The sequence below is a fragment of the Anser brachyrhynchus genome (assembly GCF_964034855.1).
Source record: "Anser brachyrhynchus genome assembly, chromosome: 33".
Lineage (NCBI taxonomy): Eukaryota > Metazoa > Chordata > Aves > Anseriformes > Anatidae > Anser > Anser brachyrhynchus.
In genome coordinates, this window is record NC_137726.1 from 41,044 (window position 1) to 171,647 (window position 130,604).

The window sequence follows — 130,604 nt, forward strand, 5'->3', positions numbered from 1 at the left end:
GAAGGTCCCTGCCACCAGCCAGGTGGAGAAAATGGTCAACGGCATTGACTGGACAGTGTGGATGCAAAGGCCTTGCACATGAGACCCATGGGAGTGCGAGGCTCTGGTAGACAGTGATACACAGAGGACCCTACTGCCATTAGGTTATCGGAGGCAGAACCCCTCTGTGTTTCTGGAGGGACTGGGGGATCCCAACTGTTGTCTGCACTGCAGGCTGAAATGATCCCAACTGGCAATGAGAGGGGAAAGCTGTCTGCTTGGTGGCCTCGAGACACCGTGGAACCCTGGGAAGAGAGTGCTGAAGAGAGGGAAGGGGGGCTTCTCCGGCAGTGCTCTGGTAGCAGAGGGTCACAGAATCACAGAATGTTAGGGATTGGAAGGGACCCTGAATGATTATCTAGTGCAAATACATCAGCATCCCAAAAAGTACTTGTTAAACAAATAGAACAAAGAGGAGTCTTCTGTAAATTTACTGCCCAAATCTGTGGTTATCTCCACGCTTGCAGCCCCAAGTAGTGTGCCAAATAGAGCAATTGAGGTTTAAATCCAGTGGGCAGGCAAGCAGAATAAAGCTGCTTGCCCAGTCAAACCCCAGTGGGATCAGGGCAAGAAAATGAAGAGGGCAAAAGCTAGAAAACTGATGGGTTGATATAACTAGGGTATATTAAGGGGTGCTGGTCTGGCTGGGATGGAGGTAACCTTCCCTGCAGCATCCCATGCAGTGCTGTGCGCTGCACTTGTAGCTAGAACAGCACTGGTACCACACCGAGGATTTGTCTATTGCTGAACAGCGATGGCACAGCATCAAGACTATCTCCAACCCCACCACCAGAGCCAGTAGGTCTGGGGGTGGGCAAGAGGTGGGGAGGGGACATCACCAGGGCAGCTGCCCTAAACCGACCAAGGGGTTTTCCATAGCACAGGATGTCACACTCAGCAATAGTAGGTGGGAAAGGGGAAGGTTGGGGGGGGGGTGGTGTCTCTCGTTATGATTAAGTCTGTCCTCCCAAATAACTGCTACGCATATTGAGGCCTTGCTTCCCCACACATGGTCCAACACTGCTCGTTGATGGGAATTAGAGGATGATTTATTTTTCTCTTTCTGTTCTTCTGCATGGCCTTTGCTTGTTTTTCCCCTCTTCTTGTTCCCTTTAATTCAATTATCCTTCTCTTGACCCGTGAGTCTGTTTTGCTCTTTCCAAAACACTTTCTTATCTCCCTCTTCTGACGAGAGGAAGTGAGAAAGCCCTTGTGGTGGAGTTCAGCAGCCCAGCAAAACAAAACAATCAGGTAAAGGAAAAGAGGAAAAAAAACAACAATAGGCCAAAAATCAGAGGGGCAAAATGTTATCGCTCACCACTAGCTGGCTCATGACCATCCAGTGGCACAGCAATGGCATCCCCTGCAGAATGGCTCCCCATTTTTATTGTACAGCACAAAGTACTCTTTTTTTAACAGCAAGGAGCTTGTTTTCAGGTGCACTCCGAAAGGGTAGGAAAGGCAGAGACTTGGGGAAAGGAGCCAGTGCCTCCTTGCCAGACACCCCCAAGACGTGGTGTTTAAGTGACTCCCTTCCTGCACAGGACACAGGCAGCAGCACCAGGTCTCCCCATGGAGCCGCTGGCAGGCAGAGGGGCTCAGGCAGCACAGCCTTGCACAAGCAACAAGAGTACAGGGGCTGAGCATCGGCAGGGGATGCAGCAGTGCTGTGCCCACATGCGTGTGGAAGGGATGGAAAAGGATTTGGGAGCCGCTGCAGATGTTTGCTAGCCTGATGGAGGGCTGCAAAACTATGAGCCAAATCTGGCAAGGGGACAAGGGGCAGGAGGCCTCTGTTGGAAGAATACTGCCCTTGAGATACACGTAAAACCAGAGAGTTGCGGTGTGTGAGAGGACAGAAATAACAGTGGGGGCTCAACAAAAGCAGCGGATGTAGCAGGGGCTGAGGCAGGGCTCCGCTGATGAGAGAGATGCTTAGTGTGAGCCAGGCTCAGGCGGCCACAGAAAGCCCACAGGACAGGTCCCAGCTGCACTGCAAGCCTCTGTCCCACCGTCCCCAGCTCAGAGCAAAGCAGACACCTGAAGCAGACGGTGCTCCCCAAAAGCAGCGCCCCAAAAGATGCTGGGGCAGGCGCCATGGGCAAGGCTGTCTCCTTCTGGCCCTGCCGTCCTGCTGCTGGCGCTCTGTGAGTTGGGGCATTGCTGGGCGTGGGGGCTGAGGGCTGGAGGGCTGCTGCTGGGGGCACAGGGGAGGATGGGGTCAGCGTGTGCGGGGCAGTCGTACAGCACTGTGGGGCAGAGTTGTTTTGGGGAAGGCAGAAGGTCACTGCCCCTCTAAGCAAAGCCCTCTCTGCCCCATGCTGCAGGTGCTGGAGTGACCACCCAGGACATCTGCAGCTCCCCAGGATTGCAGGAGCATGGAGGTGGGTCCCAAAAATGAATGTGCCCTGGGGAAGGAGATGGGAAGAGAGAAGGGGATTATTCCCTAACAATTCCTGCAGTAAACCCCAGGAGAGCAGACACTTCCAGCCTTGGCATGCAGTTGGTTTTGCCACCCAGCAATCACTAACGCTTGCCTGGGGAATCCCTGTGCCTTCTCTCCAGGTAACTACCAGGCTCCAGTCCTGTTCCTCAACACTTCCAGGGCCCAGGAGGGGGAAATAGTTTTCTTTCAATGTACCATTGATGCTCAGTTTCCTGCTACACGAGTTGTCTTCTGCAAGAATGGGCTGGAGGAGCACAGCCTGAAAGCCCAGCATGGGAGAGTCATCTACCCTCTAGTTGTGAAAATCACCTTGAAAAGCGCTGGGACGTACACGTGTGGGTACCAGCAGAGGAATGAGAGCAACTGGGTGAGGAACTCTGCTCTCAGTGCTCCCTGGACTCTGTCTGTGCCAGGTGAGACACGGCCCCAGGGTGGTGTGGGCAGAAGGGACGTGGACAGTGCTGAGGCTTTATCTTTATGCTGCAGCAGGCAGGGCATGGCTCTGGAGTGGTTCCCCCATGGGATTGTTCTCTCTCCTCCAAGGGAGCCCCTAGAGAGAGAGCTGCTCTCCAGCTGTCCACGTCTGCTGCAGACATGGGGCTGTGCTCTGCAGAGGCACAGACAGCAAGGGCTGGGGATGTTGACGGAACCTGGGTTGAGACAGGGTTGCTCCAAGGTCTGCCCTTTACATTGATGAGCCTGTGGCCAGGGAATTCATGTGATTGTCGTGAGATGAGCTATAGCCTATATGTGAGTAAAGGTGTGGTCTGGTAAACAGAGGGGAGACCACGGTGGTGCTGGTTTGAGACAGAGGGGTGGGAGAGTGCCTACCCAGCAAGGACCAAGAGTGTGGACATGGGCACGGGCGAGGTGTTGTGCAAGGTCTTGGCCCTACTAAGAAAAATCCACTTTGCTCCAAGGTTCCAGTGCAGGTGAGACCACCCAGGACATCCACAGCTCCCCAGGTGAGGATGAAAATGCGGGTGTGCCGGCTGCAGGGGCACGTCCTGCCCCCTGCCTCTCCCCATCACACCCCGCTGCCCTCACACCCTCTCTCCCCCAGCTCCCCATGCCCGGCTCCCGCACGCCCTCCCCACAGGCACGGCGCTGGCAGTGGCGGCCGTCGGCCTCGTCCTCCTGGCTGCAGGCAGCTGGTTTGCCATCAGGAAAGGTGAGGGAGTGGGGGAAGGCGGGGGGAAAGGCTGAGGCCGTGGGGGTCCTGCCCTGCTGCGGGGCTGGTGCAGGGGGAAAGGCGGTGGGGGGGTCCTGGGGGTGCGCAGCTGGGGCAGACGGTGCGTGGGGGCGATGGCTGTGGGCAGCCCAGCTGGGGAGGCTGCTGAGGGAGCTGGGGAGCTTCAGCCTTCGTCCCCCAGCCCCGAGACGGGAGCCAGGGCTGGGCAGCAACTTGGCCTGCGCACCTCAGCCACTGTTCTTCTTGCAGGTGCCTGCAGAGGGAGATGCCCAAGGTGAGCACCAAGGGCTCCTGGCTGGGGGGTTTGCAGGAGGGAGTCGTGGGCATGGCGGGGCCCTGGGGTGCTCCTTGGCCAGGGGCATTCCCTGTGCTGAAGGCACGAAGGATGGGGCTTGTCTTGGGCTGCCCTCCAGTTCAATGCCAAATGCAGGAAAGCAACACCAAAGTGCGTAAGCCTCATGACCCCTCCTCAGCACACGCACACCCCAGAACCATTCCCATTCCTCTGCAGGCTGCAGCACGTTGACAGCCCACAGACGGAAGACACCAACAACGGTGACATCCAGTGTGAGTACTGCCTCCTCTCTTGGGGGAAGCCACATGGCCCTCTCCTCATGGGCATCCTCTGCAATCCCCCGTGCAATCCCACCACTTCATTTCCCGCTGGGACATACAAAATCCCTGCCCGTTCATCAAGGCCAGGTTTCTCTCCAGCACCTCACGTCCCGCTTCTTCCTTGCATGCAGAGCGCAGCTGCTGCCTGCACACGGGACATGGCAGCATCCCAGTGCTCCCAGGGACAAAGCCCATTTGCTTGGGGGGGGTCCTTTCCCACCCGCACCGGTCCCAGGCTGTAATTCCCCCACTCCAGCCTCTGCTTTTGTCCTTTCTTCAGTTTTCCTACAGAGGGATTTCTGCTTCAAGAGCTGCACAAAGCACAGTGTAGCAGTGAAGGCTGTGGCTGTGTACTTGCACTGCTGGGCAAAATATCTTATAGCTCGCTCTGAAACCACAGGCAGCAGCCAAGGGAGGATGTTGTGGCTGGGCGACAGGCTATAGATATATCCCCACCCTACGTGCACCTCGCTCAAGCTGCAGCACGACCTTGTTTTCCCATGCCTGCACAGAGCAGCTCGCAAGGTGTGCTGGCTGTGCAAAGAGAGGAGATGCCACAGAGTGGTGGAAATAAACCGAAACCTCAGCATCTCTGCTCTGTCGCTGCTTAATGCATGTCCCAGATCAGGGTGATGGGAGGGGAAATGGGGTCGGGCATTGAGTGCTGACCCCAGGCAGCTGATGCCCAAGGTCAGTGTGAGTTTCAGCCATCCACCAACAGGCAGCAAGGGCTCATGGTGTGTATTTTTTCCCCCACAGATTCCACCATCGCCCACGTTCGACGGGACAGGGTGAGTCGTGGCTCAGCTGTGCACGGCTCCTTTCTGCACTCCTGCAGCCTGGTGCCTGCTCGTTGTGCAGGGCTCACAGGCAGCAGCTGAAGTAACAGGGCTTTCTTTTCCCCCTAAAGCCTCCTCCCGTGCAGCAGATGAGCGACACCACGACGTATGCCACGGTGACCCGCACCCAGACCCGATAGCGCTGCCACAGGGCAAGGGCACAGGAGCCTTGCCCACGGCTGCCTTTGCTCTCTTGCAGAGGGCTCGTGCAGCCGTGAGGTGGGGCTGGGGGGTGCACTTTGGGGTTCTTTGGGGTTTGCTGTCACAGGGAAGGGCCATGCGTGTGTCTTGCCAAGAGGCTATAGGGCTTACACCTCTATTTAGAATATATTAATACCTCTAATATAAATCAGGTGTACCAATTCATTGTGGTCAGGGATGTTCTTACCAGTGAGTGTGTGCATTGTAGATGTTGTTTTGCTCAGATGACAAATGAACATCTCTGACTTTGTGTTCTTGATGGCACCTCCGTCTCATGCAGCCACATAGGGAATGGGACGGAGCAGAAAGACAGTCACTGAGACACAAAGGGGTGGTGGTGTCGATCTGAAGGGATGTGAAGTGCATTGCAGACAGACCATACCAAGAAGAACTACACCAGCTCCTTTCTGTTTAGGGTGGCTTTATTGACAGCTGGCAGCTCGGCCGGGCTTTCCCCAGTGTTCTCTGCCTCTCTCAGAGAACCAGCGGCATCGCCTCTCACTCGCTCAGCTTTTGGCATCCAGTGGGTGTTGAGAGCAGATGGCTTGAGAGAGCTGCAAAACACAAGCCAGAACAAGGAGTAGCCTTGCTCTCCTGCTGCCCACCATAGGGAAATGCTGTTAGAACGGAAGGAGGGGGATTCAGCCAGCACACAGCCACGGGAAGCTCCCAGGCGCCTGCCATCGGATGCACTTTTGGCTTGCATTTGCTCTCCAACAGCCTGCCCTCTTGCAGCCATCACGTGCACGCTCAGCCTGCAAGGCTGGGCTTGGTCTGCACTCACCTTCACTCTGCCCATCTCATCCACGTTGGCATCTGGAGGGAGAACCTGAGTTAGTGTCCAGCCACACGCAGCAGGTAGGGCTTCCCTACCCCTCACCACAATTGCTCCCATGGTCACAGCTTGCCATGGCAAAGGCATCACCACTTCACACAGTGCCAAGAAGAGATGAGTGAAGAAGGGACTGGCACTTACAGTAATTGCTGGGGTCAGCAGAAGAGTCCTCATCACTGCCAGCACCATGGAGAGGCCTAAAGGGAGCAAAGAGAAAAGGCTCTGAGAGTCTGCAGCACCACTGCCACAAAGCAGCACGGGGCCATGTGGGCCATTCCCATGGATGATGCTATAATCCATCTGGTCTCAAGCTGGAGTCAAGCTCACAGCAAGCCGCTTCTTCCTTGCCTTTAGCACAGGGAATGCAGCCACACACACAGATAATGCTGCCCCTCCCCAAGGAGCACCCCAGGGCCCTGCCATGCCCCCAACTCCCTCCTGCAAACCCCCCAGCCAGGAGCCCTTGGTGCTCACCTTGGGCATCTCCCTCTGCAGGCACCTGCAAGAAGAACAGTGGCTGAGGTGCGCAGGCCAAGTTGCTGCCCAGCCCTGGCTCCCGTCTCGGGGCTGGGGGACGAAGGCTGAAGCTCCCCAGCTCCCTCAGCAGCCTCCCCAGCTGGGCTGCCCACAGCCATCGCCCCCACGCACCGTCTGCCCCAGCTGCGCACCCCCAGGACCCCCCCACCGCCTTTCCCCCTGCACCAGCCCCGCAGCAGGGCAGGACCCCCACGGCCTCAGCCTTTCCCCCCGCCTTCCCCCACTCCCTCACCTTTCCTGATGGCAAACCAGCTGCCTGCAGCCAGGAGGACGAGGCCGACGGCCGCCACTGCCAGCGCCGTGCCTGTGGGGAGGGCGTGCGGGAGCCGGGCATGGGGAGCTGGGGGAGAGAGGGTGTGAGGGCAGCGGGGTGTGATGGGGAGAGGCAGGGGGCAGGACGTGCCCATGCATCCGGCACACCTCCTGCCTGATGAAGCTCCTGCATGGCCCCGTGCCCTGGGGACAGTAGCCTGGCAGACCTGAGCCCGATGTTATTGTTTCTGGGGATGCGGGAGGGACTCACTCCCTTGGGGGTATTAATATGCAGGGGAGCTGGACACGCTTCCTGGCAGGAGAAAGGGACAGGATGAGCATCTACAGCACACCCAGCTCCTGCCCCGACTAGGCACATATTGATCTCATGTCCTGCAACTGCCCTGAGCACTTCTGTGTGGGGTAGGGGACACACAGCCCCATGGGCACATCCCGCCGACAGCCAGCCCCATCCCCAGGGGAGGCGTAAAAATGCCTGCGTCTGCTCTGCCAGCATGGGCCCCCATGGATCCTGTGTCCAAATGCTCTTGTGAGGCATTAAGAATAGCATGGCAGAGGTGTTGCTCTTCATTTATTATGGCATCGCCACTCTCATCTTTCTGTGAATCTGGGGATTTGAGAGCACCAGAATCATGTCCAGGGATCATGAGACTTTCTGACTGAGAAAGATTACATCTGAACATGCAGAAGTCCCAAGCACCCTCACTGGCTAGGGATAGACCATGAGGATACTGAGCATTCCCCTTCCTCCACCACAGTTAGGTGGATATGGAGGATGTTCCCCTGCTCTGGTTTCAGAGCTCACCTGTGACTACCAAGTCCTGGGGGACACTGAGGGCAGAGTTCTTCACTTGGTTGCTCTGATTCTTGAGCTGGTACCCACACGTGTACTTGCCCGCGCTTCCCAGTGAGACATTCCACATCATGTTGTAGGTCAGCTGCCCCTGAATGGCCTTCAGGCTGGACGTTTCCACCCCATCCTTGCAGAAGACGATTCGCGTAACAGGAGAACGCCCATCAATGGCACACTGAACAAAAACCATTTGTCCTTCCTGGGCTCTGAAGGTGTTCAACAGGAGGGCAGGAGCTGGGAGGTCACCTGGTGAGATGGGGCAGGGAGTCTCCTCTTTTAATTGGTAATGGCAGTGGGGCTGCAAAGTGCTTTGTGTTGCACACAGGAAAGAGATTCCTTCTCAGGATGTCACACCCAGAGAAGAAACCCCCTCTCTCTTCCCATGTCCACCCCCCACACAGCTCCCTTTGTAATGCATCCACACACTCATCCTCACCTGGGGATCTGCAGAGGTCCTGGGTGGTGAGGCCAGCATCTGCAACTTGGGGCACAGAGGGTTTTGCTCAGAGGGGGCAAGACCTGACACAACCATGTATCCCCTCGCAAAACCCCGTGGTTTGGACTTTCCAACCTGCATAAATAAGTTACTCAGTCACTTGGTCCCCCATCCTTTGATCCCATTTCAAAACCATTTATGCTACCTGTTTTTTGTGTTCAAGACAGAGTCCCCCAAGATCTCCCTGAAACATTCAGCATGAGACAGTATTAGGAAAACCCTAGTAAAGAACATAAATAAACAGACTCCTTTCTCAGATCTCCATTATACCTGGAGGAAGCAATCCCCTTCCTGCCTTCCCCAAAGGCAACTCTGCCCCACAGTGCTGCACGCCTGCCCCGCACACGCTGTCCCCATCCTCCCCTGTGCCCCCAGCAGCAGCCCTCCAGCCCTCAGCCCCCACGCCCAGCAATGCCCCAACTCACAGAGCGCCAGCAGCAGGACGGCAGGGCCAGAAGGAGACAGCCTTGCCCATGGCGCCTGCCCCAGCATCTTTTGGGGCGCTGCTTTTGGGGAGCACCGTCTGCTTCAGGTGTCTGCTTTGCTCTGAGCTGGGGACGGTGGGACAGAGGCTTGCAGTGCAGCTGGGACCTGTCCTGTGGGCTTTCTGTGGCCGCCTGAGCCTGGCCCACAGCCAGAGGCTCTCATGAGCGGGGCCCTCTCTCAGCCCCTGCTGCATCCGTTGTATTTTGAGAGCCCCCGCTGTTATTTCTGTCCTCTCACACAGCGCAGCATGCGCTGGTTTTACGTGTATCTCAGGGGCAGCATCGTCCCCGCAAAGCCCTCCTGCTCTATGTAGTCAAGGTCATCCCCTTCGGAGCCGGTGCAGCTGCAGCGCCCGACCACCAGTTACAGGGGGACTTCGGGCCCTTGCTTCACCACGGGTGGCCCAGGAGAGCAGCGTGAGCAGGCAGCACCCACCAGGTCTCACAAGAGAGGCTGATGGGGTTTGGGCTTTGCCAGGGCACCTGTGACTGCGCCCACGCCCTCTGCCTAGAGAAAGCCTCCGGAAGGCTCCAGGACGCGTCTCTGCCCACCACGAGCACAGAGGGTCCATCAGGACGTGCGCACCGGTGTGCAGCTGGTGTAGCAGGGTGTGGGAGCTCTGCACCAGCTCTTGGCAGGTTGTGAGATCACACACCTACCATGGTGTCTGCTTGGCAGACAGCTCACTCCAAAAAGACTGTGGTGATGCAGACGCAGGGCCTGCCCAGAGACGTGGCTGTTCAGGCCTTTGGCTGCAGGGAGTGCCAGAGCCTGCTGCTGCTGGGGGAGGGCAGCGGCCTGTTCTCAGGGGGAAGGTCTGCTCGCCATGGTGGCTGAGCTCAAGGAGGAGGGGGAGAGACTAAGGAGCATCAGGACATGTGAGCAGGAGATTGCCTTCCTCTGGGGCCTCAGGGGTACGGGACTCCTCAGGACAGCCCCCAGTATTATAGACAGAGACAAAGAAGGCATTCAGTAACTCCGTCTTCTCTTTATCTTCTGTCACCAGGGCTCCCACCTCATTCATCAGTGTACCTCCATTGCCTCTAGTGTTACTTTTATCTGCAGTGTATTTGAAGAACTGCTTTCATTTGTCCCTGACCCCTCTTGCAAGGTTTAATTCTAGGGAGGCCTTAGCTTTCCTAGTTGCTTCCGTACATCCTCTGACAACAGTCTTACATTCCTCCCAAGTGGCCGGACCCTCCTTCCATGATCTGCAGACTCTCCTCTTCCACTTGAGTTTGCCCAGCAGTTCCCTCTTTAACCATGCAGGTCTCCTGGCTCTCGTTCCTGACTTCCTACCTGTTGGGATGCTCGGATCTTGAGCCTGGAGAAGTAGAGCTTGAACACTAACTAAAGGCGTTGGGCCCTTTTTCCTTCAAATAACTTGTCCCATGGGATTTCCCCTAGCAATTGTTTGAAAAGGCCAAAGTTGTCCCTACTGAAGTCCAGGGATGTGATTCTGCTCAGTATTTTGTTCCTGGCCCATGAGATCCTGAACTCCACCATCTCATGGTCGCTGCAATCAAGGCTGCCCTCAGCCTTCACAGTTTCAACCAGCCCCCATTGTTAGTGAGGACAAGATCTAGCAGCACTCCTCTCCTAGTTGGCACGTCCACCATTTGCATCAGGAAGTTATCATCAATGCACTGGAGGAACCTCCTGGACTGCGGATGGCTGGCAGAGAAGGCCTTCCAGCAAATGTCAGGGTAGTTGAAATCCCCCACGATCACCAGGGCCTATGATCGTGAGGCTGCTCTCAGCTGCCTGTAGAAGGCCTCACCAGCTTCCTCATCCTGGTCTGGTGGCCTGCAACAGACACCCACAACAGTATCCCCCATGCCAGCCTGCCCCTTAATTCTCATCCACAGACTCAACTCGTTCCTCATCCGCCCCTGGACAGTACTCAATACAATGGAGTTGCTCTCTCATGTGAAGAGCAACTCCGCCACCTCGCCTTGCTGACCTGTCTTCCTGAGCAGGACACAGCCATCCATGACCACATTCCAGCCACGTGAGCTGTCGCACCATGTCTCTGTAATTGCCACCAGATCACAGTCTCCTGACCAAACACGGATTTCTAACTCCTCCTGCTTATTCCCCATGCTACGTGCATTGGTGTCCAGGCACTTCGAGGACACTGCCCCACCGCTGCAAGCCTGGCTACAGGATCTATTTTAAAGCTCTCCAAATGAGCCCTGCTAATTGCTGTCCCAGAACCCTTTTGCCCCTGTGAAATAAACATTTCCCGCGTAGTACTCTCAGGCCTGGTGTCTTATAAACCCAGCCACTGGCAAAGAAGCCAAAGCCGGGCCTGTAGCACCAGTCACGGAGCCAAGCATTTATGGACCGGATCCTTCTATTCCATCCCACGTCACCACCCCAGAATGGAAGGAGGGAAGAGAAAGGGACTTGTTCTCCAGACTCTTTCACCAACTGTCCCAAGGCCTTGAAGTCTTTCTTCATTCCCCTCAGACTGCAGGACGCAGCTTCCTCCCCACCTGTCTGGAAGATCAGCAGCGGGCAGTTGTCTGTGGAGCGCACCAGGCTGGGCATTGTCCTGGTGATATCCCTTATCCAGGCTCCAGGTAGACTGCAAACTTCCCTTTGATGAGGGTCAACCCTGCATATCGAGCCCTCTCTTCCTCTCAGAAGGGAATGTCCTACTCCAGTTACCCCTCGTTCTTTCTTTTTCTTTCTTTCTTTCTTTCTTTCTTTCTTTCTTTCTTTCTTTCTTTCTTTCTTTCTTTCTTTCTTTCTTTCTTTCTTTCTCTCTCTCTCTCTCTCTCTCTCTCTCTCTCTCTCCTCTCTCTCTCTCTCTCTCTTCCTTCCTTCCTTCCTTTTCCGAGGCAGTCTTGAGGCACGGTATCGACTTCCTCTTCTGATGTGACCTCATGGGTGAGCCTTCACCCAAATCCCTACCTACCTCCCCTTAAAGATCCAGGGCCTCAAACCTACCACGGAGGGGCACCTGGGGAAGCGGGGCAGGTAGGGAGGGGGGTTGCCCGTGACGCCCAACTGGGACTCATTCCACCTCGTCTTTTTGTTCCCTCCCTCTGCCCAACAGCGACAGGGCAGGGGCTCCACAACCCTTTGGGGGGGCATCCCCTGGGCGCCCTTCTCTCTGGCACACCAGGGAGTTACTCCACCAGGCAATCTCCTGCTCACATGCCCTGGTGCTCATTAGTTATTCCACCTCCTCTTAGAGCTCAGCCACCATGGCGAGCAGACCTTCCACCTTTTTGTAGGCAGAGTTATTTTCTAGGCCCACTCCTCCTTAGCCTCTCACTGGGAGCTGCCTGCTCGTGCTGCTCTCCTGGGCCACCCGTGGTGAAGCAAGGGCCCGAAGTCCCCTTGTAACTGGTGATAGGGTGCTGTGGCTGCACCGGCTCTGAAGGGTCCAACCTCTACTACACAGAGCAGGAGGGCTTTGCGGGGACGATGCTGCCCTTGAGATACACGTAAAAACAGCACGTTCTGTGGTGTGTGAGAGGACAGAAATAACAGCGGGGGCTCAACAAAAGCAGCGGATGTAGCAGGTTCTTTGGCAAGGCCCCCACGGATGAGAGTGTCTGGCTGTGGGCCAGGCTCAGGCGGCCACAGAAAGCCCACAGGACAGGTCCCAGCTGCACTGCAAGCCTCTGTCCCACCGTCCCCAGCTCAGAGCAAAGCAGACACCTGAAGCAGACGGTGCTCCCCAAAAGCAGCGCCCCAAAAGATGCTGGGGCAGGCGCCATGGGCAAGGCTGTCTCCTTCTGGCCCTGCCGTCCTGCTGCTGGCGCTCTGTGAGTTGGGGCATTGCTGGGCGTGGGGGCTGAGGGCTGGAGGGCTGCTGCTGGGGGCAGGACAGGGCCGTGGTGGGCACAGGGGAGGATGGGGTCAGCGTGTGCGGGGCAGGCGTGCGGCATTGTAAGGCAGAGTTGCTTTGGGGAATGCAGGAAGGGGATTGCTTCCTCCATCTATGATACAGATCTGAGCAAGGGGCATGCTTCCCCAGCACCATAAATTGTCTGGAGTGTTACTTTGAGACTCTAGGACAGCTGGGTTCTTTACGGAGCTTTGGAACATACCTGGAACAAGAAATCCACAAAAATGGGATTGGGATTGACATTGTTTGAGGGGATATTGAAGAGATACAGCATGAGAACATGCAGGTGTGATGGTGCCTGCTTAGCAGTGAGGATGTGGGCAGGGGCATCTGGATGAGCCTGGACACTGCCCCTCTCAGCAAATCTCTCTCTGCCTCTTGGCACAGCCGCCAGCATGACCTCCCAGGACATCTGCAGCTCCCCAGGTACTCGTGAGTCCTTCCCTCCCAGACCCAGGGCACTTTGAAGCCCAACTACTGTGAGCTCTGCCCTACGGCAGCCCTTCACTGCTGTGTCTCCTCCAGGGGATCTCCCGGCTCCTGATCTCCAACTCAACACAAGTTCTGCTCAGCCAGGTACCACAGCTGTGCTCCAGTGTTTACTCCGTGTGGTGTCACCCGTCAGACGAATCATCTTCTGCAAGGATGGGCTGGAGTTGTACAGCCAGAAAGCCCAGCAAGGGCAGCTGAGCTACTCCATGGTCCTGAACATCACGTCAAGAAGCGCAGGAAAATATACATGTGGGTACCAGCAGAGGACTGAGATGAAACAAGTGAGGAACTCTGCCCTCAGTGTTGGCCGCATCCTGGATGTCCCCGGTGAGACACGGCCCCAGGCTTGAGGGGTCAGAAGGGACGAAGGCACTTGCCACCACATGGCTGTGCTGAGGCTGGAGCTGTGTGCTGCAGCAGGCAGGGCATGGCTCTGGGGTTGTTCCCCCACGGGAATATTCCCTCTTCTCCTAGGGAGCCCCTAGAGAGAAAGCAGCTCTCAAGGGTCCCCCTGTCCCTGCAGCACCACCTCTGCTGCAGACATGGAGCATGGGGCATGCTGCAAGATCTGCCCTGTGCATAGATGAGCCTATGGCAGGGGAAATGGGGAGATGGTCATGAGCTGGGCAGTTACCTATGTGTGAAGAAGAAGTCTACATTTGTGGCTCTTAAAATGGGTCTGGATCTCTCGAGTGAGAACAGGGAGATACTGGAGTTCTTAGGAATTCGGAGACCTCTACCTGGAACAGCAAACCAACTGAAAGGGGCATGGTATTGAGCCAAGTGAGAAGAGCACAGGGGTGCTGGATTGAGATGCAGGGGTGGCAAGGTGCCTGCCTGGCAAGGACACAGCAGTGAGCACATGGCAAGGACCCAGCAGCAGGGACACAGGCACGAGCATGTGGGTGCCCCAGGTCTCACTCCCTCCAAGCAAAACCCTCTGTGCCCCAAGCTGCAGGTGCTGGCGTGACCACCCAGGACATCTGCAGCTCCCCAGGCGAGGATGAGTGTGGGGGTGGGTGACTGAAGGGGGGTGTGTGTGGGATGGAGAAGGGAAGGGAGAGGGAATTTGTTCTCTGGGTGTGATCTCCTGGGAAGGAAACACTTCCCTGTGTGGAACACAAAGAATTTTGTGCCCAGTTCTGGGCTCCCCATTACCAGAGGGACATAGAACTACTGGAGACAGTCCAGAGGAGGGCTACGAAGATGATCAGAGGACTGGAGCTGAGAGAACTGAGCCTGTTTAGCCTGGAGAAGAGGAGACTGAGAGGAAACCTCATTAAAGTATATAAATATCTGAGGGGAGGGTGTCGAGAGGATGGAGCTGGTCTCTTTTCGGTTGTGCCCAGGGAAAGGGCGAGAGGCAACGGGCTCAAACTGAAGCACAGAAAGTTCCATCTGAATATGAGGGGCACTTCTTTACTGGGAGGGTGACAGAGCACTGGAACAGGCTGCCCAGAGAGGTTGTGGAGTCTCCTTCTCTGGAGATATTCCAAGCCCACCTGGATGCCTTCCTGTGCAAGGTGCTCTAGGTGATCCTGCTCAGCAGAAGGTTGGACTAGATGACCTTCAGAGGTCCCTTCCAACCTTGGCCATTCTGTGATTGTGTGATCCTCTAGCTCCCAGAACCACAGAAAGATGAGGGTGGTGGTGCCAAATTTAATTGACAGGCACATCTCTGCCATGCCATTCTTAATCCCTCACAAAATAATTGAGACACTGGATCCATGGGGGCCCATGTTGGCACAGCAGCCATGGGCACTTTTACGCCTCCCCTGTGGATGGTGCTGGCTGTAGATTGGGGGATGTGCCCATGGGGCTGTGTCCCAAGCCCCACACAGATGTGTTCAGGGCTGTTGCAGGATGCGTGCTACAGGTGGGGCTCAGTCTGGACAGGAGCTGGGTGTGCTGCAGATGCTCATCCTGTCCCTTTCTCCTGCCAGGCAGTGTGGCCACCTCTACAGCATGGCCATCGTCCCCAGGTGAGTGATTCCCTCTGGCAACCCCAGGGACTTCACCATGGGGCTCAGGGCTGCTAGGTTGCCATCCCCAGGGCACGGGGCCGTGCAGGAGCTTCATCAGGCAGGTGTGCTGGCTACACGGGCATGTCCTGCTCCCTGCCTCTCCCCATCACACCCCGCAGTTCTCAAGGCGTCCCCTTCTCTCTGCAGCACTACCTCTGCTGAGGCATGTGGTTCTGCAGGGCCAAGGTACAGAGAGCAAGGGCTGGGGATGTCGATGGTCCCTGGGCTGTGACAAAGATGCTCCGAGGTCTGCCCTGTACATTGATGAGCATATGGCAGGGAAAGTAGGTTAGTTGTCATGAGCTGAGCCATAATGTACGTGTGAGCAAGGGGACAATACTTCTGGCTCTAAAACTGTGGCTGGAGCCATATTGCAAAAGGAGTGATATTGGAGTGCTTAGGGATCCAGGGACCTCTACCTGGAAAAACAAACCAACCAAAAATGGCTAGGGATGGACACAGGGCAGAACACCTCTGCTGCAGACTTGGGGCTTTCAGGGCCCACGCATAAAAAACAAGTGTTGGGGATGTCAGTTGCCCCTGGACTGTGCCACTACTGCTCCAAGCTTTCCCTCAAACCTTTACGAACCTATGACAATGAATTTACAACAGCTTGGTTGTTCATTTTGGCCATTTGCTCCAGGAAGCAATACACAAGATCAGGGTCTGCTCAGCACCTGGGAATGTCCCAGCAAAGAGCATGATAAACTCACAGCAATTTCATGAATTTCATGTCTTCTGTAGGCAGCAGCCCCTCACACAAGACCGAGCTCCCTTCCAGAGGTGAGACATTGCTCATCAGCCCTTCCCAGCACGGCCGTCCTGCACGGCTTGCCTTGGCCACACTGTGACCCTCGTCTCTTGCAGGGCCAGCCATGCCCCTGGAGGTCTGGATCCTGCGCTCTGCCCTCAGCCTGCTCCTGCTGCTGTCTGCCCCCATCATCACCTTCCTCCTGGAGAGATGGAGCCACGGTGCCAGCGGGGCCAGGCAGCCTGGAGACGTCCCTGGCCCCATGGTGCTCTGATGTCCCCAGCCTGCTCCCCCATGCTTAGAGCATGCCCCACACATTCGCAGCACTTCTGCTGCTGTTGGGCTCAAGGCATCTGGGGCAGCATGCCCAAGGGATGTGCTGCCACTGCTCTGCTTCCCTTGGCTCAGCCCCTGCTCTCTGCTCGCATCAAGGACTGACTTTGGATCGCGAACCCTCCCCGGCTGCGTTCTACCCCAGCACCCACGTGGCTGCCCCTCCTGCTCACAGAATCACATCTCCATCGCGGGATCCACCTCTGCATACCGGGAGAACACGAGGGGATGGAGTCACGGCTGCACCCCCAGGCAGCCATGCTCTGCAGCTCCTGCATCACTCCAGCACCTCCCTGTGCCCAAGGTGGTGCCGGCCGCAATGGGCACATCCCCATGTGGTTATGGTGCCCCGTGTGGAGGCACCTTGGTGGGTACTGGTCCTGTGGGAGGCGAGTTATAAAGGATTGGTTCAGAATGCACCAGCTGATGTTGCTGCTCTTTATTTGAGAGGGAAGCCAGCGAGCAGAGCTGGGAGAGCTCCTGTATGACTGCTGTGCGGGGCCACATGTCTTGCGAGGGAGCTGCTGTTCCCTGTACCCTGCCACCCAAGAGTTCCCCTACCTGCTGACATTCCCCTGGCAGATGTGGCCTGGAAAAGTGCCGATGTGAGGATGGCTGAGGCCATGCAGAGGTCCAGAGGGTGGCCATGCCTGGTCCTCTGCACCCCACACCCACCCATCCCTGTGCTGGGGCTTCTGGCTGTCAAAGCACCATCCCCAAGAGACAGCCCTGAGCAGGGACGTTGTGCACGGGGGCATCCATCTGTGGGCAGGTGGGGATGTGGTCTCAGCACGGCTGGCCCACACACCTACAGACCATCCCCAGCCTTGCCCAATGGGGCCATCCCACAAGTAGCCATCCCACACCAATACCTGCAGGGACCTGGAAGAAGCCAAGGTGTCCCCACTGTTCAGAACCCAGTGCTGGCATCTGGGGACTTGGAGTGCAGTGAGGGACTCTGGGGAAAGATGGTTGCAGGCAGGAGAGGAGCTGCTCACCTGGGAGGCATGAGGCTGCATGACTGCATGGAGGGAATAGGGGAAAGGAAAATGTGGTCAAAACTCAACAAGAGCTGCTTGGAGGGGAGCTGGAGGGGAGGTGGGTTTCAGGCTCCCTCCCACAAGGACAGTCCCTCAGGTCTCAAACCCTAATCAAGGCACTTGCTTCACAGCTTCTTTCAGGCGCATGCATGCATGTTTCACAGCACAAGCCTCCAGGATACTACTCCTGGAAGAGAAGACATGGATTTGGATTGATGGAGCTACTCCCTCATTCTCATACAGCCTCCAAGCTTCCTTGGCGAGTGAATCCCCATTGTGGTGTCAGCTGCAAACTTGCTGAGGGTAACGTCTGCCCCAGCATCCTGAGAGTAATGCAGATGTTGAATGGAACTGGACCTTGTTTGGACCCTTGTTTTATACCACTAATTAGCAACCTTCAATTAGGCTTTGAAGCACAGATAACCTTGCTTCAGTTTCCGCTATTCCGTCAGATTAGTGTCCACCCCACCCTCTGTTAATTCAGCTCAGACATCAATAGCTTCTCTATGAGAATGTTAGGGGAGACAGTGTCAAAGGCCTTCCATGCGAAGATGCATGCTCTCCCCTCAAATACCTGAACAGTCATTTCATCATAGAGGGTTGTTGGGTTGGCCTTCCTGCTGCACTGACCTTGGTGCCTGCAGGGCTGGTTCTCACTCCTCCCTCTCACAGCTGTTGTTGTGCAGCAGGTTTTTTCCCTTTCTTAAATATGCTCTCACAGAGGAGCAAACAACATGGCTTACGGGCTCGTCTTTAGCCTGCAGCAAGTCCCTTTGGAGCAGTCTGAAACTGGCCCTTTTCAAATAGGGGGCAGCTTCTGGACTTCTCACCGAAGCAACCTCTGCAGACCCCGCTACCAAACCCTGGCCACGTAAACCCAATGCGGCTGCAGAGTGCCGGCCACAGTTTGCTTTCCCTTGGAGGGGCATCGGCGTCCAGTACACCAGGGATGGACGGTGCCAGGGGTGGAAACACAGCCCTGCCATTTACCATGGAGTAATGCAGATGGCTGTGGAACAAGGGGAAGCGCCTGAGCACCTGCAGTGCATTGATGGCACCCTCATGTGGGGCAGCAAAACAGAGAAAGTCTTTGAGAAAGGGAAGAAAATCCCCCAAATTCTCCTGAAGGCTGGTTTTGCCATTGACCAGAGTAAGGTCAAGGGGCCTGCCCAGGAAATGTGGTTCTTGGGTGTAAAAAGGCAGGATGCCACACCTCAGTGGGTGAGGTCAATGAGGTAACAACTGCATCCCCACCAGCTAACAGGAAAGAAACACAAGATTTCCTAGGCCTTGTGGGATTCTGGAGAAGGCATATTGCAGGTTGTAGTGTGCTTCTGATCCCTCCCTATTGAGTAACCTGAAAGAAGAGCACTTTGAGCAACAAAACCCCTTGGAAGAGATGAAGTGGGTGTCCAAAAGGCTGTGGTGGGAGCCCTTGGGCCCATGCGTACAGGCCCAGCTGTGCCACTGGTGCTTCACACTGCAGGTGGGGAACAAGGCCTGGCCAGGAGCCTCTGGCAGGAAAGACCAGGAGAAAGCTGAGGTTGTCCTCTGGACTTTTAGAGCCTGGCTATCGAGGATCAGAAGCCCAAGATGCTCCAAGTGAAAACAGAAGAGTGATGGGGAGTGAAGCCCAAAGCATAATCATTGGGTGTAGAGCTAAGGCATTCAGCATTCTTTGGGTCTAGCACATCCTACCTCACTCACCAACCTCTGGAATGATTGAGCCGTACCATATGATGGACTGTTAAAGACTGACTGTGTTGAGACTATTGGGTGCAGGGGCATGGGTTGGACATTTTTCAGAAGCCACTTGGCTGCTTAACAGCAGAGCATCTTGCAAGCGGCCTGGTGCTTCCCAAAGAAAGGCCCTACCTCCTGTGGGATGAATGTCCCTGCAGTGCCTCTTAACAGAAGGCAATGAACTGCATTAATCTCCCTTATGCTGAGTCTCTTTTGTCTGTGCTGGTAACTGGTGAGTGATCTTCCTGCCCTTATCTCAGTGCACAAGTCTTCCTTCCATCAGAGTTTCTCCCCTGTTCTTTGAGGAAGAGAACTGAGAGAGCAGCGTGGGGGAGCTCAGGTGCCATCAGGAATAAGCCACTGCCTTTCCTGGTTGTTGTGTGGTCACGTGAAGGTCAAAGTTGGGTGCAGATCGCTCCTACAGTGCTGTACTGGCAGCAGTATGGCCCCAGCTGAGGCTCTCTGAGTGTTATTTATAAGCTGATTCACTGACAGGATGAAGGAGAAACCTGCCCACAGCCTTGGCATCTGCCCAGAGCTCGGAATTCACTTTGGCCTTGGTGCAAGAGTCCCCTGACCCCATCATTTGTGCAGACATTGCAGAAAAGCGGAGTGACCTGGTCAGAAGTGGGCAAAGCTGGGTGGGGACAAGGGGCAGGAGGTCTTTGCAGGGACAGTTCTGACCCTGAGATACAAGTAAAAATAGCGTGTGCTGCGGTGTCTGAGAAGACAGAAATAACAGTGGGGGCTCAAAACAAGCAGCGGATGTAGCAGGTTCTTAGGCAAGGCCCCCCACTGATGAGAGCCTCTGGCTGTGGGCCAGGCTCAGGCGGCCACAGAAAGCCCACAGGACAGGTCCCAGCTGCACTGCAAGCCTCTGTCCCTCCGTCCCCAGCTCAGAGCAAAGCAGACACCTGAAGCAGACGGTGCTCCCCAAAAGCAGCGCCCCAAAAGATGCTGGGGCAGGCGCCATGGGCAAGGCTGTCTCCTTCTGGCCCTGCCGTCCTGCTGCTGGCGCTCTGTGAGTTGGGGCATTGCTGGGCGTGGGGGCTGAGGGCTGGAGAGCTGCTGCTCGGGGCAGGACAGGGCCGTGTTGGGCACAGGGGAGGATGGGGTCAGCTTGTGCAGGGCAGGCATGCAGCAGTGTGGGACAGAGTTGCTTTGGGGAAGGCAGGATGGGGATTGTGTCCTCCAGGTATGATACAGATCTGAGCAAGGGGCTAACTTCCCCAGCACCATAAATTGTCTGGAGTGTTACTTTGAGACTCTAGGACAGCTGGGTTCTTTACGGAGGTTTGGGACCTTCCTGGAACAAGAAATCCACAGAAAATGGGATTGGGATTGACACTGTTTGAGGGGATATTGAAGAGATACAGCATGAGAACATGCAGGTGTGATGGTGCCTGCTTAGCAGTGAGGATGTGGGCAGGGGCATCTGGATGAGCCTGGACACTGCCCCTCTCAGCAAATCCCTCTCTGCCTCTTGGCACAGCCGCCAGCATGACCTCCAAGGACATCTGCAGCTCCCCAGGTACTCGTGAGTCCTTCCCTCCTAGACCCAGGGCACTTTGAAGCCCAACCTCTGTGAGCTCTGCCCTGTGGCAGCCCTTCACTGCTGTGTCTCCTCCAGGGGATCTCCTGGCTCCTGCTCTCCAAATGAACTCAGCTTCTGCTCAGCCAGGTACCACAGCTGTGCTCCAGTGTTTTCTCCGTGTGGTGTCACCCGTAAGACGAATCATCTTCTGCAAGGATGGGCTGGAGTTGTACAGCCAGAAAGCCCAGCAAGGGCAGCTGAGCTACTCCATGGTCCTGAACATCACGTCAAGAAGCGCAGGAAGATATACATGTGGGTACCAGCTGAGGACTGAGATGAAACAAGTGAGGAGCTCTGCCCTCAGTGCTGGCCGCATCCTGGATGTCCCTGGTGAGACACGGCCCCAGGCTTGAGGGGTCATGAGCTCATTGTCATGAGCTGGGCAGTTACCTATGTGTGAAGAAGGACGCTATATTTATGGCTCTAAAATGGGGGCTGGTGCCATAGTGTGAGGACAGGGAGGTGTTGGAGTGCTTAGGGATCCAGGGACCTCTCCCTGGAACAGCAAACCAAGCAAAGCAATCTTGGTATGGCCCCAGGGAGGAGACCACAGGGGTGCTGGATTGAGATGCAGGGGTGGCAAGGTGCCTGCCTGGCAAGGAGACAGCAGTGAGGACATGGCAAGGACCCGGCAGCAGGGACACAGGCACGAGCATGTGGGTGCCCCAGGTCTCACTCCCTCTAAGCAAAACCCTCTGTGCCCCAAGCTGCAGGTGCTGGCGTGACCACCCAGGATAGCTCCCCAGGTGAGGATGAGTGTGGGGATGGGTGACTGAAGGGAGGTGTGTGTGGGGTGAAGATGGGAAGGGAGAGGGAATTTGTTCTCTGGGTGTGAGCTCCTGGGAAGAAATCACTTCCCTGTGTGGAACACAAAGCATTTTGTGCCCAGTTTTGGGGTCCGCAGTACAAGAGGGACATAGAACTACTGGAGAGAGTCCAGAGGAGGGCTACGAAGATGATCAGAGGACTGGAGCTGAGAAAACGGGGCCTAAGTAGCCAGGAAAAAGGAGACTGAGGGGAAACCTCATCAATGTATATAAATATCTGAGGGGAGGGTGTCGAGAGGATGGAGCTGGTCTCTTTTCGGTTGTGCCCAGGGAAAGGGCGAGAGGCAACGGGCTCAAACTGAAGCACAGGAGGTTCTGGCTCAGTATGAGGGGGCGCCTCTTTACTGGGAGGGTGACAGAGCACTGGAACAGGCTGCCCAGAGAGGTTGTGGAGTCTCCTTCTCTGGAGATATTCCAAGCTCACCTGGATGCCTTCCTGTGCAAGGTGCTCTAGGTGATCCTGCTCAGCAGAAGGTTGGACTAGATGACCTTCAGAGGTCCCTTCCAACCTTGGCCATGCTGTGATTGTGTGATCCTCTAGCTCCCAGAACCACAGAGAGTGGTGGTGGCATAATAATTGAAGAGCCACACCTCGGCCATGCCATCCTTAATTCCTCCCGAGAGCATTTGGACACCATGTCCATGGGGGCCGATGTTGGCACAGCAGGCACGGGCACTTTTATGCCTCCCCTGTGGATGGTGCTGGCTGTCAGTGGGGAGATGTGCCCATGGGGCTGTGTCCCAAGCCCCACACAGACGTGCTCAGGCCTGTTGCAGGATGCGTGCTACAGGTGGGGCTCAGTCTGTGCAGGAACTGGGCATGCTGCAGACACTCAGCCTGTCCCTTTCTCCTGACAGGCAGTGTGGCCAGCTCCCCAACAAGGCCATCGCCCCCAGGTAAGTGATTCCCTCCTGCAAAACCAGGGACACCACCATGGGACTTAGGCCCGCAAGGCTGCTCTTCCCAGGGCACTGGGCCATGCCGGATCTTTACCAGGCTGGAGGTGTGCCAGCTGCAGGGGCACGTCCTGCTCCCTGCCTCTCCGCATCACACCCCGCTGCCCTCACACCCTCTCTCCCCCAGCTCCCCATGCCCGGCTCCCGCACGCCCTCCCCACAGGCACGGCGCTGGCAGTGGCGGCTGTCGGCCTCGTCCTCCTGGCTGCAGGCAGCTGGTTTGCCATCAGGAAAGGTGAGGGAGTGGGGGAAGGCGGGGGGAAAGGCTGAGGCCGTGGGGGTCCTGCTGCGGGGCTGGTGCAGGGGGAAAGGCGGTGGGGGGGTCCTGGGGGTGCGCAGCTGGGGCAGACGGTGCGTGGGGGCGATGGCTGTGGGCAGCCCAGCTGGGGAGGCTGCTGAGGGAGCTGGGGAGCTTCAGCCTTCGTCCCCCAGCCCCGAGACGGGAGCCAGGGCTGGGCAGCAACTTGGCCTGCGCACCTCAGCCACTGTTCTTCTTGCAGGTGCCTGCAGAGGGAGATGCCCAAGGTGAGCACCAAGGGCTCCTGGCTGGGGGGTTTGCAGGAGGGAGTCGGGGGCACTGCAGAGCCCTGGGGTGCTCCTTGGCCAGGGGCAGCATTGTCTCTCTGCGTGGCTGCATTCCCTTTGCTGGAGGCTGGGAGGATGGGGCACGTTGTTGTTGGACTCCAGCTCAACACCTGATTTAGGAAAGCACTACCCAAGGGTGTCTCTTAGGGTGCCCCTTCTCCACAAACGCACACCCCAGAACCATTCCATTCCTCTCTCCAGGCAGCAGCACGCTGACAGCCTGCAGGCAGAAGCCACAGACCACGGTGAAGTCCAGTGTGAGTACTACCTCCTGCTATGGGGGAAGCCACACGCTCCTCTCCCGATGGGCATCCCTGCCCGTACATCCCCCGTGCAATCCCGCCACTTCATTTCCCACTGGGACATAAAAATCCCTGCCCGTTCATCAAGGCCAGGTTTCTCTCCATTTCCTGGCATCCTGCTTCTTCCTTGCATGCAGAATGCAGGTGCTGCCTGCACACGGGACATGGCAGCATCCCAGTGCTCCCAGGGACAAAGCCCTTTTGCTTGGGGGTGCTTCCACAACCACTCTATCCCCAAGCTGGAATTCGCCCGCTCCAGCCTCTGCTTTTGTCCTTTCTTCAATTTCCCTTCAGAGGGATTTCTCTTTCTGAAGCTGCCCAAAGCACAGCGCAGCAATGAAAGGTGTGGCTCTGTTTTCTTGCACTGCTGGGGAAAGTATCTTATAGCTCGCTCTGAAACCACAGGCAGCAGCCAAGGGAGGATGTTGTGGCTGGGCGACAGGCTATAGATATATCCCCACCCGACGTGCACCTCGCTCGAGTTGCAGCACGACCTTGTTTTCCCACGCCTGCACAGAGCAGCTCGCAAGGTGTGCTGGCTGTGCAAAGAGAGGAGATGCCACAGAATGCTGGAAATACACCGAAACCTCAGCATCTCTGCTCCACTACTGCTTGCTGCGCATCCCATAGCAGGATGAAGGGAGGGGAAATGTGGCCGGGCACTGAATTCTGACCTCAGGCAGCTGATGCCCAAAGCTCATGGGGATTCACCCCCCTCCAACAGGCAGCAAGGGCTCATGGTGTGTTTTTTTTTCCCCCACAGACTCCACCATCGCCCACGTTCGACGGGACAGGGTGAGTCGTGGCTCAGCTGTGCACAGCTCCTTTCTGCACTCCTGCAGCCTGGTGCCTGCTCGTTGTGCAGGGCTCACAGGCAGCAGCTGAAGTAACAGGGCTTTCTCTTCCCCCTAAAGCCTCCTCCCATGCAGCAGATGGGCGACACCACGACGTATGCCACGGTGACCCGCACCCAGACCCGATAGCGCTGCCACAGGGCAAGGGCACAGGAGCCTTGCCCACGACTGCCTTTGCTCTCTTACAGAGGGCTCTTGCAGCCGTGAGGTGGGGCTGGGGGGTGCACTTTGGGCTTCTTTGGGGTTTGCTGTCACAGGGAATGGCTGTGTGTGTCTACCCAAGAGGATGTAGGACTCATTTCTCTCATTGCAATACATTAAGACCTCTAATATATATCAGGTGTACGAACTCATAGTATGAGTGTATCAATGTTTCTTCACCAAGTGAAAACATCCCCCTGTGCTCGGTGGGAGACGTGTATACCTAAACTGAATGATAAAGACACAGGGGTGTCCTTCTATCCACCCACACAGATGCACATTTGGACTGACAGGGGCAGATATCTCTGCTCGCATGTGTGTGCCAACTGGTGTGTACACTGCAGATGCGGTTTTGCTCTGATGATGAATAAACATCTCTGGCTTTGTGTTCCTTACGGCACCTCTGTCTCATGCAGCCACATAAGGAATGGGACGGTTGTTCAAGTTAATTTCTGAGGGCCGAACTTTTTGCTTCAACCCAGCAAGGATCAGAGAAGAGCTATATATGTATATAAAGCAAGCGAGCTATTTGGGGATGTAAAATACACTCACACACACTCACTCTTGAACAGTGATAGAAAAGACAGAGAATTTACTAATGAGTTAGTTAAGTACCAACCCCAGGGTGATGACAGTAGTACTGACAAGTGCGATACTTTCCCCAGTCATTGATGTCGTACATACTTAGCCAGGTCATGGTTGGCATCCCGTCAGCGCAGTAGGTATCAACGTCTTGCAGGCATCCCTGCGGAGGCAATGTTAACCTCGGTCGATGTTGCTGCCTCACCAACGCAGAGCAACTTGCCCTGTTTATAGGTTTTGCCCCTGCATGCTTCTGAACCCGGGGCAGTGCACGACTGGCGGCCCCAGCCTCGGGGGGGCACTCGGCAGTCCCTGAAATGCTGCTGTGATCACTCACAGCCGCGTGGCCAGGGCGTGCTGTGCTGATGGCAGCATTGTCTCACGCCGGATGGCTTGCGGCCTGGTACCATATCGCTGAGCAAGTAATATGTATAATTGCAAGGTCAGAGTTTCACCTTGTTAGTCTTAAAACAACGCCTGTTTCACATCGGACCAAACCTAACAGCTTTTAGTCCTAACACTGGAGGGAATAAGTGAAAGGAAAGCGGGGTGAAAACTCTCCATGACCTTCTTGGAGGCAGAGCTGGAGGGAAGGTGGGTTTCAGGCTCCTTCCCATAAAGAAATTCCCTCAGATCTCAAACCCTCATCAAGGCACTTCCTCCACAGCTTCCTTCAGGCCTATGCATGCATGTTTCACAGCACAAGCCTCCAGGATACTACTCCTGGAAGAGAAGACATGGATTTGGATTGATGGAGCTACTCCCTCATTCTCATACAGCCTCCAAGCTTCCTTGGCGAGTGAATCCCCATTGTGGTGTCAGCTGCAAACTTGCTGAGGGTAACCTCTGCCCCAGCATCCTGAGAGTAATGCAGATGTGGAATGGAATTGGACAAAGATTGGACCCCTGGGGGACACCTCTAATTAGCAATCTTCAGTTAGGCTTTGCACCACTTATCATCCCCCCCAGAGCTGAGCCATTCTGGCAGTTTTCAGTCCACCCCACCCTCTGGTCATTCAGCTCAAACATCAACAGTTTCTCTATGCGGAACTTAGGAAAGACAGTGTCAGAGACCTTCCTGAAGTGCAGACAGGCAAGATACATGCTCTCCCCTCATCTAACGGGACAGTCATTTCTTCATAGAAGGTTGTTGAGTTTGCCAAGCACGGCCTTGACAATCTGTCTTGGTCCCCTTTTCCTTCAAGTACCTTGTCCCACGGGAGTTCCCTAGCAATTGCTTGAAAAGGCCAAAGTTCCAAAGTTGGCCCTACTGATTTCTAGAGGATTTCTAACTCCTGCTTATTCCCCATGCTACGTGCATGCTCCGGGCCTGTAGCATGAGTCACAAGAGCCCTTCTCTCTGGCACACCAGGGAGTTACTTCACAAGGCAATCCCCTACTCACATGCCCTGGTGCTCCTTAATCTGCTCCCCAGCCTGCTCACACTGCTCTCCTGGGCCACCCTTGGCCAAGCAAGGGCCCGAAGTCCCCCTGTAACTGGAGACTGGACACTGTGGCTGTGCCAGCTCCAAAGGGGCCAACCTCGACTACATAGAGCAGGAGAGCTTTGCAGGAAGGATGCTGCCCCTGAGATACAGGTGAAAACAGCGCGTGCTGCGGTATCACCGGTGTACTTGTTGAGGGTGGACGCTATTCCTTCACCAAGGTCATCAGTGGAGATGTTGAACAAGACCGGACCCAGCACCGATGCCTGGGGAACACTGCTGGTTACAGGTCTCCAGCCGGACTCTGCGCCGCCGATCACCACCCTCTGAGCTTGGCCAGCCAGCCAGTTCTCAACCCACCTTACTGTCCACTCGTCTATCCCACACTTTCTCAGCTTTGCTAGGAGGATGTCGTGGGAGACAGTATCAAAAGCCTTGCTAAAGTCAAGGTAGATGACATCCACCGATCTCCCTCCATATACCCAGCTGGTGATGCCAGAGTGACGTGGTCAGAAGAAGGCAAAGCAGTGAGCAGTGTTGGGACAAAGAGCAGGAGGGTTTTGCAGGGAGAATGCTGCCCTTGAGATACACGTAAAAACCACGCGTGCTGCGGTGTCTGAGAGGACAGAAATAACAGCGGGGGCTCTCAAAATACAACGGATAAAACAGCGGCTGAGGCAGGGCCCCCGTTGATGAGAGCTTCTGCTGTGGGCAAGGCTCAGGCGGCCACAGAAAGCCCACAGGGCAGGTCCCAGCTGCACTGCAAGCCTCTGTCCCACCGTCCCCAGCTCAGAGCAAAGCAGACACCTGAAGCAGACGGTGCTCCCCAAAAGCAGCGCCCCAAAAGATGCTGGGGCAGGCACCATGGGCAAGGCTGTCTCCTTCTGGCCCTGCCGTCCTGCTGCTGGCGCTCTGTGAGTTGGGGCATTGCTGGGCGTGGGGGCTGAGGGCTGGAGGGCTGCTGCTGGGGGCAGGACAGGGCCGTGGTGGGCACAGGGGAGGATGGGGACAGCGTGTCTGTTTTCTCTGCAGTCTTAGTGTAAGACTTCAGGAATTCTGGATGCCTTAGGGAGCTATGGGATTAACGTGGAACAGGAAGCATATCTAGAGCAAATTGGAATGTTGCCATGTGTGCAGATGAAGTTCATCCTGGATGGAGACAGGCCGGCAGGAAGGTGCCTGCTCAACTAGGACCCAGCACTGGGGATGTGAGTAGGGAAACATGGGTGAGCTGGGTCACTGCCATTCTAAAGAAAACCCTCTGTGCCCCGTGCTGTAGGCGCTGTCTTGACCTCCCAGGACATCTGCAGCTCCCCAGGTGAGGAGGAACATGGGGATGGGTGGCAGAGGGGAGGTGTGTGTGGGTGTGGTGATAGATATGAGAAGGCAGAGGGGGTTTGTTCTCCACGTGTTAATCCCTTGATAGGAGACTTTTCACCATTTGGGATCCAGGTCACTTTGCATCTCCACTGTCACTAAAGCTACATAGGGAATCTCTGCACTGTCTCCCCAGGTGACCTCCCGGCTCCAGCCTTCTTCCTGAACACCTCCAGAGCTCAGGAGGGGGAATTGGTTTCGCTTCGCTGCACCATTGATGGCCCTTCCGTGCCTTCCCGAATTGTATTCTGCAAGGACAGGATGGAGATGCACAGCCTGAAATGGCAACCATGGCAGCTGAGCTACACCATTATTTTAGATGTCACCGAGAGGAGCGAGGGGACATACACGTGTGGGTACCAGGTCAACGATGGCAGGAACCGAGTGAGGAGCTCTGCCCTCAGTGCTGCCCGCCTCCTGGATGTCCCCGGTAAGACACAGCCCCGTGGCGGTGGGGACAGAAGAGATAGAGGCACTTGCATTTAGACACTGGATCCATGGGGGCCCATGTTGGCACAGCAGCATAGGGCATTTTTACGCCTCCACTGAGGATGGTGCTGGCTATCGGTGGGGGGGATGTGCCCACGGGGCTGTGCGTCCCCTGCCCCACACAGATGTGCTCAGGGCTGTTGCAGGACATGAGATCAATATGTTCCTAATCTGGGCAGTACCAGGCATGCTGCAGACACTCAGCCTGTCCTTTTCTCCTGCCAGGCAGTGTGACCAGCTCCCCGGCAAGGCCATCGCCCCCAGGTGAGTGATTCCCTCCTACACCCCCCAGGGACCACACTATGAGGCTCAGGGCTGCCATGCTGATGTCCCCAGGGCATGGGGCCATGCCGGATCTTCACCAGGCAGGAGGTGTGCCAGCTGCACGGGCACGTCCTGCCCCCTGCCTCTCCCCATCACACCCCGCTGCCCTCACACCCTCTCTCCCCCAGCTCCCCATGCCCGGCTCCCGCACGCCCTCCCCACAGGCACGGCGCTGGCAGTGGCGGCCGTCGGCCTCGTCCTCCTGGCTGCAGGCAGCTGGTTTGCCATCAGGAAAGGTGAGGGAGTGGGGGAAGGCGGGGGGAAAGGCTGAGGCCGTGGGGGTCCTGCCCTGCTGCGGGGCTGGTGCAGGGGGAAAGGCGGTGGGGGGGTCCTGGGGGTGCGCAGCTGGGGCAGACGGTGCGTGGGGGCGATGGCTGTGGGCAGCCCAGCTGGGGAGGCTGCTGAGGGAGCTGGGGAGCTTCAGCCTTCGTCCCCCAGCCCCGAGACGGGAGCCAGGGCTGGGCAGCAACTTGGCCTGCGCACCTCAGCCACTGTTCTTCTTGCAGGTGCCTGCAGAGGGAGATGCCCAAGGTGAGCACCAAGGGCTCCTGGCTGGGGGGTTTGCAGGAGGGAGTCGGGGGCACTGCAGGGCCCTGGGGTGCTCTTCTTCTCAGCACACACACCCCCCAGAACTAGGGGTGTTGTGGAAGTGCTGCTAAGGAACTTCAGTGACTTTTCTCTCTACTCTCTCTATGCCTCTCCATGATGCTGGCAGTGCTAAGGACTCTTCTGCTGACCCGAGCCATTACTGTAAGTGCCAGTCCCTTCTAGGGCAGTTGTGCTGGGGAATAGGGAAGCCCTACCTGCTGCGTGTGGCTGGACACTAACTCAGGTTCTCCCTCCAGATGCCAACGTGGATGAGATGGGCAGAGTGAAGGTGAGTGCAGCCCAAGCCCAGCCTTGCAGGCTGAGCCTGCACGTGATGGCTGCAAGAGGGCAGGCTGTTGGAGAGCAAATGCAAGCCAAAAGTGCATCCGATGGCAGCAACCTGGGAGCTTCCCGTGGCTGTGTGCTGGCTGAATCCCCCTCCTTCCATGCTCCCAGCATTTCCCCATGGTGGGCAGCAGGAGAGCAAGGCTACTCCTTGTTCTGGCTTGTGTTTTGCAGCTCTCTCAAGCCATCTGCTCTCAACACCCACTGGATGCCAAAAGCTGAGCAGGCGGGAGGCGATGCCGCTGGTTCTCTGAGAGAGGCAGAGAACACTGGGGAAAGCCCGGCCGAGCTGCCAGCTGTCAATAAAGCCAACCCAAACACAAGGAGCTGGTGTAGTTCTTCTCGGCAAGGTGTGTCTGGAAGGCGCTTCACATCCCTTCAGGTTGACACCACCACACTTTTGTGTCTCGGTGTCTGTCTACTCTGTCCCATTCCATGTGTGGCTGCATGAGACTTCGGTGCCATCAAGAACACAAAGTTAGAGATGTTTATTCATCCTCTAACCAAACGAAATCTTCAGTGCATACACCAATTGGCACACACATGCGAGCACATCTCTGCAGTGATAGGTGTCCCTGTAGGTACAAATGCGTATCTCTGTGGGTGGGTAGAAGAGCACCCCCGTGACTTTATCATACAGTTTATGTATACACATCTTCCACTGAGCACAGGAAGAAGTTTTCACTCACACTATCATTTCATGTACCTGGTATATATTAGAGGTCTTAATGTATTACAAAGAGAGAAATGAGTCCTACCTCCTCGTGGCTAGACACACACAGCCATTCCCTGTGACAGCAAACCCCAAAGAAGCCCAAAGTGCACCCCCCAGCCCCACCTCACGGCTGCAGGAGCCCTCTACAAGAGAGCAAAGGCAGCCGTGGGCAAGGCTCCTGTGCCCTTGCCCTGTGGCAGCGCTATCGGGTCTGGGTGCGGGTCACCGTGGCATACGTCGTGGTGTCGCTCATCTGCTGCACGGGAGGAGGCTTTAGGGGGAAAAGAAAGCCCTGTTACTTCAGCTGCTGCCTGTGAGCCCTGCACAACGAGCAGGCACCAGGCTGCAGGAGTGCAGAAAGGAGCTGTGCACAGCTGAGCCACGACTCACCCTGTCCCGTCGAACGTGGGCGATGGTGGAATCTGTGGGGGAAAAAATACACACCATGAGCCCTTGCTGCCCGTTGGTGGATGGCTGAAACTCACACTGACCTTGGGCATCAGCTGCCTGGGGTCAGCACTTAATGCCCGACCCCATTTCCCCTCCCATCCCCCTTCTCTGGGATGTGCACCAAGCAGTGCTGGAGCAGAGATGCTTTTTGGTGTATTTCCAGCGTTCTGTGGCATCTCCTCTCTTTGCACAGCCAGCACACCTTGCGAGCTGCTCTGTGCAGCCGTGGGAAAACAAGGTCGTGCTGCAACTCGAGCGAGGTGCACGTCGGGTGGGGATATATCTATAGCCTGTCGCCCAGCCACAACATCCTCCCTTGGCTGCTGCCTGTGGTTTCAGAGCGAGCTATAAGATATTTTGCCCAGCAGTGCAAGTACACAGCCACAGCCTTCATTGCTGTGCTTTGCTTTGGACTGCTCTTGTAAGAAGATATCCCTGCGATAGAAAATATAAGAAGAGAGAAAAGCAGAGGCTGGAGCAGGGGAATTGCAACTTGAGGCCGGAGAGGTTGGGAAAGGACTACCCCCAAGGAAATGGGCTTTGTCCCTGGGAGCACTGGGATGCTGCCATGTCCCTTGTGCAGGCAGCAGCTGCGCTCCGCATGCAAGGAAGAAGCGGGACGTGAGGTGCTGGAGAGAAACCTGGCCTTGATGAACAGGCAGGGATTTTGTATGTCCCAGTGGGAAATGAAGTGTTGGGATTTTATGGACAGGTGCATGGGATGCCCACGGTCAGAGGGGTGTATGGCTTCCCCCAAGGGAGGAGGCAGTACTCACACTGGACTTCGCCGTTGTTGTTGTCTTCTGTCCCGGGGCTGTCAATGTGCTGCTGCCTGGAGAGGAATAGGAATGGTTCTGGGGTGTGTGCTTCTGGAGAAGGGGCACTGTTAGAGCTGCTTTTGGGTGGCGCTTTCCAACATGAGTTGTTGAGCTGGAGTCGAGCTCATGAGAAGACCCGTCTTCCCTGCCTCCAGCATGGGGAATACAGCCATACACAAAGACAACACTGTCCCTGGCCAAGGAGCACCCCAGGGCCCCGCCATGCCCACGACTCCCTCCTGCAAACCCCCCAGCCAGGAGCCCTTGGTGCTCACCTTGGGCATCTCCCTCTGCAGGCACCTGCAAGAAGAACAGTGGCTGAGGTGCGCAGGCCAAGTTGCTGCCCAGCCCTGGCTCCCGTCTCGGGGCTGGGGGACGAAGGCTGAAGCTCCCCAGCTCCCTCAGCAGCCTCCCCAGCTGGGCTGCCCACAGCCATCGCCCCCACGCACCGTCTGCCCCAGCTGCGCACCCCCAGGACCCCCCCCACCGCCTTTCCCCCTGCACCAGCCCCGCAGCAGGACCCCCACGGCCTCAGCCTTTCCCCCCACCTTCCCCCACTCCCTCACCTTTCCTGATGGCAAACCAGCTGCCTGCAGCCAGGAGGACGAGGCCGACGGCCGCCACTGCCAGCGCCGTGCCTGTGGGGAGGGCGTGCGGGAGCCGGGCATGGGGAGCTGGGGGAGAGAGGGTGTGAGGGCAGCGGGGTGTGATGGTGAGAGGCAGGGAGCAGGACGTGCCCGTGCAGCCGGCACACCTCCTGCCTGATGGAGTTCCTGCATGTCCCCGTGCCCTGGGGACATCAGCCCGGCATTCCCACTCCCAATGCTGTGGTCCCTGGGGGGTGTAGGAGGGAATCACTCACCTGGGGGCGATGGCTTTGCCGGGGAGCTGGCTGCACTGCCTGGCAGGAGAAAAGGACAGGCTTAGTGTCTGCACCATGCCCAGTACTGCCCAGACTGAGCCGTATATTGTTCTTGTGTCCTGGAACAGCCCTGAACACATCTGTGTGGGGCAGGGCACACACAGCCCCATGGGCACATCTCCCCATCAACAGCCAGCCCCATCCCCAGGGGAGGCGTGCAAGTGCCCGTGGCTGCTCTGCCAACATGGGCGCCCATGGATCCAGTGTCTTGTGATGGATTAAGAATAGCATGGCTGAGATGTGGCTCTAGATTTGAACTGGCACTCCCAAACACTTATTTCAGTACCGCTGACTGTTAGTGAGCACGAGGCTTCTGATCAAAGGTGGGGAGATTTTATCAATTGCACAATCTGAAGCTGAAACCACAGTATTCCAGAACATCCTAACCATTTCAGGGCAGGTTCCCTGATCTGCTTTACAATATATATTTAGTGCATAGTCCCATGTCTGCTGCAGAGGTGCTGCTGCACAGCAGGGTGACCCCTGAGACCAGCACTCTCTCCCTAGGGCCCCCCTTGGAGGAGAGGGAACACTCCCGTGGGGGAATCACATCAGAGCCATGCCCTGCCTGCTGCAACACACGGCTCCAGCCTCAGCAGTGTCTCTGTCCCTTCTGCCCACACAGCCCTGGGGCCGTGTCTCACCTGGCACAGACAGAGTCCAAGGAGCACTGAGAGGAGAGCACCCGAGCTGGCTGGGGACTGTCTGTGAGGACACTGAGCATTCCCCTTCCTCAACCACGGTTAGGTGGATATGGAGGACGTTCTCCTGCTTTGGTTTCAGAGCTCACCTGTGACTACCAAGTCCTGGGGGACACTGAGGGCAGAGTTCTTCACTTGGTTGCTCTGATCCTTGAGCTGGTACCCACACGTGTACTTGCCCGAGCTTCCCAGTGAGACATTCAGGATCATGTTGTAGGTCAGCTGCCCCTGAATGGCCTTCAGGCTGGACGTTTCCACCCCATCCTTGCAGAAGACGATTCGCGTAACAGGAGAACGCCCATCAATGGCACACTGAACCAAAACTCTTTGTCCCTCCTGGGCACTGAAGGTGTTCAACACGAGGGCAGGAGCTGGGAGGACACCTGGAAAGAAAGGGCAGGGATTCCCCTCTTTGAAGTGGGAGAGTCAGTGGGGCTGCAAAATGCTTTGTGTTGCATACAGGGAAGAGATTCCTTCCCAGGAGTTCACACCCAGAGAACAAAACCCATCTCTTCCCATCTCCCCCCCCCCCCCCCCCCCCAAACCTCCCTTCTGTCACCCATTCCCACGCTCATCCTCACCTGGGGATCTGCAGAGGTCCTGGGTGGTGACACCAGCACCTGCACCATGGGGCACAGAGGGTTTTGCTTAGAAGGGACAAGACCTGACAGAAACACGTATCCCTGCCCCAAACCCTGCATCTTGGATGTTCAAACTTGCACAACTACATCCTTTTAACACTTGTTTTTACTTCATTTCATACCATTCCAAAACCATTTCAGCTGCTTGTTTTTTTCTGTTCAAGATGGAGTCCCCAAGATCTCCCTAAAACAAGCAATCTGTCAAGACTTGCAATATGGGCATACTAATCTTCGTCATGCCTTCCCCAAAGGCAACTCTGCCCCGCAGTGCTGCACGCCTGCCCCACACATGGCGTCCCCATCCTCCCCTGTGCCCACCTCGGGCCTGTCCTGCCCCCAGCAGCAGCCCTCCAGCCCTCAGCCCCCACGCCCAGCAATGCCCCAACTCACAGAGCGCCAGCAGCAGGACGGCAGGGCCAGAAGGAGACAGCCTTGCCCATGGCGCCTGCCCCAGCATCTTTTGGGGCGCTGCTTTTGGGGAGCACCGTCTGCTTCAGGTGTCTGCTTTGCTCTGAGCTGGGGACGGTGGGACAGAGGCTTGCAGTGCAGCTGGGACCTGTCCTGTGGGCTTTCTGTGGCCGCCTGAGCCTGGCCCACACTAAGCATCTCTCTCATCAGCGGAGCCCTGCCTCAGCCCCTGCTACATCCGCTGCTTTTGTTGAGCCCCCACTGTTATTTCTGTCCTCTCAGACACCGCAGCACGCTCTGTTTTCATGTGTATCTCAGGGGCAGCATCGTCCCCGCAAAGCCCTCCTGCTCTGTGTAGTAGAGGTTGGACCCTTCGGAGCCGGCACAGCCACAGTACCCAACCACAGGTTACAGGGGGACTTTGGGCCCTTGCTTCTCCAGGGGTGGCCCAGGACAGCAGCAGGAGCAGGTTGAGGAGCAGACTAAGGATCACCAGGGTATGTGAACAGGAGATTGCCTGGTGGAGTAACTCCCTGGTGTGCCAGAGAGAAGGGTGCCTGGGGGATGCCCCCCAGAGGGTGGTGGAGCCCCTGCCCTGTCGTTGCTGGACAGAGGGAGGGAACCAAAAAGATGAGGAGGGGTGGAAGCGAGTCCCAGCTGGGCATCACAGGCAACCCCCCTCCCTACGTACCCCGCTTCCTCAGGTACCACTCCATGATAGGTTTGAGGCCCTGGATCTTGAATGAGAGGTAGGCGAGCATGTGGGGGAAGGCTCGCCCATGAGGTCACATCAGCAGTCGACAACAAGCCTCAAGACTGCCTCTGAAAAGAAAGAAAGAAAGAAAGAAAGAAGGGTAATTGTAGTAGGAGGTTCCCTTCTGAGAGGAACAGAGGGCCCGACATGCAGAGCAAACCGTCATCGAAGGGAAGTCTGCAGTCTACCTTGAGCCCGGTTAGGATGAAATCCTGGGGGATTTCAACTGCCCTGACATTTTCTGGAAGGCCTACTCAGCCAGCCGTCCACAGTCTAGGAGGTTCCTCCAGTGCATTGATGATAACTTCCTGATGCAAAGGGCGAATGTGTCAACTAGGAGAGGAGCATTGCTAGATATTGTCCTCACTAACGGGCTGGTTGATGCAGTGAAGGTTGAGGGCAGCCTTGGTTGCAGCAACCATGAGATGGTGGAATTCAGGATCTCATGGGGCAGGAACAGAATATCGAGCAGAATCACAGCCCTGGACTTCAGTAGGGCCAATTTTAGCCTTTTCAAGCAAATGCTAGGGGAAACCCCATGGGACAAGGTACCTGAAGATAGAAGGGCCCAAGACAGTTGGTTAGTGTTCGAGGACTGCTTCTTCCAAGCTCAAGATCCGAGCATCCGAACAGGTAGGAAGTCAGGAAAGAGAACCAGGAGACCTGCGTGGTTAAAGAGGGAACTGCTGGGCAAACTCAAGTGGAAGAGGAGAGTCTGCAGATCATGGAAGCAGGGCCTGGCCACTTGGGTGGAATAGAAAACTGCTGTCAGAGGATGTAGGGAGGCAACTAGGAAAGCTAAGGCCTCCTTAGAATTAAACCTTGCAAGAGGGGTCAGGGACAACAGAAAGGGCTTCTACAAATACACTGCAGATAAAAGTAACACTAGAGGCAATGCAGGCAAACTGATGAATGAGGTGGGAGCCCTGGTGACAGAAGATAAAAAGAAAGAGGAGTTACTGAATGCCTTCTTTGACACTGTCAATAATACCGGATGCTGTCCTGAGGAGTCCCGTACCATGAGGCCTCAGAGGAAGTCAGGATAAAGGAGGAGTTTGCCTTGGTTGATGACAGGTGGACTGAGGACCGATTAAGCAAGCAGGACAGCCATAAATTCACGGGTTCTGAAGAGATGCATCCGCAGGTGCTGAGGGAGTTGGCAGAAGTCATTGCTAGGTCACTCTCTGGCTTGTGTTTGATAGAACAAAGTAATGGCCACTCTGAGCAGGACTGGAAGGTCCCTGCCACCAGCCAGGTGGAGAAAATGGTCAATGGCATTGACTGGACAGTGTGGATGCAAAGGCCTTGCACATGAGACCCATGGGAGTGCGAGGCTCTGGTAGACACTGGCACACAGAGGACCCTACTGCCATCAGGTTATCGGGGGCAGAACCCCTCTGTATTTCTGGAGGGACTGGGGGATCCCAGCTGTTGTCTGCACTGCAGGCTGAAATGATCCCAACTGGCAATGAGAGGGGAAAGCTGTCTGATTGGTAGCCCTTGAAAGAGGCTACCGAGGGGAGGGAAGGGGGGCTTCTCTGGAAATGCTCTGGTAGCACAGAATCAACAGAATCACAGAATGTTGGGGATTGGATGGGACCCTGAAAGATCATCTAGTGCAAATACATCAACATCCCAAAAAGTACTTGTTAAACAAATAGAACAAAGAGGAGTCTTCTGTAAATTTACTGCCCAAATCTGTGGTTATCTCCACGCTTGCAGCCCCAAGTAGTGTGCCAAATAGAGCAACTGAGGTTTAAATCCAGTGGGCAGGCAAGCAGAACAAAGCCGCTTGCCCAGTCAAACCCCAGTGGGATCAAGGCAAGAAAATCAAGAGGGCAAAAGCTAGAAAACTGATGGGTTGATATAACTAGGGTATATTAAGGGGTGCTGGTCTGGCTGGGATGGAGGTAACCTTCCCTGCAGCATCCCATGCAGTGCTGTGCGCTGCACTTGTAGCTAGAACAGCACTGGTACCACACCAAGGATTTGTCTATTGCTGAGCAGCGATGGCACAGCATCAAGACTATCTCCAACCCCACCACCAGAGCCAGTAGGTCTGGGGGTGGGCAAGAGGTGGGGAGGGGACATCACCAGGGCAGCTGCCCTAAACAGACCAAAGGGGTTTTCCATAGCACAGGGATTCACACTCAGCAATAGTAGGTGGGAAAGGGGAAGGTTGGGGGGGGTGGGGTGTGTCTCTCGTTATGATTAAGTCTGTCCTCCCAAATAACTGCTACACATATCGAGGCCTTGCTTCCCCACACATGGTCCAACACTGCTCGTTGATGGGAATTAGAGGATGATTTATTTTTCTATTTCTGTTCTTCTGCATGGCCTTTGCTTGTTTTTCCCCTCTTCTTGTTCTCTTTAATTCAATTATCCTTCTCTCGACCTGTGAGTCTGTTTTGCTCTTTCCAAAACACTTTCTTATCTCCCTCTTCTGACGAGAGGAAGTGAGAAAGCGCTTGTGGTGGAGTTCAGCAGCCCAGCAAAACAAAACAATCAGGTAAAGGAAAAGAGGAAAAAAAACAACAATAGGCCAAAAATCAGAGGGGCAAAATGTTATCGCTCACCACTAGCTGGCTCATGACCATCCAGTGGCACAGCAATGGCATCCCCTGCAGAATGGCTCCCTGTTTTTATTGTACAGCACAAAGTGCTCTTTTTTTAACAGAAAGAAGCGTGTTTCCAGGTACACTCAGAAAGGGCAGGAAATGCAGATATTTGGAGAAAGGAGCCAGTGCCTCCTTGCCAGACACCCCCAAGACGTGGTGTTTAAGTGACTCCCTTCCTGCACAGGGCATAAGGCCGCAGCACCAGGTCTCCCCATGGAGCCGCTGGCAGGCAGAGGGGCTCAGGCAGCACAGCCTTGCACAAGCAACAAGAGTACAGGGGCTGAGCATCGGCAGGGGATGCAGCAGTGCTGTGCCCACATGGGTGTGGAAGGGATGGAAAAGGATTTGGGAGCCGCTGCAGATGTTTGCTAGCCTGATGGAGAGCTGCAAAACTATGAGCCAAATCTGGCAAGAGGAAAAGGGGCAGAGGCCTCCGTAGGAAGAATACAATCCTTGAGATACACATAAAAACAGCACGAGTTGCGGTGTGTGAGAGGACAAAAATAACAGCGGGGGCTCTCAAAATACAGCGGATACAGCAGGGACTGAGGCAGGGCCGTTGCTGATGAGAGCCTCTGGCTGTGGGCCAGGCTCAGGCGGCCACAGAAAGCCCACAGGACAGGTCCCAGCTGCACTGCAAGCCTCTGTCCCACCGTCCCCAGCTCAGAGCAGAGCAGACACCTGAAGCAGACGGTGCTCCCCAAAAGCAGCGCCCCAAAAGATGCTGGGGCAGGCGCCATGGGCAAGGCTGTCTCCTTCTGGCCCTGCCGTCCTGCTGCTGGCGCTCTGTGAGTTGGGGCATTGCTGGGCGTGGGGGCTGAGGGCTGGAGGGCTGCTGCTGGGGGCAGGACAGGCCTGTGGTGGGCACAGGGGAGGATGGGGATAGCGTGTGCAGGGCAGGCATGCAGCAGTGTGGGACAGAGTTGCTTTGGGGAAGGCAGGATGGGGATTGTGTCCTCCAGGTCTGATACAGATCTGAGCAAGGGGCACAGTTCTCCAGTACTAAAAGTTTGTCTGGTGTCTTAGAGTGACACTGTCAGGATACTGGATGCTCTAGGGAGCCCTGGGACTCCACCTGGACCACAAGACGCACCCAGACTAGGCTTGGGACGGTGCCAAGTTTGCAGATGAAGTTGATCCCATTTGGACATCTGTGGGTGGGTTGGTGCCTGCTCAGCCAGGACCGAACAGTGAGGATGTGGGCAGGGAGATGGGGGTGAGCCAGGTCACTGCCCCTCTAAGCAAAGCCCTCTCTGCCCCATGCTGCAGGTGCTGGAGTGACCACCCAGGACATCTGCAGCTCTCCAGGATTGCAGGAGCATGGAGGTGGGACCCGAAAAAGAACAAGTCCTGGGGGAGGAGATGGGAAGAGAGAAGGGGATTATTCCCTCAAATTTCCCCCTGTAAACCCCAGGAGAGCAGACACTTCCAGCCTTGGCATGCAGTTGGTTTTGCCACCCGGCAATCACTAACGCTTGCCTGGGGAATCCCTGTGCCTTCTCTCCAGGTAACTACCAGGCTCCAGTCCTGTTCCTCAACACTTCCAGGGCCCAGGAGGGGGAAATAGTTTTCTTTCAATGTACCATTGATGCTCAGTTTCCTGCTACGCGAGTTGTCTTCTGCAAGAATGGGTTGGAGGAGCACAGCCTGAAAGCCCAGCATGGGAGAGTCATCTACCCTCTAGTTGTGAAAATCACCTCGAAAAGTGCCGGGACGTACACGTGTGGGTACCAGCAGAGGAACGAGAGAAACTGGGTGAGGAACTCTGCTCTCAGTGCTCCCTGGACCCTGTCTGTGCCAGGTGAGACACAGCCCCATGGTGGTGGGGATAGAAGGGACATGGATACTACTAGGCTGGAGCTGTGTGCTACAGCAGGCAGGGCATGGCTCTGGTGTGGTTCCCCCGTGGGAGTATTCCCTCTCCTCTAAGGCGTCCGCTGGAGAAAGAGCTGGTCTCAGGGGTCCCTCTGTCCCTGCTGGAGCACCTCTGCAGCAGAGATAGGGCTGCATAGGGCACAGGAACAGAGAAAAAGTGCTCAGGATGTCTATGGACCCTGGGGTGTTCCACTACTGCTCTAAGATTTCCCTCTAACCTTTACAAACATTTGTCTGGGAACTTACATGCAAAGGCTTGCTCATGTTCCCTATGTACTCAAGGAAGCAATACACAAGATCAGGGTCTGCTCAGCACCTGGGATTGTCCCAGCAAAGAGCATGATAAACTCACAGCAATTTCATGTTTTCCACAGGCAGCAGACCCTCACACAAGGCTGAGCTCCCTTCCAGAGGTGAGACATTGCTCATCAGCCCTTCCCAGCACGGCCGTCCTGCACGGCTTGCCTTGGCCACACTGTGACCCTCGTCTCTTGCAGGGCCAGCCATGCCCCTGGAGGTCTGGATCCTGCGCTCTGCCCTCAGCCTGCTCCTGCTGCTGTCTGCCCCCATCATCACCTTCCTCCTGGAGAGATGGAGCCACGGTGCCAGCAGGGCCGGGCAGCCTGGAGATGTCCCTGGCCCCATGGTGCTCTGATGTCCTCCTGGGCTCCATGTTGGCCCCAGCCTGCTTCCCCATGCTCAGATCATGACCCCCACCGTGGCCAGGCTCCCGCTGCCGTTGGGCTCAAGGCATCTGGGGCAGCATGCCCAAGGAATGTGCTGCCACTGCTCTGCTTCCCTTGGCTCAGCCCCTGCTCTCTGCTCACATCAAAGACTGACTTTGGATCATGCACCCTCCCGGCTGCGTTCTACCCCAGCACCCACGTGGCTGCCCCTCCTGCTCACAGAATCACATCTCCACCGCGGGATCCACCTCTGCATACCGGGAGAACACGAGGGGATGGAGTCACGGCTGCACCCCCAGGCAGCCATGCTCTGCAGCTCCTGCATCACTCCAGCACCTCCCTGTGCCCAAGGTGGTGCCGGCCGCAATGGGCACATCCCCAGGTGGTTATGGTGCCCCGTGTGGAGGCACCTTGGTGGGTAGTGGTCCTGTGGGAGGCGAGTTATAAAGGATTGGTTCAGAATGCACCAGCTGATGTTGCTGCTCTTTATTTGAGAGGGAAGCCAGCGAGCAGAGCTGGGAGAGCTCCTGTATGACTGCTGTGCGGGGCCACATGTCTTGCGAGGGAGCTGCTGTTCCCTGTGCCCTGCCACCCAAGAGTTCCCCTACCTGCTGACATTCCCCTGGCAGATGTGGCCTGGAAAAGTGCCGATGTGAGGATGGCTGAGGCCATGCAGAGGTCCAGGGGGTGGCCATGCCTGGTCCTCTGCACCCCACACCCACCCATCCCTGTGCCGGGGCTTCTGGCTGTTAACGCACCATCCCCAAGAGACAGCCCTGAGCAGGGACGTTGTGCATGGGGGCATCCAGTTGTGGGGCAGGTGGGGATGTGGCCTCAGCATGGCTGGCCCCCACACCCACAGCCCGTCCCCAGCCTTGCACAATGGGATTTTAGGCATCCCACACCAACACCTGCAGGGACCTGGAAGGAGCCAAGGTATCCCCACCGTGCAGCTCCCAGTGCTGGCATCTGGGGCCTTAGTGTGCAGTGGGGGACTCCAGGGCAAGATGGGTGCAGGCAGAAGAGGAGCTGCTCAGCTGGGAGGCATGAGGCTGCATGACTGCATGGAGGGAGTAGGGGAAAGGAAAATGGGGTCAAAGCTCAGCAAGAGCTGCTTGGATGCAGAGCTGGAGGGGAGGTGGGATTCAGGCTCCTTCCCGCAAGGACAGTCCCTCAGGTCTCAAACCCTCATCAAGGCACTTGCTTCACAGCTTCCTTCAGGCCCACACATTCATGTTTCACAGCGCAAGCCTCCAGGACAGTTTTCCTGGAAGGGAATATACAGAGTTGGGTGGAAGGAGCTACTCCCTCATTCCCATATAGCCTCCAACCCTCCTTGGCGAGTGAATCCCCATTGTGGTGTCAGCTGCAAACTTGCTGAGGGTAACCTCTGCCCCAGCATCCCGAGAGTAATGCAGATGTTGAATGCAATTGGACCACATTTGGATCCTTGTTTTACACCACTAATTAGCGTCCTTCAACTAGACTTTGCAGCACTGATCACCCCCCCTTGGGGCTTAGCCCTTCCATCAGTTCTCAGTCCACTCTACCCTCTGCTCTTTCAGCTCAGATATCAACAGTTTCTCTATGACAGTCTTAGCGGAGACACTTTCAGAGGCATTGCTGAAGTCCAGGCAAGCAAGATGAATGCTCTGCCCTTGTCTACCTGGACAGTCATTCATCATAGAAGGTTGTTGGGTTGGCCAAGCATGGCCTCCTCTTGCTGAATTCCTGCTGACTACTGATGATGATTGGTTTGTTCTCCAAGTGCCTGGAAACACTTTCCTGGATGAGCTACTCCACCACCTTCCAGGGATGGAGGCGATCTGACAGGCCTCTAGTTCCCCAGGTCCTCCTTCTTGCCATTCTGGAAAAGTACTGACGTTTGCTTCCATCCAGTCTTCGGGCCCTTCTCCCACTTGCCTTGACCCATCAAGGATGATGGAAGGTGGCCTCGCAATGACATCTGCCAGCTCCTTCAGCACTTGGGGGTGCCTCCTAGCAGGGCACACGGCCTTCTCTGTGCTCAGTTGGCTGAAGCATTGCCCCTCCTGATCCTCCCTCACCAAGGGGACGCCTTCCTTGCTGCAGCCCTTGTTCCTGACTTCTAGAACATGGCGTTTCTGAAGGCTGGTTTTGTTAGTACAGACTGAGCCAAAGAAGGCATTTGGTACTTGTGTTTCTTCTCTCTTCTGAGCAGTTGTGGTGATTTTACTAAGGAGGACAGAGAGCTCCATCAAAACCGCTCTCTCACTCCCCCTCCTGAAAGGGAAAGGGTGAGAAAATATAATGAGAATGGTTGAAGGCTTGTGATAAGAACAGGGAGATCACTCAAGGTTAATTGTCACAGGCAAAACAGACTCAGCATAGGGAGATTAATGAAATTTATTAGCTATTATTAACAAGCTAGATAACAGAGAAACAAACAAACAAACAAACAAACCAAAAAATATCTTCCCCAGACCCACCTTCTTCCACCTCCTTCCTCCCAGTGGTGCAGGGCAATGATGAATGGGGGCTGCGGTCCGTCCGTAATGCTTCATCTCCGCCACTCCTCCACACTCACTCTGTGCCCCTGCTCCAATGGGGGGGTACCTCCTGCGGAATGCCGTCCTTCCAACCTGATCCTGCATGGTCACCTCCTACAGGCTGCAGCTCCGGCCCGGGGCCTGCTCCCGCGGGGGTTCTCCATGGGCCGCAGCCTCCTCCAGGCCACATCCACCTGCTCCACCGGGGGCTCCTCCACGGGCTGCAGCGTGGAGATCTGCTCCGTGTGGGACCCGTGGGCTGCAGGGGGACAGCCTGCTCCACCAGGGGCCTCTCCCCAGGCCGCAGGGGAACTGCTGCTGTGAGCCTGGAGCACCTCCTGCCCTCCTGCTGCACTCACCTTGGGGGCTGCAGGGCTGGTTCTCACTCCTCCCTCTGCCACCTATTGTTGTGCAACGTTTTTTCCCTTTCTTAAATATGCTTTCATGGAGGAGGAAACAACATTGCTTTTTGGCTCGTCTTTGGCCTGCAGCAGTTCCCTTTGGAGCAGTCTGAAACTGGCCTTTTTCAAAAAGGGGGTAGCTTCTGGAATTCTCACCTCTGCAGACCCCCGCTAATAAACCCTTGCCACGTAAACCCAATACAGCTGCAGAATGCAGGCCGCAGTTTGCTTTCCCTTGGAGGGGCATCCGATACACCTGGGATGGACGGTGCCAGGGGTGGAAACACAGCCCTGCCACTTACCATGGAGTAATGCAGATGGCTGTGGAACAAGGTGATGTTCCTGAGCACCTGCAGTGCATTGATGGCACCCTCATGTGGGGCAGCAAAACAGAGAAAGTCTTTGAGAAAGGGAAGAAAATCCCCCAAATTCTCCTGAAGGCTGGTTTTGCCATTGACCAGAGTAAGGTCAAGGGGCCTGCCCAGGAAATGTGGTTCTTGGGTGTAAAAAGGCAGGATGCCACACCTCAGTGGGTGAGGTCAATGAGGTAACAACTGCATCCCCACCAGCTAACAGGAAAGAAACACAAGATTTCCTAGGCCTTGTGGGATTCTGGAGAAGGCATATTGCAGGTTGTAGTGAGCTTCTGAGCCCTCCCTATTGAGTAACCTGAAAGAAGAGCACTTTGAGCAACAAAACCCTTTGGAAGAGATGAAGTGGGTGTCCAAAAGACTGTGGTGGGAGCCCTTGGGCCCATGCGTACAGGCCCAGCTGTGCCACTGGTGCTTCACAGTGCAGGTGGGGAACAAGGCCTGGCCGGGAGCCTCTGGCAGGAAAGACCAGGAGAAAGCTGAGGTTGTCCTCTGGACTATTAGAGCCTGGCTATTGAGGATCAGAAGCCCAAGATGCTCCAAGTGAAAACAGAAGAGTGACGGGGAGTGAAGCCCAAAGCATAATCATTGGGTGTAGAGCTAAGGCATTCAGCATTCTTTGGGTCTAGCTCATCCTACCTCACTCACCAACCTCTGGAATGATTGAGCCGTACCATATGATGGACTGTTAAAGACTGTATTGAGACTACTGGGTGCAGGGGCACGGGTTGGACATTTTTCAGAAGCCACTTGGCTGCTTAACAGCAGAGCATCTTGCAAGTGGCCTGGTGCTTCCCAAAGAAAGGCCCTACCTCCTGTGGGATGAATGTCCCTGCAGTGCCTCTTAACAGAAGGCAATGAACTGCATTAATCTCCCTTATGCTGAGTCTCTTTTGTCTGTGCTGGTAACTGGTGAGTGATCTTCCTGCCCTTATCTCAGTGCACAAGTCTTCCTTCCATCAGAGTTTCTCCCCTGTTCTTTGAGGAAGAGAACTGAGAGAGCAGCGTGGGGGAGCTCAGGTGCCATCAGGAATAAGCCACTGCCTTTCCTGGTTGTTGTGTGGTCACGTGAAGGTCAAAGTTGGGTGCAGATCGCTCCTACAGTGCTGTACTGGCAGCAGTATGGCCCCAGCTGAGGCTCTCTGAGTGTTATTTATAAGCTGATTCACTGACAGGATGAAGGAGAAACCTGCCCACAGCCTTGGCATCTGCCCAGAGCTCTGAATTCACTTTGGCCTTGGTGCAGGAGTCCCCTGACCCCATCATTTGTGCAGACATTGCAGAAAAGCGGAGTGACCTGGTCAGAAGTGGGCAAAGCTGGGTGGGGACAAGGGGCAGGAGGTCTTTGCAGGGACAGTTCTGACCCTGAGATACAAGTAAAAATAGCGTGTGCTGCGGTGTCTGAGAAGACAGAAATAACAGTGGGGGCTCAAAACAAGCAGCGGATGTAGCAGGTTCTTAGGCAAGGCCCCCCACTGATGAGAGCCTCTGGCTGTGGGCCAGGCTCAGGCGGCCACAGAAAGCCCACAGGACAGGTCCCAGCTGCACTGCAAGCCTCTGTCCCACCGTCCCCAGCTCAGAGCAAAGCAGACACCTGAAGCAGACGGTGCTCCCCAAAAGCAGCGCCCCAAAAGATGCTGGGGCAGGCGCCATGGGCAAGGCTGTCTCCTTCTGGCCCTGCCGTCCTGCTGCTGGCGCTCTGTGAGTTGGGGCATTGCTGGGCGTGGGGGCTGAGGGCTGGAGGGCTGGTGCTGGGGGCAGGACAGGCCCGAGGTGGGCACAGGGGAGGATGGGGTCAGCTTGTGCAGGGCAGGCGTGCTGCACTGTGGGGCAGAGTTGCTTTGGGGAAGGCAGGATGGGGATTGTGTCCTCCAGGTATGATACAGATCTGAGCAAGGGGCTAACTTCTCCAGCACCATAAATTGTCTGGAGTGTTGCTCTGAGACTCTAGGACCTCTGGATTCTTTATGGAGCTTTGGGACTTTCCTGGAACAAGAAATCCACAGAAAATGGGATTGGGATTGACATTGTTTGAGGGGATATTGAAGAGATACAGCATGAGAACATGCAGGTGTGATAATGCCTGCTTAGCAGTGAGGATGTGGGCAGGGGCATCTGGATGAGCCTGGACACTGCCCCTCTCAGCAAATCCCTCTCTGCCTCTTGGCACAGCCGCCAGCATGACCTCCAAGGACATCTGCAGCTCCCCAGGTACTCGTGAGTCCTTCCCTCCCAGACCCAGGGCACTTTGAAGCCCAACCACTGTGAGCTCTGCCCTACGGCAGCCCTTCACTGCTGTGTCTCCTCCAGGGGATCTCTTGGCTCCTGCTCTCCAAATGAACTCAGCCTCTGCTCAGCCAGGTACCACAGCTGTGCTCCAGTGTTTTCTCCGTGTGGTGTCACCCGTCAGACGAATCATCTTCTGCAAGGATGGGGTGGAGGTGTACAGCCAGAAAGCCCAGGAAGGGCAGCTGAGCTACTCCATGGTCCTGAACATCACGTCAAGAAGCGCAGGAAGATATACATGTGGGTACCAGCTGAGGACTGAGATGAAACAAGTGAGGAGCTCTGCCCTCAGTGCTGGCCGCATCCTGGATGTCCCCGGTGAGACATGGCCCCAGGCTTGAGGGGTCATGAGCTCATTGTCATGAGCTGGGCAGTTACCTATTTGTGAAGAAGGACGCTATATTTATGGCTCTAAAATGGGGGCTGGTGCCATAGTGTGAGGACAGGGAGGTGTTGGAGTGCTTAGGGATCCAGGGACCTCTCCCTGGAACAGCAAACCAAGCAAAGGAATCTTGGTATGGCCCCAGGGAGGAGACCACAGTGGTGCTGGATTGAGATGCAGGGGTGGCAAGGTGCCTGCCTGGCAAGGAGACAGCAGTGAGCACATGGCAAGGACCCGGCAGCAGGGACACAGGCACGAGCATGTGGGTGCCCCAGGTCTCACTCCCTCTAAGAAAAACCCTCTGTGCCCCAAGCTGCAGGTGCTGGCGTGACCACCCAGGATAGCTCCCCAGGTGAGGATGAGTGTGGGGGTGGGTGACTGAAGGGAGGCGTGTGTGGGGTGAAGATGGGAAGGGAGAGGGAATTTGTTCTCTGGGTGTGAGCTCCTGGGAAGAAATCACTTCCCTGTGTGGAACACAAAGCATTTTGTGCCCAGTTCTGGGCTCCGCAGTACAAGAGGGACAGAGAACTACTGGAGAGAGTCCAGAGGAGGGCTACGAAGATGATCAGAGGACTGGAGCTGAGAAAACGGGGCCTAAGTAGCCAGGAAAAAGGAGACTGAGGGGAAACCTCATCAATGTATATAAATATCTGAGGGGAGGGTGTCGAGAGGATGGAGCTGGTCTCTTTTCGGTTGTGCCCAGGGAAAGGGCGAGAGGCAACGGGCTCAAACTGAAGCACAGAAAGTTCCATCTGAATATGAGGGGCACTTCTTTACTGGGAGGGTGAGAGAGCACTGGAACAGGCTGCCCAGAGAGGTTGTGGAGTCTCCTTCTCTGGAGATATTCCAAGCCCACCTGGATGCCATCCTGTGCAAGGTGCTCTAGGTGATCCTGCTCAGCAGAAGGTTGGACTAGATGACCTTCAGAGGTCCCTTCCAGCCTTGGTCATTCTGTGATTGTGTGATCCTCTAGCTCCCAGAATCACAGAGAGTGGTGGTGGCATAATAATTGAAGAGCCACACCTCGGCCATGCCATCCTTAATTCCTCCCGAGAGCATTTGGACACCATGTCCATGGGGGCCGATGTTGGCACAGCAGGCACGGGCACTTTTATGCCTCCCCTGTGGATGGTGCTGGCTGTCAGTGGGGAGATGTGCCCATGGGGCTGTGTGTCCCAAGCCCCACACAGACGTGCTCAGGCCTGGTGCAGGATGCGTGCTACAGGTGGGGCTCAGTCTGGACAGGAACTAGGCAAGCAGACACTCAGCCTGTCCCTTTCTTCTGACAGACAGTGTGGCCAGCTCCCCAACAAGGCCATCGCCCCCAGGTGAGTGATTCCCTCCTGCACAACCAGGGACCCCACCATGGGGCTTAGGCCCGCAAGGCTGCTCTCCCCAGGGCACTGGGCCATGCCGGATCTTCACCAAGCTGGAGGTGTGCCGGATGCATGGGCACGTCCTGCCCCCTGCCTCTCCCCATCACACCCCGCTGCCCTCACACCCTCTCTCCCCCAGCTCCCCATGCCCGGCTCCCGCACGCCCTCCCCACAGGCACGGCGCTGGCAGTGGCGGCCGTCGGCCTCGTCCTCCTGGCTGCAGGCAGCTGGTTTGCCATCAGGAAAGGTGAGGGAGTGGGGGAAGGCGGGGGGAAAGGCTGAGGCCGTGGGGGTCCTGCTGCGGGGCTGGTGCAGGGGGAAAGGCGGTGGGGGGGCCCTGGGGGCGCGCAGCTGGGGCAGACGGTGCGTGGGGGCGATGGCTGTGGGCAGCCCAGCTGGGGAGGCTGCTGAGGGAGCTGGGGAGCTTCAGCCTTCGTCCCCCAGCCCCGAGACGGGAGCCAGGGCTGGGCAGCAACTTGGCCTGCGCACCTCAGCCACTGTTCTTCTTGCAGGTGCCTGCAGAGGGAGATGCCCAAGGTGAGCACCAAGGGCTCCTGGCTGTGCGGCTGCTGGGAGGGAGTTGGTGGCATGGCGGGTCCTTGGGAGCTCCTTGGCCAGGGGCAGCATTGTCTCTCTGCGTGGCTGCATTCCCTTTGCTGGAGGCTGGGAGGATGGGGCACGTTGTTGTTGGACTCCAGCTCAACACCTGATTTAGGAAAAGCACTACCCAAGGGTGTCTCTTAGGGTGCCCCTTCTCCACAAACGCACACCCCAGAACCATTCCATTCCTCTCCAGGCAGCAGCACGCTGACAGCCTGCAGGCAGAAGCCACAGACCACGGTGAAGTCCAGTGTGAGTACTACCTCCTGCTATGGGGGAAGCCACACGCTCCTCTCCCGATGGGCATCCCTGCCTGTACACCCCGCGTGCAATCCCACCACTTCATTTCCCACTGGGACATAAAAATCCCTGCCCGTTCATCAAGGCCAGGTTTCTCTCCAGTTCCTGGCATCCTGGTTCTTCCTTGCATGCAGAATGCAGGTGCTGCCTGCACACGGGACATGGCAGCATCCCAGTGCTCCCAGGGACAAAGCCCTTTTGCCTGGGGGTCCTTCCACAACCGCTCTGTCCCCAAGCTGCAATTCGCCCGCTCCAGCCTCTGCTTTTGTCCTTTCTTCAGTTTCCCTTCAGAGGGATTTCTGTTTCTCAAGCTGCCCAAAGCACAGCGCAACAATGAAAGGTGTGGCTCTGTTTTCTTGCACTGCTGGGGAAAGTATCTTATAGCTCGCTCTGAAACCACAGGCAGCAGCCAAGGGAGGATGTTGTGGCTGGGCGACAGGCTATAGATATATCCCCACCTGACGTGCACCTCGCTCGAGTTGCAGCACGACCTTGTTTTCCCACGGCTGCACAGAGCAGCTCGCAAGGTGTGCTGGCTGTGCAAAGAGAGGAGATGCCACAGAGTGGTGGAAATACACCAAAACCTCAGCATCTCTGCTCCACTACTGCTTGCTGCGCATCCCATAGCAGGATGAAGGGAGGGGAAATGTGGCCGGGCACTGTGTGCTGACCTCAGGCAGCTGATGCCCAAAGCTCATGGGGATTCACCCCCCTCCAACAGGCAGCAAGGACTCATGGTGTGTATTTTTTCCCCCACAGACTCCACCATCGCCCACGTTCGACGGGACAGGGTGAGTCGTGGCTCAGCTGTGCACAGCTCCTTTCTGCACTCCTGCAGCCTGGTGCCTGCTCGTTGTGCAGGGCTCACAGGCAGCAGCTGAAGTAACAGGGCTTTCTCTTCCCCCTAAAGCCTCCTCCCGTGCAGCAGATGAGCGACACCACGACGTATGCCACGGTGACCCGCACCCAGACCCGATAGCGCTGCCACTGGGCAAGGGCACAGGAGCCTTGCCCACGGCTGCCTTTGCTCTCTTGCAGAGGGCTCGTGCAGCCGTAAGGTGGGGCTGGGGGGTGCACTTTGGGCTTCTTTGGGGTTTGCTGTCACAGGGAAATGCTGTGTGTGTCTAGCCAAGAGGATGTAGGACTCATTTCTCTCATTGCAATACATTAAGACCTCTAATATATATCAGGTGTACGAACTCATAGTATGAGTGTATCAATGTTTCTTCACCAAGTGAAAACATCTCCCTGTGCTCGGTGGGAGACGTGTATACCTAAACTGAATGATAAAGACACAGGGGTGTCCTTCTATCCACCCACACAGATGCACATTTGGACTGACAGGGGCAGATATCTCTGCTCGCATGTGTGTGCCAACTGGTGTGTACACTGCAGATGCGGTTTTGCTCTGATGATGAATAAACATCTCTGGCTTTGTGTTCCTTACGGCACCTCTGTCTCATGCAGCCACATAAGGAATGGGATGGTTGTTCAAGTTAATTTCTGGGGGCTGAACGTTTTGCTTCAACCCAGCAAGGATCAGAGAAGAGCTATATATGTATATAAAGCAAGCGAGCTATTTGGGGATGTAAAATACACTCACACACACTCACTCTTGAACAGTGATAGAAAAGACAGAGAATTTACTAATGAGTTAGTTAAGTACCAACCCCAGGGTGATGACAGTAGTACTGGCAAGTGCGATACTTTCCCCAGTCATTGATGTCGTACATACTTAGCCAGGTCATGGTTGGCATCCCGTCAGCGCAGTAGGTATCAACGTCTTGCAGGCATCCCTGCGGAGGCAATGTTAACCTCGGTCGATGTTGCTGCCTCACCAACGCAGGGCAACTTGCCCTGTTTATAGGTTTTGCCCCTGCATGTTCTGAACCCGGGGCAGTGCACGACTGGCGGCCCCAGCCTCAGGGGGGCACTCGGCAGTCCCTGAAATGCTGCTGTGATCACTCACAGCCGCGTGGCCAGGGCGTGCTGTGCTGATGGCAGCATTGTCTCACGCCGGATGGCTTGCAGCCTGGTACCATATCGCTGAGCAAGTAATATGTATAATTGCAAGGTCAGAGTTTCACCTTGTTAGTCTTAAAACAACGCCTGTTTCATATCGGACCAAACCTAACAGCTTTTAGTCCTAACACAGGAGGGAATAAGTGAAAGAAAAGTGGGGTGAAAACTCTCCATGACCTTCTTGGTGGCAGAGCTGGAGGGAAGGTGGGTTTTAGGCTCCTTCCCATAAAGAAATTCCCTCAGATCTCAAACCCTCATCAAGGCACTTCCTCCACAGCTTCCTTCAGGCCTATGCATGCATGTTTCACAGCACAAGCCTCCAGGATACTACTCCTGGAAGAGAAGACATGGATGTGGATTGATGGAGCTACTCCCTCATTCTCATACAGCCTCCAAGCTTCCTTGGCGAGTGAATCCCCATTGTGGTGTCAGCTGCAAACTTGCTGAGGGTAACGTCTGCCCCAGCATCCTGAGAGTAATGCAGATGTGGAATGGAATTGGACAAAGATTGGACCCCTGGGGGACACCTCTAATTAGCAATCTTCAGTTAGGCTTTGCACCGCTTATCATCCCCCCCAGAGCTGAGCCATTCTGGCAGTTTTCAGTCCACCCCACCCTCTGGTCATTCAGCTCAAACATCAACAGTTTCTCTATGCGGAACTTAGGAAAGACAGTGTCAGAGACCTTCCTGAAGTGCAGACAGGCAAGATACATGCTCTCCCCTCATCTAACGGGACAGTCATTTCTTCATAGAAGGTTGTTGAGTTTGCCAAGCACGGCCTTGACAATCTGTCTTGGTCCCCTTTTCCTTCAAGTACCTTGTCCCACGGGAGTTCCCTAGCAATTGCTTGAAAAGGCCAAAGTTCCAAAGTTGGCCCTACTGATTTCTAGTGGATTTCTAACTCCTGCTTATTCCCCATGCTACGTGCATGCTCCGGGCCTGTAGCATGAGTCACAAGAGCCCTTCTCTCTGGCACACCAGGGAGTTACTTCACAAGGCAATCCCCTACTCACATGCCCTGGTGCTCCTTAATCTGCTCCTCAGCCTGCTCACACTGCTCTCCTGGGCCACCCTTGGCCAAGCAAGGGCCCGAAGTCCCCCTGTAACTGGAGACTGGACACTGTGGCTGTGCCAGCTCCAAAGGGGCCAACCTCGACTACACAGAGCAGGAGAGCTTTGCAGGAAGGATGCTGCCCCTGAGATACAGGTGAAAACAGCGCGTGCTGCGGTATCATCGGTGTACTTGCTGAGGGTGGACACTATTCCTTCACCAAGGTCATCGGTGGAGATGTTGAACAAGACCGGACCCAGCACCGATGCCTGGGGAACACTGCTGGTTACAGGTCTCCAGCCGGACTCTGCGCCGCCGATCACCACCCTCTGAGCTTGGCCAGCCAGCCAGTTCTCAACCCACCTTACTGCCCACTCGTCTATCCCACACTTTCTCAGCTTTGCTAGGAGGACGTCGTGGGAGACAGTATCAAAAGCCTTGCTAAAGTCAAGGTAGATGACATCCACCGATCTCCCTCCACATACCCAGCTGGTGATGCCAGAGTGACGTGGTCAGAAGAAGGCAAAGCAGTGAGCAGTGTTGGGACAAAGAGCAGGAGGCTTTTGCAGGGAGAATGCTGCCCTTGAGATACACGTAAAAACCACGCGTGCTGCGGTGTCTGAGAGGACAGAAATAACAGCGGGGGCTCTCAAAATACAACGGATAAAACAGCGGCTGAGGCAGGGCCCCCGTTGATGAGAGCTTCTGCTGTGGGCAAGGCTCAAGTGGCCACAGAAAGCCCACAGGGCAGGTCCCAGCTGCACTGCAAGCCTCTGTCCCACCGTCCCCAGCTCAGAGCAAAGCAGACACCTGAAGCAGACGGTGCTCCCCAAAAGCAGCGCCCCAAAAGATGCTGGGGCAGGCGCCATGGGCAAGGCTGTCTCCTTCTGGCCCTGCCGTCCTGCTGCTGGCGCTCTGTGAGTTGGGGCATTGCTGGGCGTGGGGGCTGAGGGCTGGAGGGCTGCTGCTGGGGGCAGGACAGGCCCGTGGTGGGCACAGGGGATGATGGGGACAGCGTGTCTGTTTTCTCTGCAGTCTTAGTGTAAGACTTAAGGAATTCTGGATGCCTTAGGGAGCTATGGGATTAACGTGGAACAGGAAGCATATCTAGAGCAAATTGGAATGTTGCCATGTGTGCAGATGAAGTTCATCCTGGATGGAGACAGGCCGGCAGGAAGGTGCCTGCTCAACTAGGACCCAGCACTGGGGATGTGAGTAGGGAAACATGGGTGAGCTGGGTCACTGCCATTCTAAAGAAAACCCTCTGTGCCCCGTGCTGCAGGTGCTGTCTTGACCACCCAGGACATCTGCAGCTCCCCAGGTGAGGAGGAACATGGGGATGGGTGGCAGAGGGGAGGGGTGTGTGGGTGTGGTGATAGATAAGAGAAGGCAGAGGGGGTTTGTTCTCCACGTGTTAATCCCTTGATAGGAGATTTCTCACCTTTGGGATCCAGGTCACTTTGCATCTCCACTGTCACTAAAGCTGCATAGGGAATCTCTGCACTGTCTCCCCAGGTGACCTCCCGGCTCCAGCCTTCTTCCTGAACACCTCCAGAGCTCAAGAGGGGGAATTGGTTTCGCTTCGCTGCACCCTTGATGGCCCTTCCGTGCCTTCCCGAATTGTATTCTGCAAGGGCAGGATGGAGGCACACAGCCTGAAAGGGCAACTAGGAAAGCTGATCTACACCATCATTCTAGACGTCACCCAGGGGACTGAGGGGGTGTACACGTGTGGGTACCAGCTCAAAGATGACAGCAACCGAGTAAGGAGCTCTGCCCTCAGTGCTGGCCGCATCCTGGATGTCCCCGGTGAGACTCAGCCCCGGGCTGGAGGGGTCAGAAGGGACGAAGGCACTTGCCACCACATGGCTGTGCTGAGGCTGGAGCTGTGTGCTGCAGCAGAAGAGAGAGGTGTTGCCGGACCAACTCCAGAGCCACACCTCTGCCATTCCATTGTAAATCCCTCACGAAAGTATTTACACACTAGATCCTTGGGGGCCCGTGTTGGCACAGCATCCTTAGGCACTTGCATGCCTCCCCTGGGGATGGAGCTGGCTGTCATTACACTGCAGACATTCATCCTGTCCCTTTCTCCTGCCAGACAATGCATCCACGTCCCCGGAAAGGCCAATATCCCCAGGTGAGTGATTCCCTCCTGGAAAACCAGAGCCCCCATCATGGGGCTCATAGCTGCCAGGCTGCTGTCCCTAGGGCACGAGGCCATGCAGGAGCTTCATCAGGCAGGAGGTGTGCCGGCTGCATGGGCACGTCCTGCCCCCTGCCTCTCCCCATCACACCCCGCTGCCCTCACACCCTCTCTCCCCCAGCTCCCCATGCCCGGCTCCCGCACGCCCTCCCCACAGGCACGGCGCTGGCAGTGGCGGCCGTCGGCCTCGTCCTCCTGGCTGCAGGCAGCTGGTTTGCCATCAGGAAAGGTGAGGGAGTGGGGGAAGGCGGGGGGAAAGGCTGAGGCCGTGGGGGTCCTGCTGCGGGGCTGGTGCAGGGGGAAAGGCGGTGGGGGGGTCCTGGGGGCGCGCAGCTGGGGCAGACGGTGCGTGGGGGCGATGGCTGTGGGCAGCCCAGCTGGGGAGGCTGCTGAGGGAGCTGGGGAGCTTCAGCCTTCGTCCCCCAGCCCCGAGACGGGAGCCAGGGCTGGGCAGCAACTTGGCCTGCGCACCTCAGCCACTGCTCTTCTTGCAGGTGCCTGCAGAGGGAGATGCCCAAGGTGAGCACCAAGGGCTCCTGGCTGGGGGGTTTGCAGGAGGGAGTCGGGGGCACTGCAGGGCCCTGGGGTGCTCCTTGGCCAGGGGCATTCCCTGTGCTGAAGGCAGGAAGGACGGGGCTTATTGTGGGTTGCACTCATATTCAATGGCAGATGTAGGAAAGCAACACCAAAATGCATAAGCCTCATGTACCCTCCTCACCATATGCACACGCCAGAACCATTCCCATTCCTCTCCAGGCAGCAGCACGTTGACATCCCACAGATGGAAAACACCGACTCCGGAGAAGTCCAGTGTGAGTACTGCCTCCTCCCTCGGGGGAAGTCACACGCCCCTCTGCCAATGGGCATCCCATGCAACTCCCCATGCAATCCCCCTAGTTAATTTCCCACTGGGACATACAAAATCCCTGCCTGTTCATCAAGGCCAGATTTCTCTCCTGCACCTCACGTCCCGCTTCTTCCTTGCATGCAGAGCGCAGCTGCTGCCTGCACAAGGGACATGGCCGCATCCCAGTGCTCCCAGGGAGAAAGCCCTTTTACTTGGGGGGTCCTTCCACAACCGCTCTGTCCCCAAGCTGGAATTGCCCCACTCCAGCCTCTGCTTTTGTCCTTTCTTCAGTTTCCCTTCAGAGGGATTTCTGCTTCAAGAGCAGACCAATGCACAGCATAGCAGTGAAGGCTGTGGCTGTGTACTTGCGCTGGTGGGCAAATTATCTTATAGCTCACTCTGAAACCACAGGCAGCAGCCGCCAAGGGAGGATGTTGTGGCTGGGCGACAGGCTATAGATATATCCCCACCCGACGTGTACCTCGCTCGAGTTGCAGCACGACCTTGTTTTCCCACGCCTGCACAGAGCAGCTCGCAAGGTGTGCTGGCTGTGCAAAGAGAGGAGATGCCACAGAGTGGTGGAAATAAACCGAAACCTCAGCATCTCTGCTCCACCACTGCTTGCTGCGCATCCCATAGCAGGATGAAGGGAGGGCAAATGTGGCCGGGCATTGAGTTCTGACCTCAGGCAGCTGATGCCCAAATTTCATGGGGATTCACCCCCCTCCAGCAGGCAGCAAGGGCTCATGGTGTGTATTTTTGCCCCCACAGACTCCACCATCGCCCACGTTCGACGGGACAGGGTGAGTCGTGGCTCAGCTGTGCACAGCTCCTTTCTGCACTCCTGCAGCCTGGTGCCTGCTCGTTGTGCAGGGCTCACAGGCAGCAGCTGAAGTAACAGGGCTTTCTTTTCCCCCTAAAGCCTCCTCCCGTGCAGCAGATGAGCGACACCACGACGTATGCCACGGTGACCCGCACCCAGACCCGATAGCGCTGCCACAGGGCAAGGGCACGGGGCTTCTTTGGGGTTTGCTTTCACAGGGAAGGGCTGTGTGTGTCTACCCAAGAGGATGTAGGACTCACACCTCTGTCTACAACACATTAATAACTCTAAAATATATGAGCTATACCAAATACTGTGAGTGTATTGATTTTTCTTCAGCGAGAGAAAACATCTCCCTGTGCTCCGTGGAAGACGTATACACCTAAGTTGCCTTGTAAAGTCATGGGGGTGCTCGTCTATGCACCCACACAGACGCATGTTTGCACCTACAGGGACAGATAGCACTGCAGGGATGTGCTCACAAGTGTCCCAACCGCTGTGTGCCCTGCAGATGTGGTTTTGCTTTGATGACAAATAAACATCTCTAACTTTGTGTTCCTGATGACACCTAAGTCTCATGCAGCCACACATGGAATGGGACAGAGCAGACAGACAGACACCGAGACACAAAGGCGGTGTTGATCTGAAGGGATGTGAAGCGCCTTGCAGACAGACCTTGCCGAGAAGAACTACACCAGCTCCTTTCTGTTTGGGGTGGCTTTATTGACGGCTGGCAGCTCGGCCGGGCTTTCCTCACTGTTCTCTGCCTCTCTCAGAGAATGAGCTGGATCACACTTCTCACATCTTCAGCTTTTGGCATCCAGTCAATGCTGAGAGCAGATGGCTTGAGAGAGCTGCAAAACACAAGCCAGAACAAGGAGTAGCCTTGCTGTCCCACTGCCCACCACGGGGAGATGCTGGGAGCATGGAAGGAGGGGGATTCAGCCAGCACACAGCCACGGGAAGCTCCCAGGTTCCTGCCATCGGATGCACTTTTGGCTTGCATTTGCTCTCCAACAGCCTGCCCTCTTGCAGCCATCATGTGCAGGCTCAGCCTGCAAGGCTGGGCTTGGGCTGCACTCACCTTCACTCTGCCCATCTCATCCACGTTGGCATCTGGAGGGAGAACCTGAGTTAGTGTCCAGCCACACGCAGCAGGTAGGGCTTCCCCACCCCTCGCCACAGTTCATCCCACAGCTACGGCTTGCCATGGCAAAGGCATCACCACTTCACACAGTGCCTAGAGGAGAAGGGTGAAGAAGGGACTGGCACTTACAGTACTGGCTGGGGTCAGCAGAAGAGTCCTCATCACTGCCAGCACCATGGAGAGGCCTAAAGGGAGCAAAGAGAAAAGCCTCTGAGAGTCTGCAGCACGACTGCCACAAAGCAACACGGGGCCATGTGGGCCATTCCCATGGATGATGTTATAATCCGTCTGGCCTTGAGCTGGAATCCAGCCCACAGCAAGCTCCTTCTTCCTTGCCTTCAGCACAGGGAATGCCCCTGGCCAAGGAGCACCCCAGGGCCCCGCCATGCCCCCGACTCCCTCCTGCAAACCCCCCAGCCAGGAGCCCTTGGTGCTCACCTTGGGCATCTCCCTCTGCAGGCACCTGCAAGAAGAACAGTGGCTGAGGTGCGCAGGCCAAGTTGCTGCCCAGCCCTGGCTCCCGTCTCGGGGCTGGGGGACGAAGGCTGAAGCTCCCCAGCTCCCTCAGCAGCCTCCCCAGCTGGGCTGCCCACAGCCATCGCCCCCACGCACCGTCTGCCCCAGCTGCGCACCCCCAGGACCCCCCCACCGCCTTTCCCCCTGCACCAGCCCCGCAGCAGGGCAGGACCCCCACGGCCTCAGCCTTTCCCCCCGCCTTCCCCCACTCCCTCACCTTTCCTGATGGCAAACCAGCTGCCTGCAGCCAGGAGGACGAGGCCGACGGCCGCCACTGCCAGCGCCGTGCCTGTGGGGAGGGCGTGCGGGAGCCGGGCATGGGGAGCTGGGGGAGAGAGGGTGTGAGGGCAGCGGGGTGTGATGGGGAGAGGCAGGGGGCAGGACGTGCCCGTGCAGCCGGCACACCTGCATGCTTGTCCTCACCTGGGGAGCTGCGTATATCCTGGGTGGTCTTGCCAGCACCTACACCTTGGAGCAGAGAGGGTTTTGCTTACAGGGATCAAGACCTGGCAAGCCCCCAAGCCCATGTCCCCTCTGTTGGTCCATGCCGGGCAGGCAGTTTGCAAGCACCGTGTCTCAAACCAGCACTGGTCTCTGGTCTCCTCCCTGGGGCATTCCAAGCCAATTTTTTTTTTCTTTTTTCTGCTGTTTCAGGTAGAGGTCCCTGGATCCCCAAGCACTCCAACACCTCCCGGTCATCACACTACGGCTTCAGACCTCATTTAAGAGCCATAAATATAGCCTCATTCTTCAGAAATAGGTAGTTGCCCAGCTAATGACAATCATCCCACTTCCCCTGCCATAGGCACATCAATGTACAGGGCAGACCTCGGAGCATCCCTGGCTCAGCCCAGCAGCCATCCACATCCCCAGCCCTTGCTCTCTGTGCATGGGCCCTGCACAGCACCATGTCTCAGAAGAGGTGGTGCTGCAGGGACAGGGGGACCCTTGAGAGCTGCTCTCTCCCTAGGGGCCACCTTGGAGGAGAGGGAACACTCCCTTGGGGGAACCAGCCCAGAGCCATGCCCTGCCTGCTGCAGCACACAGCTCCAGCCTCAGCACAGCCATGTGGTGGCAAGTGCCTTCGTCCCTTCTGACCCCTCCAGCCCGGGGCTGAGTCTCACCGGGGACATCCAGGATGCGGCCAGCACTGAGGGCAGAGCTCCTTACTCGGTTGCTGTCATCTTTGAGCTGGTACCCACACGTGTACACCCCCTCAGTCCCCTGGGTGACGTCTAGAATGATGGTGTAGATCAGCTTTCCTAGTTGCCCTTTCAGGCTGTGTGCCTCCATCCTGTCCTTGCAGAATACAATTCGGGAAGGCACGGAAGGGCCATCAATGGTGCAGCGAAGCGAAACCAATTCCCCCTCTTGAGCTCTGGAGGTGTTCAGGAAGAAGGCTGGAGCCGGGAGGTCACCTGGGGAGACAGTGCAGAAATTCCCTATGCAGCTTTAGTGACAGTGGAGATGCAAAGTGACCTGGATCCCAAATGGTGAAAAGTCTCTTGTCCAGGGCTTCAGACATGGAGAACAAACCCCCTCTCACTTCCCATCTCCAGCCCAGACACATCTCCATTCTGCCACCCATCCCCACTCTCACCATCACCTGGGGAGTTGCAGATGTCCTGGGTGGTCAAGACAGCACCTGCAGCATGGGGTAGAGATGGCTTTGCTTAGAGGGGCAGTGACCTGGCTCACCCCCACCTAGCTGCCCATATCCCCACTGCTAGATCCTGGCTGAGCAGGAGCCTTCCCACCAGCATGTCTCCATCCAGAAACTACTTCATCTCCACCCCTGGCAACCATTCCAATTTGCTCTGGATGTGTTTTCTGTTCCACTTTAAGTACTATAGCTTCCTAAAGTATCCAGCATTCTGAAAGTCTCACTCTAAGACTCCAGACAACATTTTAGTGCTGCAGAAATGGGCCGAATACAAGATCTGTGTCATAGCTGGAGGAAGCAATCCTCCTCCTGCTTTCCCCAAAACAACTCTGCCCTGCAGTGCTGCACGCCTGCCCTGCACACGCTGTCCCCATCCTCCCCTGTGCCCACCACGGGCCTGTCCTGCCCCCAGCAGCAGCCCTCCAGCCCTCAGCCCCCACGCCCAGCAATGCCCCAACTCACAGAGCGCCAGCAGCAGGACGGCAGGGCCAGAAGGAGACAGCCTTGCCCATGGCGCCTGCCCCAGCATCTTTTGGGGCGCTGCTTTTGGGGAGCACCGTCTGCTTCAGGTGTCTGCTTTGCTCTGAGCTGGGGACGGTGGGACAGAGGCTTGCAGTGCAGCTGGGACCTGTCCTGTGGGCTTTCTGTGGCCGCCTGAGCCTTGCCCACAGCAGAAGCTCTCATCAACGGGGGCCCAGCCTCAGCCCCTGTTACGTCTGCTGCATTTGTTGAGCCCCTGTTGTTATTTCTGTCCCCTCACACACCGCAGCACGCGCGGTTTTTAGCTGTATCTCAGGAGTAGCATCGTCCCTGCAAAGCCCTCCTGCTCTGTGTCCCAACACTGCTCCCTTCTTTACCCTCTTCTGACCAGGTCACTCCTCTTTTCTTCAATGTCTGCACAAATGATGCTGCCAGGGGATTCCTGCACCAAGTCCAAAGTGATATCAGAGATTTAGGGCATTTATCAAGGCTGCAGGCGGTGTTGTACTTCATCCTGGTGGGGAGGGCAAGGGGTGTGAGGAGGTGAAGCACTGGGAGTAGAAGTCAACAATGGGCTGTGGAGCTGTTGTTGGCTGCAGGGTCTGGGGTTCTCTTACCATGGGATAGTTGGGTCTGGAACGGTTGAGATAACAGCAGATTTGTCCTGTAAACTTGTGGAAGACTCCTCTTTGTTCTGTTTGTACAGCAGGTACTTTTTGGGATGCTGATGTATTTGTTTTTGTTTTGTTTATCTTACCATAGATCTTCTAATGCGCTTAACGTTTAAAATAAAAGTTTTCAAAAAGGTACCTTTCTCCAAGGAAGATTTATTTATTTTCTTGTTATAAAGAAGGTGAAATTTCACTTGCCTAACATTACAGATGACATTGAACTTAAATGCAGAACAGGGAGCACAAGTCATGTTGCCTAGTAATTTAAGTGGTGCTGTTTGAGATGCTTCCAGCTGACAGTTACGACAAAAATATAAATTAAAAAAATGATGCAAATCCTTCTAGAGCAAACTGTAGGAAAGACAGACTATATAGCACCACCTAAATTGCTACTCTCTTCAGTCAACTGAATCTGTTGCTGTACTCATAAGACTTTCATGGCCTGTAAAGGGAGCTCAAATAGCTACCCAGAGTTTTCTGAATATGATCCCAATCTTGTTTATACTACTCGTTTCTTTTTTCCTTTCTTGATTTTTTTTCCTGTTTTAAACAGAATTTTCTTCTCTTTTAAGTTTACATTACTGAAATATTAGTTCTTAAATTTTCCCTTATACCTTCAACTGAACTGTCTTTCCCTAATCCATTAAATCTGAGAGTCCAATTTATAGAGCCTTTAATGGAACAGGAATTTTTTGCTGATGGCAAACAGGTTTGACTGTCCCTTTGTCTTTGGACAGAAATGGGTAAAACATTTCTGCATGTTCCTTTCCAAGGCTTATAGGGATTTTCACTATGACATTCATCTGCTCTGCTGCATAAAATTTGACTTGTGCTTCCTCCAAGTCCAGAAGCACACCAATCACGGTGCAACCCATATTCTTCTCAATCTTGCTGTTTTCCTTGCTAGAGAATAACTCTCCCTGGGATCTGTGCAGAGCCCAGAAGTCCTCACCAGCATTTGTCCCTTCCTCCTCTTGCCCCTCTTTCTCCGTCACGACCCCCAGCACCCAGTCCTGCTGCTGGCCCACCTCCACCTCCCAGTAGTGTTTCCCAGATGCAAACCCTTCCTTCCCCACCAGGACAGGGACTGTGGAGGGACTGTTCAGGCCAGCAGGCTCAGATGAGGTGTCCTCAACTTTTGGAGCCCCCGGCACTGGGAGCTCTAGGACTCGGCAGTCAGGATTCACAGCAATGAAAACTGGAGGAGAAAACAAGAAGAATCCAATGAGCAGAGCCACTCAGGGACCTGTCTCTGCAGGGGACTATGGGTTGAAGCCTTTGAGGGTCTGAGCAGTCCTGGTGTGATTCAACAAAGAATTGAAACATCCCCCCAAACAGGGCATGCAGCAGTCACTGAGGAACCAACAGGCACCTTTCAAGCTCTCATAGCCATGTACTCTCTAGGGGTGTAAATCCAGTTGACTCTGTCTCCTCACTCACTTCACAATAAATTTCTTGCTTTCTCTTTACCATGTGGCCATCCATCCTCTCTGGAATGGTGTCCACATGCAACCTTTTACTTTGACACTTCTCAGCAACTCCTTTTCTCTGTCTTCCCAACTGCCCCATCCTAGCCTCATTTCCTTTTATCCCACGCAGGTGACAGCATGTCACAGTGTTGGATAAACACTCCTCTTTTGATGCAGCCCAGGATAAATTTGCCTTCTGGGCTGCAAGTGTGCACTGCTGGCTCATGTTGAGCCTTTAGTCCAGCAGAATCCCAAAGTCCTTCTCCAAAAGGCTGCTCTCAATGAGTTCTTCTCCCGGTCTGCACTCCTGTTTGGGTTTTCCCTGACCCATGTGCAGCTCACACCCTTTTTTTCTGTCAGCTTACCTGCACGGCTCCGGGCTTCCCAGAAGTCTGCAGAAAGGAAAGAGACAATAGCACTTTATGATTCTGTAGGGCAGTTAGATACTTTTCAGCCTATATTATTTCTGCCTTATGCTTATATTGTTATCACCGTGATACTGTCCCAGGGTTGACTTTATTCTACCTAAAGCAGCAGTATATATTGCAATAAAATAAAAATTTTAAACCACTTACCCAAGTCATCTTTTAGTCGATCTGAAAGGAAAAGATGTTCTAGTTATTGACACTAATTTTGTGACGGTTTTCTCCCTTCTGGTTCAGTTTTTCCATGTTAGACATACCCACAGCATAGAAGAAAAGCTACAGCACAAGTCAATATTAATCCTATTTTGTATTTCTGCAGTTTGAATTTTTGGGACTTGGTTGCAAGGTGAAGGACAGAAACTGGGCCTCTACAGTCTCAATTTTCATGCATTTAGCAAGCACTTTAGAGAATATTAAGTCAGCCCCTGGGGTTGCATGGAGGAAATTAATTCCTTCTTTGCTGTCAGTTCCATGGTTTGGGTAGACATGATTTGTAATGAAACAACTCATAAAATGTTATAGGTGTCTGTAAATTTATTGTAACTTTGGGTATAAAAGCTTCTGGCAAGGAGGATTATTCACATTTCGGGTAGGTTTTACAGCATGCCTTGTTACATCTGTCTTGGAGGGGGAAATATAACTGCACTGTGATGAGGTATTGGCATTCCCCTCACCCCCAGGGATGACATAATCAGACCGATCTGAACACTTTCTTTATTTTTTGTAAGGTTCACAAGAATATAATATTTATACAAGATGTTTTCTTACCGAGTTGCTTTATGTTCTCAGAGGTTGCTGCAAAAGAATAGCTTTAATAAGTGAAATGAAATCGCAAGGGGATTTCTCACTGTCCAAGTATCTTGGTGGAGGGTCAGTAAGTAATGCAGAAAAAAAAAGGGGGGGAAAAAAAAGAAAAAATGTAAACAGCATTTTCCTTAGAACTTATTTTATAGGTAGTTAAACTTTCAAGTCAGTGTTTCTCTGGAGACCAATGCATTCATTTTGTCTTTGTGATGCTAGTTACAGATGTTTTAATGATTTGACCAGAAAGTGAGAAAGAACAAGAGCTATAAGAACTGGTCAAGAAATCCCAGTAGAGACAGTAAGACTCCAGGCAAAAATATTAGACAGAGGCAGAAAAACATCACAAGACTCTTAGAAATAAAAACATTGCTGTATAGTATTTTTAGCAGTGACTAAAAATGAAATAGAATAACCATTTAACTAGAAATAAGCTGTCATGTTTTCTAATTAAGTAGTTTATTTTCATTCTCATGTATATATCCACTTGTAAGTTTTGATAAAAAATTGTCTTTATTGCCGTGTTTTATTTACCTCCTTTGAATGTGTTCTTCTGCGCCTCTAAGTTGACCAATGGGGGTAAAAAGAACAAAAACAGAAACAAAACCATTACTGGGCTGGACAGTTGGTTTAATTTAGAAGTTAAAAATTATCAGAGAAGCTTTAAAATTTTGTCATTGCACTCAATTACTGATTTCAACATGTTCATGGGAAATGGATCTTATGGATGCTTTGAATCTTTGAATTTATAATCTAACATGAAATCGAGCCACAATAACTTTTCTTAAAGGGAACAGAAACAACCAGAAATAATTCATATCAAAATATTGTACATCTAATTTGCTTTATTGGGGATTTAAGTAGCATGCATACGAGAAGTACTAAAAGGAACATGACAACCAGGTTCTTACCTAATTGTTCCTCCAAACTGCTTTTTTCTGAAAGAAATTATGTATGGTCATTTCTGTGTCTATTCCAGTATCATATTTTAAAAGTGAAATTATTTTTTTTTTCTTGAATACTTTTTCTTCCATAACATTTTAACATAGGAACAGCTATAATCAACCTAATCTATTTAGTGAAGTAAAGAAGGTTAAGTTGCATGGAGAATTATGAAGTCAAATGAAAACGAGGTAACTTAACACACAAATTCTGAGGAGACTTCACAGCCAGTTAAAGAGATGAAATTACATTCCTCTGGCCTCTTTTAGGTATTTACCAGATGAATGTCTCAATCTCGTCTAGTTACTTTACATGTCCATTATAGTCCAAGTAGGAAATCCACACCCCTCCTCTCCCCATCAAGTCTCCCCAGCAATAGCTTTCTCAGGTAGTTTGAATCTGATTTCTCTCCAAATGTTCCTGTTCCTTGTACCTGATCCCAAAGAGAACAAAGGAAGACACAGAGACTTCTATTATTTTAGAGACTTCAGTAAATTGAATCTTACTAGCAAATTGAAAGGCCAAAATGAGAAAACTGAGATCCTCTAGAATATGTCTGGGGCCTACTTGATTTGTGTTATCATTCTTTGGTTTAGACAAGAAATATGTGCTGATGACATGGACATTTGCAGAAATCGCAACAGGAATTGTTACTTGTTTATTCAGGCTAGACTGTCTGGACTAGAAGATCTGATTTAAATCCATAGGATGCAATTTAGCAGTAAACAGTTCAAGGTTTATTATATGGAAAACTAACAAGCGAAGAAACACAACAACATCTCTCGTAATTTTGGGAATTATAAGCAGATTAAACCACATATGAAAAACTGGATCATAAACCTCTTATAGAACAATGGCATTTTCATTACATTTACAGAATAAATAAGGTTATACCTTGAGTTATTTATGCAATCATACTAGTCCACAGTGCATCAGCCCCTTCACCATCTTTCAAGAATTAAAGTACTACCCTGAGTGATTAATTCTGCTTCAAGCTACCTATGGAGGGGTCAATAACATCTAATTATAAGGGACAATATGGCCGATTTTCATTAAATCCATTATGTAGATAAGGAATACTACTTCTGAGATTCACATCTGGAAATATCAAAATACCCTAGAGCAGTGTATGTGATTTTATGTTTCCAAGATGTCCTGATAGTTTGCAATGAGTATTTACCTGTTGTAAGTTCGTTTGTCTTTGTTTCTGAGAATAAAACAACACACACACACATAAACGTTAATTATTGAATTAAACATTCATTATCTCAAAACAATAGGAGATTAATGATATCAGTCAAAAGCCTGAAATGCTATTTGGACATTGAACCCATGGGTACTGCAGAACAACTAATATATTTTAACATAGGCGTATTTCATTACCGGAAAACTTTAGAAATGCCCAAAGAAAAATGGAATGGGAACAATGTCATGCACTTACAGAGGAAGCTCTGCTATTACCTCATTGTGTTAGAGACAAGGAGAACTCCCACATACAAGTAGGCAGGCATTTCAATAAAAAGTCTTTATATTGGATTCATTAGATCTGTATGTGAGTGGAGGAAGCAAAACTCCCTGATAAAGTATCAGTGGCAGTACTCAAAGCTGATCAGTGTCCAAAAACCCCACTTCATCTTGGCACATTCCAAAACTGAAATGCCTCAATACTGATCACGACCACATTATTATCATACCATTTTCTTCTAAAAAAGATTTGTGGGGCTTTATATTTAATTTCCTCATTACTCACCTGCTTTTTGTCTTCTTGTAGTATTAACTGGAAAAACAAGAAAAAAAAAATATTTTTTTCCCAAGACAATGAGTCTATTGAAAATATAGCATACTTCCAAAAAGAGTTGGACAGGACAATATACTTACCCTTCAGTTTAGCACCCACAGCAGCAATAACAGCAATACTGAAACATAAAATTACGATGAAGGCAGTCATCCAAGGTGAAGTGGATGGAAAGAAGACATCTGTAAAGCATAGAAGGTGTTACATTCAATTAATGATTGTGAAACAGCTAAGACAGGTCCAGTGGTCAAAGATATGTGTCTACTGCCGTTGTATTTGCTGTAATGTATCTTTTATTACCTCTTCCTGTCACTCATGAAGGTTAAAGATCTCCCCTCAATTCCAAAACATCCATATACTGCTTTGCCAGCTATTCCAGGCTATCAGAGTCAATATTAATGTCCATGTGAAGGCAATAAAACTATGATCCTACAGTGCATATGCCATATTCATTCAGACTCAGACTGCCATGGATAGAGGCATATTGGAGAAGTCACCTCTTCATAAGAACAATGTGTTGAGCAGCCAATCTAGGTGCAGTATTTTAACTATAGAATAGATGAAGTTTTCAGCAAAGAAGAGCCATCTGTAATGGTATTTCAGGTGGGAAAAAAGCTAAAGATTCCTCTCCTCTTTCCTTTTGAAATAAAATTGCCTACTTTGCAGATGAGGAATCCAAACTGGATAGAGGCACATGCTGAAGCTCAGAGTAATCATGGAGGTGTCAGGGAGACAAAAGGTGATGGGAGAAGACATTCAGTATTTCCTATCAATATGAACCAGCTGTCTCAAGTCACTGTGCTGGTTATCCTGGCAGCATTGTAGGAGCGTTGCTTTCCCCATTAGTGCTTCAAAATATTTCCCTCTCGAAATTTTCACAGTGACAGCTTGGGTGTCTGCTAATGACTGCATTAATATTTATAGCTATGATGCATCTTGAATATAACGAGTAATCTAAAGCATAAAGATAGACTTCTTACTATGTTATCCACCTAAGCACTTGTCATTTATGTCTGGGCTGGGTGTCCAGGATCTCTCCAGGGTCAATGGAGGGACAACAGACAGGTCCACACAGAAATTGACCCTTGTGGTCACTCACCTGATATCAGGACTCGGGATTCACATGCAGTGTTGAGTAGGTTATTGACTATTCTGCAGGAGACTTCTTTGTCAGATCCTGGTTCTAGGTTCATGGAAGTTACAACATCAAAAATGCCTGAAGAAGTCTTTGTTCTTTGGGTGATCACTTTCTCTTTCCGCGTCTCTCCTTTACTGTCCAGCCAAACTACCTCGGGCTCTGGAAACCATCCCTGTGACTTGCAGGTGAGGCCAATGCCCTGACCGACGTGACCATCCAGGAAGATGGAAGTCTCATCACCTTTAGCTATAGAACAGCAAACAAGAAAACTCCAACAAACAGGAAATTAAATGTTCTCTGACCAAACAGTGCATGATGGGAAGATCTTGCCTAGTGTGTGAATTCAACAGATTTGGAATTTTAGTTCTCATTAATTTGCTAGTAAATAGCTCTTCCTGTGTTACATTAGAATGGGACCCTTTTGCAACATGTCTTTTACAGTCCTGATAAAGACAGATATTTGGACTGATTTTTGATATTTCCATGAACAACTTGAAATAAGGAAATAAGGAAGGGAGGAAGGAAGCAAGGAAGGAAGGAAGGAAAGAAAAAAAGAAAAAGGAAGGAAGGAAGGAAGGAAGGAAGGAAGGAAGGAAGGAAGGAAGGAAGGAAGGAAGGAAGGAAGGAAGGAAGGAAAAGAAAGAGAGAGAGAGAAGCATAATATCACTGGCTGGAAATTTGTTGCTAAGACAAAGTTGGATGACGTCATCAACAGATAAAGACTGGAGTACTGGAGAAAAAAATGAGATGAGAGAAAATGAGGGCTAGAACAAGAGAAAAGGGTTGTAGTAACAAATGCAGTCACAGTCAGGCTTCAGTTACTTCACCTCTGCAAAAAACAGGCTTGCTTTATTGCAAGATTCATCTCTGCTACCTTTAACATTTTAAAGCTGAGGTGTAAGACATTAAAACAATATATGTTACCATTCAAATTCTTCTGGCAAAAAAGCTAGGCTAAGGGTAGATGAAATGAATCCAACCTGTTCATACCCCACAGTCCTTACTGACGTTATAAAACTGGACTGAGGAAGAAGTAGCAAACATCTGACACTCCACTCACCTGCCACATTCAGATCAACCACCACTTCATCATACCAATTCTCCAGAAAGATACTGCAGGTGTATTTCCCTTCATCAGAGAGCATGACATTTTTCAGGTGAAGAGACACATTACCCTTATTAAATTCAGTCTGAAAGAAATTTGTCCTGCCCTGGTATGCCTTATCCTCACTAATTGGATTTTGTTTGTTTTTTCCATCATAGGTGGTCACATCAATTCTCTGGGATTTTCCAGTAAATATCCACTGAACAAAAAGTCTCTCGGGGGTTGTCTTAGCTTCCAGCTGACAGGGCAAGATGACGCCTTTCCCAATGACTCCAATGACAGGATTGTCAGGAGGTATAATTTTAAATTGGCCTGCAAGAAGACATACATGTAAATATTGAGTGTCACAGTTGTTCTCATTAGCATTTCCAATAGGAAACTGTAACATCAGATTTGTGAATGTAATAAAAAGGAACTATTCTATACAGTTCATCAGAAAATGCTGTCAATCAGGATGTTATCTCAGGAGCAAGTTCCATAATCTCACACTATAAAATCAGGGACTAGTGAAACCAAACAAAGACACAACAACTCCAAAACAGAGAATGGAAAGTCCCTTAGAAACAGGTATGTAAGGCCAGTAAATCTAATTCTAATCCTATATTGAAGGTTTAAATGAGTCTTTAATATTGCTTAGACATTGTATAATGTGCATGAATGGAGTATATTACGATTTCATATAATGCTAGTCTTTGGTTTCAGCTTCAGAAAATGAGTGGAGGGAATGGTGTGTGTCTATATAAAAAGTATAGCTACAAATGTATTGCAAAATAAAAAACTCATTGATAAAAAACATATACAAGTCTGTAATTATTTTTTTCTTTTTTCTCTTCTCTCCTCTCCTCTCCTCTCCTCTCCTCTCCTCTCAACTGCTCTGGAAATTATTATCTTTTTAAAATCAAATTTGGATTAGAACAGAACACAGACTTACCTGTGACCAACTGAGCTATCTGTAGGAAAATAATAATGTGAAGAGTCATTGCATACTGAAACCTGGAACCCATCGTTTGGAAGGCATCAATAAGCAACACTTGCGGGGCAAATCTCACCAGATTCCTGCAATATTTTCAAGCACAAAATGGAAAATTAGAAGACCGACACAAGAACCAGTGCCATATGTTTACTTACATATGTATATTTATGTCACTGTGTATGGAGTGACAGAAGGACAAATCCTTAAAGGTGTTTAGGATGAATTCTAACTTGAATGAAACTAAGACAGTGAATGAATAAGCTGTTTTAAATGCAAAATGATCAATTAATTTATGTTTCCAAGACTTTTACTTGCTAGCAGAGGAAGAGTGATATTTCTGAGACTTAGGAGGACATTATATTGGATCTTAAGTGCATTTCACAGGCCTGACCTCCAAGGGTTCCTTAGACACTGTGTGTTCAGGAAACCTCTAGTCTGGATGCCAACATATTTTCTAGATGATGAGAGATTAAATATAAACCCGACAAGATGTATCTAACTTCAGACAAGTGACACCATGAGGCAGGCAGAAGTCATGAAAAAAGCAACTTCATTTTTAAGTCCCACTAAAAGACACCTGTTCTGCACTGAAATTCCATATATTGTTTCTCTACTTGATCCTGCTTGGTGAAAACTGTTGTTGTTAATTTCCTGATGGAGGAAGGAGCTAGGGTTTTTAGAAATAATGCTTAAAAATGCCAGAAGATGACAACAACAACAACAAAATCATGTTTTTTTCTTTTGTGAATAAAATACTTAATTATTTTTAAATTTAGCAGACGTGTGTGCCATTTGAAATCAAGAATTGCAAGCATTCAACTTGGGAAATTCCTAATGAATTAGCATTTAAATGATTATTCCAGGCCCATACATTCAGTAAAACCAGCTATGAGTAGAACTGACCTCCTTTCTCTATGAGCTAACTATATACAGACACTTAGAAATACATAGGTAAGACAAAGTGACCTATTGGGTTGCTGTAGAGAAAGTCAGAGATGATACACTGACATGCAAATCTAGGAATCTCACCCACTGTTTATATATATATATATATATATACACATATATATATGTATAGTATAAAATGTAAGTACCTTCCCCTGACCAGAGCTTTCCCTATGAGCTCTAAAAATAATTTAGTCCAGCCAAGACTACTCATAGCTCAGCCTCACATAACTGTGCATGGGAAGGGACTGGTTTCTTTAGTGCCTAGAAACATTACTGTCCATATGAAAGGACTGCAGAATACACACACTGCTCGCTTCTTTGTGAAAGCTAACCCATGTGCATTTTTGCTTTCCTAACAAAAGAAAAATATGAAGCAGTAAAGAGTTTAAAAGGAAGCTAGGAATTGTAACTGCCCAATGTAGTCTGCACTCACTCATTGCTATTTCTGTTGAACTACCAACTGTTTGCTGGAATGCAAAGTTAGTTTTACTGAGATCTAGACTGTAGGAAGGAAGAATAAAAATATTAAAAACTGTGCCTAAACTACTGAGCTTTTTGTGTCTTACTTTTACTTATTTCTGATTTACACTGCTCCAAATAAAGCTAAAGGTTCATACATCAGATTTTATTAAAAATAAGAAAGAAAGAAAGAAGAAAGAAAGAAAGAAAGAAAGAAAGAAAGAAAGAAAGAAAGAAAACAGAAAAAAAGAAAAAAAAAGAAAAAAGAAGGAAAGAGAAAGAGAAAATGTTTCACTGATTTGTACCAGTATCTGGAAAAATTAGCAAAGATTTATTGCTTATACATACATGAATATACAAATCTGTATCCTCTGTATTGATTATTTACAGAATAAATTTATACCTCAGTTATATTTCATTAACAAAGATGATCTATGTTGTGGTATATATAATAAATCATATTTTTATATACCTACTAGACAAGTAGGTATAACAAGTCTCTATTTCTGACACAAAAGGCAATTTTGCTTTCATAAATGGAAATATATTTCCAAATCAGTGAGTTACAGCCCTCAGCCCAACCCCCAACCACCATAAGAGTTTTGGAAAACTTTCTCTTTCGAGCAACCTAGCAAATAAAAAGTAGGATTTCAGCAACAAGTCTCTTTAATAAAGGTTGCTAGTAGATAGCATCTGATGAAAACCATAATCATAGATTAGATTTATACCTTATAAACTCTTAAGAAAGCAGATTGTTTTAATCTTCATATTATAGAAGGACATTAAACAATCTTTATCGAATTCTTTAAAATGTCACCCACAAAAGACAATAATATATTCCCATTGATCCAGGCAAGAAGGAGCCATCTTAAGTCCAGACCAAAATAATTCCCTGAAGACTGTAAATAGCAAAAGACTGTCTCAATATTCATACAAGCCACTCCAAAAACTTAATTGTGCACAGTTCTGTTTCAGCCAGAATTTAATTCCTTACCTGAATAAGAATATTCAAAGTATCCATTTTAAACTCAGCATGCGTTACGGAAGTAAGGAATCTTTGCGGTTGACTTGTATTGCCTGAGCATATGTACTTTTGTTTTCCATATCTATAGAGGGTGTAGACTTTAGTATTTGCTCACTCAAGCTAACAACTATTAAAGACTGAACTTTCACCACTAGCAACTTATTACCTTTGGGTCCGAAGATCTATGGTAAGAGATATCTAAAGGTGGAATTTGCCCACACACCTAGATCCGAAGTGCAACTTTCAAACACCGGTGTACCTGTTCAGTGCAACTCATGTTCTTGTATGACTTCCTGACAATTGCTACAATTAAACTGAGAAAACAGCATGAACAGAAGAGGAGAAAACAGAATAAGGGATGTTGCCTGAGTCCATTACCCATGAGGATGATTTGAAATTAGAAGCATGAATATACTGCTCAAAGACCATGTAGGAAATAAAAGTAATTTAGAAATGTTAAACCTTATGATTCAATTATACCAGCTTTCTTTATGTATCAGAGAGAGGGAAAGTTAAGATCTGTAGAGAGCAGGGAAATATCTTGATTTACAAGAATCAGATCCTAGACAGAAAAAAAAATAATGAACTTCTAAACAGGGCTTAATTCCCCTTCACTTACAGGTGGAATGTATTCTTTGTGTCACTGACATGAGACTGCACTAAGATTTAAAACACTATTGTTACTGTTGCTGTTTTGTTTGATTTTGTGTTTATTTGTTTTGTGGCCCCTAGGAAGGGTCAGTCATTTTGTAGAGCTATTCAAGACAGAGTTGCCAGTCAAGGAAGGTTCAACCTTCTGGACGGTAGAGGGAGCATAATAATTCAGCTGAGACCTGAAAACTTTGACCAGCAGGTCCTTGCTTAGCCTCCCTCCTTACCTGCTTTTTTACACATTGGATAAGGTGTCTGCTGAGTTTTTTCTTTCATACATTTTCTCATTCCTCTGCCATTTGCTGTGGCACGAGTTATTTCCCTTTCTTAAATATGCTATCACAGAGACAAAACCAGTGTTAAGTCCTTGGCTTGGCTCTGGGCCTTTTGGAGTCATTAAGAACTGGATCTTCTCTAACATCAGGCAGCTTCTGGAGTATGGTTGCAGATGCCATTTGCTACCAAAGTATTGCCACATAAGCCCAATATAGCTGGTCTTTATGGTCATCCTGGGCTCCATCATTCAGGAGGTTCATTTTCAAGCAAGTTCCTTTGTGGTTTCTCCAGCTTTGCCTCTGGAAAGATGTTTTTAAGCATCACTTATGCTTCTTCAAAAGTCTCCCTTCCTCAGTGACTGTAGGATTTAATACAAATGCAATGGTGTTTCATGCTCTGGTATAAAGATAAAAATATATTTTTCTTTCATTATCTTGGAGAGTGCTTGAAAGTGGGTCCAGCAGTATAGAGTAAAATCCAGCCTAAGTGAAGATGATATTTCTGCACCTTCTATAAAATGTGCCAGAGGAGGTTCCTAGGGTGTTCTTTTAATTGTTTTAATTTAATTTCCCCAGAAAGCATTTCATCTAACAAAAGAACTTCAGCTATGCAGTTACTGCAGAGAAATTGATTCTGAATGTAGCCCTACTCAAATTAATTCCGTTGGTATAGTACAAATCTGTGTCTTTCTTTTGAGAAATAAGCAACTCTTTTTTCACAAACCTTACAGAAACTTTGTGTCTTTGAGAAACTCCATTGCTTAATCAAATTTGGTTAGAAACAATTGTGTTTCTAGCTTCAAAAATCAGAACGATGAAGGAGATTGGCACACTTTGCCCTCATAAACTTGGTTTCCAGAGTCATGTTTTTGTTTAAAGAAATAATAATGATAAATAATAATACTACTAATAATATATAAATAATAATATAAAATAACAATAATAAAATCTGGATAAAAGTTAATAAGCTATTTGGCTGACATTTTCAGTCAACAGTAGTTCTTATATTTCCATGATGGAAAACAGGAAATATGAAAAGAAGCTTCCCCCCAAAAAAACAAAATGAAACAAAACAAAACACCTCTCTATTCTACTGCCACACATAGCAGTTCTAGGACATCCATTTTTCAGGAATCTTCTATATAATCTGGATATAGAAAGAGAGAAAGCAGTCTCCTCCTGAGAGCACTAAATCCTTGTTGACAGGATGACCAACGGTCAGGAAAGCTGAAGTATAAAAATGAGAAGAAAGTTCAACTGAAATTGTTAAATTGTTTCCTGATCTTGAACAGGACACAAGAAGATCTGTATGAGAAAAAATGATAGAATCATAGTATCATAATACTACCAAGATACAGGTATGTCTCCAAACAGAGGGCAATTCTTAAACATGTGCTGAAAAGGAAAGGGAAGGGAAGGGAAGGGAAGGGAAAACACAATGTACTAACTTGTTCATTACATACTTCTAAGTCTTATTGCTAAATGCTGGTTGGTAAGAGAATCAATTTGCACAGGAGCGCAAGGAGGAATATCCCCACCTTGTTCCACTTAGCAGTATAGAGATCAGCTGGGAAGCATGAAGCTATTTTGGTGTTTCAGCATGAATTTTGACATTTAACTTTTCCCCAGTCAGGCTGGTCAAGCCCCTCTAGCCCTATTGGATGTTGAAAATGCAATCACAAGTTTCAGTGGTAATAAAGATATGAGGACAAAGGTTCACTGCAACCAACCCCCCTACAGAAGTCTTAAGGTTCTTACTATTCAGGTAAGAGATTATATTTTCACTAAATCCATAAAGAAAAATCCCCTGCATCTACAATGATACTTGAATTAACTGTTGTGGATTTAACAGGTTGCACTGACAGGAATGAACCTGCCTGGTATAGCATGCTGTAAGCATGCTGAGTATGGATTAGTTCAATGGTGACTTAGAAAATCAAGATCTTTGGAGGAAGCTGGAAAAAGCCACATGTATTAAATCAGAAGTTTCTCTTTAAAATGCTGATGGAATTCAACAGGGAGATTAGTATAGTAACATTTTTTTTTCCCTAGGAATTTATCCACAGGGGTAGTTTTGTTTTGTTTTTCATTAAGAAAGAGAGAATAAAAAAAAGAGCAGTTTGCTAGTATCAAAAGACAAAATGAAATACTTTTAACACCTAACTGAAAGGAAGAAAAAAATATGTTGGTGAAGGTAATAGAGTTTCTGGAAGACAAAGGTAAGTATGGACAGCTGAACAGAGCAGGCAAGGAGTATATTTCTTTTGCACCATTTAGTGTAGGTAGTTAAATTTAACAGGCTGATGTCTAAAGCAAAGATGCCCTGCAATCCTCTTTGCCTTTGACATCATCCAGTGCATTGTCTGAATCTTTATTCATGTATTTTCCTATTGTGTTACATCTGCATTTATGCTTGTTATTTTGCATTGAACATGTGAAGAGACCAAAGGAGTCACACAGGAGTTTCATCTGGAAGCTTTACTTTTGGTCCTGTTGATGATTAGGAAACCAGCATGATGATGGGTTCCACCCTTCAGTGGTTGACAGCTATTCATATACTGACTTTTCAACACATATCATGCCTAATTACAGGTAAGAATAGTTCAACTTCAAATATATTTAATCAAACAGCTTAATTATTTCCTCAGTTCACAGAACTGTAAAAGTAAAAAATAATAGGTCTGTCTCTTCTATTTCCTTTTAACTTGGATGACATCAGAGACTTGAAACACACAAGTATGACCCTGGTACAGTCTGGTTTGTGTTAAGGTTGAGACCTTAAGGTCTGAGACCTCTGTGTAGGCTGGAAGACAAGATCAGGCAGAAGGAGACTCATAACCCTCAAGACAGGTGAATGGAGGCCAGGTGGGATGTTCCAGGGTAATTCAGTACTAGAAAACCAGGTGTAGCCAAATAAATTATGCCCAAGATTTTCAGTTTAGCTCATAGATTTATCTGCTTATGCTTAGTTCTCAACAAGCAGGTGTTTGCATGCAAGCTCAGCATCTAGGGCACAATTCATTGCCCATTGCAATGGAATCTAAAAAAAAAGTTTCCTGTTTCTTTCCTTTTCCTCCCTTTCAAAGATATATTTTTTTTCTTGTGTGAGATTCATCTTTTATATTTTTAGACATATGAAAATTGCACATCTAAGTTCACTATAGTGACCCTAGAATTTGACATTCAAAGAAAATATCCAGACCAAAGAGCCACTGGTCTTTCAATGAAGTCTGTGATTATCTGATCTCTGAAGTCGCCTGTTTCTGCCCATTCATTTCAAAGGGAACTTACAAGTCATAGAAGACTTAAATTATCACACATGTTTCAGGTGCCAACATAGAAATGTACAGCATCATTCTAGGCACTTTGTCTCTCCTGTAGCTACTGCTTCACGTGAGTGAAGATCTGTTGCAGGTCACATCTGCCAGCACCATAGCACCATGTGAATGTGTTAGACACCCTATGACACTTCAAATTACACAAGGTACCATAGTCTGGGCGAATGAATCCCACCTTTGTATTTCTTTTAAATAGATCTTGCATCCTGTATTACTTTTTACAGTCTTCTCTTTTTTTTTTCAGTTTTCACCTTTTTTCCCATGACTTCTCGATAGCCATGACTTAATGGCCATGAACTTACTTAAGCTCATGTTCAAAGTACTGAAACTCTATGAGCCTCAGATGATATGAACATTATTCATCTAAGTTCTCTGCCACATTATTTTTTATTTTTCTTCTGGATTCCTCTCCTGTTGATAGCGATATTATTTCTATTCATTGTCTGATGTACTTCCATGTAAAATGTGATATGGACAAACAAAAACAGCTGCTATTTTCTCTCTACACAGATCAATTTATTAGCTATCCTCCTAATAGTTCCGTCATTGGAGTCATCGGAGAAGGAGTGGTTCTGCCTTGCTATGTGGTAGCAGATAACATTCCTGAGATATTCTCTGTCCAGTGGATATTTAATGAACAGTCTCAAAAAATACCTGTGAGCACATATGATGGAAAAACTCAAAAGGAAAAGCAAGATGAGAAATATCAAGGCAGAACAGAATTCTTTCATAGTGAATTTGGGGCTGGAAACATGTCTCTGCTCTTGAAGAACATCAGGAGTTCTGACAAAGGATCATATACTTGCGTGGTCTCTTTCAATGATGAGTACCATGATGCGTTGATTGAACTGAAGGTAGCAGGTCAGTGGCAATTCTATCTCTCATTTTATTCAAAGATGAAGCACTGAACAGAGACATATATATCCATCACTGAATGAGGGAAATATAATTTTAATGTAATTTGACTGATGAACTGTCCTCATGTAAGAATGTGTTTGATTTAACTTTCTCTCAATTAATGCCTACATCAGATTATTTGAGGTAAGATTTAGCTCCAGCTTGAGATACCTGCATTTAGGTAGCCAAACACTTGCATCTGTATGTGACTTGGGAGTACAACCTCCCTTCACACTCAATGGAAGCCTAGAGTTCAGGGAACTCTGCAGTTATCCAGATAAATTCAAGTTTCTAGCATGTAGTTGACCATTTATGATCTTATTGCCCAGGCTCTCTCTATGGTCTGTATAATCAATTGGTTCCATCCCAATATCTCACTGCTTCCCTTGCTGTTTGCACACAGCAGGAAAACAAAGTAGTGGGTAAGTCTTCACTGCTCATATTTCCATTTCAGTACATTAATAGACATCATCTTCACTGGTAGCTTCAGTTAATGTGGTTTGCTTCGAACTGGACACATTTCTCCTTGTTACACAGGAGCCAATTTCTACTAAATAGCAGTAGTGGCATTTCACATTGCAGCCAAATTTTTCAGAAGATGTCTTCTTAGCTCATTCTAGATGAAACAAAGGTTTAACATCTAAGTAACACTGCATGTTAGTCATCTGAGTTCCTGATTATAAACAATATGACTTTATTTATTTATTTATTTATTTTTCACTGCAGACTTCATCAGTACTATGTCAGTAGAATTTTATTTGAAATAAATAGCTTAATCCTCTAATACGTTCCACTGGCAACGTCATTCAGGAATAGCAGTCCCTAGCTAGCCCTCTCTACCATAATCTCCACTAAGTTATTCCTTATTCTTAATCTGAAAGTCACTGAATTGCTAACCGTGATGAAAGTAACTTCCGGGCCCAAGTTTCTGTCAAAGTTCAAATTCAGAAAAGTCTTTCCATGTGCTTCCATACAAATATATATATATATATATATACACACACACGTATGTAAGTGTTGAATGTGAGTGATGTCCTTATAAAACAGACAATTTCCCATTCTTGGTAGTGTTTGAAATAGAGAATACTTACGTTTTTTCCTTAGCTAAAGGTGGTGTGCCTTCCATTTCCATGAGAAGTTACATGAAACAGAGCATTGGCCTCACCTGCCATGCAGATGGATGGTTTCCTAAACCTGAGGTGATTTGGCTGGATGGCCAAGGACAGGTCCGGAAGGAACAATCGTCCACAAAGGTGATGATGATGCCTTCAGGCCTTTACAGAGTCATAACTTCCATGAAGCTAAAGCCTGGATCTGACATGGAAGTCTCCTGCAGGATAGTCAATAATCTGCTAAAGACAACGAGTGAGTCCAGAATTCTGATTTCAGGTGAGTGAGCGCAATAGTCACCTGCTTGTAAGATTAAAAAGACAGACAAAATGATATAGGTCCCATTTTTATGTTGTGAGCTAACCCAAAAGTGTAATCCTAGAATGAGTACTGGAAGAAGTTCATGAGACCTGCAGTCTTCCTACACCTTTATTTCTAGTTTATTGCACAACCATTAACCGCACACAATAAATCATTTTCTTCTTCAAAGAAGGGCCCAGATACTTTCTATATTCCCTTCTTCAGATTTAGGGAAGTCAACTACTGGAGCTGAATTAAAATTAATTAAAAATCCAACTGTATGCACATTTGAAAAAGAAGCATTTCCTTAGCTACGACTGAACATTCCACAAGATTTTATTATCCAGAAATATGTTACCTGGCAATTTAACAAGGTGTGTACATGTGGGTTTCACAGCCCATAGCTGGAAAATAATAAAATAAAATAAAATAAAATAAAATAAAATAAATAATTAAAAGGTACAGTCAGAAGTATTAATGTGATAGTTTCAACACCTCACAAATATTTTTATTCTATGTGTTTATCTTTGCTGTTTTAAACATGTACATTAATCATTATAGGGTGGATATAATATCATGCTTCCCTGTACTCTGTAGCACTTAATACATCTCTTTTTCCTGGGTATATAGACAGGCATCAGGTAGTCTCAAGCAAGTTTCATAGGGCTGGACCCCCAAAAGAACTTCACCACCACAAAGCCAATGTGTAGGCTGGAAAGGGAACTAGAGTGAAGTGTAGTGCTCTTGAAGAAGTATGTGAGTAAACTCCCTCACATGATGGCATTAAGAAATCCTATAAAGCTGAATGTGGAGATATCTGTAATGAGACAATAAAATCAACATAATAGAGAATTGTCTTAAATATTACTCTTCCAGACTTATGCATCTTAGTTTGCAGGATGGGTCAGATATTAATTTCACAAATATATCCAGAGTGAATGTGCCTCTCTTGCCCAGGGGTGATGGTTTCTTCCTTCTTTCCATCACCTGCTTTATACTCAGTTTATTATGAAGTGCAACACACGTGGAAAAAAAATAAAACAGAAAATGAGAGACAGTATAACTGTTTTTCTTGTCTTTCTTGTCTTTCATGAATTGTGAAAACCAGTCTACCTATCTCAGATATCTCCTCCATACGTTCAAATCTGGTACCCACAGAAAGAATATCCCCAATTTACTTCTGAGGGAGAGTTTGAATTTGAATTTGATTCTTTCTGAATGTTGTTCTTCAGCAACATTACCAGGAAAATTCAAGCAAAATACAAATTCATCATCTCCTCAGATGTATTGGCTACATCCTGAGTTACAAATATCTTTATATTTTACTCATTAATATAATACAACTCCTTTTGGTCATTTTTACAGAGATTTTCTTTCCCTCAATTTCAAAATGGCTGATTGTCTACCTGGTAATTTTATGTTTTATCACGGTCCTAATCTCCACTGTATTTTGTAAACTGAGAAGTAAGTATTTCTTCATATGTTTTCTCAGTCAATGTATAGAAATATCACAACAGTTCATATTGAAATCTATGATTGTAATAAAAGCACACAATCAAAATCACCAGTGATTATTCAATGACTGTATTCAGGAAATGGAACAAAAAAGGTGTGGGAAAGCACATGGGCTTAACAAGGAGGAATGCAAATTGTATGTCCTTAGGTCAGACAGTGTCAGGTCTGACAAGAATAGCTCTGTGTACTAAACTACTTGTGGGCCCCTTTCTGTAATTATTGGGGACATAAATCCAGAGAGTTACCGACAACATGAGAGACAAAACAGGGAACTGTTTACCCTCACTATTACTCTACAAAAATCGTAGAATTTTGTTTATTTATTTGTTTGTTTTGTTAACCAGGTAACCACAAGAAAACAATTAAAGCAGGTAAGAAATAAAGATGATGATTATGACAATTATGATACTTTGTACAGTGTACGTGTTATTAGAACTTAACTAGCAGAAATATTAATGGACTAATTAGAAATCCTAGCTGTAGCCAACTGTTTTATAGCTTTCCAGCTTACCTTTGCACCACACTGCAATAATACCCTGCACGAGCTTTTTCATCTGTGCTTTATAAACAGTCTGCTTCAACAGAGCTGACTGGCATTCCCTGCCATCTCATTCATATCCAAGATTCCTGTTTAATCATTCAAGAGTTAATTAAGGGATCAGAATCATTCCTCCACGTCTTTAAAAGATTAAACAAACAAACAAACAAAACTAAACTAAATAACGAACCCAAAACTAACAGCAATTCAAGGATCCAAACCAAGGCCTTCCAGAAGACTTTACATGCAAGAAGCAAGTTTTCTTTGACTATGTGTAGTTGGTGTTCATGAGCTATATCTATACTTAAAAATATACTTGAGTATCCACAGTCAAACTACCTGCTGGCAATAGCCCTAGGCTCATGCTGTCACACAGAAAAAAACTGCTTATTGTTTGGGAGAGAACTAATAGACTCATGCCATAAACATACCAGGGTCTATTCTAAAAAATGGATTGAATGAACAATTTTATCCTGAGGTACTTGTGGTCCTGCTCCCTGACATAGTTGGCAATTGAGGCTAGACATACCCACTGGATCAGAAAATATTTATTCCCGGTCTATGAACCTTAATTGGGCTGCAGTTGTGACAAACGACACCTAGGAAGGACCGAGTGTCTCAAGATGCTATCTTATTTGTTGTTGAACTCCATTAGAAATGAAGCATGCCTTGGTTAAAAAAAACAAACAAACAAACAAACAAAAAAAAGAGTTCTCTGGAAGAACAAGAAGCCTTGGGAAATTTGTTAGGTTAAACTAAATTCAAGTTTGAACCTCAGTTAGTTCTGTTCACACATAAATTTCACTGTTGTAGGATAAGTGAGGTTTACATGAATAACTAGCATTATGATCATATTTCTTTTGTTTTTCAGTAAAAATGAAGACAAAGATGGAAGAAGGTAAAACCTCTTTGCTTTTGAAATGATGTTAGGCTGTTACGAAGTCTGAAAGACATAAATTCAGGGAAACAATATTTGAATGCATGTTGATTTTCAAAACAGTAGTTGTGGAGTAGCAGCCCTTTTCAATGTTATATCCAATTTTAATGTTTCAATGGATATCCACTGGGAGCATATACTCACCTACAGGAGACCAGAGCTCTTTTAGAGAGACATCTATATGCCACTTAGGATACCTCAGGGCATCTCAAATATACTACGTGCTTATGCATCTGAATACCCCTCTTAAACTAGTCAATTAAGGCATAAGCTAAACAGGTTTTGAAGGAAGACATCTACTAGCAGCACAAATATGTCTTGTTTCCACCCTGTTTAAAAAAATGAGTTATCTGAATAAAATAAGGTTAAAATTTAGTGATACATTCATGGGTTATATTGTTGGATTCCCTCTGGCCTTACACCTAATTAAAGAAGCTGACAGTGCAATGAAAGCAGCCAAGCTTTAAGGATACACATACTATATGGTTTTACAGTTTGTGTATTTATATTGTTGAGTTCATTAAGCCACTCTGTCACAGAGATTACACTCATATCTGTGTACTGTCTTTTCTAGAAAATGAACAACTGAAGTCAATGTTAGGTAAGATTTTTTTGTTGTTGTTGTTGTTCATTGCATATAAAACCTATGTATTGAAGACATGTCTGTTGGGGGGGGGTTCTGTTTCTTTTTTTGTTTGTTGGTTGATTTTGGTCTGATTATTGGGCTTGATAGCACTCTTTAATGTGCTTATGCATTTAAAATTAGACACAAGACTCAACAGAAATGGATTATTTTCATGTGAAAATCTCCAGGCACAATCTGACACGTTTACTTTTTTTTTTTTTTTTTTAGAAAATAAATGTTGTGTGCTAATCTGTGAAATACTTGAAAAGAAAGTGTGTTTTTCACAGAAGTGACACAAGTTTAAAGTGAACCTTTATGGAAAGTCCGTATATATAAAGTATAAAAGTTCGCTTAGTAACTTTTAACTTCCAGCTTACCTCCAATAACTACTCCATCTCTGTTATTTCTTTCATTCTATGTGCTGAACTGTTTAGAACAAGAGAAAGCCACAAATCGAAGAGGTAAATCTCATTTTCTTAAAAAAAATCATTGGGAATGGATGCAGTCAAGCCACAATGAAATAAGCTGCTTTATATAGTTAGCTTGGTTTTAGTCTGAATAGTTTCTCAGAAATGTTTTCAGAGGTGCTTACTTGGCAAAAGGACAGATGATATTTACCTCTCTACCTCTATGTGCAGGAACTGTTGCACCAGTGCTATTGCTCTGCTCATGGTCCACTTACCTCCCTTTAAGGTTATTTCTCTTCCCTATGGTTTCGCTTGGAAACAACTACAAATTTCTGTTCAGCTTTCTTATTCTATCCTTCCCCTCTTCTCATGTTATGGGAGGAAAAAAAAAAGAAAAGTAATTACTTGTACCCTGCAAATCCCCTGGAGAGGGACTTTTTATCAGGGAATGTAGTGACTGGACAAGAATTAATGGTTTTAAACTAAAAGAGGTTTAGATTAGATGTTAGGAAGAAATTATTTCCTGTAAGGGTGGTTAGGCACTGGAAGAGGTTGCCCAGAGAAGTTGTGGGTTCCCTATCCCTGGAAGTGTTTAAGACTGGGTTGGATGCAGCTTTGAGCAACCTGTTCTAGTGGGAGGTGTCCCTGCCCACGGCAGGGGGGTTGTAGTTAGATGATCTTTCAGGTCTCTTCCAACTTAAACCATTCAGTGATTCTGTGATTCTAAGTTTAGTGACAGAAGTCTCCCATGTAATTATATGCACTGTTCCCAGAATGAACAGCTGGGGATATAACTCTACTGTCTTTCTTACAAACATTTGCTGTTGTTTCCTTGATTTTTTACCTCAGTCATTTATGCTCTTCTCTTTTAGCAAAATCAAAACTCAAAGACCGCTTTGGTAAGGCAACACATCTTATATAAACGTTATATTCCTGTCAAGCTTAGAAACAATAATCCAAGTCTTCAGGTGAGTGTGTCTATGTCATCCCTGAATGTGAAGCTGAAAAAATACCACCGACACTGGTATTGAAATAACATGAATAAAAATGTTTCTCACCAGGTTTCAGAATTCTTTCCTTTTCCATATTTTGGTGTTGTCCTATTTAGTAAAACTATTGTGAAAAGGGAAAAAGAAAAAATTGTTAGTGACAGGAATATCTTTCCCTTCCAGGTCAACTGAAAGCTGAGCTGGGTAAGTCACTAAAAACTACTAATAAGCAGAAGAATTTGCTCTCACAGAGGTGCTAAAAACATTGCTTTTTGGCTTGGCACTGGCCAGCAGTGGGTCCCTTTTGGAGCTGCCTAAAACTGTCTCTTATCTAACATGGGGTAGCTTCTGGACTCTTCTCATAGAAGCCAACCCTGCAGCCCCCCACTACCAAAACCTTGCTATGTAAACCCAATACAAGTATCTAACTGCCTAATAGGATGTTACAACCCTACTGTTTCTTTCCATTCTGCAGATTTCTGGGAAGCCCGGAGCCATGCAGGTAATTTAACAGGAAAAAGGGTGTGAAAATTGTGTTTCCATCTGTCCAAGTTACCCTGAAATGAAAATGTCATGACTTTAGAGACTGGTAGGTTGAGCTGGAGTCACTGGGACATGCCATCACCTGGATTGGTTAAAAGGAAATGAGGCTAGGATGGGGCAGTTGGGAAGACAGAGAAAAGGAGTTGCAGAGAAGTGTCAAAGTAAAAGGCTGCGTGTGGACACCATTCCAGAAAGGATTCATGGCCACATGGAAAAGAGAAAGCAAGAAATTTATTGTGAAGTGAGTGAAGAGAGAGAGAGTCGCCTGGATTTACACCCCGAGAGAGTACATGGCTATGAGAGCTTGAAAGGTGCCTGTTGGTTCCTCAGTGACTGTTGCATGCCCTGTTTGGGGGAATGTTTCAATTCTTTGTTGAATCACACCAGGACTGCTCAGACCCTCAAAGGCTTCAACCCATAGTCCCCTACAGAGACAGGTCCCTGAGTGGCTCTGCTCATTGGATTCTTCTTGTTTTCTCCTCCAGTTTTCATTGCTGTGAATCCTGACTGCCGAGTCCTAGAGCTCCCAGTGCCGGGGGCTCCAAAAGTTGAGGACACCTCATCTGAGCCTGCTGGCCTGAACAGTCCCTCCACAGTCCCTGTCCTGGTGGGGAAGGAAGGGTTTGCATCTGGGAAACACTACTGGGAGGTGGAGGTGGGCCAGCAGCAGGACTGGGTGCTGGGGGTTGTGAGGGAGAAAGAGGGGCAAGAGGAGGAAGGGACAATTGCTGGTGAGGACTTCTGGGCTCTGCACAGATCCCAGGGAGAGTTATTCTCTAGCAAGGGAAACAGAAAGATTGAGAAGAAGGATATGAGTTGCACTGTGATTGGTGTGCTTCTGGACTTGGAGGAAGCACAAGTCAAATTTTATGAAGCAGAGCAGATGAATGTCATAGTGAAAATCCCTATAAGCCTTGGAAAGGAACATGCAGAAAGGTTTTACCCATTTTTACCTAAAAGAGAAGAAGGGGTAGTCACACCTGTTATCCACCCAGTCTTAATCCCTGTCCCTTTGGAGACACTGTAGAAGGAAAATTTGAATCAAATGGCTTGTAGAGTCAAGGTTCTCTTTCAGTGTGTCAGGGTGGACTAGAGGAGAGACAGCAATGTCTTAGGACATCAGTAATTATCAAATCCAGAGAGTAGTACTGTGGAACAAAACAGGAAAACCTGAAAAGAAAAAAATAAATAAAAAAGAGTAAGTAATGAGACAAAAATGCAGTGTCTAAGAGTAGAGAAAAAAAGTGAAGTTTGAAGCAAAGTATCTTTTAATATTATTTATTCTCAACTAAGAGAACATGAAAAGCCTGTAATGACTACGTTTTGGTGGAGCATATGTCAAGGCTTTGTTTAAATTACAAGGCATGCATAAAGAATCATAGAAAAATGCACTGTGGTAAGTCCAGTACAAAGAAAAAAAAATCCTTAGTTTTTCTTTCTGAATGTTGTAAGAAAAATGGGTATGAAGAAAAGCAAAGTTTGAAGTATAAAAGAAACACCAGAAATGTTGGATTATTCAGTTAATCCATTTAAATGAGTGTGATTATTAGAGGATTATTGCCTCCTGCACTTGTAGAGGCCCTGTTATTTTCTCTGTCATTTCTTGATCTGGGACTTGGTTGGGTGACAAGGATTTTTTTTTTTTTAATTATTATTATTATTTTCCATATCAATGTGTTTTTACTCCTCATCCATGCAAGCTTGAGCATTTGTGACAACTGGATGGTGATAACAATGCCCTAGCCAGTAGCTGCCTCACCAAAGACAGATTATCCACTGTTACTAGTGCAGTTAAAAAAGGAGTTAGGGTTCCCCCATCTAAGCTCTTAGATTTCTGCATTTCTCTTCTACATGCAGTGTTTGCCAGTTTCTCCAAGCTCCTGAAAGTGCAATGTAACTGTTCATTAGTCAGCTGGTAATGAAAAATTACATTACATCACTAGGTTTTATATTGTTTTATTTGTTTATTTCTTTATCTTAGCCTATGAATTTTCTAACTTCTGCCCTTCCAATTCCTATGTACTGCTTGCGGAGAGTGTGATGCTTAGCTGCCTACCACAACATGCATACAACTTGTTCTGAAAGAAATCACAATGCTTTATTGGAGCTTTACCTTTGACACATAATGTCCAGCAGTTTTAGAGATCTGATGAGTCAAAAGGGATGAAATTAATTATCCGTAGAAGAAATCTACCAAAAGAATGGACAAAAAGCATGGGATTAAATGCCTGAAGGTCTTATGGAACATGGAAATATTGCACTAAACCTTAAGAATATATTATATGTAAACTGATCTCTGTACTATCTCCATTTGTTTTTTATTTGATTTAATCTTTTTTCACCTTTTTGGTTTCATTTTGGTGGGATGAGGGGTGTCACATTAAAAGGACACTTATCAGAGTCCAGTATTTGCCTGTTTCAGAGCCCTGCTAAGAGCTTTCACTGAGACAGTCTCAGAAAGACAAAAGTATTTGCAGTCCAATATTTGCTAAGGACTTTCACTGAGGCAGTTACACAAAGTTGAAACCTCTTCTAGGTATCCATTGAATCCATGTCACTCCAAGTTAGAGACAAGGATATAATGGAGAACAGTGTCAGATGCTTTGCAGTTGCTCTTCCCCTATCCACCAATGCTGTAACCCCATGGTAGAAGGCCACCAGATTTGTCAGGCATGATCGGCCCTTAATGGAGCCACGTGGGCTGTCACCAACCACCTCCTTATTTCCCATATGCCTCAGCATAGTTTCCAGGATTATCTGCTTCATCATCTTGCCAGGCACAGAGGTGAGACTGAAGGGCCTGTAGTTCCCCAGGTCTTCCTTTTTTGCCTTTTTAAAAATGGGGGTTATATTTCCACTCTTCCAGTCAATGGGAACTTCACTGCACTGCCACAACATCTCAAACATGATGGACAGAAGTTTAGCAACCACATCTGCCAGTTCCCTCAGGACCCGTAGATGCATCTCATCAGGTCTCCATGGACTAGTGCAGGTTCAGGTTCTTTAGATGGTGTCAGACCTGATCTTCTCCTACACTGGGCAGTTCTTTTTTCTCACAATCCCTGCCTTTGCCTTCTGGGGCCCAGGACACATGTCTTGAGCTCTTTTCAGTGAGGACTGAGGCAAAATTAAGTATCTCAGCCTTCTGCATATCTCAGGTGACCAGGTCTCCTGTTTCCTTCCAGACAGGGCCCATGAATTCCCTAGTCTTCTGTCACTGATGTACCTATAGAACCCTTCTTGTAGCGGTTGATGTCCCTGGACAAATTTAATTCTATGAATGCTTTGGCTTTCCTAACCTGATCCATGGCTGCTCGGACAGTGCTGCTGTATCCCTCCCAGGTTATCCGTCCTTGCTCCTACTTGTTCACCCATGCAGGCCTCCTGGTGTTTTTGCCTGACTTCCTCTTTGCTGGGATGCATTGCTCCTGAGCTTGGGGGAAGTGATCCTTGAACATTAAGCAACTTTCTTGGGCCCCTCTTCCCTCCAGGGATTTGTCCCATGGCACTCTACCAGCCAGACCCCTGAAGAGGGCAAAGTCTGCTCTCCCAAAATCCAGGGTAGCAAGACTGTTGTGCTCCCTCCTCACTCCCCTCTGGATCCTAAACCGCACCATTTCATGGTCACTGCAGCCAAGGCTGCTCTTGAGCTTCACGTGCCCCGCCAGCCCCTCCTTGTTGGTGAGAATGAGATCCAGCACAGCATCTCTCTTCATTGGCTCCTCTATCACTGGGAAAAGGAAGTTAAGCTTTCTGTCAGCTCCTCATCTGTCCCCAGGCAGAGAGCTCCATACACTCCAGCTGCTCATTGACATAGAGGGCATTGCCATCTCCCCTGCCTGTCCTCCTAAAGTGCCTGTATCCTTCTATTCCATCACTCCAGTCCTGGAAGCCACCCACCACGTCTTCATAATATCACTGAGGTCATAGCCCTGCATCTGTAATTCTGTTTGTTCCCCATGCTAGGTGAGCTAGCACGGAGAAATTTAAATTGGGCCCGTGATGAAGCTGCCTTACTGGCTGGAATGGCTGGAATTCCTTTGTGCTGCTTTTCAGGTGCCCTCCTGCTGACCTGTGACCCTTCTCCAGACTCTGGACATCCGTTTCTGACACTGGCTTCAAGTTGGGAGGAGTGTGATAGACAGAGGTTCTCCTCCTCTGGAAACTCTAGTTTAAAGCCCTCTTCACCAGATTGACAAGCCTATCACCAGAAATGTTCTTCCCCTTCTCTGACAGGTGGACCCCATCAGTTCCCATCAGATCTGGTTCCTCAAAGCAGGTCCTACAGTCTAAGTAGCTCTGTCTGTAGCACCAGTCCTGCAAACCTCTGTTGATTTGTTGGATTTGACTGACCCTTTCAAACCCCTTCCCTTTGAGCTGGAGGACTGACGAAAAAGCTACCTGTGCTACTGAGTCTTTTCTGTTGCTCCCACAGCTCTATAATCTCTCTTGACAGTCCTCAGACTGCTCCAGCTGCTCACATCACCCTTCTATGCAGCAAGGGCACATTGCTGTCTCTTGGTAATCTCGGTGTCCACCAGGACCCCCAGGTCCTTTTTTTCTGCCAAACTCCTTTTCCAGCTGGGTGCTCCCAGCATGTCCTTGTGCCTTGGACAGTTCTTCCCCAGGGGCAGGGCTTTGTGCTTCATTTTTCTGATTCACCTTGGTGAAAATTCAAATTATTGAAAATTAAAATAGGTTTGGGTGGTGAGAAACAAAGACACAATTGAAACAATACCCTTCCTCCACCCCTGCTTTGCCCAGGTTCAGCTTCACTCTATTATTCCCAATCCCTCTCCGCACCAATTGGCACAGGCATAGGGGGAATGAGGAACTGTAGCCAGTCCTTAACGGTTGTCTGTTGTTCCTTCCTGCTCACGCTTTTCCCCTCCTCCAGTGTGGGTCCTATCAATGGCTGTAGTCCTTTACAGTAAAGGACTGCGCCACACTGAGGTCATCCCCCCTATTACTCTGCCATGTAAATCCAGCACAGCCTGGCTGTTCAAACTGTTTCCCCTTCACTGAGTGTTCTACCTCACTGTCCACTGATCTAACATATACTTTGTCAGCTTGTCTACAAGGACATTAATGGGAGGCAGTGTCAAAATCCCACTAAAATGTAGGTAAAAACATCCTCTTTCCCCATCATCCAACAAGCTGGTCACCTCTTCATAGAAGGTTAGCAGGGTAGTAAAGCATGACCTGAGCTTCGTAAATCCATGCTGACTGTTCATAAGCACGTTCTGGTCTTCTGTGTGTTTGGAAATGGTTTCCAGGAGGGTTTTCTCCATCAGCTTTCCAGGGACTGCAGTGAGGCTGCCTGGACCATAGTCACCCAGGTCTTCTTCCTATTGCCCTTCTTGAAGTTAGGGGTAACATTTGCTCTCTTTCAGACTTCAGGAGCCTCTCCCAGTTGCCATGACCTTTCAAAGATAATGGAGAGTGGTCTTTCAGGGACATCAGCCAGATCCCTCAGAACTTGAGAATACAATCCATCAAGCTCCATGGACTTTTGTATGCCACATTTCTTTTAAGTGCTCCCTAACCTGATCCTCCTCCACCAAGGGTAACACCTTCTTTCCTTCTTCCTGCCTTCACTCCTTCCTAAAGAAAATTCAACTTTGTTTCTAAGGCAACTAGAAATACTTCCTGCATTGTATTTTCAGGAAGAAATTGCTGTGAGAAATGGTATTAAAAGGAAAATCCTGTGAAAATCCATGAATAGTTAGATTCAAAGACATTACCTTCTCCAAAGGGAAAGTTACACCCTTTTCAAGCTGATTTCTTTTAATGGTATCTGCCAAGTCCCAAGGACAACATGCTTCCATTACCGTTGTAACTTCACAGCAAAGCATCAGTCTTAGAAGAAAACACGTGATCTTCAGAGTTGCTCCCTGAGTTAATCTTTAACATTTCATTCTTCATTTCAGTTCCACTGTTCAGAGTTCAGTCTCTTTGATCTGAGACAGAAGATGGAGAGACCTTTCCTACCTTACAACAGGTGAAATACACATTTTATTCTGAAATAAGGTTCACTTCTGATGCTGGGCAGTGGGCATTCAGCTGGATGCATGATTATCTTAAACCTCTTCCTAACACCAAAGTTCCTTTTGCATCTGATCGTTTACAACACAACAATGCAGCCCTGGTATGAAAGATGAGGTGTGATCTTCAGGCAGAGAAATGTCAGATTTAATTTTTTACCTGATTCTTTCTTTCATTTTCCTTTCCTTCTGCAGGGAGATGGTGCATAACCCATTGTCATCCTGCATGAGTTAAGCCTTAAGTTCACTTTCTCTGGCAAGAAGGAAAAACAGCTATCTGATATCATTGTTCACCTTCATACATCAAGACAGGTAAGCGTTTCTCTTTTAACTCCTTCACTTCTGAACAAGCCAAGAATGTTGGGCTTCCATAGCGATGGAAGGGAACTGCTCTATTACCTTCATCAAAGCTGTGCATGCAGGGGCCAGCAGTCTCTTCTCTCCACCCATGTCTCCTTCAGTGTTGTCAGGGAGGAAGTGTAGGCATCAGCAGCATGTTTGCTCCTGGTAGGTCTTGCGGAGAAAAATGAAAGTGACAGGGAATGATCATCAGGGGGAGAAAGCTGAGGTATTGACTAGCGGGATGGGTTAGGTTTTGCTTCACCAAGGATTTGTCTGTTGTCTTTGGTGTATGGAAATAGCATTTCTCTTCCAGCATAACTCTGAAGCAGAGGCTGTAGAGCAGGAGAAAAGGTCTATATTCCCTTTCTGAAGGGGACTGTTGGGTTCAGGGAAGCTGCCCCCCCGTCCTCCCCTGGCACAGTGTCTCAGGGTAAAATAAATTGACAAAGGCTCTCACCTATTGAATGCTGTGAAGGTGAAACTATCATGATGTTGTTGTAGCTCAGCATGAGAGGATAACTACCAGAGCACCCAGTGGGCTAGCTGCTTTGCAGAGATGTTAACAACCTCAAACTTTTCTGATTACTTTGAATAATTAAGGTTGTCATCTTCTATGCAGTGAATATCAGGCCTTCATGAATGTGTCGTCTTTTCTTACCATTAAATCATTCATATTAAAATTCTACTGCATTCAATGAATTTTGCGCATTTGGTACAAGTTGCAGTGTCAAAGTTAACTCAATTTTATATCCTTCTAGTAGAATAATGATTGTTTATCTTACTTAAAATATGTCACACTATGTCTATTTAGCAATACACATGAAGCCTATGGGAATTAAGACAAACTGTTGGTTTTTGTGTGTTGCTTGTTGTTTGTTTGTTTTAAAATGGCATATAAGCATTCAGTTGGTTTTGTTCTTTGAAGTCATAAATGTTGATCTGCTAGTCAGTGAGGTTTCTTTTGGTCTCTCCTCATATAACACAATATATTTTTTTTAAAGTCAGAGAGAAGAAAAAAATAACATTTGTTAGCAAAAATACCTTTGCTAAACAAAGAATCAGGTCTCAGCATTTGCTGGCTGGAACTCTTTTGCTCAGATGCTCCTATATGTGTCTGATCCTACTTTCTGCTCTCTGATGTATCCAGTCTCATCAGTACAATTCATCTCAGTTGGATTTGGGCTGGATGTATGGGGTTTCACTGAATTTCGAAAGAACTTGCAATATTCAAATGGCAACGAATACAGCTAGGAGAGAGGCTGCTTTTGTCTAAGCACAAACATCTTGTGACATTTTTGGTATTTCTAAGCCATTTGGTATTTATAATCCAGATGGGAACAGGTTTCTACAGGTCCCCCACCCAAATGCCTGTTCTAGTATTTCAACCAGAATAATACAATCTGAAACAGCCTTTAAGACCTCCTTTTAAGCAACTGAGGAGCAATGCTCTCATCTCTAAGCAAGGTTAATCCCCTTCCCATATTAGGTCTCTAAATTAATGTCTTCAGTAACATTTTCTAGTTTCTTGTGTGCCAATTATCTGGAAAGAGCCAATTTAGTTTATCTCAAATCCCATGAAAACTCCTGGAGAGTGGCAAGAGCAAGATTCAGCATCGATGAAGTTGATGAATGTTTATGAAATTTAGTGCCAGTTGCAGTGTTACATTCAATGGCCTTACCTACCTGTGAAATTCATGGGGATGTGGACGATACACTCAACAGTGTCATCTCATTCTGTGGTGCAAGCATGATCTTTGGCTTCCTGGATGACCTGGGATCCAGAAGGGCCCATTTCCCTCCATGTACCACAGAGAGCTAAGGGCTACCCACTTAAAGAAAAAAACACAGAATATTTAACTGTAGTAAAGTAGTAAAGATATCATACTAAAAATGTTGCTATGGGGACTGAGACAGGGACAGTCAACCATGTACTGGAAATGTCAAACTCCACAAAGAGGCCAGAGACCAGAGAAGGGTATGTTTTCTAGCACAGGGCACCAAAGTTGACCCTGCTGCAGCTCTAAATTATCTTAGGTTTGTGTCAGAGCTGAATGTGGTTGGCTGTGTTAATTAGTTACATGAAATCTTGTGTGAAGTTGAAAGAGAGGTTCTGATTTCACTCTGAAGTCTGATTGTTTCAGGGAGCAGTGTCTTCACGATAGCAAAGAGGATAGTTTCCCTTCCTGTAAACCCATGTACAGAAGCTGCTAAATAACATTTCTTCCCTCTTTCTTTACCCATCTCATAGCATGGACAAAGAGACTTGTGAAACTCAGACCAGAGATTTAAACTGGTGTGTTAATTCATGTGTTCATCAAATTTTGCAGAAAACAGTGTGGGCTGGGTTGAATTTTTCTGTTTCTTGCATACACCCTCATAACTTTCTGGGAGCACGGTAGGCTGCAAGAAATTCTCAGAAGCTGAAATTTAAATTGAGACATCTTGACAGGCATAGGTTTTCTTGGCATTTAAACTCAACTGCTTGAGTGCTTTGGAAGGTGTGTTAGTATGACTTAAGAGATGTCCTATGTTTAGGACAGATTTCCCTTCTATTATACTTCCCTTCTGTGTCTCTTTCAGGTCAGCTGAATGATCATTCTACACATGCAACTGCAGTCACGGAGCAGAAGAAATGGCTTTTGTTCACTGTGGCACTGCTAGCAGCCATCCCCGTCTCATCAGGTAACACTTACATAAACTCTTCTAATTCCTGAGGGATTAAAGTCTGCAGGTGATAAGAAGTGCACAAGACGAAGGTCATGGTCTCCTGAGAAGACTTCCTCTTAACTCTAAAAGAGCCAGAGCTGCCCTGTCAGTTTGATGTTTGGGAATCTGCCTCTTTCCAGCCTGAGTTTATATTCCTTGTTGGAGATGGGGTAGCCCTAACCCAGCCCAGCTCTGCCACATCTGCCCTTCCCAAAGCAGCAAGAGCATTTCCAAGTCTACATGGGCAGTTTGCATTGATACAGCTGCCTCACTGCTGGTGACATAGGTTGGAAAGGGCCAAGGCAGGCTAGAAAGTTGGACAAAACGTTTCTGTACATTCTTTTAAGCAATTTTGTTGTTGTTGTTGTTATTTTTCCTCCAAAGAATCCTCTCTTATTCCACTTTTAAGAGCCTATTTTCTCCATACTTTTCACCACTTTGGGCTTCCACTTTTCCAGTTTACATTTTGCTCCAGAGAAAAGAAAAAAGAAAAAGAAAAAAAAAGAGAGTGAGAGAACAAATGAGTAAATATTACAAAGATAATGAAATGAAATGAAATGAAATGAAATGAAATGAAATGAAATGAAATGAAATGAAATAAAATAAAATAAAATAAATACTTTTTATTTAATCTATAAATAAAAGCAAACATGCTAACAGTTTTCCTCATATCATTAAAAATGCTTTTCAAATGTTATTCCAATGGAAAACAGTCATTTCCCCAAAAGATCCCCTAGGTTCTTTTCTTTTTTCTTTTTCTTTTTCTTCTTTTTTTCTTTTTCTTTTTCTTTTTCTTTTTCTTTTTCTTTTTCTTTTTCTTTTTCTTTTTCTTTTTCTTTTTCTTTTTCTTTTTCTTTTTCTTTTTCTTTTTCTTTTTCTTTTTCTTTTTCTTTTTCTTTTTCTTTTTCTTTTTCTTTTTCTTTTTCTTTTTCTTTTTCTTTTTCTTTTTCTTTTTCTTTTTCTTTTTCTTTTTCTTTTCTTTTTCTTTTTCTTTTTCTTTTTCTTTTTCTTTTTCTTTTTCTTTTTCTTTTTCTTTTTCTTTTTCTTTTTCTTTTTCTTTTTCTTTTTCTTTTTCTTTTTCTTTTTCTTTTTCTTTTTCTTTTTCTTTTTCTTTTTCTTTTTCTTTTTCTTTTTCTTTTTCTTTTTCTTTTTCTTTTTCTTTTTCTTTTTCTTTTTCTTTTTCTTTTTCTTTTTCTTTTTCTTTTTCTTTTTCTTTTTCTTTTTCTTTTTCTTTTTCTTTTTCTTTTTCTTTTTCTTTTTCTTTTTCTTTTTCTTTTTCTTTTTCTTTTTCTTTTTCTTTTTCTTTTTCTTTTTCTTTTTCTTTTTCTTTTTCTTTTTCTTTTTCTTTTTCTTTTTCTTTTTCTTTTTCTTTTTCTTTTTCTTTTTCTTTTTCTTTTTCTTTTTCTTTTTCTTTTTCTTTTTCTTTTTCTTTTTCTTTTTCTTTTTCTTTTTCTTTTTCTTTTTCTTTTTCTTTTTCTTTTTCTTTCTTTTTCTTTTTCTTTCTCCTTTCTCCTTCTCCTTCTCCTTCTCCTTCTCCTTCTCCTTCTCCTTCTCCTTCTCCTTCTCCTTCTCCTTCTCCTTCTCCTTCTCCTTCTCCTTCTCCTTCTCCTTCTCCTTCTTCTCCTTCTTCTCCTTCTTCTCCTTCTTCATCTCATTGTTTCAGACATTTCTGTTCTGATGTGTTGCTTCCCAGCCTTCAGATTTAACTGAAAAGAGAATACTCTCTAATGAAGATTTCCAACTTGGAAGTGCTATGTATTCTCTGGGAAAGGCATAAATGTTTGTCCCAGTGCTCTTTGCCATTCATACTGGTACCTTTTCTGATGAATTTCAGCCAGATGCTTACTCAAGTTTGGTTCCTACAGAAAATTTTGAGGTCATCTCTCCCCGGAATGTGTTTGGGGTTGTTGGCCTGGACATAGTTCTTCCCTGCAATGTCTCTTCCACGAAGCCACTGTATGACATTGAAGTCCAATGGAAGAAAATCACAGATGGGCATATAGAAGATGTCTACATACGGAGGAACACAGTTGACGAACCAGGGCAGAAATACGTGGGGAGGACTGAATTGCCAAAAGATGGACTTGCCTCTGGGAATGTGTCCCTAACACTGAAGAATGTGCTGCCAGCAGATGAAGGAATGTACAGCTGCATTGTGAATTCCAAGGACTGGAGTGCTGACACAACCACTATGCTCAGCGTTGCAGGTTGGAGATTTTTGTGGGCTGGATTGTGAAAGGGGTAGGGTTTTTACAGAAGGAAAAAAGCTATTCAAAAGTACACTGCCCCCCAGCTGATCCCCCCTCGTATGATCCATCATGTAATCTGACCAGTCATGTGATCCAGTGGGCCACATGGCACCCGACTTTTGATCTGATTTAACTCTTTGATTCAGAGACACTGAGAGACTGAGAGATTGGCAAGGGGCTGGGAAGAGTTCAACCCATGTGCCACTCACTGCACAGGAGGCAACTAGGGGCACTAGCAACCTGGCCAGCCCAAGGAGGGTCGCTTTTAGTTTTAGGCAAGGAAGGAGCTTTAATCTCTCAAAGCATAAAGTGCTTCCCTGAGTCTCTTGAGAGATTTCACCATGCATGTTCAAAAGTGGTTGCATTACAAGGAGAAGTGGAGCATGCGGGATAGCTTGCTAAGACAGCCAAGAGATCAGGGTGAGTTCCTATGCAGGCTTCATCCCTGCTCTCAGCTTTACTGTGACAAGTGTAGGGTTAGATAGCTTCAGTAATCACTGCTGGGGAGATGTGAGACCACATGATGGACACATAAGTCCTATTGTGCTGGTGTGAATGGTTGTACTCAGGGGTCTGACTACGATATGCATGTGGTGCATCCCACACCCTCACACTAGAGCAGTTTTGGTACAGTCCCTATACAGTGACCATCAATGCCCACTCCTTCATGCTAGCATGAACTGGGATGCCAGGGAAAAAGCTGTGCATGCTTTACAGTTTTTATGTTTTCTTCTTTCCACTTCCTCAAAATTGGACAAGAGTCATACAGATTCTGTAACAACAGTACTAAGTAACAGTAAATTACTAATTACTAAGTAACAGTAAATACATAAATCTTCTCTGTGCCAGGTAGGGAGCTGAGAGGCAGACCCATCCAGCATTGTGTCTTTTTCTTAGTCAAGGACAAGCTGGCATACATAGCAGAGAGGATCTGTGATCCCAGAGGAGCATTTCAAGGTCTAGTCTAAGAGAAACTGTCAGGAAATGGAGCCAAACTCTGTATTAAACAGGAGTTGTAAATCCCAGGTAGAGCTGCTTTTATTGGAAACACTCTCCTCTCACTAACAAACTCTTGCTTTTAAGGTACAAGTGAAGTATTCTTTGAAATATTGGGCCCCCGAGGACAAGGTATTGAGCTTGCCTGCAGATCACATGGATGGTTCCCCAAACCCACTGTCGAGTGGGTTGTTCAGAATAAGCAGATGCTGTCTCCGGACACTGAAATACATCAGGACAGCAAGAAGCTCTTCAATGTGCTGAGTCGAGTCACAGTTACAGGACAGGAAGTGGAAGAAGTCACCTGTCAGATCCAGAACTACCTGGCACAGGCTGAGAAAACTACAGTGCGCCTCTCACGTGAGTCACATCTGTGGTGGTTTTACTCGGCTGGGCAGCTGAGCTCCACCACAACAGCTCTCTCTCACTTCCCCTCCTCAAAGGGAAAGGGGGAGAAAATATGATGAAAAGGCTGAAGGGTTGAGATAAGGGCAGGGAGATCACTCAGTGTCCTGAGAAGCCTTTGCTGTAACGATATCCTTTGTCCTAGAAGCTCTGTAAGGTGCTTTCCAGTGCCAGGGAAGATAATAGCTCTGCAGTCCAGCTAAATGGATCACAGACCACCATGCCCAACTGCAGGCTGGACAGGCTGTAGTGAGGAATGGGAAGGGTCCTTCTTGGCCTGAATGCTGTACCATTCTCTAGAGAAGGCCGGCTCTGTCCCAGAAGGTAGGGTTTGTGGCTATTTCTTACATCAGTTCTAAGGGAACTCCTGGGTAGCTACTCAGATTTATATTTAAAAAGGTTAGATGCCCAAGGGACTGGTGAAAAACACTCCCAGGAGTCCCAGATCACTGCTCATCCATCCACACATTTCTGTAACGCTTACCACAGCTCAGATGAATTAGCTTGTCTTTATGGACACTTCTAACCTCTGTGATCCAGAGGAAAAATGCCTGATGATTTTAGGGTAGAATTCACTTCTCCATCTTTTTCCAAAAGCTGAGATTTTGATCTGAACAGGTCAACTCAACTCTGCAGTTCCTGGAGAAGAACTGACATGATCCCAAAGTGATTCCTCCCAATTGCACATTGCAAGGTGAAACTCAAAGATTTTCTTTTCAAAGGTGCTGCTTTTCCTCGTACATCTGCATGGATCCTTGCATTCTGGATACTACTGACTTTAACTCTTCTTATATCTGCTGTGAGCGCTCTTCTGTTATTTAGAGGTAAGATTTTTTTTTTTTTATTTGCCTCAATGAAACCTACTCTTGGAGACAAAGTGGTCACTGAACAAAACAAAAGAGCTTGGCCCTTCATCCATACCATGTTAGGCACCTGTGGGTGTAGATATATCTGCACAGAGACACGCCACAAGATGTGCAAGAAGTCTGCACTCAGCTGGTAGTGTGGCCACAGTCTTACTGCTGTGCAAAGTGGCCTTTATTTCAGTTGCCCCCGCCTGACCCCATGATACTAAAGGGTTCAAGCCAGTCAGAGTTCAAGGTAGGGAATGGAGATTGTTTATTTATCATAAGTTGCAAAATTTAAAGAAGCTAAGCCCAATACTCCTGATCTTTACACGGTAACTATGCTGGAACCGTCAAAGAATACTCAGTGATAAAATATGGCCAATAATAGAGTGGAAAAGAATGTTAAAAAAATAATAATAAATGAAATAAAATAAAATAATAAAATAAAATAAAATAAAAATAAAATAAAATAAAATAATAAAATAAACAAAACCCACTATAATTTCATAAAATATGACATGGTTCAACTAAATACAAGTTATTTGTTTCTTCTACCCCATCCCCAGCATGATGTGTTTATACAACCCCCTGTGACACCCAACATGCTATGACCTGCCCCAAGTGAATTCAGATGTTTTTTTCACATACAACCTATATGTGATCTTCAGATATTTCCTCTGTGCTTCAGTATTTCATTTGCTTCTTTGAACATTACAGCAAAACAGAAGGCTTCTAAGAAAAAAAAACAGGAAGAAGAGATTTTAAAAAATCAAGGTAAGGCAGAGCTCTGTCTCTAAGTACCCACTTCAACAACCAGTCACAATTACCATCCATCTTTCATCTGGAAAGAGATTTCCTTGCATTCACAGAGGAAAGCTAGGATATTCATGCTCTTATCTCAGATGAAGAGTTAGTGAAAATATGAAAAACGTTTACTTTCCTAGGAGCATTTTAGGCTCACTAACTTCCACAGGAAGATGTCAGTTCCTTTGCCTGGACATTTCCCTATGATGTGCCTTGAAATCCCTTCTGCTGTCATCCCTTCAGCTAGCACAAGCACAAGGAACATGACCCTCTGGACAGCTCAGATCCCTTTTCCCAAGTCCCCAACTGACCAGGGAAGGATGTCTTAGTTCCCAATATCTGAAAGCACTGAGGGAACCTGCAACCTCCTTGCCTTACTGGGTAACAGAAGAGAGAGTGCAGGCATCAGGAGGGGGCTTAAAAACAAACCCATCTCCATCTGTCTACAGGACTGAGGGACTGAGTGTTCTGAGGCTGACCTCTGTCAGGGCCATGACCACCTCTGTCGCATCAGTTTCAGTCCTCCAGAGGCTTCTGTGAAGAGGCTTATGGATGTCAAGCCATTACTCAATGTCTAACATTTGTGTTTTTTCCCTTGCTGTACAGAATATGAGAGAACGACTTCAAATGCAGGTACAGTAAAATTAGTCTCTCCACACTGAGAAAGTCCCACTCCAGTTTTCCCAAGTTTATGTAGTCATTATCATTTAACCTTTCTCCCAGGCCAGGCGTCCACCTTTCCTCACCGTAGACCTCCTCCAACCTTCCCTTTCCTTTCACATCCTCTTTTTCATTCCCATAACAAGCTTACACTGAAGAAATTGTGGGCAAGGCATCTGCAGAACAAAATCCATGCCTGCAGCCATCACTAGAATTCACCTCACAAAAATGGAGTGGGTGCAGGCTTACCTAGCACAGTCAGGGCACCATGCTCAGAGGGGAAATCACTCCACTGTCCCTTCAGACCATGCACATCTGATGCAGAAAGATCTGAAATTTCTTCTTCAAATCCTCAACACAGAAAGCAAAGGTGTTTTTCTCCTCTTTCTCTTGCAGAATATGACTTACTGCAGGCTCGATGTGGTAAGAGACCAATTATGGGAGAAAATAAATAGTGTGTTGCCATTGTTGAAAACAGACATAGATGCAAGCTGTCTGTGTCCTGATGCTCCAGACAGATGTTAGTGATAGATGAAGTCCAGTTATCTGGCCCTGTGGTCATTATTTGTCTCCCTGGGTAGCTCTCAGTACCCAGTAGTGGTAGCTCCCTCTCGCTGACCAAGCACATAACACTCCATGTTTCTCTTTCAGATGCAATAAGCAGAGAACTAGGTAAGTCAAGGCATCTTCCTTTTCTCTGTCTCTTTAAACACAAGTCTGTCAGTGGCTGGGAGCAGCACCTTCCCCTGACCCCACAGTCCTAGCAGAACACTGTACTCCAAACAGTGAGCTCCTCTTTGAGGGCTCAGACGGACTCAATGGGGACTCAAAATGACAATGAATTATTATCCACCATTTCCCACACCAGTCAGCGTGCTGCAGGATTAGAGAACTTGTCCATAAGCTGCCTGATCTATCTGGGGGGGAACTCGGGGCATAAAATGCAAGTCCTGCAGGCTAGACCACTACGAACACATGTGAAGGCCATGCTCAGCTCCCATTATCACCAAGAAGCTTCTCCTTTGTCCCATATCATAAGCTTTCCTCAGTGGCAGGCCTGGGCCATGCCCTGTCCACATAGCAGGGTACTCCTCCAGTCCTGACTAATGACAGGACAGAAGGTTTACTCCTTCACTTGTGAGGTACCTCAGGCATGGCAGAGCACTGCTCCACAAATGCAGAAGGGACATGGATCCATCATGGGCATTTTGGCCTTTGAATACAGCCTCTTTGCTTTTGATTTGTGTTTTCTATTATTATTTTTTTTTTTAAACAGAGTTCAGACAGGCTCGAAGCTACATGGGTAAGTCTGTGGACATGTAATCTGACAGAAGGGTTAGAAGCTAAGTCAAGGTGTCAAAGCTTGGAGCAAGCCCCCTTGTTCCTTCTGGAACAAGTTGGCCAAAACACTGCTGAACAGTGGCATATGGACAAGGGTTGGCATCTCCCTTGGGTTTAGCTACACCCATGGTACGGGTCCCACAGTACTGAACCATGAGCAGCCAACTTGGGAATGAAGCTGTCATTCCTTGCTTGCCAGGAAATTGGCATCGCCCTCAGGCTAGAAGCCAAGTTTAAACTCCAACCTGACCTGGGAACAGGAGCTCTATTTCTAAAGCTCACTCTGAAAGACAGCAGGTCCTTCTCCTCATAAGGATGTCGGTGTCTGGGATTCTCTGCTATTTGTAACTAATGGCTCCTCCTCTGTCTTCCCAGTGCCCATCACCCTGGATGTAGCATGGAAACACCCTGAGCTCGCCCTGTCCCCTGACCGGAGAACAGTCCATCACGAACCTTCTGATCAGGGTTCCAACATCAAGTGCCAGCTTCCCATCGTGGTGGGCAGGGAGGGCTTTGCCTTGGGGCGGCATTACTGGGAGGTGCAGGTGTGGGATGGGCTGGACTGGGAGGTGGGGGTACTGGCAGAGACTGTGAGGGACGCTCTGATAGGAGAGAGCTGGGAGGAGCTTCCTAAGCATGGAGTCTGGTCACTGAGACGGGAGAAAGGAAAGTTCTGGCCTGAGGAGGCCAATAATGTGATGCATCAGAATAATGCCCCACTAGCAGCGGTTGGGCTTTACCTGGACTTTGAGCAAAGCACTCTCTCCTTCTACAATGCTGGGGTTTCAGGACGTATCCTGGAAGTCTCCATCGAAGCATCAGTGAAACTGTACCCTTTCCTCAAACCAGGTCTTGGTAAGGTAGGAGAGAAGGGGAAACCCCTCTCCATCAACCACAACACAGGGTGGGACTACCCACAAAAAATGCAGTACGATACGGTACATGGAAATCACACCTGAGCTGCAGTGATTCTTCTGGTCTCCATGGAGAGGGAGAAAGGACAGAGCAGCAGAGCAGATCATTGACAGCCCTGCTTGGCTCCATCCAAACTCTGTCAGTGGTAGAGAAGTCTGGACTGGCAAATTCAGAAAGACCAGGAAGTACACTTGTGCCTGTCATTTGAAATGCCATAAACCCCCAGGACTGACACCTGGACCTATCGACCTCCACCAAGGAGAGGCACTCACACCTTCTGCAGCTACCACTTTTTGCTATTCCCCAGTCTTTTCACTCCATGTTCCTCTTTATTAAACAGAAAATGAAATAAGAAAGAATGATTTTTCCTGTGTTGCTGAGTGCTCTGATGTTGTTCTGTCTTTCTTCTTACTGATAATCTGCTGATCAAGGGGGATCCAAAGCCATCCTGCCCAGATTGTTAGGTTCCCATACAGCAACAGTCTTCTGGAAATCCCTTGCAGCTAGTTAGCTGATGCTTTTTGATGTGGGAAGCACTCTTACTACAGATCCCAGACCTCAATAAATGTGGTGCTTCCTTTTTGCCTAGAGGTTCTTCCCCTGAGGGCAGCTATTCTGCCTTTGAGGTGCCTGCTTATGTTCAGCACAAAAGATAATTTCTTACTGTCTGCAGCAAGTGCACACCCCCAGATCATGAGCCTTGACTCCCAGCCTTGACGAGCACAATGCAGACCCAAGTGCAAATGCTGACAGGTAAGGCACTGTGAAGCAGTCTCCTAGGGAAATTATTTGGATTTTCACTTGTCCCAGTTCCTTCAGCTACCCTTCCCAGCCTGCTGCGCCCCACGGGAGGTACTGAAGACACTGCAGGAGAGGCAAGAAAAGATTATTGTTTCATAATGAACTCTGAAGGGCAGTTGAAATGAACTATCAACAGTAACACTGACGTTGCAGCAGCCGGGCCAAGGCGGCAACCCAAACTGAGGGGACACGGCCTCTCTGGGCTCAAGTGGGCACACAGATGGATCCCCTGAGGGGTGAAGTGGCAGTCCAGACTGGAGACTGTGTGGAGCTCCGGAATCTGGAGGCCTCCCTGGGCCCTGAGCGAAGAGAGGGCTGTTGTGGGTGCAGGTGTGCCCTTCTCAAGGAACTACTTGAGCAGGTGGCTGGGCTGCAGCGAGAAATCGGCAGCCTGAGGGGCTCCAGGGAGTCTCTGAGGGAGATGGATAGGAGCACTGAGGCTCCTGTTTGCCACCTGGATAACCTCTCCAGAGAGGTGTGCTGTCTTCCTGGAGCACGTGTCAGAGACGTTAGGAAGGCTCTGCCACAGCTCGTTAAACCAGAGGACTACTATCCTCTTATTGTCATTTAGGCTGGGTCCCAGGAAGCTTCAACAGGAAAAATGAGTAACATTAAAAAAGACTTTGAATCCCTGGGAAGGATGTTGAAAGGATTGGGGGTGCAGGTACTGTTCTTCTCTGTCCTCCCAATGGATGACTGGGACCCAGAAGAAGTAGAAGAACAGGACAAGTAAATGACTGGCAGAGGGAATGGTGTCTGGACCAAGTATTTTGATCTTGGGCAGACCTTTGAGAAGCCGGGAATATGGGCTGCTGATGGACTCCGACTCAGCAAGTGGGGCACGAGTGTATTGGGGAGCAAGCTCTCTGGACTGATTAGCAGGGCTTTAAACTAGGTTCGATGGGGGAAGGGAAGGGAGTTAGAAGTGACAGAGAAGGGCTGGGAGATGTTGTCACTGCTGTCACTGTTGAAGATAGTAGGGAAAAACCTCTGAGTTGTCCCATAGGATCATCCGAGGGCTCCACAGAGGAGATGATGATTCCGATACCCCATCCGGAATCTTCTTGCATCCCTCTAGGGGTAACTGAGCTTGATGCTTCCCTAAAATGCCTGTATACCAATGTGCGAAGCGTGGGAAATAAACAGGATGAGCTCAAGATCTGTGTACGGTCGTGGGGCCACGATCTCATTGCAATCACAGAGACATGGCGGGCCAGCATGCATGAATGTAATGCTGTCATGGAGGGCTACATCCTGTTTAGGAAAGACAAGCTGGGGAAGTGAGGGGGAGGAGTTATGATTTTCGTTTAGTCCTGTGTTGCCTGAAATGGAAGCTGTGCCCATTATTTGGCTTTGAAGTTTCTACAGGCTTTTGCCACAGAAATGACAGATCACAGAAAGGTAAATGTTGGCATGTATATCTGGAGGTCATCTGATCAAACCCCACTGCTCAAGCAGGTCCACCTAAAGCAGATTGCCCATCTTCGTATGATGATGGTTCAAGGTCAAGTTAGTTGGGACCCTGGACAACCTGATCTACTGGGTATCATCTCTGTCCTTGGTGAAGGATTTGTAAACAGATAATCTTTAAGATCTCTTCCAACCGAAGCCATTCTATGGTTCTATGTTTCTACGATTCCCTGAGCTGTAACATCGCATCTGCCAAAAATACCACAGGTTGCAACTGCCATTAATCTGAAATAAAATTGTTTTTTCCTACTTGCAAAAGACTTTCCAATAAACCAGCTTTTCTTGACACTGGTTCATATTTATGAGATTTTAATTAGCACTCTTAATCTAGTGTTTCCCAGCACCCTCGTTACAGATATCTTCAGTTCCTTGCTTACTATTGCTTCCTTGTTTCCAATGTGTGTCTTCACTTCTTTGACCCTGACTGTAAATTTAACATTCATAAAAATGACCAGTAACCAGGCTTGGTTTTCAATGTCAAGAACATTGAGGGGTTTGAAAGGTTTTGTGAGGTAGATGATTTCTGGCCACTTTGCCATCACTATCTGCCAAGAGCTAGGGGTGATCAAAAGGATTCTCAGCATCCTAACATCTGACTGTGTGAAGTGCCTCTTGGGCTGATGATGGACTTGCCAGGAGAGGGTGTCCTAGCAGGAGGAATTCCCAACAGAGGGGAAGGGAAAGACATTCTCCTTCTGCCAGAAGCTCTTCTGAAAACTGTGCAAGGGAGAGTTTGTACGGGTATTGTAAATTGTCAGTGTTCTTGAGGATGTATTCATTGTCTCTTAATGAGAGAAAAGGATTAAACGCATGAATCTAGAAATGGCAGGAAGGACAAAGCTTGAGAGCAAATTCATTGATGTGGAAAGTTTGGCTATCTTGATTTTCATGTGTGAATTCTGTCCTTGTTCACTAAAAAAGTAAGGTTATTTATACTCTGCAAATTCCCCTGAACATTATTTGGACTTGTGGTGGTTTTATGTGGGTGGGCAGCTGAGTACCACCACGGCCACTCTCTCACTCCCCCTTCTCAAAGAGGAAGGGGGAGAAAATACGACACAAATAGCTCAGGATTTGAGATAAGGATGATTTAATTAAAGGGAAAAGGGAGAGGGAAAAAAAAAAAAAAAAAAGTAAAGGCCTCACGGAAACACAGAGAGAGAAATGCAGTTACTCTCTACTTCCCACCAATGAGCGATGTTCGGCCATGTCCTGGGAAGCAAGGCCTCAATACACATAGTGGTTGTTCAGGAGGACAGACACTTCCACAGCAAGAGCCCCCCACTGCTTCCCCTTTCCCACCTTTTATTGTTGAGTGCAACATCATATGACATGGAATATCCCTTTGGTTGGTTTAGGCCAGCAGCCCTAATGATGTCCCCTCCCCATCACCAGCCCGATGATCTCTTGAGGTCCCTTCCAACCCCTACAACTCTGAGATTCTGTGATTTTGTGATTCTGTGATTCTGATAATGGCTTTGCACTTGAAACAGAAAAAAAAAAGTCTTATATCTGTGCTATGATCAGAGCTGTCTGGCACTCCTGTGATATCCTTCCTGTGTGTCTTCAGCACCTCCCGTGGGACGCAGCAGGCTGGGAAGGGTAGGAGACTGCTTCACAGTGCCTTTCCTGTCAGCATTTGCACTTGGGTCTGCATTGTGCTCGTCAGGGCTGGGAGTCGTCTCATGATCTGGGGGTGTGCATTTGCATTTGTGCCGCAGACAGTAAGAAATTATCTTTTGTGCTGAACATAAGCAGGCACCTCAAGGGAAGAACAGCTGCCCTCAGGGGAAGAACCTCTAGGCAAAAAGGAAGCACCACATTTATTGAGGTCTGGGATCTGTAGTAAGAGTGCTTCCCACATCAAAAAGCATCACCAAATAGTTGCGAGGGATTTCCAGAAGACTGTTGCTGTATGGGAACCTAACAATCTGGGCAGGATGGCTTTGGATCCCCCTTGATCAGCAGATTATCAGTAAGAAGAAGAAAGACAGAACAACATCAGAGCACTCAGCATCCCAGGAAAAATCATTCTTTCTTACTTAATTTCATATTTTTTTCCCAGCACAGTACTACATCCCAAAACCAGGAAGGTAGGACTGTGTTTCACACAGCTTCTCAAGAAACACTGGTAACAAGTCAGGCAAGAGGCCTTCAGGAAGCAAGGCATACTTGCAAATGACATAGAAGGATCTGCCATGACAGGTGACCATCTAGAAACAGAATTCAGAAGTATTTTTAGGAAGGTTTGGTTCAGTTCAGCAGAATGCTCTCCCACTCTAGAAAAGTAGACCACTTTTGCACAAAGATATCACAAGTATTTCAGTGGGCTGAAATCCAGGTCTTCCTACAGAAATGGATCAGAGAAGGCTTAGCAAACAGTGGTGAAACCATCTTTTATGAGTTAGCTTTTAGGCTTTTATTTGGTGGCACAAAGCATGGGGTTAAATACAGTGTAGTCAGACTCAAGGCTCTGGATTTCAGCCATGCATTAGCTGTGCATTCTCAATTCATCCCTTCACTTATCATCATCATCAAATCCCTGTGCTATTTGTAGAGGCTCAGTGTCAGCCTTTGTTGCAGTGGGACCTGTCGAGAAGAAAGGAAAGATCTTCATTTCCTGGCTGTGGCTACTAATAAAGGAAAAAGTGTACAAAGCATTTTTCTGGTGAACATTGTAAAATGACAGCTTCTTGGCTAAAATATCCAAGAAGATCCCAATCTTTCGTGGTCTACCAGTCACAGTCAAATGGGTCCAAGGATCCGTGTAAGCCCAATAGTCTTGCCCATCTGCCAGCCCTATGACCCAGAAGCCATTCTGAGGAGACAGAACCACTGTCCCTTTGCGTTTCACAGTCTCCTGGGCAACACCCAAGATCCAGTTTCTCCTCTTTCCAACATCCACTTCCCAGTAGAGTCTCCCAGATGCATAAGCTTCTTTTGCCAACACAAAAGTGTGGGAATCAAATCTCTCGTTCTTGCTGGGCACCCTTCTGATCACACCAGTATCAGTCACACTCTTCCCATCTTCTGACACTCGCAGCCTCGGATGAGCTGTGTCAGCATCAAGGGTGACATCAACTGCAATAAGCAAGTCATTTGTTAAGTAGTAAAGGGCAACAAGGCTACTGCTTTGAAACTTTCTAATTGTTGACCTTTTGCATTTATTATTTCCCTTCCATGCCTTGATCTCCACTCTGATGGGCCTTAGGAAGTTCTTTGACCAGGCTCCCTCCAGCTTCTGCCATCCCAGATCTCCTATCTCCCTTCTATGTCCCATCTATGGCACACTGAGAGAGAGGTTAATATTCAGCAAATTTAACACAACTCATAGAGACACTTCCCTGAAAATGGCCTGTAGCTTCAAAGAGGAATGTAAGGAGATGATAAGCCTTTGCCTTAATCACTGAAACTGTATAAAGGTGACCAGAAGATATGAGGCATGTTTATGCACAGAACTTGTCTTTGATTAAAACTAGGATCACAAAATCCTCTTGTATGAGAATGGGGAGAAATTCCATTGGTCAAGACTGGCACATACACTATGTTAGTACACACTTGGCAGTAGAAAAGCTTGAGCTAAACACCCTGAAATGAGCTTCTCCTTCTTTCAAAGTTCAACCCAGTTTCTTCCAGAGAAGAAATAATGTTGTCTTACATTCCAAAAGCAGTAAACAAAGGCCTTGCAGAGATTCCAGGACAGCAAATGAAAAAGAGAGATTCAGAAACAAATTTTGCTGATTTTTTTTTCTGTTAGTTTCAGAAATGTTACCTGAGAATGGCAAAAAAATTAAAGAACTGCATCAAAGATCCAAATAGTGGAATTCAACAGGTTTTGTTTTCTTTTCTTACCTTTGTACCGTTGTGCATGCAGCAATTCTGTGGAAAACAAGAAAAGAATGCAAAGGGTGTCTTTCAGGAGACCAAGTGTCCAATGACCTAAATAACAGCCTATGCTGTTGGTAGAAGAACATGTTCTTCTACAGTAGTGTCTTTTCTACAGGTCAGAAAGATAATCAGAATGCCATATAACTTTCCATGGTAAAGAAAAAAAATCAAGCGAGGAAACAACAACTGTTTACGTATAAGTCAGCCATAGATAATCAGGAAGTCCACAGTTTCTGTATAGTGGAGTCCTGCAGCACCAAAAAGAAAAGGTGAAAGACAGTCTACAAGTGGCTAAGGGGCACTTTGGCAAAGCCGAAGCTAAAGAACACCAGCTGGAACAGAGAGACTGGGGTACTGGCAGGCACCTGGAATAGCCTTCCTCATGATCTCCAAAGACTGTATCACCACACAGAAAGCTCATGGAGAAGCTGAAAGACACTTCTTATTCCTTGGGCTTTGGGCAGTACAGCATCAAGAGCCAACAATGGAAGAACCCCACTATCCTCCAGGCTGCTCACCATATCTCAGGGCAATGGCCCTGACTGGCACACATGGCCTGCAACATTGCTGCCTCTAAGACTACGACAGCCACATGCCTCTGCTAGCAGTTAAGGTGCTGAAGGACACAGCAGCTCTCCTTGGCCAAACCGTTGCACATCAGAAGCTGCAGTAGCCCTAACACAGCACCACTAGACCTTCTAGCTGCCTCCCACTGGCAATTCAACCTGGCAGTTCCCTACAGCCCACAGTTTGGCATTCACTTTCCTTGGTGCTACTTCCTCTCCTGTGGTGCTGCTTTAAGCCTTGACACAGCATCAAGATCATCGAGCTTTCACAAGGGAGCCCACTAAACGATGGGGTCCCAAATGGTATAAGACCATCACAGCATCTGCTCTGATTGCATGCTGGGACAAAAAAGAGACCAGGAGTGCCCCGTCCCTGATACATTCCTCCCTCCACTTTAGTGACAGTTTTAATCTTTCCAAACACATGCAGTCAGGGTCAATGAAAAATAAAAATAAAAGAAAAAAAACTAAGGATTCAAAAATTAAACATTAAGATTATGGGAGCAAAGAGCTTTCTCCAAGCGAGTATCTCCAGTTTCTGCCAGGAATTGCACTCCACCCAAAGGAAACGGGGCTGCTCGGTGGGCCAGGCTCTCTACCTCCAGATAACACTTCTCAGACTTCCCTCCACATTCCTTTCCCTCACTCTTGCTCTTCCATCAAAGACTCCTCCACACAGGAGCACTATACCGTGACCCAAAAACCTCCACATCAGCTGGCATGCTCGACCTCCAGGCAGATGGCCACACTCACCATTCTCCTTCTTCAGGGACTCTGCAAAAAAAGAGAGTGGGAAGGGAAGACACATTGCTTAGTATCCCGTCCCACAGAAGGACTGGTGGGCGAGCATGGGAAGCCTTCAGCAAGCCACACTCGTCCTCCACCAGCAACTGCACCCAGCCATGGCTTCCCCATGCACAGAGGCATGGGGGCAGTGCTCTGCACATACTCACCCTTCTCAGCATCCCCCTGCGCTCTGCCTTGTGCCTGCAGCTCCTCTGCAAAAGACAGGTGGGGAAAGGAAGAGACATGAGGGCTGTGCCAGGCAGGAGCTGCTGCCAGCAGGGGGAACAAGGGCTCCCTGGGCTCTGGGCAGTATAGCATCCGACCCTAATATTGGGAGAGTCCCAACCCACTCTCCTCTCTGCTGCTTCCCATACTCACCCTCTACCAGTCCCTGTGCAGAGGCAGGACTACCCTGGGCACTGAGGCATGGGACCGGTATCCCCACTAAAACCTCTCTACACTTTCTTTATGTCTCACACCTGGAGTGCATCTGGGCTGCTCCCTACTTCCCAGGGAACAGTGATCCCCTTCCCAGGTTTTGCTTTCCCTCACAGTCCCATGATTATAGCCTTGTCTCAGCTGCAATGCCATTGAGCTTTCACAAGGGAACCCACTCTGAATCAGTATCCTTGATGTTACAAGAACATCCCACCAGCCATGCCAAATGCACACTGGGGCACAGGAGATCCCAGGTGCCCAGGAGAGTCCCAGCCCTAGCACAGTCCTCATTCCACTATGGAGCTTGCTCCATGGGCATCCATGGACATTATACCCTGAACATGCACACTTACAGATGTTCCTCTGAGTGTTCACTGAAATGAAAAAACAAACAAACAAAAAAGTACCTCCAAGCTCCCTACTTCTCAGGGAATGCTGTTCTCTTCCCCTGAGGTTCTTTTTTCACCAGTTGACCTGCTTCACCAGTTATTTAGACAATAATTACAATCTATATTCTGAAGTCAACCCCTCTCTGATCTGCTATCTCCTGTCAGAAATTCCTACCATCCTTGCTGAATGCATGCTGTAGCAGGAGAACAGCCTTGCCTTGTAGGTGAGGACAACCCTTCTGTAGTCACCTCTCCCAGTCAGAGTGCTCTCTTTGGTCCATCAATTATGCACGTCCTATATACTCAGACTTATCAATCCACTTGTTCTATTCCATTCTCCCTGCTTTGGTCTATGGTATCACACCCATCAGGACCATTTTTAACAAAGGACTGGATATTTTGTTGAAGGGAAGAAGGTCTGTGGGCAACTGTAAACTTGTCTTGCTTATAGTACCACCCCTGTTACACTGCTGTTGCCTCCTCTGAGGAACAGACTTGACTTTTACCTCTTAGAAAGGACCAGGAAGAGACAGGAGACAGTTCTTATTTCAATGCCAAAGCGACACAGCCTTACAGCATATTGTAGCATAAAACATGCAGATCGTGACCTTTCCCCCCGCTCCTCCCCCAGAAAAGGACACTTTGTTGGGTGAGATGGTGCAGGGAGGACAGAGTCCACAAATCCACACAAGGATTGATGCGTCACTCCTTATCCAATGGAAAAGAAGCAGAGCTGAGCCCAGGCTCTCTCACTTCAGCTCTTTCTCTGAGGTTTTCAGCCTCCTGTGGTAATTCCCTCTGTGAATTGTCCACCTTCCCATGGTCCAAGAGGGCAGAAGTCAGAACAACATTAAACTTCCCTTGCATTGGCTTGAATGAATTGCACGCCAATGGAATGCAGAAAACACAGACACTATGATCCTGCCTGATGGGTCTTTTAGTTAAAATGGAGAGTAGGAGTTGCCCTACTCCATATCTCCAGGCAGGTTTTATGGGCTGCAGGAGAGAAGACCCTATGTTGATGAGGACGATGAGTAAGTGAAAGGGAGAAACAGTAGTGGGATGTTAAGGTCAATGTTCCTAGAGCCCCAGCAATGACATGGATCACTGAGAGCTCATCAAACACACTACCTTCAAAGAAGAGGGAGAGAAGAAAGACCTTTACAACCTGCAGACACCACATCGACATTGGAACTGTCTCAATGGCGAGGGTACTTGGGAACACTCTCTTCCAAAAAAGGACTGTATTTCTCTAGCACATTCTAAGAGACCTTAAGGGCAAGCTCAATGGATGTTGTCTCTAAAGCATAATGTTGGCTTTTAGGGAGACAAAGGCCTTGTGATGTCTAACTATCTGCCCACCAATCAGAAGCAGTGAATGACTTCTGTATTTTGCTTTGCTTGTGCTTGCAGAATGTCTTGGCTTGCCTGTTAAACTGTCTATATCTCAACCCATGTGCTTTCTCACTCTCACCTTTCCACTTCTCTCCCCCATCCTCTTAGAGGAACATGAGGGAGCAGCCATGTAGTGTTTCACTGCCCACCAGGGTTAAACCACAGGTCAAAGGCTTGTTTGGGGATTGCTCTGCTCACCTAGTTTATTGTCGATCTCCAGCAGGTTCTCCTCAGACCAGGACCTTTTCGCTGCCTCCAAATCGTTGCTTATTTTGCCCTGCATCTCTGCCCTGAGGATCTCAAGGTCTTGCTTTCTAGATGCCTCAGCATTCTGCAAAGATGTCATCAGAGAGTGCATTTTTTCAGAGATTGCCTGGAGGGAAGTCTGGGTGTTGGCCAGTTCCTCCGGAGGTGGGGCTGCATGCTGTGAGGCTCCCAGTTGGCTCTGCAACTCAGCCAGCTTCTCACTCAGAATCCTCTCCACCTCCTCCCGCATGGAATCGAGCGCCCTCGCGGTGTTTCTGTCCACGGTCCTTCCTGCAAAGGAAGAGAAGAGCCAGTGGGAAACTGATGCTGCTTCCTGGGAAGTGCGTCCTTATCTTTCTAAAAGTGGAGAGCACTTCCTCTTAGAAAAGTCAGAGAAAATGCTCTTCTCATTTCAGTGCAAAGGTGGACTTCTCAGTGTAGCACGAAAGGTTCCATTGCTGAGATGTTTTTTCCAGGCAAGGGATACTGATTGTGTTGGGAGGAGGGAATCCACACAAGGTCTGAGAGGGCACTACTTTGCCACTGTAAGAGAAGTGGGGCTTACCAAAGGACTGAACACTAGTTCCCTCCCCTACCATCTCTTTCTAGGCCTTTCAGTCCCTCATAGCAATTCCCCCCCATAAGTGACTCCTTCCCCATAGTCCATGGGAAGTGGGCTCTGGATGGAGGAGGACAGAATGGAGAAGACCCTTCCACCTTCCAAGCCCTGGTTTGCACAGATTGAGTTCCAGAGGGACGGACAAGGAGGAGAGGCTCCGTGATCCTGCCTGAAGGCTTGTCAAAGTGCTGCTGGGTGGGATGGAGGGTAGGAATTGCTCCACTGCATCTCCCCAGGCAGGATTTGTGGTGCGTGGGAGAGATGACTCTTTGTTGATGAGCAATGGGAGCGAGAAAGAGAGGGACGGTATCGGAGCCTGGAGGTGGATGTTCCTAGAGGCCCATCTGGAATCCTGACCACTTGCAAGCATCATAGATAGACTACCAAACCAAATCCCTTTAAAGGGGAGGGAGAGAAGGAACACCCTTACCACCAGCATTCACTACCCTGTCATGGGGCTGTGTCAGTGGAGAGGGACACAAGACCTACCAAGGTCTTGGTTTCTAGATGCCTCAGTGTTCTGCAAAAATGTCATCAGAGATTGCATTTTTTCAGAGATTGCCTGGAGGGAAGTCTGGATGTTGGCCAGTTCCTCTGGAGGTGGGGCTGCATGCTGTGAGACTTCCAGTTTGTTCTGCAACACATCTGGCTTCTCATTCATATTTCTCTTCCACTCTGCCTGTGCCCTCGTGTTTCTGTCCACGGTTCTTCCTGCAAAGGAAGAGAAGAGCCACTGGTAAATTGAGATTGCTTCCTGTGAAGTGGGTCATTGTCTTTATAAAGGGGGAGAGCACGTCGTCTTAGAAAATCAGAGAAATATCGAGAGATGTTTTTTTTCAGGCAAGGGATACTGATTGTGTTGGGAGGAGGGAATCCACACAAGGTCTGAGAGGGCACTACTTAGCCACTGCGCACCAATTAGAAGCAGTGAATAACTTCTGTATTTTGCTTTGCTTGTTCTTGTAGCATAGGTTTGCTTATTAAACTGTTTTTGTCTCAAGTTATGTACTTTCTCACTATTACCTTTCCAGTTTTCTCCCCTATCCTTTTAAAGGAACATGTTTAGTTCCTCTACAGTCTATCATATGTGTAGTGTTTAGCTGCGCACCAGGTTTAAACCACAGTATGAAGGCTAGATATTATATCTTAAACGTCCACACATTCCTCCTCTCTGACAATGCCTCACACCAGCTGCTAGCCCAGAAGGAGCAGCAAGTGCACAAAGAGAGCCGGGAGGGGGCTGAGGATGCTCGAGCCCTGTGTGCCCACTGAGCTAGAGCTGTCTGCATTGGACAGGGGAGACGTAACCTCTCCCAAAGTGTGGCCAGAGAGGTGGAAATGTCTGGAGAAGCCCTTATGAAGATGCCACTTCATAGAAAGCTGCCCTTGCTGGAGACCATCCCAGCCCTGAAGTAGAATCGGTGGAGCAGCACTGGGGGCTCTGAGGTAGGATGGGACCCCAGGAGACAGAGGAAGGGACCCAGCAGTGCCCTTCTAATTCATCCCAAGACAAGTGCACTGCTCCCAGCCTCTCTGCCTCCAGGCAGCATAACCAGGCACTCACCTGCATGGGGAGTCATGTTCTTTCCACCAGGGCCTTTAAGATGAGGAACTGCAGAGACAGCAACTGCAAGAGAGTATAGGGTGAAAATGTTCACTGCTTCCCTGGGCAGAGGAAGACCCAGCCTTGTCTCATGCCCTACTCGTCACAGGGAAGTCTCACCAAATGGTGAGACGCTCATCTTTACCGTACAGCAATGGAATGAAATCCATTGGAGTGAAATGGAGGGGGCTGAGGATACCCGAGCCCTCTGTGCTCAAAGAGCTTGAACAATTTAGATTGAACATGGCAGACTTCACCTGCACCAAAGCATGGCCAGAGAGTTTAAAATCTCTGGAGAAGCCCTTATGAGGATGCCATTTCTGAGAGATCTGTCCTTGTTCGACACCTTCCTGGCTCTGTAGTACAAACTTTGAGAAACAGTGGAGGCTCCAAAGGAGGATGGGACCACAGAATGCAGAGAAAGAGACCCAGCAGTGCCCTTCTAATTCATCCCAAGACAAGTGCACTGCTCCCAGTCTCTTTGCCTCCATTTGCCTCCAGACAGCATGCATGAAGACAGGCTCTCACCTGCATGGGGTGTCATCATATTTCCACCTGTCACTGCCAGCTGAGGTGTTGCAGAGATGGTAAATGCAAGGGAGTATAGGGTGAAGAATGTTCATTGCTTCACCGAGCAGAAGGAGACCTGGCCTGGTGTCTTGCCATACCTGTCACTGGGAAGTCTCACAAAAACGTGAGACATTCCTCTTTACCATACAGCAATGAGGGAATTCTCACAATGACCTGTTACCCCTCCCGGCATCCTCCTCTGAGCCCATTCTTTGAAAGCTTTCCACTCCCCACCCCAGCAATACACTCTGCTGGAGTAGGACGTGCCTGACATCAGTGAGATGTGCCCCAAGGATAAAACCCATCCCTTCCCAAAGTCTCAGTGGACTCAGTCTCAGTCTGCTGCAGACTGGAAGGGCTTCTGTGGGGAACTAACTCAGAGGAGTAGACTCAGAGGAGCTCACTTCTCTCCACAGTGATACATCCCACCTGAGATGTTCCCAAAGATGACTGCAGTCAAGAGGAGTGGGATCCTGCATACTTACTTAAATGCTGATGAATCTCTATTAGCTCTTGGACACTGCGGGTCTCGGTCCCAAGTTCTTAGCATAATGTTCAAATGAAAAGAGATAAAAGAGGCAATTTAGCAAAGACCTTTCCCAAAGGAAGAACAAGAAATGATTAGCACAGCTTTTGGGGAAGAACATATGGCGTTGGCAGGAAACGTGGGCCTGATAGCAATGCCATGGGTTTGGACCAATGTTTCCTACCGTGGAGACCCACTCATGCTCTCAAGGCCAAGAGGCTCTCTCAGCTGCCCCAAAGACCAAGTGCAGCATTCCATGGTCTTTGCTGGGAAGGTTTCAGGGGGCTCATGCTGCTCCTTTGTTTGAGGACACGCTTACGAGAAGTTCACAGGATGGTTTCCCTGTGGACCAGCTTTTGCTTTCAGGGAGTTGAAGGCCTGCTTGGGGATTCCTCTGCTTACCTAGTTCCTTCTCCATCTTTTTCACTGTCTTCACAGAAAAGGGTCTCTCCACACAACCTCCTGCATCAATCCAAGTGTGCTCCTATTGTTTGCCGCCACTTTCGTTTCTGTGAAGAAACAACAATAACCTGTGCTCAAAGACACGTCGTCTCTGTTCTGATGGAAGCTGATCTCTTCTGATTTCATAATTATCTGATTATAAAATAAGCTCTTCTCCCAGAACTGCTCATCATGGTTCCTCTCCATGGCCTTCAGTTTCCATCACCTGTAGCTGGCTGGAACAGGCTCCGTCTGAGAAAAGGCCGACACTGGTCTCATCCCTCCGAGGCCACCCCTGCATTCCCTGCAGGGGTGGAATTCCTAACAATGAATCAAACTCCAAGGATGTGTTTGTGAAATTGAATGTATGTGTCTGTATGTAGGCAACTGGTATGGAGCCATCTCAGAAGAACCTTCTCTGTGTCATGTCTGAACTCTGATTTCCTGATATGTGCTTTGTGCAACCTGCAGGGGAGGCAGGAACTCTGGCTTCTGTGAGATATTTCCTAAAATACACCACTTACATGTCATAACATCAATTTTCCAGACAGAAAAGGCAGCACAGAATTCCACCTAGTTACAGCATGAGATGGGAAGGCAAATTTGAAAGAAAGCCAGTCCCAGAGGACAGCACAGTCCCAGAGGATGCTATTTCAGAAACTTCCTCAATCTAAAGAACAAGTGATGAAAGTGTACAATGTACGCATGAGCAAACACAGAAGAAACAGGGCTGCAGCTCACAAGTGTAATTTTATTGAAGGGAGGAAGAGGAACCCTGAAGAGGAGCCTCCAGAGTCCGGGTCTCGTGGATTATTGAGTCAGACCTGCCAGGCTCCTGAGGAGGTCTCCAGTAACCAACGGCCTCCCAAAAGATGCCAGACCCCCATGGTAGAGATATGAACTGCACCCCTGCAGGTGAGTTAGTGGCTCTGCTTGCTCGAGCATGTAAACCTCTGCACACAGTCCCAGGAAGGACACCCTGAGAAACATGTTCTCCCCATGGAGATACTTTAAGTCCCAGGCCCAGAGACAGAAGTCCTCCTCTGGGCAATTAATGCTCAAAGTAACCACGACAGGAAAGAGCATGACAGAGGTAAGATACTTCCCATCTCAGTATTTCTGAAAGCAACAGAAACTCCCACAAACAGCTGACAAAAAGACCTGAAAATAACTTTGTGGAAACACAGTTTCAAGCACAGTATCTTCTTCTGCAACCAGAGTTCCCACCCTGAGCAAGTGAAACTTGTCTGCAAGGTGAACTGACACTTGGAGGGAGAAATCCCCTATGAGAAACAGAGGAAAGAGTTGTTCCCCTCATTGATTTTGCATTCATGCCTTGCCATGCCTTGGCTTACTTTTTGTCATGGACAAACAACCTACGATAGCAAGTGTGTGTGTACTTCTGATCGTCTTTCTCTTCACTCTTTTGTTTCATTTTCAAACCCGAAATTGAAAATGTCTTGAAATCCAATATATATAAACACTAGACATGCTTGAACACAGCTAGTGAAAGCTGTATTCCTTTAAACTTCTTAATAATTAATCAAGTTATTTATTTATTTTCCCAATATTTATTTTTATATATTTATTAAATATTTTATATATTTATCGAATATTTTTTTTCATCTTTCATTTCACCCTTTCGTTTTCATTTCCAAACTTGAAATTGAAAATGTCTTGAAATCCAATATGTATAAACACTAGACATGCATTAAAACAGCTAGTTAAAGCTGTATTCCTTTAAACTTCTTAATAATTAGTCACAGAATCACAGAATCGTCTCGGTTGGAAGAGACCTCCAAGATCACCGAGTCCAACCTCTGACCTAACACTAACAAGTCCTCCACTAAATCATATCACTAAGCTCTAAATCTAAACGTCTTTTGAAGACCTCCAGGGATGGTTCCTGAACCACTTCCCTGGGCAGCCTATTCCAATGCCTAACAACCCTTTCAGTAAAGAAGTTCTTCCTAATATCAAGTTATTTATTTATTTTCCCATAGCCAGAAAGTTAGAGCAAAGGTAACCTAGCACACTCTACATTTTCAGGGATTTTTTTTTTTTCCTGGAAACAGTTCAACAGAGAGATACATTCTTAAAGAATAACTGTGGATATATACAAAAATGCAATAACGTACCTTCAGAAAATCCTCATCTCATCTGTGTCTCTCCTGAGCTGACTGGCTTTCACTTGCAGTATGATGGCGCAGTTACGGGCAGCCTTCAGTGCCCTTGGACTTTACACAATTACAGGGAAGGAGGCTCTAAATAAAATGTTGACACCTTGGCACCTGACCGGCAGAAGAGTTTTTATCACCCTTGGAAATCTCACCCTTGGATTAGATTTAGTGTTGTGACTCTCTTTAAGGAATGCCTACAGGCAATCTGAGGAAGAAAGGTTGTAGGACATACATGATGTGTGTGCTTGGAGTTATCTTGAATATGCCTCTGGTACAGATAACATACGAACAGCTCCTACCCAAAGAAGACCGGTCACTAAGAGCAAGATAGCTGTACTTTGGGAACGGCTTACCCCTCCGATATCACCGTAGGAGATAAATTCCTTTTTGAAAAGAAACCTCTTTATTGTGCATTGTTAGGGATGCCTCTGCTGACCAGATAGGGCCATATCTGCCTTTTTCTATTGTTCCCTTTACAGAACATTGTAGAACATTCAGTGGTGAAAGGGACTTTTTAGATTCAGAATAATTTGTGAATCAGGTCTAAGAAGCTTTGTCTTGCCTATGCAAGCAGTGATTTCCAGTAGCAGCATGTCAGCAGCTCTGTTCTAGATGTCCTCTGTAAATAAGAGAAGATTGTGCTCTTTTGAGACTGACATGAGTTGCCACTTGTAATGTTTTATAGCCCTATCTGAAATCTACTGGTATTTATTGCCATATCATACCTCCTCTTGAGGAACTATTTAAAGTACAAAAGTCATTTGTAAGTCTTATCAGGATTTCTTAGTTTTTTTTTCCTGGACTTTTGATGGTAATTTTATGAAATATTAACTTGTGTTGTGGATTAGTCCGTCAGGCAGCTAAGCAACAGAGAGTCATTTGCTCCGTCCCTCCCTGAAGTGGGATGGGGGAGAATCTGGAAAAAGAAAGGCAAAACTCATGAGCTGAAATGACGTTTAATAGGAAATAAAAGAATGACAGAAAACAAGTGATGCACAAAGTAATTGCTTACCACCAGCCAGTCCCCGAGCAACTGCAGTCCCCTTGGACAACTGCCTCCAGATTACGTTGTTCAACATGATGTTGCGGAATATCCCTTTCATTAGTTTGGGTCATCTGTCCTTGTTGTCTCCACTCCCAGCTTCTTGTGCATCCTCATCCTCCTCACAAGCAGGGCAGCAGAAAAAGCAGAAAATTCCGTGACTTAGTGTAAGCACTGCTTTGCATCATTTAAAACCTCAGAGTGTTATGAGCATTATTCTTATCCTAAATGCAAAACAGCACCATACCAGCTACTAGGAAGAAAAATAACTATCCCAGCGGAGACCAGGACCTTTGGCAGCCTCATACCAACCTGTTTTGCTTCTCCTCCCACAGCTTCCCGCACCCCTTTCCCCACCCAGGGCACTAGAATTTTCTGTTCGAGAACATTAGCCCTTTAGAAAGCGGGAATATTTTTACAAGATAAGATCAGTAGCAAGTGTTAATATGTGAACTTAATGCAACAATACCTCCAGAGTTTTCAGCAATTCTTGGTACAGAGTAGTTGTTGAGAACTAGGTGGGTTTTGTGTATTTGCTGTTGGTGCTCATTCTGAAGTTGTTGTTAGAAGCATGATCATCAATGAGATACTAGGAAAGAGAGGAAATGAGATACAGACTCATACAGGATGGGTATCCACAGGATGGCTTATTCATTGTGAGTGGACAGCTACCAAAAAACACACAAACAAACTAGAGAGAAGGGACCAAACCCATGGTTTATTCCCTTGAGATTGGAAGCTCTGCCTAGTAAACAAGGCAGACTTGGTTTAAGGAGCTCATCTTAGCATCTTACTACTTCTGAATTCCTGGCTGGCCTACTATGGGAGCACTTCATCCACTAGACTGCTGTGCATGAGGCAAACAGCAGAGTCATTAAGGATTAATAATAAAGGGATTCTGATTACTTGCTACTTCATAGGACAAGATTTACAGGCTTCTACTCTTTCAGGCCTTTCAAAGGCTGATGGCAGAGAGGCACATAGATGCCTGGTGAGGGAGAAGCCCTTCTGTGTGTGTACAGTTTTATGAGGTTTAGAGTGCTAGTAGCAGAAGGAAGTTTACCTAAATGTGCCTGCAGAATTGTCTAGTTTTAGGTGAGACTGGCTTGCTTGTTTGTTGATTTCTTCCAATTAGTGTTTCTAGGTGATATTTTGTGTGATTCAGCTAGTCTTTAGTCTTTTGCTGCTTGCTTACTAGAACTCCTTCCTGCATGTCAAACCCATGGCCAAGATTTTCTCTGAGGGACATCAAACTGCTGGCAACTGCCTTGATGTGAGTTTTTCAACACTGAAAGAGGACCATGGGATTGTGTTTTAAGATGTTGATGGTTACTTATAAAATTATTTCCAGTAAATTCTTCATTTACTCTTAACTCAACATAATCTCAGCTGTCAGGCATTCATCTTCTTTCCTAAGAGCAAGTAACAAACCACACTGAACAGTGGGTAACCTTGTGGTTATTAAAAGTTATTGGAAACCTGTATTACAAACAAAAGATAGAAACATGATATTAGACAAGGACCTCATGTCAGTTTTTCTGAAAAGATTAGAGATGAGGAAGGAGGGGCTGAATTCTAGTTTTTTCCCAGTCCATTGAACACAGAAAATGCAGTTACTAGAGCTCAGAACGATAGGAATTACTAAAATGCCTAACATTTCTGCTAGCCATGGAGAATATAATGAGGTCTCCATTTTCATTGCATGGGAGTGGAATCCATGGCAACATTTCTCCAGAAATACTACTTATGTGAAGATTCCCTAAATCTAGCTAAGACGGCAAGTTGACAAAGTTTATTCTGTTCCCTCTGGATAGAAGACAAGACCCAACAGCTGAAGTGTCACAACATTCAAATGGTGTGTTTACTCCCTTAGTTGCCCCTATCAGCCAACCTGTTCAGGCTCTACCTTTCATCAGTTTTAGGGCTCTGTATAGCTGAACATCTGGTAAGTTCAGAGTTGCTTTTCTCCTTGTCCTGGTTTCAGTTAGGATAGAGTTAATTTTCCTCCTAGTAGCTGGTAGGGTGCTATGTTTTGGATTTAGGTTGAGAATAATGTTGATAACATGCTGATGTTTTAATTGTTGCAGAGCAGTGCTTACACCAAGCCAAGGACTTTCCAGCTTCTCGCTCTGTCCTGCCAGCGGGCAGGCTGGGGGTGCAGCAGGAGCTGGGAGGGGACAGACCCAGGACAGCTGACCCAACCTGGCCAAAGGGGTATTCCATACCATCTGACGTCGTGCTAAACAATATATAGGGGTGGCTGGCCGGGGTGGGGGGGCCGGCTGCTCTGGGACAGGCTGGGCATTGGTCAGCAGGTGGTGAGTAATTGCATTGTGCATCACTTAATAGTGTCTTAATAAACTGTCTTTACCTCAACTCACAGGCTTCACTTTCCCATTTTTCTCACCCCTCCGAGAGAGGGAGGGGGGAGGGTGAGTGAACGGCTGTGTGATGCTTAGCTGCTGACTGGGTTAAACTGCAACACTCCTTTACAAAGATATTTTTGAAAGAGAGTGATCCATCTAATTCCTGCTTCCCTGCTGTGCACAGGGACACCTTCCACGAGACCAGGTTGCTCAAAACTCAAAACACTTCCAGGGATGAGGCATCCACAACCTCTCTGGGCAACTTGTTCCAGTGCCTCGCCACCCTCATAGGAAAGAAATTCTTCCTTGTATCAAATCTAAATCTACTCCTTTTTAGTTCAAGACCATTACTCCTTGTCCTATCACTACACTCCCTGATAAAGTGTCCCTCTCCAGCATTCTTGCAGGCCCCCTGTAGGAACTGGAAGGCATTCTAAGGTCTCCTTGAAACCTTCTTTTCTGTAGGCTGAACAACTCCAATTCTCTCAGCCTTTCTTTGTAGGAAAAGTGCTCCAGTCCTCTGATCATCCTCATGGCCCTCCTCTGGACTTCAGGTCATAGTATCACAGAATCATTCTAGCTGGAAATACCTATAAGATCATCTGTTCCAACCTTTAACCTTGTACTAAAGTCCATCGCTAAGCCATGCTATTGATCATAGAATCACAGAGTCATAGAATCATAGAATCATAGATTCATAGAAGGGTGTGGGTTGGAAGGGACCTTAAAGATCACCTAGTTCTAGGTGATTACCTAGATCACCCCATGGGCAGGGATGCCACCCAATAGATCAGCTTGCCCAGGGCCATGTCCAACCTGGTCTCGAACACCTCCAGGGATGGGGCATCCACAACTTCTCTTGGCAGCCTCTTCCAGCACTTCACCACTCTCTGAGTGAAGAATTTCTTCCTGACCTCTAATCTAAATCTCCCCTCTTTTAGCTTAAAGAAATCCCCTCTTGTCCTGGCATTGTCTACCTGAGAGGGAAAAATAAAAAATAAAATAAAAAAAAAATAAAAAAGTTGCTCTCCATCTTTTTTATAATCCTCTATCAAGGTCCAGGTCACCCTGGAGCCTTCTTTTCTTCAGGATGAACAGCCTCAGCTCTCTTAGTCTTTCTTCAGAGGAGAGGTGCTCCAGCCCTCTGATCAACATTGTGGCCCTCCTATGGAACCATTCTAAGAGATTCACACACTTCCTGTGCTGGGGGCCCCACATCTGGATGCAGGACTCCAAGTGAGGCCTCATGAGGCCAGAGCAGAGGGGGAGAATCACCTCCCTCAGCCTGCTGGCCATGCTACCTTTGATGCAGCCCAGGATGCACTTGGCCTTCTGGGATGCAGGTGTGCACTGCTGGCTCATGTAAAGCTATTTGTCCCTTCAATTTCTAAGCATTCTATGATTCCTGGATGGCAGCATGACCCCCTCAGTGTAGCATCCACTCCTCCCAGTTTTGTGCATCAGCAGGCTTGCTGAGGGAACACTCCCCCTCACTAGATCATTAATGAAGATTTTAAACCAGACTGGACTCAGTATTGACCCCTGGGGTACTCCACTAGTCATTCGCCTCCAACTGGACTTTGTGCCACGGATCACCACTCTCTGGGTGTGGCCATTCATCCAGTTTTCAGCATACCTCTCTGACTACTCCTCCAGCCCATACATAACAGCTTCCTTTTGAGGATCGTGAGAGAGACAGCATCAATGGTAGGCAAAGTCCACTGCTCTCCCGTTATATACCAGGCCAATCATTTCATCACAGAAGCTTATCACATTGGCCAAGCAGGACTTCCTCTTTGTGAATCTGTGCTGACTGTTCCTCTTTTTATCATCCTTCATGGTCCTGGCAATGGTTGCCAGTATTTACTGCTCCATCACCTTCCCAGGGATCAAAGTGAGGCTGACCAGAAGGAATGATATTTGCTATCCTCATACAAAGATATGGTCTTGGGCAATCTGCTTTATGTGGATCTGCTTGAGCAGTGGGTTTTGGTCAGAAGTATGTGCCAACATCAATCTTTCTGTGATCTGTCGTTTCTGCGGCAAAAGCCTGTAGAAACTTCAAAGTCAAATACTGGTCATGGCTTCCATTTCAGGTAACATGGGATTAAGTGAAGAACAGATCACCTACTTCCAACCCTCCTGCCATGGGTAGGAACACCTTCCACTAGACCAAGTTGCTCAAAGCCCCACCCAACCATGACTTCAACTTTTTCAGGGATGGGGCATCCACTACTTCTCTGGGCAACCTTTTCCAATGCCTTACCATCCAATTTCCCCCTAACATCTAAACTAAATCTCCCCTTTTTTAGTTTAAAACTACTTCCTCTTTTTCTCTTTTTTCCTCTTTTCCTATCACTATCTGCCCTTTTTTTCTTTAAGTCCTGAAAGGCTGCAATGAATTCTCTCTCTGAAGAAGTGCTCCAGCACTCTGATCATCTTCATGGCCCTCCTTTGGACCCACTACAGTAGATCCACATCATTCTTTTGCTGGAGGCCCCAGACCTGCATGCAGTACTGCAACTGGGACCTCGCAAGGGCAGAGCAGAGGGAAGCAATCACCTCCCTCATACTGCTGGCCACTCTTTATCCACTGAATGGCCCACCCTTCAAATTCATATCTTTTCCATTGTCATGTGGAATGTCAAAGTCCTGAAAGGCCGCAACGAGGTTTCCCCAGAGTAAAGCCTTTTGTCCACTTGATCTCCCAAGTTCTTAATGCGTACTGCTCCATCTGTCCTCCTGTCTGGGATTGCCCTGACCCAGGTGCAGCACCTTGCACTTGGACCTGTTGAACATCCAGATCCCTTTGGATGGCATCCCTTCCTTCTGCTGTATTGACTGTACCACTCAGCTTAGTGTCATCTTCAGACTTGCTGAGGATGCATGCTGTTCCATGGTCTATGTCACTGATAAAGATATTAATCAGTACTGGCCCCAGGAGAGACCCCTGAGGGACACCACGTCACCAGCCTCCTCATTGTGGAGCCAATTATTTATGCACTGAATGGTCCAACCAGCAAATCCATATCTCCCAAATTTGTATATCAGGACGTCATATGGTACCATGTCAAAGGCCTTACAGAAGTCCAGGTTGATGACAACGGTCAGTTTTCCCACTCAGCTGATGCAGTCACTCCATCATAGAAGGCCACCAGATTGGTCAGGCATGATTTCCCCTTGGTGAAACCATGCTGGCTGTCTTGGACCGCCTCTTTGTCTTTCATGTGCCTTGGCATTGCTTCTAGGAGGATGTGTTCCATGATCTTCCCAGGCACAGAGGTGAGACTCACAAGTCTGTAGTTCTGTGGGTCCTCCCTCTTTCTACCCTTTTTAAAAATGGGAATGCTGTTCCCCTTTTACCAGTCAATAGGGACTTCACCTGACTGCCAGGACTTTTCAGATATGATGGAGAGAGGCTTGGCAACTCCATCAGCCAATTCCTTCAGGACCCTGGGATGGATGTCATCAGGCCCCTTACACTTGTATTTGTTCAATTTCATCAGGTGATCTCCAACCTGCTCTTTGCTTACAGTAGGAGGGACTTTGCTCCCCTCAGCCCTCATATTCATGTTCAGCTATACTACGTTCTAAATCTGTATCTTTCTTGAAGACGTCCAGAAATGGTAACTAAACCACTTCCCTGGGCAGTCTTTTCCAATAAACCACATAAACCATTTGGTGGTTGGGAGAAGAACTCAAACCTCACCTTGCTGCAACCTCTGTTAAGGTAATTGTAAGGTACAATCAGGTCTCCCCTGAACCTTCTTTTCTCCAAGCTAAAAAAACCCAGCTCCGTCAGCTGCTCTTCATTAGTCTTGTTCTCCAGATAAGCTTCAGAATCTTCCTTGCCCTCCTCTGCACACACTCCAGCACCTCAATGTCTTTCTTGTATTAAGGATGCCAAAACTGAACACAGTATTTTAGGTGCAGCCTCACAAGAGCCAAGTGCAGATGGACAAGCACTTCCCATTATTTCTGATAAAAGACAGGATGTCTTTGGCATTGTTGGCCACCTGAGCACACTGCTGGCTCATATTCAGCTGGCTATCAAGAAATACTTCAAGGTCTCTTTCCATCGGGCAACTCTCCAGACTCTCTTCCCCCAGCCTGTAACATTGCATGGGGTTGTTGTGCCTCAGGTGCAGGACCCAGAACTTAGCCTTGCTGAACTTCATAGAGTTGGCCTTAGCCCATCAGTCTAGCCTATTCAGATCCCTCTGCAGAGCCCTCCTACCCTCGAGCAGATCAACACTCGTGCCTAACTGGGTTTTGTCTGCAAACTTACTGAGAGTGCACTTGATTCCCTCGTCCAGATCATTGATAACTACTGAAAAGAACTGGCCTCAGTACTGAGCCTTGGTGGATACCACTAGTGACCGGCCTCCAACTGAAATGGAACTCCACTCGCCATGACTTCTTGGGCCTGACCACCCAGCCATTTTTTAAGCCAGTGAATTGTACACCTATCCAAGCCTTGAGCAGCCAGCTGCTTCAAGAGAATGCTGTGGGAAATGGTGTCAAAAGCTTTACTGAAGCCTAGGTAGACCACATCCACAGCCTTTCCCTCATCAGCCGAGCACATCCTCAGAGATCAGATTTGTCAAGCAGGATGTGCCTTTGATAAACCCATGCTGACTGGGCCTGATCACCTGGTTTTCCTGTAAGTGCTGCGTGACGGCACTCAGGAATATCTGCTCCATGAGCTCCCCCAGCACCGAGGTCAGGCTGATGGGCCTGTAGTTTCCCGAATCCTCCTTTTGTCCCTTCTTGTAGATGGGCATCTGTTGTGGTTTAACCCGGTCGGCAGCTAAACACCACACAGCTGTTCACTCACCCTCCCCCCTCCCTCTCTGGGATGGGGGAGAGAAACGGGAAAGTGAAGCCTGTGAGTTGAGATAAAGACAGTTTATTAAGACAGGAAAAAAATAATAATAATGATAATAGTGCTACTAATAATAATGTGTATGAAACAAGCGATGCACAATGCAATTGCTCACCACCTGCTGACCAATGCCCAGCCTGTCCCAGAGCAGCCGGCCCCCCCACCCCGGCCAGCCACCCCTATATATTGTTTAGCATGATGTCAGATGGTATGGAATACCCCTTTGGCCTGTTTGGGTCAGCTGTCCTGGGTCTGTCCCCTCCCAGCTCCTGCTGCACCCGCAGCCTGTCTGCTGGCAGGACGGAGTGAGAAGCTGAAAAGTCCTTGGCTCAGTAAGCACTGCTCTGCAACAATTAAAACATCAGCATGTTATCAGCACTCTTCTCATCCTAATCCAAAACATAGCACCTACCAGCTACTAGGAGGAAAATTAACTCTGTCCTAACTGAAACCAGAACACCCTCAGACTTCTTCTTGGAGCTTCATCACTGCCTGCCTGAAAGATCAATAAAATGGTCCGAGGGCCAAACCATCACAGGAATCTTGCTCATCACATCCCAAATCCAGGTCCAAGGGAGGCAGAAGATCTCCCTATGAACTGGGTTCAGTCTGCATATCGAGTCTGCATATCCTTCTTTTCCCTTCAGAAAGGAGTCTCCCATGACAATGACCCACCATTTCTTCTTGGAGGAAGAAGTTTTAATGCAGGATACACATTGATGTGACCTCGGAGCTTCCTCCAAGCCAGATGTACAGTGTTCCTCAATATTGTTCAGATCAACCTGAAAAGCTTCATACCTATTGTGCACAAGAAGCAGCTGGGAAGGTGGGGAAGTTCCTGAGGGGTTTAACCTGCCACACCATGCAGGGACTTGTTGCCATTGGCCCTTATCCTCAAGGTCAGTGCTTTCAGCCAGGTGGAGAGAGGATAAGGAGTCCTCCAACTTGTGTTTCTCATCTGCCTGCTGGGCCTGTCTCAGGGAAGGTAGGGAGCGGCTCCAGTAGTCTGTTGGACTCCCTGATACTCCTCAGCCTATTCACCTCTTCCCTGAGTTCTGTCACTAGGTGGAGGAGTGCCTCCACCTGGACACACCTCCCCCAGGTTTGCTTGTTCCTGCTGTCCTGCGCTGGTGTGAGAGTTGGGCATACCTTGCAGCCTGACACCTGGGTGGCGGTGTGTTCACCCCAGAGCTCTGCCTGGGAGCCTGCATTGCTTTTGGGGGGTGTCAAGCTCCAAGATGCTGTGGCTTTCTGCTGGGCAGATGGCATTGCTCCCTGAACAAGGTGGCCAAGCGTCTGGGCCACAATGTAGTTGACAAGCCACTTTCCATCGTATTTGAAAAGTCATGGCAATCTGAGCAGATAGTTATAGGACAAGGGGGAATAGTTTTAAACTAAAAAATGGGGAGATTTAGTTTAGATGTTTGGAGGGAATTAGATGGTAAGACACTGGAAGAGGCTGCCCAGTGAAGCTATGGATACGTCATCCCTGGAAAAGTTCAAGTCATGCCTGGATGGGGCTTTGTGGGAGGTGTCCCTACTCATGACAGGGGAGTAGGATGTAGGTGGACTGTTTTTCACTTAATCCTGTTACCTGTACTGGAAGCTGTGCCCAGTATTTGGGTCTGAACTCTCTACAGGCTTTTGCCACAGAAATGACAGATCACAGAAAGGTTAATGTTGGCATGTACATCTGGAGGTCATCTGATCAAAACCCACTGCTCAAGCAGGTCCACCTAAAGCAGATTGCCCAGGACCATATCTTCATAAGAGGATCGTTCAAGGTCAGGTTGAGTGGAACCCTGGGCAACCTGATCTAGTAGGTGTCATCTCTGCTCTTGGCACAGCAGTTGTGACTAGATGATCTTTAAGACCTCTTCCAACCAAAGCCATTCTCTGATTCAATGCTTCTATGATTCCCTGAGCTGTAACCTCACATCTGCTTTGCCACCCATAGTAAGCCAGAAAATACCACAGGTTGCAACTGCCATTAATCTAAAATACTTTTTTTCCTACTTGCAAAAGACTTTCCAATCAAACCAGCTTTTCTTGACACTGATTCATGTTTATGAGATTTTACCAACACTCTTAATCTAGTGCTTCCAAGCATCATCGCTACAGATGTCTTCAGTTCCTTGCTTGCCATTGCTTCCTTGCTTCCAGTGTGTCTTCACTGTTTTGACTCTGACTGTAAATTTGACTTTCAAAAAAATGACCAGTCACCAGGCTTGGTTTTCAATGTCAAGAGGATTGTGGGGTTTCAAATGTTTTGTGAGGTAGGTGATTTCTGACCACTTTGCCATCGTCTGTCAAGAATTACAGGTGATTCAAAGGTTTCTCAGCATGCTGACATCTGACTGTGTGCAGAGTCTCCTGGGCTCATGATGAACTTGCCAGGAGAGGGTGTTCTAGCAGGAGGAATTCCCAACAGAGAGGAAGGGATAGACGTTCTCCTTCTGCCACCTCTTCTGAAAACTGTGCAAGGGAGAATTTGTACAGGCATTGTAAATGGACAGTGTTCTTGAGGATGTATTCATTGCCTCCTGAGGAGATGTCGCGTTAAGGGGTGTAGCCACTTAACCGTTACGGGTCCAGTCAGATTCAGGGTACTGAACTATCACAATCACAGATTCACCAATATGCATTAACCGATATGGGTCTGGTCGGATTAAGAGCACTGAACTACCACTGTCACGGATTCACCAATAATGTATAACCACCCTTACTCTAGTCGCGTTCCGTGAGAACTATCACAGCTAGGAACAATGCAGTGAAGTGCAATTTATTGCAGCAACAGGTACACAGGTTCTTTGGATTGCCAGTGATAATTTACTGTCTGCAAAAGCAAGCTAGCATGCATGAAATACACAGGTGCGCATCCTGGAAGTTAACGTGTTAAAAGGCACAAAGACTCTATAGAGATTTCTAAGTTTCCGTGGAGACACACAGTACAACCAAGTGTTCAAATCTCACCCAAAGGTGTCCCAATGGGAGGGGGAAGAGAGGCTCAGCCCATCGACTGATCCCAGGGGTCAGGAGGTCCTCGGGATGGTGTATCCCCTCGTGATGGTATCTCCCCTGACAGTGGTATCTCCCCTAATGATGGTATCTTTCCTGACATCCCCTCTCTCTTAGGCCAATTTATATTATTTTCTATCTTTTAGGTGGAGCTTGAGTGACTCTAGTCAAGCATATCTTAGTTATGATTGGTGAAAAGTTTTCCCGTTTCCGTTTAAAGGAATAGGCTCCGAGCAATTCAGATCGCATGCTCAGTGAGGGGTGGTCTTACATTGGAGGCGGGTAGCTTTTGGGATGGAGGTGTGTTTTGGTATTATAATGATATCATAATGAGCAAAACTACACTAGAATACAGCATTTGTCAAAACATGTCAGGTTGTTGGCTCAGGGTAGCAAAAAGTGTGGCTTATCGGTCTCCGTGTGCACAAGAACAATCGAGTCACCATCTGGTCACAGAGCCTAGCCATGGTGTTTCCACTCCACTCTACGCTCCGTACTGTTCCTTAGAGCTAGCACACCAGGTTCACCCAGAGTGATAGCATCCAAGGTTGGAAGCCTAGGGAACGCTCAGGTAATGCAGCTATGCCTTACCCTGAAAGCCTCTTCAATGCTGTACATTTTCTTTAAAATGTGAATATTAGTTTTATTTTCCTAGTTACTTTAGGCAATTATACCACAGGCGAGAAAAGGATTAAATGCATGAATTAACTGAAGTTTGGGAGGGGTCGACAGCAAACTCTTTGACATGGAAAGCTTAGCTATCTTGATTTTCTTGAATGAATTCCATCCTTACTCTGGAATAATTGCTGGAGGTGACTTATTGAAGCTAAAGTATGGCTACATCTTAAGAGAAGATTCAGCATTGAGGAAACTTTCAGGGTGAAATGCAGCAGATATGCAAGGAATCTGTTCCATAATAGTCCCCTTGGCAACATAACCTGCAGCCTTAGGTATTGGTAGCACCAGGGGAACTTGGTGTGCTGACTCTAAGAGTCAGCATGGAGGGTGGAGTGGAGTGAAGACAGTGCAGCCAGGCTCTTTGATATCACTGCACGGATGGGCAGCCTTAATGGTACTATGGAACCGATAGATTGCATGGCCAGCCCTGAGTCTAACTGATAACTAAATCATGTTCTCTGGAGGAGCTTTGCTCATAATATCATTAAAATGCCCAAACACACCTCCATGCCAAAGGCTATGGAGGAATCTGTTCCATAATAGTCCCCTTGGCAACATAACCTGCAACCAGGGGAGCTTGGTGTGCTGACTCTAAGAGATATAACACGGTGGAGTAGAGTGAAAACACCATGGTCAGGCTCTATGCTACCACTGCAGGGATGGGCAACCTTGATGGTACTACGGAAATGATAGATTGCATAGCCAGTTCTGACTCTAACTGATAACCAAATTGTGTCCTCTGGATGAGCTTTGCTCGTTATAATCCCATTATAATGCCAAAACACACCACCATCCCAAAGGCTACCCGCCTTCAAGGTGCGACCACCCCTCACTGAGCACACACTCTGAATTTCTCTGAGACTATACCTTTAAAACAAAAGTGAAAAAAAAATTATGCCAGTCACAACAAAGACACATATGACTAGAGTCACTCAAATTCCACCTAAAGATAAGAAAGTAGTATAAAATTTGCTCAAGAGAGGTAATTGATAGGGAAGACACCATTGCAGACAAGTTGGGAGGACATCGTTGACTTCTGGGATCTGTCGATGGGTTGAAAATCACTTCCACACCCACAGGGATGACTATCAGGTGAGATTAGAACTTTCAGTTATACTTGTAAGAATTAAAGTTGTGTTTTTGCAGTGTAAACTTCCACTAACCTTGCATATTCAAAAGTGATTGCACAGGCATAACAGTAGGGGGTATGTTAAGCAGATAAGGGGACAATGGAAGGTCCCACTGTCCCAAAATAAGGAGGGTGGCTAAGAAAAACAAGACAAGTGGTTGCAGAATCAGCAAGAACAAGAATCTACAAAATCATGGGACCCTCCAGTTCCAAAAAAATAAGAAAGGAGAAATTAAAGTTTGGTCAAATAAAATTGTACATACAGGGCATAGTAACAAACATCAGGTAGGTTGTTAACATGTAGTACTCATCCAATGAGAAAACAGGAGGAATCAAATGTTGGGTAATAGGGGATATAATGCTATGGTACACTTCCACTGTGCGCTTCTGCTTGCAGGACACCTGCCATTGCAATCGCAAATCAAAATACTACTTCACTGAGATCCTCACCTGAGCCTGTGTTATTGGCTGCAGACTGTTTCTCACATACTGAGTGCTTCCCAGGTAAATATAACATTCTCTATAGCGCTGTTTTATAAGTTAGTACATATGTAGTTGGCTGTTTGTCACCTTGTTATTTTCTTGTGTTTTGCAGAGAGAGTATTAATCACCATCAATGCAAAAGAATCCGTACTCCTGTTGCTTCAATAAACTATACTGCTCGTTTACTAGACTGAAAATGTAGTGTGCTATTTGTGCATCTGCAATCATGATTATTTGATATATTGAATGTGACTGGACTTATAGTGCCAAATTGGACATCACTCAATCTAAGCTGCCCCCAGCCCCTCAGATCTAAGGACAACATGAAACACAAAGGGGTCAGGTTCTGACAAACTTCCTTACCTTTTAACACACCACTTACTCACTAGAAAGGGGAGGATATTCACACTTTACAAATTCCCCAGAACTATTTGGACTACATTGCAAAAGCAGTGGGGTAGGACTATATTTCACACCCTTCCCAAGTGAAATGGGTTTCTGAAGCTCCTAAAGAAACACTGAAGACAAGTCAGGCAAGTAGCTCTCAGGAGGCACCCTCTACTTGCAAATGACATAGAAGGACCTGCCATGACGGGTAACAGTCTAGAAACAGAAGTCAGAGGTAATTTTAGGAAGCATGGTTTCTGCTCATCAGAAAGCTCTTCCACTCTAGAACAGTAACCCCCTTTTGCTCAAAGATATCAGAAATGTTTTCTGTGATGTTCAGTCTGCAGAAAAAAGAAAAAAAAAAAAAGCTCATATTCACACCAACAGAAAGATTT

The 130,604-nt window shown here is 48.7% G+C and overlaps 5 protein-coding genes across 10 annotated transcripts; 4 read left to right on the forward strand and 1 right to left on the reverse strand.

Moving 5' to 3' along the window:
• The first annotated feature begins 12,204 nt into the window (after positions 1-12,204).
• Positions 12,205-16,696, forward strand: LOC308184456 (uncharacterized protein). Of its 4 annotated transcripts, none has more exons than XM_080571566.1 (6): positions 12,205-12,594; positions 12,929-13,103; positions 13,203-13,496; positions 15,113-15,151; positions 15,938-15,976; positions 16,061-16,696. In XM_080571566.1, the coding sequence occupies exons 2-6, from the start codon at positions 13,073-13,075 to the stop codon at positions 16,216-16,218; spliced, it is 561 nt and encodes a 186-aa protein (XP_080427692.1). In that variant the 5' UTR covers positions 12,205-12,594; positions 12,929-13,072; the 3' UTR covers positions 16,219-16,696. The 4 variants fall into 4 exon arrangements, with proteins under 4 accessions (XP_080427692.1, XP_080427691.1, XP_080427689.1 ...); XM_080571565.1 differs by having other exon boundaries at positions 13,065-13,103; positions 13,254-13,496; XM_080571563.1 differs by having other exon boundaries at positions 12,207-12,594; positions 13,065-13,103.
• A 3,254-nt stretch (positions 16,697-19,950) lies between these two features.
• Positions 19,951-24,308, forward strand: LOC308184458 (uncharacterized protein; the record flags this gene model as incomplete). Its single annotated transcript, XM_080571568.1, has 10 exons — positions 19,951-20,081; positions 20,553-20,591; positions 20,691-20,984; positions 21,362-21,400; positions 22,340-22,378; positions 22,566-22,673; positions 22,939-22,963; positions 23,225-23,280; positions 24,089-24,120; positions 24,240-24,308. The coding sequence occupies exons 1-10, from the start codon at positions 20,015-20,017 to the stop codon at positions 24,306-24,308; spliced, it is 768 nt and encodes a 255-aa protein (XP_080427694.1). The 5' UTR covers positions 19,951-20,014.
• Positions 24,309-44,684: 20,376 nt separating this feature from the next.
• Positions 44,685-49,485, forward strand: LOC308184453 (uncharacterized protein). Its single transcript, XM_080571555.1, has 10 exons — positions 44,685-45,119; positions 45,591-45,629; positions 45,729-46,022; positions 46,400-46,438; positions 47,376-47,414; positions 47,602-47,709; positions 47,975-47,999; positions 48,259-48,314; positions 49,122-49,153; positions 49,273-49,485. The coding sequence occupies exons 1-10, from the start codon at positions 45,053-45,055 to the stop codon at positions 49,339-49,341; spliced, it is 768 nt and encodes a 255-aa protein (XP_080427681.1). The 5' UTR covers positions 44,685-45,052; the 3' UTR covers positions 49,342-49,485.
• A 10,160-nt stretch (positions 49,486-59,645) lies between these two features.
• LOC308184435 (butyrophilin subfamily 3 member A3-like) lies at positions 59,646-71,735 on the reverse strand. Its single transcript, XM_080571530.1, has 14 exons — positions 71,035-71,735; positions 70,839-70,950; positions 68,396-68,520; positions 67,420-67,776; positions 66,321-66,605; positions 65,305-65,403; positions 65,177-65,203; positions 64,607-64,633; positions 63,396-63,422; positions 63,019-63,045; positions 62,452-62,478; positions 61,834-61,854; positions 61,624-61,650; positions 59,646-60,987 (listed from the first exon to the last, which is right to left on the reverse strand). The coding sequence occupies exons 3-14, from the start codon at positions 68,466-68,468 to the stop codon at positions 60,452-60,454; spliced, it is 1,533 nt and encodes a 510-aa protein (XP_080427656.1). The 5' UTR covers positions 68,469-68,520; positions 70,839-70,950; positions 71,035-71,735; the 3' UTR covers positions 59,646-60,451.
• A 1,465-nt stretch (positions 71,736-73,200) lies between these two features.
• LOC308184463 (butyrophilin subfamily 2 member A1-like) lies at positions 73,201-85,291 on the forward strand. 3 transcript variants are annotated; one of them, XM_080571572.1, is made up of 13 exons: positions 73,201-73,559; positions 74,235-74,386; positions 75,643-75,993; positions 77,134-77,418; positions 78,805-78,903; positions 79,299-79,325; positions 80,364-80,390; positions 81,004-81,030; positions 81,489-81,515; positions 82,334-82,360; positions 82,634-82,654; positions 82,926-82,952; positions 83,479-85,291. In XM_080571572.1, exons 2-13 carry the CDS (start codon positions 74,308-74,310, stop codon positions 84,018-84,020), a joined length of 1,539 nt encoding a protein of 512 aa, XP_080427698.1. In that variant the 5' UTR covers positions 73,201-73,559; positions 74,235-74,307; the 3' UTR covers positions 84,021-85,291. The 3 variants fall into 3 exon arrangements, with proteins under 3 accessions (XP_080427698.1, XP_080427700.1, XP_080427699.1); XM_080571573.1 differs by lacking the exon at positions 73,201-73,559 and adding an exon at positions 73,595-74,013; XM_080571574.1 differs by lacking the exon at positions 78,805-78,903 and having other exon boundaries at positions 73,202-73,559.
• Positions 85,292-130,604: the final 45,313 nt, after the last annotated feature.

Coding starts and splice junctions, on each gene's coding strand:
- LOC308184453 (XM_080571555.1), top strand. CDS start 45,053: ATGCTGGGGCAGGCGCCATGGGCAAGGCTGTCTCCTTCTGGCCCTGCC. Junction 46,439..47,375: donor CACCCAGGATAGCTCCCCAG/GTGAGGATGAGT, acceptor TTCTTCTGACAG/ACAGTGTGGCCAGCTCCCCA. Junction 47,415..47,601: donor AACAAGGCCATCGCCCCCAG/GTGAGTGATTCC, acceptor TCTCTCCCCCAG/CTCCCCATGCCCGGCTCCCG.
- LOC308184456 (XM_080571563.1), top strand. CDS start 12,528: ATGCTGGGGCAGGCGCCATGGGCAAGGCTGTCTCCTTCTGGCCCTGCC. Junction 13,104..13,202: donor GGACATCTGCAGCTCCCCAG/GTACTCGTGAGT, acceptor TGTCTCCTCCAG/GGGATCTCCCGGCTCCTGAT. Junction 15,152..15,937: donor AGCATGGCCATCGTCCCCAG/GTGAGTGATTCC, acceptor TGTCTTCTGTAG/GCAGCAGCCCCTCACACAAG.
- LOC308184435 (XM_080571530.1), bottom strand. CDS start 68,468: ATGGGTTCCAGGTTTCAGTATGCAATGACTCTTCACATTATTATTTTC. Junction 62,479..63,018: donor GAAGAACACATTCAAAGGAG/GTAAATAAAACA, acceptor ATTCTTTTGCAG/CAACCTCTGAGAACATAAAG. Junction 61,855..62,451: donor TGAGAACATAAAGCAACTCG/GTAAGAAAACAT, acceptor TTTTCCTTTCAG/ATCGACTAAAAGATGACTTG.
- LOC308184463 (XM_080571572.1), top strand. CDS start 74,308: ATGATGATGGGTTCCACCCTTCAGTGGTTGACAGCTATTCATATACTG. Junction 82,361..82,633: donor AAAACTCAAAGACCGCTTTG/GTAAGGCAACAC, acceptor TTTCCCTTCCAG/GTCAACTGAAAGCTGAGCTG. Junction 82,953..83,478: donor GGAAGCCCGGAGCCATGCAG/GTAATTTAACAG, acceptor TTTCTCCTCCAG/TTTTCATTGCTGTGAATCCT.